The 143395-nt window shown below is 42.9% G+C and overlaps 2 protein-coding genes across 3 annotated transcripts; one reads left to right on the plus strand and one right to left on the minus strand.

Annotated features, from left to right (window-relative positions):
- Positions 1-11525: 11525 nt before the first annotated feature.
- On the minus strand, positions 11526-58816 carry TRAPPC11 (trafficking protein particle complex subunit 11). Its single transcript, XM_045997559.1, has 30 exons — positions 58672-58816; positions 56008-56232; positions 53527-53696; positions 52581-52651; positions 51400-51514; positions 47472-47571; positions 47047-47120; positions 45214-45310; positions 43394-43527; positions 42582-42729; positions 39739-39832; positions 38920-38999; positions 38723-38801; positions 38586-38640; positions 38093-38238; positions 37587-37648; positions 37345-37477; positions 36604-36734; positions 32784-32939; positions 30979-31166; positions 30702-30850; positions 30393-30514; positions 29712-29831; positions 25729-25794; positions 25462-25618; positions 21192-21303; positions 18402-18493; positions 17275-17408; positions 15534-15701; positions 11526-12559 (listed from the first exon to the last, which is right to left on the minus strand). The coding sequence occupies exons 2-30, from the start codon at positions 56209-56211 to the stop codon at positions 12515-12517; spliced, it is 3402 nt and encodes a 1133-aa protein (XP_045853515.1). The 5' UTR covers positions 56212-56232; positions 58672-58816; the 3' UTR covers positions 11526-12514.
- A 246-nt stretch (positions 58817-59062) lies between these two features.
- RWDD4 (RWD domain containing 4) lies at positions 59063-74611 on the plus strand. 2 transcript variants are annotated; one of them, XM_045998175.1, is made up of 8 exons: positions 59063-59298; positions 62365-62445; positions 65080-65189; positions 65273-65420; positions 67160-67277; positions 69449-69498; positions 69638-69640; positions 72755-74611. In XM_045998175.1, the coding sequence occupies exons 1-8, from the start codon at positions 59275-59277 to the stop codon at positions 72785-72787; spliced, it is 567 nt and encodes a 188-aa protein (XP_045854131.1). In that variant the 5' UTR covers positions 59063-59274; the 3' UTR covers positions 72788-74611. The 2 variants fall into 2 exon arrangements, with proteins under 2 accessions (XP_045854131.1, XP_045854130.1); XM_045998174.1 differs by having other exon boundaries at positions 59101-59298; positions 65084-65189.
- The last annotated feature ends 68784 nt before the right edge of the window (positions 74612-143395 follow it).

Raw genomic sequence — 143395 nt, forward strand, 5'->3', positions numbered from 1 at the left:
CTCTTTGTAAATTTTTATCTCCCAGTCCTTCAGATTTCTTTTTCTTGTCCGTTATTTCTTGTCCTTTCTCCTTCCCCTCCTCCTCCTCCTCCTTCGTCTCCTTTCTCATTTTTCTATGTATACTTGAGAACTCCTCCCTCACCCCACCCCTGCCCATTTGTCATTTTCCTCCTACCATTCTAGTCATTCATTAAAAAATTGGCCCATCTGAATGACAACTTAAACCGCAAGCCACAATCAGGTATGAACCCTGGAAGGTTCCCGACAAAGTCTTAAGGCATTTAGGAGGAGACACCAGAACCCAAACGATTCCAAATGTGCCCTTTGCATTTCCAAATTTGAGACTGACTGGAACATATGGTCACGTGCCTTTGTGATACCAGTGGTTTTTGTCAACACATGACAATGAAAAGTCTTCTCAGACAGTGCAAAGGTCTTTCCCTTTGCAGCAATCCTTCCCTCACCAAGTTGTGTTTCTAATGTCCTAAGCCTCATTGAAAACGCTAGGCAGTGTTTCCTAACTCGTCAAGTGAATCTATATTGAAGTGATACACATTTGCCAAAATATGCTTAAGTTGACAACCTAGTCGGTTGTCAAAGTCTAGGATAGCATGCAGATCTCCAACCTCTCAGGGATTAAGGGTCCAAATATTTGGCTGAATGGCTTCATGAGTCATCCTCACACTGAAACGAGGTCTCTCTCCAGCTTCTCCAGTTCTGTCAGTGGTACTGCAGGCCTGTGGACATAAGCTCCAAACCAGGAAGCAGGGCCATGGTGTTTCCTCCACTTTGTAACTCAGGAATACCAGAAAGGTGTCTTCCCTTTTCCTCAACCTCTCCAAGCAGATTCCTCCTCGTTCGCTGACGACTGAAATTTCGTAATTTATTGTCTTGGCTTAAATCCAGGAGAAGGGAAAAGACGTAAATTTCTTTTCGAGAGCTGTGTCAGGTACGATCTGACTCATTCTCCGTATCAATCTTACACCTCAGACCCTTTTACATACGAGGGAACTGTAGCACAGAGACGCTGAGTGATTTTTTTCAGGGTCACAAAGCAGGTAAATGGAAGAGATTATTGCTGAACCCAACTTGGGGCTGACACCAGAATCTGATTTATCTCGTACCCTAGGCTAATATCTAAGTGAGCCTAGCACTGTATTAAATATTTGTCTTATTAGATACATATTATTAGAGTAAGTTTATCAGGGTACTACCTGATGAAGTCCCCTCCCCCATGCCTCTGTACCGAATAAACCCCTCACCCCAGCACCAGTGGTCCTCGGTCAGTGACTTCCTTGCCCCTAGGGTGGGATAACCCTACACCGACTCCCAGAACTCCCCGCTGGCATTAAGCTCCAGGTGTCCACAAAGAGATGTGCTCTGTAATACGCCTTGTATTGGCTGCCATTCTGTTCCTTTCTCGGTTCCCAACCTACCCATAGATGTTTCTTCGTATCCTTTCCAAAATAAACTCCTTGCACTTGAATACTTTTCTCAGGGTTCCAAGGGTCTGCCTCTTTGGAACCCAAACTAAGGCAGTTGGTACCTGTCCTAAATAGAGATTTTACAGGGGAAGAATTAGCAGACGTTGAGATCATCAAACATTGGTAGGAACAGAAGAACCTGTCAGCTCTCATTTGCTCCCAAATAGTCTTAATTAAATCAGCCATTTATTCCTTATCTCATGAGCTACAGCCAGGGAGATAAAGTCATGTATGTGTCCATGAACATGTATCATTCCAATTCTAGGGAAGAGGGATCGAGCAGGGACAAAACACCCTGTCCTTATGGAGGTTATAGTCTAGTGGTTGCAAGGAGATTTTAAAAAGAACCAACTAGATCCCCTGGAATTAAATAATACATATCTCAAGTATTTTTCAATGTATAGGCTTCCTCTTCTCCTACCACTTGCTTTGTTCTTTAAAATTTTTCTGTTGGAGGAGCTCTTGTCCCCCCCAGATTACCTATAGCTTGGATTTTGCTGCTTAGGTCCTTGTAGTGGCACTTAATACTTCACTGTATTTTCTGAAAATTGGTGATTCCATCTAGAAGCACGATCAGAATCAGGTTCAAGTTTTGGATAACCTGATTTCATAGAATTGTTATTTCCATCAGGAGGCATACAGCATCAGCTTGACTCTCTCTGTGTGATATCAGAAGCTATTGATAATCATTACCAAGAGTCATTATTAGCTGGAATACTTCCACGAATGAAAATTATTCCATCAGCTATGTGGTTACTCTTAAGTAACCATGTTCATTTAAGGACAGCAAAATACACAATTTTTTTTCTTTGTCAGTTCTCAAAATAAGACGGTTCTTTAACATCTTCCAACATGGCCCACGAAGTTTATTTGTTTCATTTGAGTGTCACTGTGAATTTATAGATCCATTGGGAGCCTCTTCGGATTGGCTCCAAGGTCTTCTGGCATGATGCTAGCAGTATTTGGTTATTCCCTTGTTTCTGGCACAAAATGTTCTGAACTCCCCTTTACATTTCTTGTCTTCAGACATGGAATCAGCAATTTCTGCCAGCATTAGCTGCCTTTTCATTCCATTCTTAGCAGGAAATATATATTTAAAAAATTCTGTCTGATGAGTAAATAAACCCTAGTTCAATTCCGATACTCGGTGTTGACCCATCACTTCCCAGGACGTAAGTTCCTGAACGCAGCCAGGTGGATTTCCTGGGTGCTCTGGTTAGGAGAGCTTTCTCCCTTCCTGACTAAATGAACAAGGCAGCTGATTTCAGTTTTAGCTTCTCTTTCCTCTCTGCCCAGTTCAGTAACTGAGTAACGAACAACCGGTTTTTAACTTTGGTATTCCAGTCACCTAAGTTTTCTTAGTCATGTGCAAGGACAGCATAGTGACACACTTCTGAGCATGTCGGTCACCTCCTGGCCAGTTATGGCAGTGTCCGACTCCCTCCTGGAGCCCTGCACCAGGCACTAGAGAGCAAAGAGGTGAACAGTAAGGAGCTCCTGTCTAGTCAGGGGACAGAATGCGTCCTCTAAAGAGTCCCAAGATGGACAGTATGTACAGGAAATGCTAGAGGATTCTGGAGGACTATGAGAGGACCCTGATGGCTATGGAGGAGGTAGTCAGGCAGCTGAAGGGTTCCTGTGGTAGAGATCATTAATCTCTACCGTATGCATTTCCTGGGCACCCAGGAAGGCACCCATTTCCTTACTTCCTCTGGCCACTGGAATGTGTGTGTGCATGTTCCAGGTCTGGCTTTCGAGAGGCAAAATAATGACCCCCTCAAAAACGTATCTTTGCGTCCTTACCTTGTTGGTTTCCCTCCCTTCATGCTCTGCTCCCTCAGAGCCCCTCCAGCCAGGCCTGTGCCTCTGGGCAGGATGCTTCTGAAGCGGGTGTCTGCAGTCACGGTCCACAAGCAGACAGACATACCCGTGCCTCAGAGTTGAGTAGAATGTTCCTTGTCTCAGACACCTGACAATTCTTTCACCCATAGGGAATTTCGGGGTTATACTGAGACACGTAGAACATTTTCCCTTCTCCCAAATCCTATTGCCAAAGATTCACCTACTAATCCTGTGAGTGTGACTTCTCAGACAGGAAGAGAGAGTTCTGGGTGGGGATATAAACTGCTTAACCGTATCCTCACCCTAGAACATTACGCAGCCTTCACAAACCTTACCTCCAGGGTGACTGTCACGGGTCACTAAGGAACTAGGTCATGTCCGGAATCCATCCACTGACTGTCTTCCCACTGGTGGCTGTGATAATTTCCTTTGAAAAATAACATTTATCATTTATTCTCGTTAGGGGAAAAAATGTTACTGTTGAAAACACTTAAAAGAGATTAATAAAATATAGAAAATTAAAATCACCTATAATCCAGTAATCCAAAAATACAGTCTGGGTGTATACTTCTGGTCATTGTGACACCTCAAGGTATGTGTGCGTAGTGTTTGTTTTGTCCTCTCCAACGAGATCCTATCACACGTGCTGCTTGGTAACTTGCTTTCTTCCCCAACGATATCGAGTGACCATCTTCGGATGCTGTTAACTATTTCTTTAGGGCCGGACCACTGTATCCGGAGTACAGGTGGTTTCACCAGGGAGGACGGCCGCGCTGGGGTGGGCGCCCAGGGTCACGGGGAGGTCTGCAGCTCTGCCAAACCCAACGCACAGGAAGGACGAAGGAGGCCTGGGGGCAGCGCTTGGCATGGGCCTCGCAGGCGCTCCCCCTGCTGGGAGCGGGAGTCCCAGAAGCACCACCGGAGTCGGCCGGGAGGCCCTGCAACCGGCTTGCCGCGCTCAGCCCCCGGCCTCCCTCGCAGGTACTAGTCACTGGGCTCTGGAAAGCGGAGTTCCCCCACTTTTCTTCCATGGGGCCTCCGAGGCCGGTGTGGGTGAGGGGTGTGTGAGGGGTGAGCGAGTCGTTGGGGGTTCGGGGAGCAACCTAAGCCAGAGGGGTCCTTTCTCTTTCCGGACCGTGCCACCTCCTGGAGAGAAAAGGTCGACTTAATACCGCTTCACCTCCTGGGTAGGCTTTGCACAGTCCTTCGAAGACATTTTGCGTTGTGCTTCGGAAGCGCAACGGAGGGGGCGCGGCGGGGGGAGATTGCCGCCGCGGGCGGCGGGTTGCTGCACAGTCTTTCGGATGAAGGCGGGCGCGGGCGGCGGGAATGCGCGCCTCGCGGCCGCGGAGGCCCCTAACGACCACACCTGGGCCGTGCGCGCGTGCGCGGGCGGGGGGGGGGGCGCGTGCGCGGCGGGCGGCAAGGGGGAGCGACTGCGCCCGCGGCCCTGGGCTGCCCCCCACCTGCAGGGCGTGCGCCGCGCGGGTTCGCGAAGCCGCGGAGACCTGCCTTCGTCGCAGCTGGGTTCCGATTTTAGAGCAGAAAGGCTCATTGTCCCGAAGTCACCCAGCCTGTCTGACCACTTTGGAAGTTTCTTTCTGCTCTGCGGAGCTCAGAGTCGGTCGTCCCACGGGTCACGGGATTATTAATGCATGAGCTGTACCCGGCAAACCCCTCTGGGAAGGGGCAACCCTGGTTTAATTTTCTATGAGGCGGGGGAGGCAGCGCTTGGAAAGAAGGGCTTTGCTCAGCCAGCGCGCTCCAGCTTTAACAACAGTAAACACTTTGCTATTTGAGAGAGGAGGAGGGGTTGTTAACCTGAAATTAAAATGTTGTAGTAAGAAGACGTAAGCAAATGTGCATCGACCAAGACTGCCCTCGGACCAAGCTTTCTTCCGGGCCTTCTGAGCGCTCAGTCTGCTAGGCCTGCCCTTCGGCTTCTCGCTGACCTTGGAGAATCCTGTTTGAGCAAGAACGCTACTAAGTCAACTTAGGGGCACCCTCGGCCCTGGTATCTGATCGCCCAAGAATTCTGTGGAGTTGGTCTAGCAAGACTCCCTCCTCACCCTTACTTGTTGGCGATTTTCGCTGTATATCCCCATTTGTCCTTGTTAGAGTCCAACCTTCTGGGGTCCAGCCTCTCTCCCCTACAAAACCCGGTTCCAGGAGCCCCTCTTGAATAAGGGCTGCCTTACGGTCTTTATTTAACAAGTGTTCTCAATAACTTTTCTGCAGTTTCTGTTGGTGTGTGTGTACATGTGTGGGTGTGTGTGGTGAGAGATCCCTCATGTAATGATTACCTGGTTGTTTTTGTTTTTGTTTTAAGATTTTATTTTATTTATTTGACAGAGAGAGAGATCACAAGTAGGCAGAGAGGCAGGCAGAGAGAGAGAGGGAAGCAGGCTCCCTGCAGAACAGAGAGCCTGATGCGGGGCTGGATCCCAGGACCCTGAGATCACGACCTGAGCTGAAGGCAGCGGCTTAATCCACTGAGCCACCCAGGCGCCCTGATTACCTGTTTTTAAACAATTAGTATAAAATGTGTTCCTTAAACAACTACATCTTCCGCTTCAGGTTCATATGCTAATTTCCCAAGGTAATCTTTTAGAACATCTATAATGCTGATTTTAGGTGCTCCCAGGAATGTATGTCCCGTATCAGCATCAGTTTGAAGTTATCTCATTGATTTTATCCGTGTTGCTGAAAATTCCTTGTAAAACTGTATTCTTCAAAGCAGAAGCTTTAAACAGGTGAACACAGGCACGAATGTCCCCCTGTTCAGAGAAAGGCAGATTGGAGGGTGCTGGGTCGCCTTTAGAGAAGATGGAATCTGCTACCAGAAAGCTATAAAGCTGTCACAGCGACCTGACATTCCTGTCCTCCAGCAGTTTATTTACAAGATTTTTACACAGGAACAGAGGGGAAAGGAGAGGACAAACCAAAACAAAACCAAAGCTCTTGAATAACATTAGAGATTAGTGAAGAGATGTGATATCATGGAGGATCTCCTTAGGATGCTGATTAAACTATAAAAAGACTTCTTGTCAATCAGGGGAAATTGTATTCGTATTGTGTATTAGACAATCATAGGGACTTTTTGGTAATCTTTTAGATGTCATAAGGCACTGCAGTTTTTTTTTTAAGTCCTTTTATTTTTATTTTATTTCTGGGTGAAATTATCAAAGAGAATTGAATGTACATAGCCAAGTACTGATAGGGACTAAAGCTCAGTACAAACATGGAAGTGTGTTATAATTTCTATTTTCTATATCTCTATTTTCACGGGTGTTTGGAAATTTTCATGATAAAAAAGATGAAATAAAGGGATGGCAATCAGGAGTGAAGAAAATATTGTAAATGTCCTCTGAGCACCTGGGGGTCAGGATCTCCTCCCATCACCATGAGCTATCACAGAGCTCCTCTCATCTTGTATTTAAATAATTCCATATCTCATCTTGAAGACAGAGCCGCTTCTTTCTTCCAGTTAAATTTGGCATTTGAGATTCAGTCCTTTGCTGAGACGGTGGTTGTTAGCGATAACCCAAGATCAAACATTTTTCAAACGATACAGTTCTGCAATCTGTTGAGCATCTTAAAGCTGAAAAGAAGACAAGCTTCATCCCGGAAGTCCTGGAATTTCAACGGAAAAAGCCCTGTTCTCCACGAACAGGGGTGAGTTTCCTTCCTCTCCCCTCCAATTCTCTTATCACTGAATGTGAACCTCCCAGGTAGGAAAACAAAGGCGAGCTGCCTCAACGGTTGACAGGACTATGCTAAAAGCACTTGGCCAGCATGGTGCTGGAAGGAGGGGATGCATTTCCATACAGGAGAAGCACAATCGTTTCATTACTAAATGCAAACAGCTCTGATGTTGCTCCTAGGAGCCCAGGCCTCACTGCCGCTTCCTCACCTCGGCCCTATGCTCACCTCCACTGTGGTTCCTTTCTCCCTTGTATTTTTAGTATTTCTTTAATCGTGGACATTTTTCGGACATAGCCAAAAATAGGATGAAATGCCCCCCCGCCGGGCACCCTTTTACCCACCTTTAACAATTACCAACAGTTTTTTCAAATCTTATTTCATCCTTTTCTCTCTGATGTAGTTTGGTTCCCTCCCACCCCCAACCAGGAACATTTTAAAACAAATCCCAGACACCCATCAGCTCACCAGCCTTACACTCACTTCTGCATTTATCACCTTGTAGCGGAGTTTGTTTCCTTGGCATTTCCCCATTAGTCTGCAGGAATGGGGTGTCCCTGATGACTTTAGCAACCAGTATGGAAACTGGCCCATGGTGGGTGGTTCAGGAAACACTTGGAATTCAATGTGTGATAAGGGCAGCAGCTTTACTGGCATAGACATGAGAATATAGGGCTTGAGGCCCCTGGGTGGCTCAGCTGTTAAGCGCCTGCCTTAGGCTCAGATCATGATCCCTGGGATCCAGCCCCTCGATGGAACCCTGCTCAGTGGGGGAGCCTGCTTCTCCCTCTCCTGCTCCCCCTGCTTGTGCTGTCAAATAAACGAATCTAAAAAAAAAAAAAACAACCCAAAAGTCCCCCCAAACCCCAAAAAACCCCAACATAGGCCTTAACTCACAGAATGCGCAATGCCTGTCATCAAAACCATGCTCAGCCAAAGACTCATGATTTAGGTCCCAGCAGTGTTAGAACAGTGGCTGTGCGGAGTGCCTTGACTTGAAGCCCAGCTCTGCCCTGACTTCCAGTGGTCGCTGGGTTTGAGAGACTGTATGTTCCAGAGCTGGCTGCAGTTTCTCCTGTCCCACAATGTTCTTCCCATTTCCCCACCCGGAGGAGGAGTTTATGTTCCCTCCTCTTGAATCCAGGTGGGCTTGTGGCCACAGTGGAAGTGCTGTTAAGTGGTAGCCCAGGAGAGGTCAGAAAAGGCAGTGTGGTTTCCGCCCTGCTGCCTGGGGCCATCATGCTGGAGCCCCCAGGCCCCTGGCAGGGTCCTGAGACTCTAGCAGCTAGCCCACTCCGACTTCAGCTCCTAGTTCCATTCCCACGTGTTCTAACTGCGGTTATGGTCAGACCACAATTGCCCAAGTGACCCCAAGCCAGAGCTTGGCACAGCCACGCGCCTCCTGAACCCCTCACCCCCCCATAACCAGGAAAAGATAATGATTGTTGTTTTAAACTGTTAACTATTGGGGTGATCTGTTCTGCAGTAAGAGAAAAACCAGACCATTGGCTCTCTGTGCCTCAGTTTACATATCTTTAAAATGTTTCCTACACATTAGGCTATCAGGGGTACTGAAGAGGTAAGAACATCACTGGCACATGGTAGCTTTGAATGAATGCTGGCAATCGTCATCTGGGAAACACACAGAGTTTAGAAATCTTGTCCAAGCTAATAAAGATAATATTTGCAAGATCCCATTTGCCACGCACGCAGGTATCTTTCGAATATGGGTGGTTATTACATAAATGAAAAATCAACTTCAGGGTTGCTAGGGGTTCTTTCAATAATTGGAGAGAAAACAGCATTTTAAAAAATGCTTTGACTTCGCTTCTACTTCCTGTCTGGTAAAACACGCTTCAAAAAGCAGACACAGGCATGAGATTGAGTAGAAGAGAAAGTTTTTCACAAATACAGTTTTGAAGAAAACTGGAATTAAACTGTGAATTTATTTTTCATGAAAACATGGGATTTTACACTGTTTAACAGGGCTCAGATGTGTCCTGAAGAATGGCACTGTTTGCTAAAATAAAAGGAAGATATTTTTGGAGCTCACTAAATGATAGCATAAATATCCCTTTGTAAAAATATTTTAAAACACATCCATATGCATTTAAAAAAAGGCATCTGAAATGCCAGGATAATAAAATAAAATGGATGTTTTCTTATATAGCTTAATGAACAGGATCAATTTTTTTTTTTTTAAGATTTTACTTATTTATTTGACAGAGAGAGATCACAAGTAGACAGAGAGGCAGGCAGAGAGAGAGAGGGAAGCAGGCTCGCTGCTGAGCAGAGAGCCCGATGTGGGACTCGATCCCAGGACCCCGAGATCATGACCTGAGCTGAAGGCAGCGGCTTAATCCACTGAGCCACCCAGGTGCCCCAGGATCAATGATTTTTAACTTAGCATCCGTTCATAACACTTCAGTGAAAGGATTTATGGTGGGAGGAAAAGGGGAGGGGACAGGAGACAGTGCGGATCTCTATCTGGTATCACGTACTCATTTAACAAGCTCTCATCACTGATGCTGCACATCCTTGCTTCTTGAAAACTATAGTCACTGCTATTTACTTACTGTACCACTAAGTAATACAACTCATCTCTAAGTATTTTCTGGAACATGTTGCTGGGACGTGAGGCCTCCACATTAGAAGGGGGAGCCTAACTTTTCAACTGAAAAGCAGCCCCTCACTCATTACAGTGCCAACGTGGGAATCACAACTTAGAATTCTTAACAGCTATTATCGGGGACAGTATTGAATGGAAGATGTTCTATACTCTGGGTGGAGATGCGATATGGACCATGAAAGAAAGGACTGAATTAAAACAGAAGTAAAGAATCCCTCCTTCAAGTAACACGGAAAACATGTTTTAAAAATCCACTCTAGGTGTCATGTTCCGTAACACTTTTTAAGAATTCAAGGATAAGGAACCGAAGACTTTAATGAGGAAAACGGAGTTGAAATTGCAAATTTAACTTTTAGGACCATAAAATACAAACTTAGGCAAATTAAGAACTTTTTCTCCCCAGACATTATTACCGTCTTCCTTGCACAATTTGATATTCGAAGATCTCATCTCTGATTGTCGAGTGCTTGCCTTGTGATACAGGAGGTCAAACTTCAGTGTATCCCTCCCCAAATTTATAATGCTGTATTTAAAAATGTATCCCTGAGTGGTATGTAGGACTGGTGGAGAGCCATATTGAGAACCAGACAGTACACAGTAAAAAACGGAAGGTAAGAGACTTTCACATGGACGATGATGGCATCTGACAGCCCAGAGGCAGGAAGGGGAAGGCCATGAGTTGCCCCCCACTGCAACTACCCCGCCCGTTGGGTAACCTGAGTTCATCAACAGCTCTGGCAACACATGACAGTTTTGACTTTTTGGACCCTGGGAAGAGGATGATCTCACATATTTTCGAATTAAAATTTTCAATTAAAAAACGAGAAAACAGAATATATTCACAGAACAATTCATAATATGGGAGAGGTCCGGCTGGGAAAGGGTCACCCTCTTGCCAACTGTGAGGATGATGGAGGGAAAGCACGGAGCTGTTTATCTGGTGTGTTTGCAGTAGCAGAGAGCTGCACAGACCACCCGGACGCCAATGCTCACAATTTTAAGGTGTATGCTGGCAATTCATTTGCTTTAACACCTACTCCGTGTCTGACGATGGCCGTGTGAACATGTGACAACTTTATTGCATAAGCCCCATGTCAGACCGTCTTCACATTCAAAGGAACCTGTGAATTTTTCAAGCTGCAGATTGTATCTCATTAGTGGGTCATAAAGTCCAATTGGTAGGTTACACCAGGATATTTTGTAATCAAACAGAAGAGGATATAAAATATACACGTATATAGAATATGAATTCTTCCTAATATTTTTTGTTTTAGATATTTACACACATACGTCCACATGTAGGTGCTCACGTATGTACTCAACTACATAAACACTGACACATTCTGATAACACAGACCCTCAAGTAGTTGTAGGCACACGCTTTTCAGCCTTCCCATTTAAAAAATAATAATGATAATACAGATGTCACTGCTTGAGCACTCCTATGGGTCAGCCACTGTTGCCAAGCTCTCCTCATGTATTATTATCATCCTCCCGCTAAGGCTAGGAGATGGGTGTTACCATCCCCTACATCTTACAGGCAAGAACACGGAGACACACAGTGTTCTGCACACCGCGAGCAAGTGGCAGAGCCGGGATCTGACCCTGGACAATCTGACTGTGGAGACAAGCTTCTGCAGCCTCTCCCCAAAAGGCCGAGAAAGAAGGGAACTCGTGCCCTCCTGAGACAGCCCATCCCACTGTCCGAGTCTCCCTGAAGTTAGCAGAGCCAGTCCTAGAACAGAGATCTCTCGATTTCGAATCCCACACTCTCCTTAGACCTCATGCAACAGTATTCTTAGTAAAAGGTGCCTCGTGAAGCTGAAATCAAACAAGCTCAAGATAAATGAAAGACACATACAAGCGCCTTTGAAAGAGAACATATTTATTTACATCACTATTTCCTTTTACAACTCCTACACATTTAAATAATAAAATTTCCCAGGAAATCTGGTAACCTTTAAATTAAGATATTTTAACAGAAGAAAATGATCATAATATGATTTTTATTTACATGAATTTCCAAGAGTTTTAAATAGTTCCTTTTGAAATAGCACAATATCACTGAACGCTCTCATTTTGAACTTGCATCTTTTCCCAAAACTTTTAGTTTAAGGAATCAAGCTTACAGTCACCTCCTCGTAGCTTGGATTCTTAGAGACGAAAACCTGTTAACACACTTACGAATACAAACCTGCTTCATAAATGATCCATGTTTTGGCTGCGAGCTGAACCTCTTTCACATGTTTTGACACTAAGCAGAGTTTTTTGTTTTTGTTGTTTTTTTTTTAAGACACTTTACATTGCTTTGATTAAAAACTTTCTGGAAGTTTTCTGGATCAGTCATATTACCACTTAAGAGCTGGGATGTATGGATTCTGAGAATTCAATTCCGTGTTGAATTCTGGGCTGATGGGCTGATCTCGGGTTCAGCCAACTCTGAAAGCAACGCAGGGGGCTTCGGAACATCCCTGTGTGGGGCGGGGGGAGCAGACTAGGTGTGCACTTTCCTCTCCGCGGCCAGTGCTATCTGGGGGCTCCCGCTTCTCTGATATTGCACATGCCAATCACTTTCTTCAAGAACCTACTATTCATAAAACGACTTGCAGCAATAACAATGGTCTGATATCCTTCCGTGTCACACTGAGAGATTTCAAATATTTATTAGTGAATCTATAAGAGAAGATAGATTTTCCTAATATTTTAAGCATGAGTTCCTCTGAAGAGTTGGTATAACATCCATTAAAAAATAGAAAAGATTAACTTTTACCATGATCAAAGCTACAGTTCACAATGAAAAACTTCTATAGCTCCGTCCACCTTCTCCGTAAGAACAGCCGAGGGCCAGTCTTGAACTTCATGCAGCGGCAATGGAGGTATCATCCACGAGCCGGCCCTGTGGCTTTAAAGAGGGGAAACGAGACGGGTTTACAAGGCAGTAACCACAAAGGCTCTAGTAACTGAAAAGATTTCGAAATTCTTGGAACTGTTTCACAAAAACGGAATAAATGTGCACGAGTCTCAAAACCACATTTGTTTCTCTCCTTCTTTCATCCCACCTTCTCGCTTCACTTGAACCTGGGGAGGGCAAGCTGCGGGACCGAGGTGCTGCCCCCCTTCCCCCTGCCACCAGACACCGACATCACCAGCCGACCACGTACCTCCGCCGCCTGACTCTGCCTCGGTCACTAATTCTGTCCACCCTGTGTCCTCACAGCTACCGATCTCGCACCGGGAGCATGGGAACAGGAACCCAGATGCCTTCCTGCTTCAGGGACAGTTTCAGTTTCTCTCTTGCTCAGGGCCCTCCTGCATCCCAAGCCTGAAGAAGGCCACAGACCTGGGCTGACAGACAAGTCCCTTGGAGACCCAAGGTCTCCCAACCTCCCGTTTCTAAGGAAAAGCAATTCACAATGAACTAGAGTATCTAACGACGAACACTACAAGGACGGAAACAGCAGATAAGAACAAAAATCTAGCTTCCCTAAGGTCACTGAAAAAACTTAAAAACGTCGTATTGGAAGAGTAGAGGCTAAGAATGAATAAGAGGTCCTGTGACCATACTGAGGGTAAACCTTCTGACATGTTAGCGATACCTCAGGGAGTCGTCAAGGAAATGAAAAATGAAACTCTTGCAAACACTCTTACTCAGCGGAGGTACATGAGCAGACCTCTGTGGGAAGAGCACGAGATGGTATTCGGGACGTGAAACAGAGCACGGCTATACCACCACCACCGAAAGCCCCTGACAAGGCCTGACGCAGAATGGTTCAGGGCAGGGGGCTCCCTGAGGCAGGGAAGGGAGCACTTTGTTGCCGTGTGTTTTATGCATGTGTGTGTGCGTGCACATATATACGTGTGTGTGTGTTTGTGTGTGTGTATACATGCATATGTGTGTAAGTTAGGCCTCTGACACTCAAGGCAGGAACGGAATGAATTAAAGAAGAGGTGGCTGGTTTTCTGTATTTCACATAAACTTTAGTACTGATAGAGGATGTTCAGTTTTAGAAACGGAATAATGGGGGCGCCTGGGTGGCTCAGTCGGTTAAGCAGCAGCTTTCTGCTCAGGTCATGATCTCAGGGTCCTTCGATCCAGTCCTGCATCGGGCTCCCTGCTCAGTGCGGAGTCTGCTTTCCCCTCTCCCTCTACCCCTCTCCCTGCTTGTGCTCTCTCTCAAATAAATAAAATGAAATCTTTAAAAAAAAGGAAATGGAGGGGCGCCTGGGTGGCTCAGTGGGTTAAAGCCTCTGCTTTCGGCTCAGGTCATGATCCCAGGGTCCTGGGATCGAGCCCCGCATCAGGCTCTCTGCTCAGCAGGGAGCCTGCTTCCTCCTCTCTCTCTCTCTCTCTGCCTGCTTCTCTGCCTACTTGTGTTCGCTGTCTGTCAAATAAATAAATAAATAAATAAATAATCTTAAAAAAAAAAAAAAGGAAATGGAATAACGGCTCAATCTGGTTTTATCCTTACCAAACAAAGCTTTATGAACAGGGACAGAAGATTAGATCATGAATTAGAAAACTTGGAATCTACTTTTCAAAGGAAGAAAAATATTAATCCAGCCTTGAAGTAGGGCAGCGCAATCCAAGAGAACTTTCTGTGATGATGGGAAAGCTCTGGTCCGCGCTGTCCACCACGGGAGCCACCTGTCACACTGACTTACTGGGCACTTCAATGCGGCTAGGACAGCTAACTAATTTTTAAATTAAATTAAATTTAATTTACATCTCGGTAGGGCCCATCATACTAGAACAGCACAGCTCTAGAATTCAGTGAAGGTGTGAAGGGATGGACAACTTGAGTCAGTAAGACTGTTCACTAGGAGGGAAGACAGTAAGCCTCAGTCACTGTCCTTAGCATGACAGGCAAAACAACTGCCACTCAGATCTCCCCACTGACAGAGAAGCCGGCTCTGAGGATCCCAGCCAACCTTTGTGGCAGCAGTCAAGTTACTAGACGGTAGTACTTGTATTTAGAAAAAAGAGCACGGCAGTTAGAAAAAGGAGGGCCAGTTATGCTAAGACTTACAAATGTTTATTTTTCTGGAACCTTAGGATTTAAGCACTACCATGTGCTCAAATTTATCAGGTACCCCATCCCAGATTATGTAAAGAAGGGGCAGTTCCTTCAAACTGGAATGAGACAGACACAAAAGAGGCAGGTGTGAGCCATGCGACACGTCATTCCGAAAGTGAGAATGAAGCTAAAAGAGAAGGTGGCGCCCAGGTCGTCTGCACACAGGACGTCTCTGCACCCACGTGTGCCCGAGTCACTGAGGAACCCGCAGCTACAGGGAGGGGAGCCCTACTTTCCGGCGGTGAGAACGGCCTCGGCGGAGGTGGGTGTTCTGCTAGGGAGCCACCGGCGCCGCCCGGGTCATCCTCTCCCACAGCGACTCCCACCAGCCAGGGTACACTCCCTGTACCTCAGGAACCTGGATGGTCCCCGTGTGAAACAGCAGAACATTCAAGCCGCGCAGTTTCCGACGTGGGATCATTCGGCAGAGAAGGCCCCAGTCGGTATCGCACAGAGGAGGAACGTTTAAGATCACATTTAGGAAGTCGATCCATTTTGATGAAAAACTAGTTCCCAACTAACTACAGGATAAAGCCATCCTTTACTAAGCCGAAGGGAAAACCCGTCTCAGGATCCTGCGAGGGTAAATCGTTATCCACCCAAGGGAATAAAAACCTCCGGAATTCAATTCTGTGAAACAGCAGCAACTGTATGGAAATGACCAGCGATACCGCCAAACTGATGTCATGGCAACCAAAGCTTTCAGTCTCCAAATGCCATCTGGGGAAGCTTATGAGAAAGAAACACCTGGTCTGCCTGTAAGCCAGGAGGTGTCAAGAGCAGACCACGCCTTGGCCTTACCTTTACAAAAATACTGGTAGGTATGAAACGCCTGAGCAGCTGATTGGTGAAGTGAGGAAACCTCAGCAGGTTGACGTGGAGAGACGGCAGCTGCTGGTATCCGGCCATCAGAGGGTAGAAATTATATAACATTTCCTGTTCGGTGCCGGGGAGGATCCGTAATCGAATCTACAGCGTAACAAGTTGTAGAGAGAGAGACAATCAAATACACACGCTTCCAGCGTCTCCGCACTGTCACCCCTTCCTTGGTCACGAGTGACCGGACACGCAAATCTTCCTGGGGAAGACTGTCCTCTCTTGCCTATTCCACTTTCCAGATTCGGAAATACAGGGCTGAATTCGGAGAACAGGAGGACTACACAGTCACAGATGCATTACAAAAATCGTGCGTGATTTCTCGGTTTCGACACCAAGATCTAAACAGCAACTTGTACCAGCTTAAAAAGGGGATCGTGAGATGGATCGATGATGTTTCGTGTGTCTGAGACCAGGAAGATTTTTACAGTCACAACATGTTATGAGATAACTGGGAGAAAAGTATCTTTGTAATACATTACATCAACATAAGACAAACTAGTGGTTTCTGGTGTTTTCTTTTGGGGGAACTTTGTAGTGAGGTAAGTGATGTCAGGGGGGAAAAGATGTTTGGTATATATTTTTATAAATCAGTATGCGAAGAAGATCAGGACGCTCTAGAAAAGCTTACTCATTTGCATGTGAGTACATACAGTACTATACATGTGTCAAAGATAATATATGTGTGTATCAATATATAAAAGCTAATGTGTTTTTGCTATCACGTTAGCTAATGGACTTGCAGCACACTTCATGTATAATGCTATCTTACATTTAACAACAAACACAGCACTCAGAATATGCACAGCACAGAGGACTCGTCAGGGCAGACCCTACTGAGTATCAGTACCTGTTTGTTCCTCTGATTCTGGTCTGGTTGATAAAAAGTATTTACTGACTATTGAGAGGGGTCTGTCAGCCACTCTGACAGAGACAGTATTCTCGCTGAAATATGGTTTTGCTTGAAAGTGTATGTTCCATTAAAAAATGTGATGAAAAAAAAAAAATGTAATGAACTTTTCCACCTCCGATTTGAATGAGTGAATCAAAACACCTGAATGAGTTACTTTTGTATGTAAATATAAAATTGTGTTTAAATGTGCCAAAGGTAAGTAAATTCTGTGCAAGATCAAAATCTCTAAAAAAGTTTCACTGATAGTTCAGAAGAGAAACAGGTTTTTTTTTTTTTCCTTAAGTAGGCTCCACGCCCAACGTGGGGCTTGAACTCATGACCCCAAGATCAAGAGTTGCACGCTCTATCCACTGAGTCATCCAGGAACCCCCCCAGAGAATCAGGCTTTTAATATGCGTAGTAAGGCCTCTAGGCCTCCAATTAAAAGACGCAAACATGCACATACACACACTCAGTATTAATAAAAGGGAAATCTAAAATTTTCAGCAATCCTGTTATCATCTAAGGACTTGTAAATTCTTGTTTTATAAAAAGAACTTACATGTATGAGCTCAATGTGCAAAGGGTTACCCACTCAATCCACTTCTATACGGATTGTACTTAATCCTTAAAAGGGACTAAAAATTTCCTATCAAAATAACAGGGACCACAATCAGCCTGATCGGATCATTTGTAAAAACTACGTGTACAGCTCCCCATTTCCTGGCCACCCTTCCGTAGCTACATAAGCAGCCCAATGAGATAGGACTGTACCTGTTTAAGACCTGAGAACATGAAGGCATCACTGGGCTCCACAGAAATCTCCACGTCTTGAACTAAGTTAGTCTTATTCTGTAGGTGATATTTGACAGGTAAGGATTCTCTGACACGCCCAAACGATGGCAGATCTGCAGAAAAAGAGGATACATTTCTTTTGGTTAAAAAAAAAATAGTTCATCATTTATGAGTTCTTTTTGTAAAGGAAGTTCATTCCGTAGACATGGGGATATTTAAATAACTCTTGCTAAATAAGAAAATTCTTTGACTGGACAACAGCCCATGGGACTATGGTAAAACAGGCCCAAAAGAATCAAGTCTTCTAAAGCTGATTGACCTAAAAAGGGTCATGGCTATCAGGAGCTGAATTACATTTTGGGAATTATTTTTCAAGTCTATAAAACATTCCCCTAAATATCCACCATGGTTCAAGGCGGGATGATAGGCATCACGTGCCTCTTGATGGGAGCAAACACCATTAGCTATGAAGTATTCTTGCTGAAAACTTGAACCTGAATCTGACGCAGACTACAGGTCTCACCACCAGCTTGCAGGGACCCTTTAAAATGATTCAATGCAATCGACAAAATCCAGACTGTGGGGAGCTCTACAGGAGACGGGCTCCACTTCTTTAACAAATGAACAGCAGGGAAGAGGGGCGGGCGGTGGTGGTGAAGGAGGTGAGGGGGTCCAGAGGGGGGTCTTCCCGCCCATAGATTTCAAAAGTACAAGACCTCCATCAGCTGCAATGCAAGGCCTTAAGACAATCTAAAGAACCTTCCAGGTCAACCAGGGAAATCTGTGACACTGGAATTGGTGATATTAAGCAATTACTGTTAATTTTTAAAGTGACAGTAACAGAATTGTGATTCTGTTCAGAAAAATAGCCATTAACATTAAAGATGCAGACAGAAACATTTATAGATGAAATAACAGCTGGGATTTGCTTTAAAATGACAGGAGTCCGAGGCGTACGTAGGGACAGATGAAACAGGACTGAACATAATCTACTTCCGTAAATGCTGGGCATTTTTCGTAATAAAAAAAATTATTTTTAAACCCCAGAAGCTAAAGGAGATACTCTTCCTGGACTCTTTTTCTCGAGTACCGTTTGGCACCGTTACCTGCGTTCACGTGGAGAGGAATGTTTTCTACGATCACGTGCGGCAGAGTGATGACAGTACTGATGACAGGGACACTCCCCATGGCTGACGTCCTGCGGCAGAAACGGGCAGCTTTCAAATCCACGTCCCACGTGCAGAGTTAAATCAAATACCGGAGACATGTATATGCACCAACTTGTTCCAAAGGAAACGGAAATTACTTCTCCATTTTCTAGGACTTCATTAATGGAAGCAGTTTTAAGAGAAGCTTTTGGAATCCTGGGTGTGCTCTGGATGTTTCCAACTCACAAATGCTGTAACCCGTGGCTGCTGTTTGGCGCCAGGGCTAGAGGGTAAAGCAGGCACACCAGGAGGCACACCATTTTAGGTGGTGTTTGGTAGCTCCCACTGTAGGTGGCCGCACGGTGACACCCGGCGGCCGGCTCACAGCTGAGCACAGACCACCTGCAAGCCTGCCGGTACGACAACTCTAGAAGTACATAGGAGAAAGCGAGGAACTAGAAATATTTTATGATCCATACACATAGTGGCATTCCAGCATCACCGAGAAAAAGAGAGTACCCTCAGGAAACTGACAAGTATTTTTCCCTCTATTCCAGGTAGAACGGGAACCACAGGGCCGGCTGGCCGCTAGCTGACCAAGGAGAGCTCTTAGGGAGAGTCCGTGTCTAGAGGCGAAAGAACTGACGCTCTGTGCAGATACAGCAGAAGCAACAGGAAAAACCATCTAACCCCTCATCAATGAGAAATACGTCTTTATGGGGCCACAGGAACATGATGGGATAACTAAGCAGTGCCTTCAAAACCCTATTTCAATTCCTAGAAACATAAACTGAACTAAACTTCAACATGGTAAATTCAGAAGTGGGGAAAAGAAAGTTGTTAGTTTTTCAAAAATAAAACTGTTTTTCCTTTCTCATTTTTAATGTATCTTATCAACTGTTTTAAAATTTGTATTAATAAAATGAGCCATGCTAAGAAGATAACATATGAAATACGAAGGGTCGGGTGCCTGAGTGGCTCAGTGGGTTAAAGCCTCTGCCTTCGGCTCAGATCATGATCCCAATTTACCCATCTTCCTGTTATGGGTATCTAATGTCCGGCTTTTGACTATGATAATCAGAGACGCTACGAACATTCTTACATAAATTCTTTGTGTGCAGGTTTAAGACTTTTTCTGTGACTATAGACTACAGATAGATAGACAGACAGACTATATACAGACACCTTCAGTTTCTCCTGGTACTGCTGAATAGACTTCCAAAGTAACTGTTCTATTTTATACTCCATCATCTCTTTTGACAAACCATGCATTGTTAAACCTTTTTATTTTTCCAAGTTAGTGAGAGCACATCTGAATCGCAGATTCCTAGTGAGGTTAAGCTTCTCCCCCTACGTTTACTAGCCACTGGCTTCTTCTGTTTCCCTTAACATTGCATACTTGAGATTTTGCTCAACTTCCTATTAGGAGACTTGTTTTTCTAGGATTTGTAGAAGTTCTTGACGTGAATTCCAATACTTTGTCAGTTTTACATGTTGCCAACAGCTTTTCCCGATCTGTATTTTGTCTTTTCACAAATGACAAATCAAATTCATCAATTTTAGTGGCTTATGCTTTTATGTCTTATTTAAAGGAACTCTGCCCTATTTCAAAGTCATAAAACAATTCTCCTATTTTCTACTAAAATCAATAAAGTTTTGCTTTTCAAAATTTGAACTTTAGTATACCTGGAATTGATTTTTATATACAGTATATAGTAGAGATCCAATTTTTTTCCCCAAACACCCAATTGTTCACCATTGTAAAAACAGTTCATCCTTTCCCCACTGATCTGGAGTGCTCCCTAAAATATAATTTCCATATGTGTGGATCTATTTCTAGACTCGCTCTTCTGTTCCACTGGCTGATTTACATATCCAAGGCAATACCACAGCAATGACTACTGTATAGATTTACAGTAAGTCTGCGAATTTAGAGGAGCAACTACTCTTGCCTCGTTTTCCTTCTGAAGTATCTTATTTCTGCGTTTTTGCTTTTCCAGAGAAACTTTATAATTAAGAGTGTCAGGTTCTACAAAAATAAACCCAAATAAGCTACTGGGATTTTGAAGGAAACTGCACAGATTCTATAAAACAAACAATATTAGACCTATCCGAATACTACCCAAGACCACTCTGTATATCTAAGAACTCCTTTAATGTTTTAAAGATTTATAATTTTCCCCATAATGATAACACATGTTTTTCACTTGATATATTCTTTCTTACCTTATAATTACTGTCGTCCTCTGTATGATACCTATTTTTAAAGTACAATGCTGGAGGTTTATTACTGATATAGAAAGCCAACTGGATTTTGTATATTGAATGTTACATCTAGAAACCTTGGTGGGTATATCATACATATATGTGAGATATATATATATCATATATATATATCATATATATGTCTTATAATCCGAATAATTTGTTGATGTGCCAGGGTTTTCTATGGAGACAATCCTATTGACTGTGAATAAGATAAGTTTCTCCTAATGTTCTTAATGGTCCTGCTATAAAAATTCATTTGGCTAAAATTTCATCAGTATGTAGGTCACAAATTGTGACAAATACAAATGGACATTTGAATCTTTGTTTTTGACAAATCGTGATAGCACATGACTTCTAGTCTGTGCTGACTGAAGCTTCCAGGACTGACAGGAGCTTTCAAATATTAAATGACAACGGCAAATAATAAAAGTATGAGACTAGCACAGACAAGGAGAAAAAGACAGGGCTGATATAATTTACCTCTTCCAGGAGATAATATAATGCCCAGTTGCTACTCCACCTTCAACATTTCCAACAGATGGGCACCGAAGACAAAAGCATTCACTAGCACTCTCTCCAGTCTGTAAGACAACTACAAGAAATAGTCCTTATAATCCTTATGCAATGATCCTCTCTGCAAGGCGAGTTTTACCTCTGATGATAGAACGAAAAAAGAATACTTTTATCAGCTATACATTGCTTATAGGCTTAAAAACTAAGGCTCAGAGATGTTAAATGACTTTGCAAGGTCACAAAGCCCCTGTCCAGGGATTTTTTCCTAATATATCAATATTCCGTTATCATACAAACAGGCGACGCAGCTGCAGGTGTGTGACAAGTTCCCATGGGAACTAATGAAAAGGGACAGTCTGGAGTCAGGATAATACCATTTGGTGATTACCTACCCTGGCTTTCTCTGACCAGCGCGCACTACTGACACCATCAAATGGAAACACGTTACATGGTGCCCATGATTGCCTAATTCGGTTATTTACCTCTTACGCAAGGATGCTGTCCTCTCGCCAAGTTTAGTCCAAACTCCTGATGACAAGACAAACACTCATCTGAACCAAGGCCTCCCTGCCCCCTCAGCCCTCTGCAGGCGGTGGGGGGGGCGGGGGGGGGGCTCCTTTAATGCAAGCCAGCAACAGGGCCCATTGAGGGCCTAGGTTAGCATATCTGAGACTGAAACTTTCAAAAGATGAGAACAAAGCCTCGACTAATCACGCCTTTATGGTTCTCCAACAAGGAAGGCTGGGATATGTTGTGGGTAAAAACTGAAAGTCGAAGGGAAAAAAGCTGGGCCAGTCTCTACTTTAATTAACTACTTTTAATGTAATTTTTAAGGTCTAGGAAATGATTTTTTTTTTTAATTTTTTTTTTTTTAATATTTTATTTATTTGACAGAGAGAAATCACAACTAGGCAGAGAGTCAGGCAGAGAGACAGGAGGAAGCAGGCTCCCTGCGGAGCAGAGAGCCCGATGCGGGGCTCGATCCCAGGACCCTGGGATCATGACCTGAGCTGAAAGCAGAGGCTTTAACCCACTGAGCCACCCAGGTGCCCCTAGGAAATGATTCTATAGCCTGGTAAATAAAACACACATTAGTTCAAACCTCTTAAGAAACCTGCTTTTTAGAACCGGGGACATTCATTTTCTCTCCCGCCTGCCCCACCTTGCCCCACCAAGTCCTCCCTAAGTCTCAGAAGTTAATCAAAATGATACTATCTTTATTAATAATTAACATTAGGGTCAACTTTATGACCTAGGAAAAATTGTTATTTTTAATGTGTCAAACACAAATTTTGCAATGCATGAGTTCTGGTGTTCCTAGAGGTGGCGGACAGAGTAATGCCATGCTGCCCCCTTCCCCAAGGACATCCACCTCCTAACTCCCCAGAATGTGAGCTCACTGGCAGAAAGGACTCTATGGATGTGACTAAGATCAAGACTGGGAAATACAAAGATCATACTGGATAATCCAGTTGGGCCAATGTAATCACAAGGGTAATGAGGGAAAAAGGGAGGCAAGAGGGAGTCTGAGATAAAGATACGACAATGGAAGCCGAGGCCAGAAAAGAAACATTAGAAGATGATATGCTGTTTTGAAGGCAGAGGAGGGAGCCAGGAGCCAAGGACATCACCTGGCCTCTGAAAGCTGAAAAGGGCAAAGGAAAGGATTTTCCCTAGAGCCCAGAAGGCATGCAGCCCTACCCACACCTTGATTTTAGGACTTTTGACCTCTAGAACTTTCAGGTCATAAATTGTGTGGTTTTAAGCCACTAACTTGGTGGTAATTCATTACAGCAGCAATAGAAAACCAGTAATGGGAAATTTAAGGTGGACATTATTCATTAATTTAATAAACACTTATTAACCAACTCCCATAAGGCTGGCAATACAAAGAGGATGACGTCACGGCTCCAGCTCTTCAAGGGCAGACCGCCCAATGGAGGCGCCATAACTATAAACACGTAATTACGACAGAACGGGGTAAGTGTTACAACAGATGTACGAGACACTCGGGGAGTAAAGAAGGAAGGCGACCTAGCCCTGCTTGGGGAGAGCTAGAGAGTCAAAGCTTACATGAGTCCCGAAGAGCACACTAGAGTTCCACAGGTTGAAAGAAAAAGGAGAGGGTTTGGGGCAAAGGTACTAACATGTGCAAAACCAGATGGAGGGATGGCTGCTGGTGGTAAAAGCTCGGCTTGGCTGAAGTCCGGGCAAGAGGGAGGGGAAGTAGAGAGGCTGGTGCAGAAGAAGCTGGGAAGGAAGCTGCGCAGGGAAAGGTCTGGAATGTCGTGAAGTTTTTTAAGTGAGAGTAACCAGTTCAGAATAGTTTCCTGAGAAATCAAATTCTGGCAACAGTATGAACGGCAGACAAGGGGAGGGAATGGCACAGAGGAAACCAGTGAAGTAGGTACTTTGGAAAGCCAGAGGAGAGATGGTGACCATCTCTGGATTCAAGACACAGGAAGAAGGCAGAATGTGGAGCCGGGCTGGACGTGCACACACACAGGGCATCTGTTTTGTCCCCATGGTTCTGAGCTGGAACCATGCACACACCAGTTCCTCTAGCAGGACTGCGGCACACAGGCAGCCTAAGGCTGTGCAGAGGGGAAGACTTGTAGAAAAAGTAAAGGAAGTCAAAGTTGGGATCCTGGAAATGACCAACACTGAAGGGGTAGTTAAGAAAAGGAGTCAGCAAGGAATGGACAGATAATGGGCTTGTGTTGAGCTGTTAGGAGACAAGCACGGGGCTGGGATTTTCATATAGATTAGCTCAGGCACACTAGCACGTAGAGTGATCTGCTTTAACTCTGAGACATGACCGAACACAATCAGTAGTCCAGCGTAACAGAAGAGCAAGCAGTAGGACCGAACTGAATCTAGTTCAGCGTGACTCTAGCTCTCATCGTTATTCCGAGTGGGCACCGGGAACAGAAAAGGAAGAAGAGGACAGAGAAACAAAGTAGAACCAGGGACAATGACTTTCAAATCTACAGGAAAAAAACAGGTTTCCAAAGACAGAAAAATAAAAATTATGAAGGCATTCTGAAAACAGAAATGGGGTTTTTATTATTATTATTTCACAGAATATAGGACCTATTTACAGGTCTTTAAATAGAGAGATTTAGGAACATGTTTGATTTTACCTATCTATTTTACCTATCCTCATTTATGAAGACTTCCCTAAAATGCACAGAAGTGACTACGAAGACTTGCTCTTTTATTGTCTTGAGAAGCCAGCATGGCGACATACGGTGAACTTGATAAATACCTATAGATTATTTATTGATAGATACTGAAACTTATTTTCAGGCTAGATGCAAAAAATACACGAGAATTCTAAAACTACTCATCTAGTTTTAATCTGTACTGCAGATCAACATAGGGCTTAGTAACACTGAGGTCCAGGAGTAGATAGATAAACAAAGAGAGCAAATAAATGACTCACTCACATTTGGTTTTAAGAATATATCAAAATTTTTCTGCATATAATATTTACCCTTATAATACAGCTGAGCACAATTTTGCTTGGGTTAACCTTCAAACTCATTTTTTTTCTAACAGCTCAAGAAGCATACACCAAAGTATGATGCACCAGACAAGTGATATATCGGGTTTAAATCTCTTCTCTCTACTGTTGTAGTTGATTTAGAAAACTCACTGTCTACTTTTTCATATTCTCCCCAAGTTTCCTTCATAAATATCTTTTACCATTTCAAGTTATACATAACAGTAAACCATTACAAATAAGAAAAAATAATCTATAAAAAAATCCAAATAGTGAACAAATATTTTATTTTCAAGTACATTTTTCAAAGACTAACTTCCTTATGGGAGCAAAAATCTTTATCTTGTAAAATAAGGTATACTTGGGGCGCCTGGGTAGTTCAGTGGGTTAAAGCCTCTGCCTTCGGCTCAGGTCATGATCGAGACCCGCATCAGGCTCTCTGCTCCACGGGGAGCCTGCTTCCTCCTCTCTCTCTCTGTCTGCCTGCCTCTCTGCCTACTTGTGATCTCTGTCTGCCAAATAAATAAATAAAATCTTAAAAAAATAATAATAAAGTATACTCAAGCAAATTGTAAATGGTACTAATTTCACCTTAATTCTAAATTTATTTGCTTTCATATCCATCTCAATTATCCTCCCAGCAAAAAGCTAACTCTTACGCTGGTAATCCACACACGCACACACACATCACACACCCATCTTCTAATTAAGTGTGACAATCCACATTCTCACCTTTGTCCACTTGGCACTCTAGCTGATCCACTGCGGTCATGGAAGGAGCAAGCTGGAGCTCACTGGATACGATGGTGAGGGCCCAAGGTGAGGCACTTAAAAGGTCGGTCATCAACAGAAAGGGTATGTCCGCATAGACCCTTTCCAGGTGCTCAAACTATCAAAAATGAAGACAAAAGGTCTGTCTGGAACAACAGTAATCCATTTTACTTTTTCTGCTAATTTCTATAACTGAAGTGATTTCCAAAATGCTTCACAGGGACATACCTTTGTAGAGACAAATTTAACCGCGACATCGAATGGAAAGACAGTTTCTATAGTTACGGTTTCATCCTGCAAGAAAATTTAAAGGACACATTCAATGGCTTTTCTAACGTTAAAACAGTTTTAAAATTAGAAGGTGTACAAAACACAGTCTGTAACTGATCAATAAATAATCCCAATTTATATCTTAAGGAGCTAGGATCTTTCCCTCAGACGATATTTATAAAAACCTATGTAGAGAGACCAGACCACTGTTTCTAATAAATTATCTTAACAGTTTTTATACAGTTTACACTACAAAGTGCTTTCTAACACATTATGAGGATCTAATAAACGTGAGCAGGACAGGCATCGTCACCATTTTATAGAAGAGGAACCAGAGGTTAAAGGAAGATTAAATGATTGGCCCCAGCCCACAAAGCTAATGCCAAGCCTAGAATTTGAGTCTTCTTTTTGTCTAAGTTCTTTACCTTGACTCAGCACAAGATGACTAATAATAATGATAGTAACAGTAACAAAATATGACAGTGCTATAATCACTATAAAGTGTCACATAATGTTCGTAATAACTCAAGGAAGCAGATGTCTTTATACTTGCCATTTTTTTTAAAGATTTAAGATTTTATTTATTTATTTGAAAGAGAGGAAAAGAGAGCGCACGTGCATGCAGGAGGGCACACACACACACACACACACACACACACAAGCCGTGGAGGTAGGGGAAGCAGCAGAGGGAGGAGGAGAAGCAGACTCCCTGCAGAGCAGGGAGCTCTACAAAGGGCTCAGTCCTAGGACCCTGAGATCATGACCTTGAGCCAAAGGTAGATGCTTAATTGACTGAGCCACTCAGACGCCCCTATACTTGTCTTTTTTTAAGATTTTATTTATTTATTTGTCAGAGAGAGAGAGACAGAGAGAGAAAGATCACAAGTAGGCAGAGGCAGAGGGAGAGGCAGGCTCCCTGCCGAGCAAGGAGCCCGATATGGGACTTGATCCCAGGACGCCGGGATCATGACCTGAGCCAAAGGCAGCCACTTAACCAACTGAGCCACCCAGGCGTCCCTATACTTGTCATTTTAAGATGAAGTGGTCACACGTAGCTAGTAAGTGACAAAGGTAGACCCGGACCCAGATTTGGCCTTGAAGTCTGTACTCTTAAGCAATGTGCTACAGCTCCCTGAAGCTATTCACCGAACGATGGGGTCACTATGGCTTGGGAACCAAACCACCCATCCCACTGGCGAGAACCCTTTAAAAATAATCATGCTGATTAAAAATGGAGGCTGTAAAACTGCCAGGTAGATAGGGGTTTTAATCCTGGAGGACACACATTTATTCAGCGTGCGGACTTTGGGCACAGTGAGGTGACCCTGGGGAGGAGACACGGTCTCTGAGTCTCAGTTCCACGATCCCCGAAGGGCTGTTGACAAGGGAGAGAGAGCGCGCATATGCAGCACTAGCGGAATGCCTGAACCACGTTTATTATTATTACTGCCTCAACTATTTCCTCGTAAGAGCACCAAGCTAACTCTCTAAGAAGGTGTAGTAAGTAGGATATTAGTGGTTGCAAACGCATGCAGAGTTCCATGATCTAAAGCCCAGGGCCTCAGTGTTCCCCCACCGTGTATCCACATGGAAATGAAGAAGCAACTCAGTGTGTAGCTTCGATGTGGCCTACTTTAAATTTCCACAGGGCTTATGAAGCAGATTCACGTGCGGGTAAAAATGAGATTTAAGGGAATCTTTAATGCCAAGCCTAGAATTTGAGTCTTCTCAAGTGAAGGGAAAGGAATTTACCTCTAAACTTCCAAAAGTGTCTTACAAATAACACTAGGCCCTGTGAGACAGACAGTCCATGAGAGAAGTGCTTCTTAATAAAATAATTCTGAAAGATAATCACCACAGCCTTTTGAGGATTCTCAAATTCAATGCTGTGCTCAGCCCTGAAGTCAAAGTATCTGTTTCACACCTTTTAACCAAACATATTTGACCAATTCACTCTTTTGTGTAACATCTATTTCTGGCCCTCAGAGTTAGTGTCCCTTAGAAGCTTATCTTGGAAATGCACTGGCTGATAGAAGAATAAACAGCTTCTCTAAAAAAACTAAAAGACAACCTACTGAATAGGGGAAAATGTCTTCAAACGACATACCCAATAAAGGGTTAGTATCCTTTATTGTAATATCCTTTATAAATATAGAGTACTTACACAACCCAACACCAAAAAAATCAGATAATCCAATCAAAAAATGGGCAGACGACTTTTTTTTTGTGGAAAATAGTACAGAGGTTCCTCAAAAAATTAAAAATTGTATTACCGTTGCACCCAAAGATTACGAAAACATAAATTCAAAAGGATTTATGCATCCCCATGTTTACTGCAGCATTATTTACGATAGCCAAACTGGGGAAGCAAACCAAATGTCCATCAACAGATGAACGGATAAGAAAAATGAGGGATATACACACATGCCCCCCTACACCCTCGCAGTGGAATACTATTCAGCTATAAAAAAGAATGAAATCTTGCCATTTGCAATGACATGGATGGAACTACAGAATGTGGTGTTAAGTGAAAGTCAGTCAGTCAGAGAAAGACAAATACCATATGATTTCACTCATGTGTGGCCTTTAACAAACCAAACGAGGAAAAAAAGAGACAAACCAAAAGACTCGAAACTATAGAGAACATACTGGAGGTTACCAGAGGGGAGGACTGTGGGGGGAATGAGGGAAATAGGGCAAGGGGATTAAAAACAAGCAGCATGTCCATCAATAATATCGAGTCTTGAGAAGAGAGCACTGCACACCACTATGGTATATATAGTATATATATATATAGTATATATAGTATTGCTTGATTCCAGGATTGTTACTACATGGCAGACAATTATTTTAAAAAGGTATATTCCAAGTCTTCTAGAAGCTTCATTAGCCAAAGCAGAAATGACATCCAAGGCTTAGGACTCTAAAGCTGCACAAAACTTGACTGTTCTTGTTTCGGAGATGAGGGCTTGGAGGCCAGAGGTGCACACGGCCAGCCCGAGCGCCAGCTCAGGAGGCCAGGCGGAGACTGGCGCTCTCACCTCCTACTTCGCCACCCAGGATTCACTCCAGGGCATCAAGCTAGGGGACACCTTTTATATACTTAGTGCCTTCCCTCCGTCCCCTCGGGAAATACTCCTAACTCTTTCAGGATGAGGTTGCCTCCCCTGACTCAAGAAACAGCCAACGGCCCAGACTCTGCTGTAACCTTCCTACAAAGGGCCAAACTGATTGGCCTTTTCCTCTGCTGGGCGAAGGCCTGGTTCCTGAGAGCAGGCCGAAACAACACAGGGAAGACTAACAAGACAGTAAGTACCGTGACTTTCCATTAGTAAAAGAAAATACAAGTAATTACAGAGAATATGGTTAAATCTAAATAAAAACACGGCTCCCCCAAATCGCTATAAATAGGAAAGAGACCAACGGAAAACACACCGAGGTGAGAGCAGTTGCCCCCAAGTGGCTGACTATGACCATGGCAGCTTTCTTCTCTTCACTCTCTCTGTCTGCATTTGGCAAAAACAATTTCCATAGTCTTTTTAACAGAAAAAATATTTCATGAAGGGAGACCTCCTATCCTCCAAAATCTTCAGCATATAACCAACTTACAGATGTTGTCTAATGTGTGACCCTATAGGGAAACACAGAGATTTAGAGTCTCAAAACTGATTTGCAAAAGATCCCCAACTTTTTTGACTTAAGAAAAGCCATGGAAGCCAATATTCTAAAGTTTGAGCCATAGGATGTCATTTATAATAAATATAAATGACAAAGAAAAAACCCCAAGAGACGTTTAATTTAATTTGTAATTATTTTTTTAAAATTTTGTAATAGATGATAAGCACCTAAGCTGCTTATCCTTTTACAGGTAAATTAAAAAAATACAAAATAGGGAATGCTCCACATGGGATACTTCCAGAAGGAGTTATGAGAATTTATACCTTGTGACACTTGCAGACAATTTCTTTGTCTTCAATAGTTGTATTGATCAGGTAAGAAACATACACGAGAAACATTCTTGAACCTACTGTTCCACAGCGAACGTATAACATTTTTTCCAGCTGTAACAAAATAAAAGTACTTTCATTTACTAATTCAGAGATTTCTTCCTGCCACATATTCTAGAATAATGTGCCCCCACCTTTTAAGAGTTTACTGTACCAACTGACTAAATTCTTCAACACTTTTTGCAGGCTGTTCCTGCCTCAGTGTAAGAGCGGGATCATTACTATTCCACCTTCTCCTATCATCATTCTCAACTTCTCAACAATTGTGTTTACTTTGGAAACAAAAGCTGCCTGAGAAGTTATTTCACTAAGTTACACATTTAATGTTATTTAGTTATTTTATCAGGGCAACTAGTCCTCCATATTTTAGGGTCATTTGTTCTAAAATCACTTGTAAAAAATAAAAAATTAAAATAAAATCACTTGTATAAAAACTGCTTACAACACTTTACACATTTAAATATGTAAAGTGTGTATAAGATGTGCATTGGTTAAATCCCATTTTTAGTCTCAGGACACGCTGTTAAAACGTTCTAGAACTATCTAAGACTCCCTACATATTTAAAACTGCAATCTAGTTGATCTCTTCTCCCATTGTAGTTGACCAAGGCTCACCTGTTCCCCCGGATTTAAGTCTCCCACAGGAATGTCAGTGAGTAAAGCCGGGTAGGACTCGTCACATAGTTCTGTTCCATGAAGAGACACGTGCGTTTTCTGAGTTAAGTTGGCATCCTGTCCTAAAAGTGTTAATATTGGTGTTTTAAAACACGGAGAATTCAACCATTATCCTAACAATTCATACTGCACAGATCATGTCATAACTACTTCATAACCACATCTGAAATAAATTTCCTGCAGTTGACACCACTGACATTTATTTTCTGTTGAAGGAACACTGGCCAATTTTTAAGAAGGCCCACTTACCAGGTTTTAAACCAGCGGTGAGCTTCACGTCTCTGATCTGGGTCTTCTCGTGGGACTCAACGGTCACAACCAAGCAATACATTTCATTAGTCAGGGCGGGAGGGTCATGTCGCAGATGCACGGAAATGTTTGGAACTCTGGAGATGATCCTTTGTGGGGGGAAAAAAAAACACCTGAGCTGAGTAACCGATTTTTAAGAAAACAAGTTACTCAAACACAGTATTCTGAAGAAACAAGATTGTGGTGTTCCACAATCTGCCTGGCGAGGTGGACGTACATTGTGCTTGCCTGAATGACGATGCTGTCCCAGTGAAGCTCATTGTCGGGGAGCTTAGGTCGTCTTTTGAAAGAACGCGAGGCCTGCAAGGCTTCTTGGGAGGAAGCAGCGTCCCCTCCTCCTCCTTGCCAGTTTAAAACCACACATCTTCCCGTCTCGTGGCCCAGAACCAGATCTACCGAAGTAATCTGGGAGATGGGAGGGCTGTCAGAAATGCCTCCTCATACCTGTCACCATCCCCTCGTGACAAAGGACACAGTGACTGCTGGTCCGTCACGTTCCTCTAGAGACCACAGAGTGATGGGGTCAGAACACCGGCTGTGACAGCTGTCCTGGTCACGTAGGAGCTGTGACACCGACTACATTGGCCTTCACATGGAGATAATCACCTGACTTCACAGATGCTCAGTTAGTGCTTGCTGAGTGAAATACATGAATGTTTTGATGGCCCTGAGCATACTCAGAACCTAATTCCTAAATCCTAATAAAACATATTTTCCCCTCAAACAGCTGTATTATTCTTAACTGAATAAACGTCCCTTTCAACTAAATCCATTAACAAAATGTACTCAAAGTAGTGCTATTAATCATGATTTCCATCTGGTAGGCTTCCTTAGGTACCTTGTAAAAAAGAAAATATGTAATTAGGGATTTAGTCAAAATCATAAAGAATTTTTTTTTTTTTTTTAGCGAATTAGCAAAAAACCCTGGATTTTGATTAACAATAAAATTGAGAGTTCACAGAAAGTGTTCTGGGAACACTGGTAGTATGGTCTTGTGTTTCTATCTTAGAAACGGTCCTAAGTTTAGATTAGCCAACCATCACCGTGGTTTTCAAGTCAGGGAAAACAAGCACTTAATGAGAGCTTACTACGTACTAGTCATTATTCCGAGCAATTTGCATTAACTAACTGATTCAGTCCTCATGAAGCACTAAGAGGTAGGTACCATTATTATCCCCACTTCACAGATGAGTAAACTGAGATGAAAAGACATTAAGTAGCTGCCCGGGGCCACACGCTAGTAAGCTGGAGAGGTGGAATTTAAACCCATTTAGTTTGGTTCCGGAGTTTATGTTCAATAAAAATAATACTTTCATCATGTATTTCTAAAAGGTATTTTAATTATGTGTATTAAATAAATCCTTTAAAATAAAGAGAAAAATGCAATCAGAAATGTTTAAACATCAAAATGATATAGATCTCTAGCCTGAATTATGTCATAGAATACAAAATATAATTGCTACAGTATTTTATATATGCATTTATAAATATAAATATATATATATATAATATTTTTTGTTTAATAGTCTTTAACTGATTATGTAGCCATTAAAAATGAGGTTGGTTTTGGGGCACCTGGGTGGCTCAGTGGGTTAATCCTCTGCCTTCGGCTCAGGTCATCATCCCAAGGGTCCTGGGATCGAGCCCCACATCGGGCTCCCTGCTCAGCAGGGAACCTGCTTCCCCCTCTCTCTTTGCCTGCCTCTCTGCCTGCTTATGACCTCTCTCTCTGTGTGTCAAATAAATTAAAAAAAAAAAAAATGAGGTTGGTTTTGTGTACTAAGAGGAAATGATGCCTAATATACATTGGGTAAGTGAAAAAAGCCAACAATGGAATAGTATGTATAGTATAGTCTCAATAAAAGAAAACCCACCAAACCATGAATGATTGCCCTTGAGAAGTCCAAGGGGAATAGGTTCATTTCTCACTTAATAAATCTGTGTGCTATTTGAAATATTTTCTGACATACTCATACTACTTTTGTCACTTGAAGTATGTGTTAAACAAATTTCATAACTAACCTCAATTTTCTTTCCCACGTCTTCAGTTTTCGCAACAAATTTAAATAAAAATTTCCTTGTTTTACCAGGAACTAGACACATCTTTCCCTGAGTCAAATTTTCTAAAACTTCACTTGCTTTGGTTGCTTCTTCGATTACACAGAACTGGTTATATTCCTGTAAGAGAGGTTAGCAAGGGTCACTGTTTATCAACATCAAATGTCAGTATGTTTTGCTGACACTAAACACCAAATGATTTGGAGCTAGGTAAGCTAAACCACTTGAAAACTACAGCATCATGAAGGGTGATTAATGAGAAGTAGTTTATGCCCAGTGGAAGCACTCGTCCTCAACATGCTGCCATGAGGTAAAGACAGTTTGCAAGGCACAAGCTGATTTCTGCAAACATTTACACATCCCTTTCCTGGAGAAAAACAAAGATCTATTCTTTGTTTCATTGGATACTTCTACCTATCATCCCCTTAGAGAACTTTCTTTTTACTTGGGTTCTGTGACCCTATAATATCATCCTTCTTAACCACTTCCTGTGTTTCCCTCATAGCTCTTTTTGTCTCCTTCTTGTCCCCTTCATTCAGAGACTCTGTGGGCTTCATTCCTTGGCTGGCTTTCAGTTCTTTCCCCTTTATGTTCCTTTCAGTGCAAAGTTTACCCATTTCTACATATTCTGCACTTCTTTGCTAGTATTTCCCACATTAGAAACGAACTCTGTCCATATCCACAACTGCCCAGAGGAGAATTCTACCATTCAAATTCAACATGTCCCACACCGGAAGTATGTCTAGCATCCCAGAAGGGCACACTCCTTACAGACGAATAAAGGGAGACAGCCTTCCTGTGGTAGACCTACAGAACCTTCTTTTTTTTTTTAAGATTTTATTTTTTTTTTATTTATTTGACAGACAGAGATCACAAGTAGGCAGAGAGGCAGGCAGAGAGAGAGAGGGAAGCAGGCTTCCTGCTGAGCAGTGAGCCCGATGTGGGGCTTGATCCCAGGACCCTGGGATCATGACCTGAGCTGAAGGCAGAGGCTTTAACCCACTGAGCCACCCGGGCGCCCCACATCCATTCAGTAAATCTTAAGAACTTTCCAAGAGCCACCTGCTACCGTAGCAAATGAATTATCATCACAGAAAATTCTAAGTAGTTAAGTTTAATACTTTCCCTCGAATTTTCATTTCCATTCCATGCTCCTGAAACCCAAGTACTACTTTTTTCCTTATGATTTGGATCTTGGATTTCAAGTAACATATATTCAGAATATAACCTAACTTGAAAAACTAATTGCTTTACATTTTATATTAACATTTTAAATTAGTTTTTAATTATAGAAGTTGTTAAGGAAAGGGGGAGCGATGGGATAATAGGATATAACAGGAAAAGTAAAATAAGAATCTACTTATCCTGTAAGTCCAGATTTAGAATAGTTCAAAAAACAATATCCTAGTCGAGCCAAAAAAAAAAAAAAAAAAGTAAGGAAAGCTTACATTCTAATAAAGAAAACAATTCACCAAATAATCATACAGACAGAAGTGAAAGCACAGCTGTGATTAGTACTATAGAGGGTTGTGGCTAGGAAAATCGATCAGATAGGCAGGGGAGGTGTCCCTGAGGAAGTGAGGCTTTTAAGGGCATAAAACATGAGAAGGAATTCTAAGAAGAGGGACAACCAATCCCAAAAAGAAGTAACATCACGTACAAAATCCCATCATATTGCTGATCTCACTCACATGTGGAATCTGCGACTCAGAGAAACAGTAAAATGGTGGATGCAAAGGGCTGAGGGAGATGGGAGATGCTGAGCCAAGGGCATCAACTTCCCGTTATGAGACGAACAGGTTCTGGGGATCTACCGTGCAGCACAGTGACTACATTCAATCAAACCGTATTATATTCATGCAAGTTGCCAAGAGAGTAGAACCTACATGTTCTCACCACACCAAAAAAGGTCATGATGTGAGGTCACTGATACTAAGGAACCTTACTGCAGTCACCATTTACAACAGATGTTTCAAATCATGTTGTAGGTACACTTTAACTATAAAAGAAACAAATAGTTCTTGGCGGGGGGAGGGAGGGCTGTCCTTTATTCACCCTATCTCCCTTCTTTATCCCTGACAACACACTCAGCAATCCAGACTGCTCTATCTGTATATGCCTCTCATAGCCCTTTCTTTCCATTGCCACCACTAACGTCCTCATGCAAATCCTCACACCTTTGGACTTGGGTTCATATAATGAGGCTCCAGTTGGTTTCCATAAGATCATTTCATTCTATTTCATCACTGGAACAAAGTTTCTTAAATTCTAGGTATCATGCTCTTGCTTTAAAACTCTCACACTAGGGATGTCTGGGTGGCTTGGTTGGTGTAGATGCTGCCTTCGGCTCAGGTCATGATCCTAGAGTCCAGGGATCGAGTCCCACGTGAGGCTCCTTGTCCAGCACCTCCTTCTCTCTTTGCCTCTGCCTGCAACTCTGCCTGCTTGTGCTCTCTCTCTCTCTCTCTTTGACAAATAAATAAATGAAATCTTAAAAAAACAAAAAACAAAAAACAAACTCTCACACTAATCAGAAGGAATCACTGGGTAATGGTTCAAGTTGAATAAAACACACTGATCTTCAGGGGGCCCCGGTTCACTGAACCGATCCTATTCCAGGACTAGTTCAAAGTTGCGAAGAGTCAAAAAAACACAAAACAATATATTAAGATAGGTAAAGCTCTTTCCAATAAATATAATCCGAATAAATGAACAAATAAATCTTCAAATATTTCTCTTACTAGCTAACCCCTGCTGAATTCTTCAAGCTCCTTCAAGCCACATGGCCTCACATCCCACTGGCCTGGCTCAAAGCCCCTCTGCTCTTGGGAGGCTGGGGTCCCTGACACCCACAAACCCAGACCGTGCACTCCTACTTCCATTCAGTGTTGCCTTTTGCCAACCATGTTCCTCCTTCTCACCACTTTACAGTATCTTCATTTCATCCTTATCCTTGAAACTTCCTCCCTTTTCTTTGGCATGCCTGTTGTAAATACATTTCTAGCCTACACCATGTAACTGAGTCCTTATTACCTACTAGGGCAATCTGTGAGTCAGTCCTGGCCTCTGCCCCCAGAATGCTTCCATTTCAGCGGGGCTGACATATACTAAATGCGTTGAGGTTTACCACGATACTGAGAATACTTTCTGGTTAAATGCTTGCTGGTTCACGGCTCAGTATACTTTCTGGGTGACCAGAAGATAATTACCTCTGAAGTGAGCTTATAAGTGAAATATGTGAAATGTACCCAAGTATCTGACAACACTCTAATGTGCTACAGAAATGTGCAAATATATATAATCCCAGTTCTGCAGAAAGGAAAAGCTGCTTCTGTGTGCACACCCAGAAAACGCTTCGACCATTCAGAAAGTTAACAGTGACGACTTCCAGGGAGTGGGACTGGAGGGCACGTTCTTACTTTTTTCACTTTATATCCATCGAGTCTACTTCAATTTCTTTAACATCAAACATTTAACAGTTCTATAATAAACAATTAGATTATATTTGATAGACCTCACTTGAAATTCAAGTTATGTATTACAAAAAATTAACGTCCTACATTTCATAAGGATGGAATAAAAGCAAAATTTAGAGACGGAAAAATGTAATACTTGAATGGCTAATACAGAGAACTATAAATGCAGTTATTTTCAAATAGACCTTACTAAAGTTTGTTACTCTGCAGCCCCTAAGACCTAAAATTTCACTAAGTTGGTTTCAACTAATTTAATGCAAACTACAATAAGATATACAGATGGTAAAAATACAATGAGGTGTTGTTACCTGATTATTAAAGCTGACACAGAGCTTGGAAAACCGAATGGGATGTGGACAGTCAGCTTTCAGATAGATATCAAACCGCACAGGAACATCAACATGAAAACTCGGGGCGTGAAACTTGGCTTTGCATTGTACTAGAAATAAAATAAAATAGAGTTACACACCACAGGACCCTCGAGACACACACCCATGATTCTCTGAGCCACACTTACTCTTCAGGAAGGAAACATTTACCCTTAGTATTCTTTCTGATTTCTGCTCTTGAGGCATTTCAACAGACATAAATGTAGTTCATTAAAAAAAAAAAAAAAAACACACAGAACAAATTTAAAGAAAGTATACCTTCAAAACCACCTTTAATTCTAAAAACATACCTGCTACTGAAACGTAACTAACACAGGAGTTTAAAGGGGAAAAAAAATTATTTTATTATTTTTAACTTATTTCAAAATATCCGCCTAGGCATTATAGGGTAAGCTTTTTAAAGGACTGTCTTCTCAAATGCATTTCAAATCACTCCTAACAAACGAACAAAGTGAATTTTAATACATAAGCTAAGTACTTAAAATGTTGAAAATCTTTATGTCAATGGGGAGAAAGAAAAAAAAATCACAATTTCATCTATAGGATAACATATTTTGAACTTTTTTCCTTTGACTGTTATACTTCCGGTTCCGCGGCTATTCACTTTGTAGCAATAAGGAGGATTTCTCTGAAATAGCACCGCAGGTGCTGGGCACCCACCGAACGGCACGAAGTCCTGCACGCCTATTGTGAAGACATTGCTGCCGGCCAGAGAGATGCGGTCCGACCACAGCTTCTGAGCTGTTTTCACGGCTAAGACATCACAGTCAGGTTCTGGATCGGGACTCTCATTCTGCACCAACAGAGTACAATTTTCGGTCAGCTAGCGATAAAAATACTCAGATACGGGTCTAGGTCTACGTATTCCCAAAGCTTATTTTATAGAAAGAATTCCGACTTACCATCAGAACATTTATGAGGTTCTTTTCGATCCGAGATTTCTGGTCGTCTTTCAGAGTTGAAGCTAACGTGAAATGGAAGTAGGAAAGAAACTTTAACTGTAAGACAGGCAAGTGAAGCCAACACCCCCACAGGAGGTATTAAAATACTACAGGATAAATAAGTCTTCTGACATGGCTAAGCGTAATTCCAGACAATGTACAACAACACAGCTTCCTATGGGAGCCCCAACACTCTAGATACTCGCATTTGAACTCAATGGGAAAAATCATTTCATGACGTATTTTTAAAAAAAAGAAAAAAGGAAGAAGAATTTTGTTTTCAACTATCGTGAGACCTCGACTCTAGTAAGTTCCATGAAACTATGAGTCCCTTCCCTTGGCAAACTGATCTACACAAGGTGAAAGTAGGGTCAAGGATTCGAGAGTTATTCTTTCCATTTTAAGAAGCTTAAAGACGCTACATAACTTTAAAGATTCAGAATCTTACTGAGAGAACACCAAGTTACCTCTTCCAAGGAGTTCTAGGGAGTAAGTTATGTAGTCTTTTAATTGGGCCATGAGGTAGGAGCACTTCAGAGCTGTAGTCAATATGGACGTGAGCAAGGTCCACCAGCCTTCACTCCGGTAATCACACATCACGTAATCCAGCAACCTAATAGGAGGCAAGACGTCAGACACGCTGAAAGAGCTTCACAAGAAAGGCCTTGAAGACTTCTTGGAGGAAATAACATGCTTGACTCATTCTATATACACGTCAGAAACTCTTACTGAAATAGTTTAACGGGTAATTTCACGTTTAGCTGAACCTGGCTTCCCAAGACATTGAGAATGATGGTACCAGCAGATAGCACTTAAAAAAAAAAAAAAACAACAGAAATGGAGTTTCATAGATACAGAAATAAATATGGAAATTATAAATCCTTTAAAACTCATTTCTATTCTCATTTTGCTGTAAGGTAATCAAATTACTTATAAAAATAAATGGGGACTAGGACTCACTTCAAAGCTTTGGTATAATCCTTCGCATAAAAATACTCCTCTCCCATTTGAACCACTGTAAAAGGAAAAAGATTTTATGTACATAATTCTAAATTATTCCAAGTTGCATGAAACTATGGCATCTTAGGAATACATACTTAGATGACTTTTCATTCTTGGACACTTATACTTCTTAAATTGTGCAACAGCATTGCTCAGAAGAGTTATTATTATTTCCTGCCAGAAGAAAGTGTGAAACATTCCAATAAGAATAATGTCATGTATTGTTTGAATACCGCAAAAAAAAAAAAAAAAAAAAAAGTTTCTATTAAGGAAAAAAACCCAACAAACTTACAGAGTGAACAACACTTCTCTCCTTCAGCTGAATGGCAAGAATTCCCACCTTCTCTTTTTCAGGATCAGAAAGATCAAAACCTGTATAAGATAAGACGCAACCCATTTTAGATAGCTCATTTAACATAAATCCTTCACATGAACATTGGATGTGTACACTCCTTGAATCCTTTACTTAAATATAATGTATTTAAGATTCTTAACCATTCTAGAATCTTAAAGATTCCAAGAGACTGCTTTATTAGCCTGCCAACTACTCTGTGATGTCTGTTCTGAAGAGAACATTATTGAACTCAGCATCCTCTTGCCCGAGTGGAGTCAAGCACCTACAGAATAAGACCAATGTCATTCTCAATACAGAATACACTTTCTGGAGATTAAAGCAGATAATTCCTTAACAATTAAGGTTTGACTGCCATAAAGACTGTTCAAATTAAGTGTGTATCAAACCCAAAAAAGATGCAGAGAAATTTCTAAGGTAATACAAGTTAATACTGTTTTAAAAGATCAAATGTAATAAATCATCAAAGTTAACCAAAATTAAAATAGACCTAAGTGGCTTATTGGGTCATTTAAGACAAGAGCTGTCCAAATGTTTTAATCACACTTATGTTTGATTAGAAGTTATTCTAAGATGTAGTGATACAAACAAAACATCCTAAAAACCAAAGAACTGAAAAATCGTTAAAAAGATGTTTAAAAAACACACATTTTTACCTCTACATAATTTATTACAGCCTATGTAGCCAATGGAGAAACTGCGAGAGTGATCTGTGCCTTTTGAGGCTGAGAGAAAAGGGAAGAGGGCAAAATTATTTACTTAGTATTCCTTGTCGCCATGATCTTTGTCCATAAAAGTCAAGAACGCCTGTTTGTGTTTCTAACGGATCAGGATTGGGATACATTACTGAAGCCTGTAAAGTAAAACACAGTCCTAAATAAGAGTTTATGAACCTGTCACAAACCAACTCATCTTCAATCTCTGACAGAATAAAAACATTTTCATAGATAAAAATACCAAACATATGTCTCAATATCAAAGTTGTGAGTATTTTAACACACATTAAATCTTCACAAAAATGAAAATAAACATTCCATTTAATACCGCATAAAAATTAAATTGAATAAATCAACCTGATTCTGACAAATGATTTCATAGTAACTAACTCCTTAATTTTCTTTTCATCTTTGCTATGACAAACCAGTAAAAATTTTGCCGATTATGTTTGATGTTTATTCCGTATGTATAAGTGCTTTTTGTGCAAATAAAATCAATGTGGGCGCCTGGGTGGCTCAGTGAGTTAAAGCCTCTTCCTTTGGCTCAGGTCATGATCCCAGGGTCCTGGGATCGAGCCCTGCATCGGGATCTCTGCTCAGCAGGGAGACTGCTTCTCCCTCTCTCTGCCTGCCTCTCTGCCTACTTGTGATCTCTGCCGGTCAAATAAATTTTAAAAAACTTTAAAAAAAAATGTGATAAGGAGTTTTAAAAAGAAGATACTATTTTCCTTCTTTATCACTTGTGTATTAAGTCCTGGTATTGGTTGGGGAGGGCTATTTTTGGTGCCAGAATTTACAAATTTACACTGCTTTATTTTTTCTTTTTTGTAACTTTTTCCCTCTGAAACCAAAATAAAATGCAAGTACATTGTTGAGAAATACAGAAAACATTCAAAAGGAAGAGGATAAAAACTTAAATCACCTATAAACCTATTACCACTATCAACAGTATTTACATTAGTCTTCCAGATTTTGTAGGCAAACATTTATTTGTTATCAACTGGGATGATCCTTCAACATGCTTTTTTCACTTAAATATATTCATTGTAAGTTTCACATCATTAACTCTTCTTCTAAAACATTATTTGTCATGGCTGCATGCTGTTCCATATTTTAACAAATTCCCTACTTCGTTCATCTCATTATTTATTTTTTACATTATAATTAATAAGTTTGCCCAAAGAACATGATAAATAAGTCTTAGTACTTCTCTCTTAGGATCTCCTGTCTGCCTGAGACATCCTAAAAATAGATTTCTGGGTCAAAAGAGAGGCATGTTTTTGAGGCTTCTCAAATTATTATTTGACAGAAATATTACTTTACATTCCAGCTAAGGATATTTGCTAATCCCATCTCCTTGTATCCTTATAAAACATAGTTTTAATCACCTTTTAAAATACTATGCTCAAATCTTAATGCTTTATTTTTAAATATAAAATACGCCATGAAGTTATAAATCATATGTAAATAACAGGGTAGCAAACAGTGTAGTTATATCATGATTTAAGGGAGAAAAATCCAACAATTTAAGTACTAAGGTGCAAACTGTTTTTGGAACTTTTTTTTTTTTTTTTATAAAATTTTATTTATTTATTTGACAGAGAGAGATCACAAATAGGCAGAGAGGCAGGCAGAGAGAGAAGGGGGGAAACAGGCTCCCTGCTGAGCAGAGAGCCCGACATGGGGCTCGATCCCAGGACCATGGGATCATGACCTGAGCCGAAGGCAGAAGCTTAACCCACTGAGCCACCCAGGCGCCCTGGAACTGTTTTTTTAAGTAGCACTGTTGATAATATCCACCTATCTTTGGAGAAGAAAACTGCAGATTTTCAAGGAAAATAAACTGACAGAGCATGAGAATGTAAATATATTTATACATATACATACTACATTCTTATTTTAAAGGTGCTTATGGGGACTCTGGTATCTAACTATAACCACCCACGAGGCAGGCAGAATGAAATGTCAAGTTAAACTGCAATCAGGGGCACCTGGGTGGCTCAGTTGGTTAAGCAACTGCCTTCAGCTCAGGTCATGATCCCGGAGCCCTGGAATTGAGTCCCATATCAGGCTCCCAGCTCCGAGGGGATTCTGCTTCTCCCTTCTCATGCTCTCTCTCACTCTCTCTCTTTCTCTCAAATAAATAAATAAAATCTTTAAAAAAAAAAAACAAAAACAGTGAAAAGAAATTGCAATTAACATTATGCCTCGAGGGGCGCCTGACTGGCTCAGTTGTTAAGCAGCTGACTTTGGCTCAGCTCATGATTCCAGGGTACTGAGATCGAGCCCCACATCGGGCTCCCTGCTCAATGGGAAGCCTGCTTCTCCCTCTCCCACTCCCCCTGCTTGTGTTCCCTCTCTCCCTGTGTCTCTTTCTGTCAAATAAATAAATAAAATCTAAAAACAAACAAACATTATGCCTCGAACAGATTCTTGAGAATTTTCCACAGAGGAAGCCCCAGGAAGAGAAAGAAGTCCAAAGAGATCCTCTCTGGTGGGTCAAAACAAAGCATCTTCTTCCAAAGTCCTTCAAACTCCTGCAGCAGTGATGAAAGGGAGTTACAGCATGGCTCAGACCACACTGTGACTTTTATTTTAAAGTAATCTGCCCTTGTCTACATCACTAACTTATTACCAGTCATAAGTTAGTTCCTGAGAGAAAAACTTCTGCTTAATCCACAGGTGGAAATGGAGTACTCAGGCTAAAAATGAAAATAACCATAATTCCTGAAAATATAGAAGCTATTTCTATCTTCTTATCAGAACAAAACTGATTCCATTCAAAGGCTTGGAAAAAGATTATGAACATCCATTAGTCTTATCCACTTTCGAGAGATGATTAATACATTTCCGAAGTGCCAGATGACATGGGAGTTGGTCGCTTACCTCATGGTTACAGAGGGTTTTTGCGAGCTGTTTCCTCTCCTGGGCATAGTACGCTGCCTGCTGGTAATAGAAGCCAGGATTCTGAGTTTGAATAGCTGTCAGCCCTAACTTAATAGCTTCATCAAATAAGTCTCCAAAGGCCTGGAATCTTAAAGAAAAAAAAAAAAAATCAAGAAATAAAAAAATGATGACAAAGATAAAGGGAAGATAAAGGAGCTTACTTCTAATAATTATTCATCCTGACTACACACACTCAGCAGACTATGTTAAAATAATGCTTTTGATGAACTGTAAATAGTTGGGGTTTCTTGGTAAGTACTGACACACACTAATTATAGGTTACAGATAACTTCTACATTGAAGCCGACTCTTCTGTACTGACAAAGCGCTACAAATACATCGTCGCAGCGCACGCCAACACAGTTCCCACCACTCAAACACATCCACGCTTCTGGAAAAAATTTCATTTTAGAATTTTTAAACATCAGTCTCGAATAGCAAGTTCCGTGCCAGCAGGGATTTTGTTTTGCTCCTGACTGCATTCTCAGTACCTAAGCACATGGTGGAAACTCCCTAAATTTATGCTGAATAAAAAAGATGGTCCATGAATTAAGTGATTTTCATTAAGGAACTCCATGAATCATTATCTACTGTTACTGGAAACATACCTACACTAGCTAGATCTCTAAAAGCCTACTTACTGACAAAAAAATGCTTAGTTCAACTGAGAACCAAAGTCCATGCTAATTCCGTTCCTCCAAAGCCAAAGTACATAAAGAAAAAAATGTCTAAGAGTACAATTTAAAACATACTGTTTAGACATCCACGCAGCATGCTCAAAAGACAACTCTGCGCTTCCGATTTTTTTCTTACAAAAGTCAATGTGTTTTCGGAACTGAGCGATCGCATCCAGTGGGGTGTTGTGCTGAAAACACAGCCTGCAGATCTGCCAGATGGAAAATCAACGCCCAAATAAAGAACATACAGTCAAAAGGCATATGCACTTAAAAATAGGTAAAATGTGAGACTAACTTCAAAAAGACTATGACATTTCCTCTCCTAAGTTTTTGGCAACAGAATTATTTTTCTCTATTAGAATGGCTATGCTAAAACCAACGGTTATGCATATGCATATGCATATGCAATTATTCCCTATTTGTACTGAATCTACTCTATACCTTAGAAAAGCTTATTAAAGTAGGCTAGAATACAAAAAATTTTACCCAATGAAGAACATACAGGTGGGCAAAAATAAAACACTACATACCATCCTTAGGACAGATTAACTTTCAGTTTTAGAATTGGCAGAAAGTATAGATTTTCTGTACCACCATTAGAGCATAGTGGCCTCCGTATCAAACAAGGATTACAGAAATTCTTGAAAACTTTTTATCTGAAATGCTATCGCAAGACAGTAATGATCTGTATCTATATAAGGTAAAAAGAAAAACACAAAAAATGACGCCTAAATTTATTTCCATATGCTTATCATTAGTTTTATATTTTAGGTACAAGGAATACATGAAAAGTTAAGTCTCTCATGCTTATCATTAGTTTTATATTTTAGGTACAAGGAATACATGAAAAGTTAAGTCTCTCATCCCTGTCCCTCAGCCATCCAATTTCCTGTTCCAGAGACAACCAGCTCCCAGAATATTCTGTGATACAGTCTACACACGGACAAGTGTATGTGTATTTATAGATCAACTACACTTTTTAAACAAAGAGCATTACACTAAATATGCTGTTTTGTACCTTACTTTTTTTCACCTAATATTCCATATCAGTTAGTGGAGCTGTCTCATTCTTACGAGTTGTAGAATATTCCATTGTCTCAGTCATACTTTATATGAACCAGTCACTTATTGCTGGGTTGTTTCCAATCTTCTCCTATTACAAAACGTAATAAATATCCTTACGTATGTGATTTGCAAGGCTTGGCCCATGTGTCAGATTTTCTGAAATGGAATTGGTAGTTCAAAGGGAACACCCATCTAAGTGTGTATAAAGCGTTGCAAAAATATTCTCTACAGACCTTGTACCAATTTATGTTTATGCAGTCAATTCCAGGGTCTAAGTCCTCTCAGGCTGCCATCTCAGGACCAGCCATCTTTTAAAAGCTGAGTGTGGAAAGATTAAAAGCAAAACAAAAAGCCCCACCTGCCTTCTGGGGGCATCTATTTCTACCACGTACAATCTTCAAATGCTTAAGTGACAGGTACAAAAGTTTCCTCTCAGGTGATCAGCTGTAGCCTTTGTATGGTGTCGCCATTAAACCAAGGAAGGCCTAAGTAGTTCTGATTTGCTGCATCTTATAAAATTCAGTAATAAAAGTAGCTTTCTTCTCACTCTCTCTTGCTCCCACTTAAAATCAGAAGACCCTCCTAAAGGAGTTTTACAGAAGTAAAACTGCTCTAAGAGAGAACTCTGAGCCCCACAAACTCAAAACCAAGCACTACAATTAGGCTGCTAATTACTAGGGAGCTATATGAAACAAGGGGCATAAAAGAGAAGAACATAATTAATCAAATACTTTTCAGAGCAAGTAACTAACTCTGGTTTTCAATTTCAAAAAGATAACCTAATATTTAAAGACGAGTTTCCTTTATTTGAAGTAGAACCTTCAATTTACCTTGTAGTTTATAAATCCTGCCATAGTCTTTATTTCCAGAATGTTAGTTTCATGGGCTCGCAATTCATGTACAAGGTTATAGGCGGTCCTGTAATTCCTAATATAAACAGGTGCAACACAGTTAATTATTAATTTTAAGAAAGGATTCCCAAGAACAAATTATTAGAAATAAGAGACAATATTTACTCAACATTTCTTAGCACTCAACAGTTCAGGAATAACTTATACATATCCATCTCTGATTTCCTGAAAAATGATCTACTGATTAATAATATGTGGGAGGAATCAATGACTTTTCACTAAGAACAGAAACATCACATGTACATTGTTCTGTTATTAACATCTATCAATAACGGACAGAAAATAAGTTGAAAATGAGAGCGGATGATTGTCCAGAATTACGTTAAAAAGTTAGCATTCTGTTTTAAAAAAATAATAATAGATCACCATTACGAGCTTCTCCAACAAAGAGAAATTTTATTAGCAAAGAAGGGACTATCAAGACTGAGTACAGGTCAATAGCTTTTAAGCACCAGAATCTCCAAAGTTCAGAACACACTGCTGATCTCAGGCGCAGGCTGGAGAAGGGGAAGTGCCGTGGGAAAGGAGAGTCTGCTGGAAGGATGCGTACCCAGAAAAGGAAAGGCAACGGGGCATCTCAGTCTCCTCCAAACATCACTCTTTGCTCCTAACTTCCTCAGGTCAAATCTTCCTTTCCAGAATTACTTCTGATCAGAACAAGAAGGGAATGTTTTTAACTCACACCAAGGGTAAGGAACGAACTACGTTAGCGCCACTTAGAATCTCACGGAGGCTCTGAGGTTTAGACAGACAGTCTGGTGTTCTCCACCTCCAGAGGAACAAGAAAGAAAGATGTTTCTGTGATATTCCTCCAGGCAAAAGATTTATTTTTCTTTTTTTCTCTTACTTTTCTGCCCTGTATGCTTAGCCTCTCTTCAGTTTTAGGATAGATAGCTGTTTCTTATCTCTACGTTGCACAGCCACTGCCAATCTTCAAAAAATAGAGCGAAAGTAGAAAAAAATGTTCAATTAAATTGCGCTCTTAAGTAAAAGCAAAGGAATTAAAACGTGTGACCACTGCCAACACATACACGACTACTCTCCAAAGCTTCGAAGCAGAGCCTTCGTATTAAAGAGGAGGCTGAGCGGTATTATAAACTTAAAAAAAAATTTTAATTAAAAATAAAATCATAGTTGAATTAAATAAATGCACCATTGGGGCGCCTGGGTGGCTCAGTGGGTTAAGCCTCTGCCTTCGGCTCAGGTCATGGTCTCAGGGTCCTGGGATCGAGTCCTGCATTGGGCTCTCTGCTCAGCAGGGAGCCTGCTTCCCCCTCTGCCTCTCTGCCTACTTGTGATCTGTCTGTCAAATACATAAATAAAATCTTTAAAAAAAAAAAAATAAATGCACCATGCATATTAAGAAATTTGCAGCATTAGATAAGATAATGTCTAACATATATTTAATTGTGGAAATGAGTCAACACAAAAATTTTACTGAATATGCAAATAAGCAGTCAATAGGACAGGAAGAATTTTAATGTTTCTTTCAATCATGAAATTAGACTAGACCAGAAAGCTTTATGATACTATGAAATTTACTTCTGATAATAAAATGAAAATTTTTTTTAAACCTCAAAATATTATATCCCATTCATCTCTGAATAAATTAAATATTACATACCTGAATCTAAGAAACATAAGCATCTTAAAATGAATTAAAGTTTGGTTGAGATTCACAAGTTGCCATTAATATGTTACTGTTAACATAAAGGTAAGAAAAATTTAGTTTGACAACTGTTAAAAACTTACTTCAGAGCATTTTGTGTATCCTGTTTCAATTCACTGAAGAAAGCTATTTTAAATTGATGTCTGACAAATAAAAGCTGAAAAGAATAGAAAAAAGATATCATTATTACACACACTCTCTTAAAATGTAAAAAGTACACTAACATGAAGAGGAGACATCAAAATAGAAAGGAAAATACTCAGATCAAGAATTATTCCAACAAGCATTGTTAAGGAAGCTATAAAAATCTCTAAGAACTTTAAGGCCAAAAAGGAGAGAAGACAAACTTGTTTTTAAAAGCTTAAAAAAAAAAACTTTAAACGCATAGAAGCCAATTAAAAACATCAAAGCATTACAGATATTTAATAATCTCTTCAAAAATAATCAATGATATTAATCTGCTCTCAGAATGCTTCTAGTATTTCCTTCTTTAGGAAAAATAATGTACCTGGTGTGTTGTTTTATTCAAAAATTCCTTATGAGATTTCACTCTTCTGATCTCAGTGTAGTAATAAGTCTGTGCATGTTCATAAAAGGCATTTTCTAATCTGTTTTTAAAAAAATCAACATTCAAACACTAAAGTTAGTTTAAATCAAACTGTTCTCAAGTATCAGATTTATAACACCTGAAAGTAAAATCCTGACAGAGACAATGTCTACTTTACTTCATGGTAAAGACAAAAAGTAAAGCAAAATACACGAAATTTCTAAATAATAAATGTAAAGATAAGACCCCCCAAAAGTCATTTAGAATTATTTATAGTCCAAGAAACAACAGATAAAAATAACTTTTTTATAATTTGTGGAAATCACATAATCTCTAAGATTACTTCCACCCTCTTTCATTTTATAAGAGTGAAAGAGATTTCCAATGTTCACTTAATCTGACGATTTTTTGTGCTTTTAATATTTAAGGTTAGAGGATAAGAAAACTAATGGAAAAAGCACAAAAAATGAAAACTGGCAAAAGAGGGGCATCTGGGTGGCTCAGATGGTGAAGCATCTGCCTTCAGCTCAGGTCATGATCCCTGAGTCCTAGAATCAAATCCCGTGTGGGGCTCCATGTTCAGTGGGGAGCCTGCTTCTCCCTCTCCCACTCTCCCTGCTTGTGCTCTCTCTCTCTGTGTCAAGGAAATAAATAAACCTTAAAAAAAAAAAAAAAACAAAAAAAAAACTGGCAAGTGAGGGGAAAGTAACATTCATAGGATTCAAATCCTGTTTCACTCCCTAAATCTGAGATAACACAGGAACAAAGAAAATTTGACCACAGATAGACAACTCAAAGTTCCTTTTGTGAAAGTATGTATGTATTACAAGTATCTGTCCAGGGCATGAAAACAAGCTAAATTCATAGCTAGATAAAGCTGGACTTCAAGGTTTTTCCTCCTCAGAATAAAACAGAATTTTGAAGTTGTATACAAAGAGTTTAGATACATCCTTAAGGAAAATATACTAAGAAAAAAAATGGATAAGCCAAAACCTTCAATATTCAATATACTTCCTAAGGTAAGATTTTCTATTTCTTTTTTTCTAAAGATTCATTTATTTATTTGAGGAAGAGGGTGAGAGTGAGATAGAGCATGAGCAGGGGAGAGGGAGAGGGAGGAGCAGGCCCCCCGCTGAGCAGGGAGCCCAACACAGGATTCGATCCAGGGCCCTGAGATCATGACCTGAGCCGAAGGCAAATGCTTAAGCAACTGAACCACCCGGGCACCCCTAGATTTTCTATTTTTAAAATTGTGGTTTTTCAAATGTTAAAACATAAAAATAATTCATATTAGGTTCGAACTTTGAACCTTACACTATTTGAAAGAACATATTAACCTCAGCTGAACTATGAAGTTTTATAAATGGGAAACCTTTGTTGTGAAAGGTAAAATAGGATACTAAAACCAACAAACAAACGGGCTGGTTGGCATGACACTGAAGTTAATTGTCCTACAGAAGAAAGGGCTGGGGATTTGGAACACAGATTTTTATAAAAGTAAAATGCTTCACTCATCACAAGTCTGACAATGCTTTTCAGTATTTTGACTCAAAATGATCAGTGAACCTTTAAAGCACAGAAGATTCTCATGTTCACTCAACACATAATGCAGAAGCTTTATACACATTCTATTCCTTTGACGCTTAAAAAAAATTAACCAAATCGCTGACATCTTGCAGCCTAGACACTAAACACACCAAAATGTTCTGAAAGCACACGAATGAGTGAAGGTGCCACCAGTCACCCCGTTCATTCCCCCCAGATCAGACACTGAACATGAAGATTCACTGTCACTCAGCTTTACGCTCTCTCTTAAGACAGAATGCAAATAGGAAGATAAGGTCTAATACCGTCTTCCTTTATCTCCTGGGAACTCTCTCTCCCCTGGTGCTCACACCCAGAGCCTAAGGTCCTGGGTCAGAGCACTTGCTTTCTACATCAGTCGTCCTGACACTGCATTCCTTATTTATATGCGGCTTTATCCCAGCAACAGCAGTGATGGAAGGCGGAAGCCACAATTTCTGCTTCTCTTGTGTCCATGATGGACTAAATTTGAAAGCCGAAGAGGACGTTAAGGCAGGATTTCTCACCTCAACCCTACTGGTGTTTCTCTGTTGTGTGGGGTTTTCCTGTGCCCTGAAGGATGGAGAGCAGCGTCCCTGAACTCTCCCTACCAGAAGCCAGTATTAGGAAGGAAGTTTCAGCAGTGGCCATGATAGATGTCTCTGGGCATTACTCAATGTTCCCTAGAGTACGAAATCATCACAGTGAAGAATCCCTAGATTCAGAGACAGAATGGAAGACAATGGCTTTTTAAAGAAGGCTGCATGGGAACTCGGCCTTAAAAGTTGAGTCAGAGAGCCCAAAAAGGGAGCTGGAAGGCCGGAGCTAGCATGAACACATACTGCCAGGAAGCAGCCCCACGAGCGGGGAAGTCCCGCATGCAAAGCACAGGGGGAAATTGGCAAAGGCCTGGAGAGATGGTTGAAGGCCGGTGGAGGCGCTGGGCTGGGCCTCCGTGGAGGAAAAGCAGCTCTGATGTGCTAACGGTTATCTAGCTACTGGCCCTCCTCTCTGTGCTCCCCAGGAATCAACGCTCGCGGTTAAAAGACGACACTCATGAGCCTCTCCTGCGTGCCGGGCAAGCAGCTCGATTTGATCCTTGGCACTACCAAGCTGACTGACTTACGGAGGCTACCATTTGTTGCTTCCAGTATGGAGACTGGATTTGCTGACTGCGTGGGAGTTTTCTTGCAATTCATCCTTTCATTTGTTGCCTTTTCAAGCTCTCTCTTTCTGCATTTATACTTCTCTTTCCCAGAGGCCACGGCACTAATGTACCAATGAGAATGTCACATTACTTCCTATGGAATACTGTCGCCAGAAGTATGCTCCTGAGAGACAGGAACAAATCCAAGTGGAGGCAATAATCAAAGATCAACTCTACTCTCTTGACCTTAAGAGGGGCATTTACACAGTTAAAGGAAAAACAATTAATGAAAAGATTCAAATCCAAGGTGTATACCCTAGTTGAAAAGTTACTATTCTAAAACTTCTTGGGGCACCCGAGTGGCTCAGTCGGTTGAGTAACCGACTCTTGATTTTGGCTCAGGTTATGATCTCAGGGTCGTGAGACCGAGCCCCTCATAGGGCTCCACAGTCAGCATGGAGTCTACTTGTCCCTCTCCCTCTGCTCCTCCCCCTGCTCTCGCTCTCTCTTTCTCACGAATGAATAAATAAATAAATAAGATCTTAAAAAAAAAAAAAAACAACTTCTTCCCTGCAACACTAAGTGCCAGAAAACAATGGACTGTGGTCGCGTATTTTGTGAGATATTGTTATGTCCCCCCCATCAGATGCCTTTCATATACAAGGACTTTATAAAGATATTTAAGATACAGTGGGCCTCAGACACTTCTTAAAAATTATTTAAATATATACATCAACATATCGAAAATGAAGCAATGGAGGGCAGACATGAAGACACTATCATATAAAAAGACAAACAGGTCATAAAGGGACATATGGAGCTTACTGAAAAATACAATGGAAAACCATGTAAATTTTTTTTAAAAATTGAAGTTAAAGGTGTACATTTAGGTCAATGAGGTAATGGTAGGTGGCAGTTTGGCATGTGTTGCAGGATTACATCTATCTTTACACTGAAAGATATGTTAGGACAGAAACGTAAGTAGTTGATAGTGGTTCCAATAAGAGACTGGAGAAGGTTAGGAGCTGAAAGGGGTCTGCCGTTTTCACTTCAGAGCCTCCACACCCTTCTAATTGTTTCCCAGGAGTATGTATTTTTTTAATTAAATGAGTCTAAGCAGCCCATTTTTCAGTGCCTCTGATAATCCAAGATCTAAAAAAGTTTGAGATTTTTATTTACCTTATAATGTAACCCACCAAGTGATCAGTGTGGGGTAGGACAAACAGAGATTTTCCCGAGAGTTCACACGCGTTACATAAAGCTGCGGCTCTTTCGGACGCGGTGACATCTTCTCCTATGGACAGATCCCATAAAGATGAAGAGAGAAAGAAAATGATTCATGTATTTTTCTAAACGAATGGGTCCCTAAACAATATAATTAGAAGAAAGACCAAACCCCCTTTCGCCATGCCAGATGGCCTCCTGAGAGCTCTTGAGGGGGGCGGTTCTCAGAAGTCACGCCATACATATCTGTTAGGAAAACCCTGCGGAATTTTCCACTAAGCCAAGATAGGCCAAGTAACACCAACAGATAGGCCACATAACTGTTTCAAAAACTTTAACTAAAACTGGAAGCAATAATTCATGAAAGTGGTTTCTAAAACTGGGATGCCATAAGTTTCAAAAGAGAAACAGAAAACATTTTGGCCTCTCAAAGTCTTAGAATGCAGAAGAAATAAGCATCTGCAGCTAAGACATTTTCTTATAAAAAAGCAGAAATCCTATAGCATTTTTCTTTGTCCTATTGCACATTAAGAAAAAAAAATCACTGTAGGAATATAATTTCAAACTGACCTCAGAGCAGTAAATAACTTTCTTTTTTTAAAAATCAAGTGAATAACATTCTTTTCAAAAAATCAGTTTTGTCGGGGTGCCTGGGTGTCTCAGTGGGTTAAAGCCTCTGCCTTTGACTCAGGTCATGATCTCAGGGTCCTGGGATCAAGCCCCACATCAGGCTCTCTGCTCAGTGGGGAGCCTGCTCCCCCCACCCCACGCCACCTGCCTCTCTGCCTACTTGTGATCTCTCTCTCTCTGCCAAATAAATAAATAAAATCATAAAAAAAAATTTGTTTAAAAAATCAGTTTTGTCAACTGATGTACACCTACACAGTGAGTTAAGTGGAACTGGGGGGGGTAGCAGAATATTTTAATATTTAATATTAAATTTTTTAATATTTTAATTTTAGCATTTTATTTTTTATACTAGGCATTTATTTATGCATTACTAGTACTTTTTAAAGTGAACACACCATCTTTGCTATAACTGAATGCATAGATTTTAACACCAAAAACTATACCTCCTAATAATAAGAATGGGAAGTATAAAGCAATTCATTCATTATTAATCAACCTTGTGATACCTGGGGGCAAAGGGGTTTTCTTCTGAATCAGAACCACTGCAACTTTTGTGTTTCTCCCTTGTAAACTCTGCCTGCAATGGAAAATAATAAAATTAATTAAACATGACTAAATTGTTTTGACTTTTAAAGAATATATTCAGGACTTTACACAGGGGGACCTGGCTGGCTGAGTCAGTTATGCATCTACCTTCAGCTCAGGTCATGATATCCGGATCTCGTGATCGAGCCCCGCATCAGGCTCCCTGCTCAGTGGGGAGTCTGCTTCTCCCTCTCCCTCTGCCCCTCCACCCCTGCTTGTGCTAACAGATGAATAAAATCTTTAAAAGGAAAAAAAAGACTTACATAAAATACAAGCTTGATGATTCAATTTTAAAAAGATGAATTTCAACTAAAACCCTCCAAGATTAGAGGAAATCTTTCCCCGCATACAAAGAAACTTCTACGCTACAGTGATTTCGTTGTAAAAGTCTACTCTCATACCAAGCTTCTAATCCGGACAAAAATCTGCTTTAAAAGCCAAGTTTATTATATACTTGCACGTAAAAGTTATAACGTAACCTATTTCTTGATGCTGATACGTTATAGACTGGTCATCCAAAAGAATTATTTTGAACGTGGAATGGGGATAGAACAAATGTTGTGAAACTAAAAAGCAAATTACTATACTTCCCCCCCAGATAGTAAAATGCAAGAAAAAAGCATTTGGAAATTCAGACCAACGTGTCGTCTACATTTCTTCACACACCTTCGCATTGCAGAAGTTAAGCATTCATGTTAAGCTACCTGTCAGGCACCGAACAAGTGTCCCTGGAGGTCGGCAAGTGAGTGCTGAGTCTCAGCTGCCCTGAGTAAACGCTGGGAAATGGTACAAACCTCCCACACTCCCTCTGATGCTGGGAAATGGTAAAACCTCCCACGCTCTGTCCAATCCACAGGGAAGACGCACCTGACGATCTCCACTCTGGTGGCGCACTCCGACTGCTTTTCTTTCCACTGGGGCTCATCCCAGTCCAGCTCGTAGAACACAACCACCAGGGCCGGCACCAGGTTCAGGTGTTTGTTCATCCAGCCGGTCTTTAGGATCCCCTTAGGAATGTACCATTCATAGGAAGTTCTCTGTGGGCATTGGCAAAAGCTGAAGACACTTACTGGATAACAACGGCAGAAGCCACCTGTCCCTGAACGGCACGCACTTCCGGTGTGTTCCCCTCATTCCACATACACGTGATACATTGTTAACATTTTATTTATTGAGGTCTACAGAGATCTACAGAGATCACATGGGCTCTAACAAGTATTGGAGGTAGAATCGCAACCGTGGGTCTTTTAGTTTCTGCTGAAAGAATAACTGGGGCGCCTGGGTGGCTCAGTGGGTTAAGCGACTGCTTTTGGCTCAGGTCATGGTCCCAGGGTCCTGGGATAGAGCCCCGCATCAGGCTCCCTGCTCAGCAGGGAGTCTGCTTCTCCCTGTCCCTCTGCCTATCTCCCTGCTTGTGCTCTGTCTCTCTCTCAAATGAATAAACAAAATCTTAAAAAAAAAAAAAAAAAAGAAAAGAAAGAAGGAATAACCAAAGCCAGGGCACTTCTAATAATGTCAAGGCTCTCAAATATCCTGGAAGTCATTAGCCTCTTTCCAGGTCAATCCTATTCCTCATTCCAGTTTCCGTTCTTGCCAAAGCAGCTCAAATAAAATACAATCTAAAGCCTAACATGGCTTCATTTGTTTCAAAGCCATGTTGCATTTTACTTTACTTGTGGATGGAGGGAAAAATGAAAGACAACTCTTAAATACGGAAGCGTGACGGCAGTCACTCGGGGGTCACACTAAGTGCCACATCGGCGGAGACAGAGATATTGGTGTGAACGTTAGCCCTGAAGAAACTCACTGAAACCTCAAACTGCTTCCAGAGTGCTGGCCCCAACTCAGACTACCCCCAACATCCTCTTCAAGGGAGGAAAGACAATAAAGTGTCTTTATTATCCAGCGAAGGAATCGGAAACAAAAAACTTAGGGACTCAGGGAAGAACAAGGAGGAATGGGCACATGAAAAGCTCCCGCGAGGGAGAATGGATCCAAGACAAAAGGAGGAGAGCTGTGCTAGGCACTGGCCCTCCTGGGCACAAACTCCACACTAAGGACAAACACCTAGGAGCTGGGGTGCTGTCCCCTGCACAATGCCAGAGAAAGCACACAGCTTTGACAGTCGGGGATAGGAAACCGTGTGTGGTCTGCAAAGGATCAACCGGCCACCAAATCCACAGGCCCTACCCTTCCAGAGTTTCACGAAGGAGGCCTCGCACTTATATTTTTCATAAACATTACCAGTGATGCTGACATCCTTGGTCCAAAGACCAGTCTGTCAGAAACATTGCTCCAGAGCAATGTTTATTAAAAATAAAAATAAAAAAGAGCAGGTGGTTTATTTTGATCAATGGGTCTTATTAACTGACTTTCAGACCAACTCTTAAGATTATGATAAACAGGGCACCTGGGTGGCTCAGTGAGTAAAGCCTCTGCCTTTGACTCAGGTCATGATCCCAGGGTCCTGGGATCCAGCCCTGCATCGGGCTCTCTGCTCAGGAGGGAGCCTGCTTCCTCCTCTCTCTCTACTTGCCTCTCTGCCTACTTGTGATCTCTCTCTCTGTCAAATAAATAAATAAAATCTTAAAAAAAAAAGATTAGGATAAACAGCAAATCAATTATACATGATTTTCTTGAAAAAGTGAACTGGCCTTGTAAGCACTTTCCATGTATTAGCTGCTATTCTTAACATCATTCTCTGACTTTTCTAGGTAAATTAGAGTCTCTAGTATGATGCTCAACCTAAAATTCAGTTTTGAATGTAATACCTTTCCATACTCCTCACTAAATAAACTGTTTTAGTTTATGTAGAAATCTCCAGGGACAGAAAGCTGGTCTTATTTAAATTTCTCATTTAAATTTCTATCACCAGCCTATTGCATAGTTCCTAGAACCCAACACAAAGTAACTGCTCAAAAGGTGTGTGAAACTGAACCAAACTGCAAAGACTGCAGATTCTAGCAATGATACTGGTAATGATAAATGGGGAATGTGAGACCTTCCTTTTAGAGAAGGCTTCACAAAGACTGGGAGGGGTTTTAAGCAAATACAAAAAAAAAAAAAAAAAGAAAGAAAGAAAGAAAGAAAAAGAAAACCCAGGATAGAAAGCTTAGTAATTATAGACTAATTATTCTCTGGGGTTAAAAAAATAGCTATCATTAAACCTAACTATAGTGCATTACATACATGAAAAAGCCCTGGGTTTTCTTAATGCATCACTACAACCATGGCTTTGATAAACTCAGGGATTTTCAACACAGACGTTAGGAACAAAAAAGGCATATACCTCACGTATAGAGGAAGAGAGGGAGAGAAGGAAAAGCCCCCATGCAATCATGGCATTACCTTGGGTCTACATTTGGGATACTCATGGTCACCTGGGAGCACCTTGAAAGAAATCGGTACCCGATCAGCCCTCCGATTGGCACAGAAAGCATCCCAGACAGCTCGATGGACAGCATTATAAACTACATCCAGGCCCGTAAGGGTAACAAAAGCCATTGGCCGGCAACATAATTCCACAGGGAAGTCCCACTGTGTGGGGCTCATGTTCAAGGTGTCAGGAAAAATCTGAAATAGAAATGTAAATACATTCAAAATGTTTTAAAAGCCCATATCCATATCTAAGCTACCTGCCTCCACCATTTATAAAACATTACAAAAAGGCAACAGATGGAGTCTTTTCGAGTGTCCGCAGAGAGGTGATCAAATTAAAATAGGTCTCGTGACCCATTTTTGACATAAAGAAAAATAACCGTTGACTTACATGTAATAAATGCAACTATCTAATTTCTCTATAATGGCTAACATCTAATTTCTGAATTCCCAGAAAACATTTTTTAAAATGTGCTAGTTATCTAAATAGCTATGTTTTCTCATTTCTCCATAATTAATGTGAAATGTATTATTTAAATGAAAATCTAGAAGAGAAAAACTAACAATGAATGAAAACGTCTAGGAGGGACATGTTTCCACTGTGTTCTTCAGCTGAGAATCAGTCCATAATAAATCCTACCACACACTAACTATAGAAAAGCAATTATATAAAAATGTGTTTGTTCCAAAGAAAATTGCCATTATGTTTTAAAGACCATTCCTCATTCCTAAAATCATGTATCAAGAGTCCCTTTTCAGGGCACCTGGGTGGCTCAGAAGTTAAGCATCTGCCTTCAGCTCAGGTCATGATCCTGGAGTCCTGGGATCTAGCCCTGTGTCCAGGTCCCTGCTCAGCAGGAAGCCTGCTTCTCCCTCTCCCACTCCTGCTGCTTGTGTTCCCTCTCTTGCTGTCTCTCTCTGTGTCAAACAAATAAATAAAATCTTAAAAAAAAAAAAAAAAAAGAGTTCCTTTTCAAAGGTGATCTTCACCAGTATATCACACAAAACACAAATTCAATTTTTGCGAAAAGTGAAAAGCACTGTGCCACTACTTGATAACCAAATATTTTTAACTGAAAAGTTAATTTTAAAAAGATCACTAGGCTTCTTACATTTAAGTACTGAAGGAATAATGGGTATTGAATAAATGATTTGGAAAGGTCACCAGAAATGATACATTTCTACAAGACACAAAAGGTTTAAAATCATTTAAGCAGATATTTTCCAGACAGGATTAAACTATGAGGGCAAAGGCTCACAAGTTCAGAGAAAGAAAACTCTAGTTCTAGGGAATTTGGGGGTGAAAATTAAGAAGAGATGGTCAAAACACATTAGACAGGGGCCTTTGCTTTATAACAGGGAATCTAGATTAGAGCCCTAAAGTCCATTTCTTCATTTAAAACCACCAGAGGCTCAGGAGAATTAGCTGTGGTCTTTGAAAATGGGAGTGGAAATAAGGAGACCTAGAAACGACTTACAAAGCTCTAAATCACAGTGCTATCCAAAAGAAATATTACTGTGAGCCACATAAATAATTTGAAATTTTCTAGTCATATTAAAATATTTTTAAAAGGTGGCATTAATTTTAATAATATTCTATTTAACCAATATGCCTAAAATATTAACACTTCCACATTAATGTAAATTATTAATGAGATACTTCATTTTTCTGTACCAAGTCTTCATTATCTGATGTGTCCTGTACACTCCCAGCACATGTCAATTCAGGCTAGCCAATTTCACATGCTCAATAGCCACATATGGCTACTGGCTATCATAATGGGCAGTCCATCTTAAATTACTGTAATTCTGACCCCAAAAATTACTGTACGGAAACCGTATCAGAAATTCTTGTCACATACTATTTAAAAACTTTTGGCACTTGAGACGGTACTGCTTATTCCACAGCAAAGGGATGGGAATGGGAAAAACATTGGCAAAGGACAGGTGCAGAGGTTGCGTGGCTCTTTAAGGACTGTCTCTAGACATTCCCAGCTCTCCTAGAAGAAGCCAATGAAGCAACTAACAAAGTCTGACTTTTGCAGAGGTGCAAAAGTCGTGAATGAACACACTGGGTGGGAGGCCGTGTCACGCGAGAGCAAGGAATCTGGAAGTTGGCGTGCAAAATAGTAAGGAAGGTTCTTGGAAAAGATGACATACAGCAAAGAAAGGCGACCTAATAAAGTGGCAGGTAAAAAAAAAAAAAGGCAATGTGGTCACTATTTTTTAATTAAGGGAGGTTCAGAGTGTAGTACACAAGGCCAGCGAGGGCTACAAGACGACTCTAAGAGGAATGACAATTTGGGGCCGGGTTGGAGCGGGGTGGGGGACTGGGAGATGTTGAGAACGTGAAGCAACCACCTTACTTAGAAAGATACCATCCCCGGGGTCTCAGCATTCCGCCCTGGGAATCCACGGAGGGAAGGGAGAAATAACGCCGAAGCCCTCCAGGCAGACGCTCTCTTTCCCTATAAACCCGAAGGCCCTAGATATAGGTGCGTCTTTTCTTTAGGGGCTGGAAGAGAAATGCCAGGACGGCCCCCGCAGACGCCAAAGGAAAACGCAGGGCCGCCCCAAACCGGCATTGTCTCGGCGGTCTCGCCTGCCCCCGCGGGTCTTCGGGGCCGGACTCACCCAGGCCGCACGCCCCGGGCCCGCTGCAGCTGTGGCCGGTCGCCGCAAGCCGGGGGAAGACGAAGGGAAGCAGGCAGGGTAGCCTGCAAAACGCCAGGGCCCGTCCCCACCGCTACCGCCCCGGAGCCCGTGCCCGCCAGCGAGACTTCCCCGTACCCGCCCGCACCGGCACAGGAAGCACTTTCTGCACCTGAGTGACAGCGATCTGCACCAACCGCTGTCCCGAAACTTAACGCCGCTCCACAAAACGTAGGAAGACGCCCGTCTCCTACGGGGGTAGGAAATAGGGGTGGGGAGAGAAAGAGCCAATAGAGGAGCAGGAAGGAGGAGAAGGCGGAGCCTCTGCGGCACCGCCCCGCAGCGTCTCCCCGGCTGCCCCAGCGCCCCACCCTCCGCGGCCTCGGGCTCCCCGCCCACACACCCCCCGCGGGCGGCTTCGAGCTGCGGGAAGGCCGGGGGCGCGCGTGACTCTTGTCTGCGGTGCCAGGGGTGTGCCTCCCGCAGCCCAGGGCTCGGAAGGGGGACGCCCCGGGTGCGGGGCCGCGGCTCTCGCTTTCTCGTGGTCGCAGACGCCCTCCCGGGGGGCGTCCCGCAGCCGGCGCGATGAGTGCCAACGAGGACCAGGAGGTGAGTCCCCCTGGCCGGACGCCCCTTTCCCCGCGCCACCGCGGCGCCTCGGCTCCAAGGGAGGCGGCTGAGCCCCCGAGGCCGGGCTGGGACCGGGCGCCGGGACGAGCGGCCCGCACGTGCCTTCGCTCCTAGAGCGGACAGAGCCTGGCTGGGGCGCCCCAAGTTTCCGGGTGCCCTGCGAGGAGAGGCCAGGCACGCGGCCACGGGGAGGTCCGTCTCTGCCTCCGCTCCTCCCTGGAGTTTTCAGTTTTGCAAGCCCGGGGATGGCCCCGCGCCACCTTCATAGCAAGGATGAGTGTCCTTGGAAGGCGACCCAGTGTTCTTGCTTCGCCTTCAATCCCCGGTGTTCCTGTTCAGCGCTCCTGTACGGAGTTCAGCTGCTCGGAATCTGATCACCTTAAAATTTTTTAAATCTACTGGCTGGTAGGGAGAGACTGAGCTCAGTTAGTTAAATTTCCAGTGGCGGAAAATCATGACACTAAGTGTCACCGATTTCTGGCCTTTTTGTTTGGTGGAATCAGTTATCCATCTGGTAGTTGTCTGGTGGGACTGAAGGCTGTTTGGAGCGTACACGTACCGCCTGACTCGTATAGTTTATGCTCAGCGATTTTCTCGTGAAATGCCGCTTTGACATTGAATCAATCATGTGATCGGGGAATGATACAGGCCATCTCTAGGGGAGCCACCGAATGGTGTAATGCGTCCAGATGAGGGGAAGAGTTTGCAAAGGTAAAGTGGATACCCCCCCCCCCAGCTGCCCCGTGAGCATGGGGGTAGAATCAGAACTAGAATATGAGTCTCCTAGCTAAGTAATTCACTCTCCATTTAGAATATGTTTGTACAAAGTTAGCACTTTTACAAGATAGATGTGATAGAATTCCTGGAATGGAGGTTAGGCTGAAAGGACCCAAAGGCTAACAAGCTGGTTGATACCTGAAATCCTACTTCTAAACTGTTCTTGCCAGGTGAGTTTCTAAGTCCAGGCGCATGGAGTGTATCATGTCATGTTTCTCAAAGTTTGGGCCACGGAACACTGCCTTAGACTCATCCAGGTGGTTGTTAGAAAAACAGGTGCCATACTGTACCTCAGATTTACTGGATTGAAATTCCTCGGGGGCCCAGGGATGTCCTTTTTTTTTTTTTTTTTTTTTTTTTTAAGATTTTATTTATTTGACAGAGATCACAAGTAGGCAGAGAGAGGAAGGGAAGCAGGCTCCCCGCTGAGCAGAGAGCCGATTTGGGGCTTGATCCCAGGACCCTGAGATCATGACCTGAGCCGAAGGCAGAGGCTTTAACCCACAAGCCACCCAGGTGCCCCCCAGGGATGTCCATTTTTCTCTTTTTTTTCTTTTCTTTTTTTTTTTTTAAGAGGGAGATCACAAGTAGGCAGAGATAGAGGAAGGGAAGCAGGCTCCCCAGTGAGCAGAGAGCCTGATGCGGGGCCTGATCCCAGGACCCTGGGATCATGACCTGAGCCGAAGGCAGAGGCTTCAACCCACTGAGCCACCCAGGCACCGAGGGATGTCCATTTTAACAACAGAATTCCATTCTTCCGCACGATTGATTTTCAGAGCTTTGAAATCTGTTTCCTGCCCCGTTTTTTCAGATGCCCTCTGCTCATACTAAATGATTCCTTTTCGGTTTTTCTCCATATGTCCGTTCTTTTTGTTGTCTTGGAATTGTGTATTTGTGGACGGATTATAAATTTATTTATGTCCTGTTTTAAAATTGTGGCATCACCGTTTTCTAGTTAGTTCCTGTCAATTACAGCCCTTTAAGTGTTCTGTGCAAAACAATTTGTCTTTCGTCCTCTACTGTGTTTAGGTATCGAAAGACACGTTCTTCCACTTACCCTATAAAATTTCATCTTGTTAGATGGTTTTTCTAGGACACTTTGAATTCTTATTCAGCTGCCAGCATGATTCACTATTCCATCAAATTGTCATTCATCAGTTTCATAAGCTTGCATTCAACTTTTGTTTCTGTCCTGCTCATTAGTTAAAATACAGGAGAGGATTAAGGGTAGGAAGAGTAGCCCAATATTTTGAGTTTAAGTTGACTCTTTCTAATCTCATCTTGGTTCTTGAATCCAGTTGAACTCCTGAATTTTTTTCACGTGAAGGTAGCAAGAGAAACCCAGGTAGACCTGGGTTTTGTGCCTTTCCTCGATGTACCAATCAAGTTATCCTCTCTAACATTTTTGTTTACATTTATCTTGTTTTTCATATGCTTTCCAAGGCTTAGGGACTGCTACTCTTTATTCTCCTCGGCCCCCACAAATTATTTCTTTAATAATCTATTCTAAAATTTTGTCTCCCTTTAGTTTGTAGCATTCACAGTGTGCATCTTTTTGAAAACTAAAGGATGTACCAAAGTACTGTCTTTCTCTGCTTCTCTTCTTCAGGTGCTCCTCGGTAATCACAACGGTCTTTGAGTCTTCTCATTTGTCAGGCTACAGTGTTCTAAGAAATACTTCCAGGCAAGGATTATTAGTTACCTTTTCTCTTGAAGTCCCTTTTTTCCCATCTTGGGCAAATTCTCGTCAAACCTTTTTCTAACCATCATTTTTTTTTTAAGTTCTTTTTGTGATCTGCAAGTGTTTTTTTCAAGTTTCATATCATTCTGCGGGAAGGATTTCAAATAAATAATACATGTAAATAGTGGGGAAATACTGTGTTTTGTATTTCCCATTTCCAAGTGTAACACTCTTTCTACCCTAGCCTAGGACACATGATCTAAGCTACTTTAAACTGACTTATTTTCCTCCCGGATAGAAAGGAGAAGATAAGATATTCTTCACAGGATTGAAGTGAGAAAGAGTGAGACAATGCACTATGAAATGCTCAGGAGTGCCTGCCCATAGCTTTGAAGGAAGTATTAGTATTCACATTGTGTTACTACTTGCACATATATTATATACATTTATTATAAACATCAAAGGCCATAAAAGTAACTAAATTTTACATAGTTGAGTGGGCTTGAATCAGAAACTAAACACCCTCTATTTCTAATCCATTTATACCACGAAACAAAACTCATTTGATACATTTATTTTTTTTCCAGATGGAACTGGAAGCCCTGCGATCCATTTATGAAGGAGACGAAAGTTTCCGGGAGTTAAGTCCAGTTTCCTTTCAATATCGGGTAAGACATGACATGACTAGGAGCCCTTGCTACTTTGCTAGAAAAGATTGAAGGTTGCTGAAAGTGCTTTTATTTTTTTAATGATTTTGATTTTTTAGATTTAACGGTTTAAATCAATTACCTCTTTGGATTTTCTGAAGCATTTGAATGAAAGCTCATCACCGTGACATCAATTATTTTTAACTTTGGGAAACAATTCAGAAACTTTTTAAAAACTAAGAGAAACTTGTTTTTATTGTGACAGAATGATCAAATGTTAGAAATGGAAGAAACCTTAGAAGTTACATGGTCTTGCCTTCTAACCTTAAAGATCATATCTCCCAGTCATAACTTCCCAAGCTTTCCCAGCTGATGCTGATAAATACTAGAATTAAAATCCTGGTCTCTATTCCAAGTCTAGTATTATATTTTCCCCACCCTATGATATAGTCAAGAAAAGTTGATACTTTCCTAATTCTATATCATCAATATGTGTGAATATTTTTTACATATTCTTTAAAAGGGAGTTTGCCCAGAACTGTTCTCAACATGAAACAGCACCAGTATCTTGTTTTGTACGTAAATAACAGAAACCAGCTCTCCAGATGATTATAAGCAGTAGTGGTATGAGAAAGCTTTTTGGTCTAAGACTTACAGTTATTCACATCATCATTTCCAATAAATTATATGATAAGGGATTCTTTTTTCTTTTTTAAGATTTTTTATTTATTTATTTGAGAGAGACAGTGAGAGAGAGCATGAGTGAGGAGAAGGTCAGAGGGAGAAGCAGACTCCCCATGGAGCTGGGAGCCCAATGCGGGACTCGATCCAGGAACTCCGGGATCATGACCGGAGCCGAAGGCAGTCGTCTAACCAACTGAGCCACCCAGGCGTCCCATGATAAGGGATTCTTATGTGTCATTATTACAGACTGTTACAGAAGATAAATTCTTTAATAGTTTTTTTTTTTTTAATATTTTATTTATTTGACAGAAATCACAGCTAGGCAGAGAGGCAGGCACAGAGTGAAGAGGAAGCAGGCTCCATGCGGAGCAGAGAGCCCGATGCGGGGCTCGATCCCAGGACCCTGGGATCATGACCTGAGCCGAAGGCAGAGGCTTTAACCCACTGAGCCACCCAGGCGCCCCCTTTATCATTACTTTCTTTAGAGACTCTCCCGTCTGCTTGGCTCCTCTCAAGCTCAACAGTCCTTACACCACTCCGTGGATAAAACAACAAAAAAGCTTAATGGCCAAGGTTAACACTAGGGTCAAGTCCTAGGCCCTTCCATATGAATCCAGCTGCCTCCCCAGAGGTCCCCAAGCACTGCCACTTTCCCTTTAGCAAATGGGAGATTGAGCACTGCCCCACACTTCCCTAAATATCTGTATTAAGAAGCGTGGTCACTTGTTGAGCACAGTATACGGAACGTAGTAGGACATGTGTGTGTCCTACAGGATGGATTCTCCGCTGTGACCACAGGATGGATCTCGGGAATAAAACATGAAGTTTGAAATGGAAAAAAAAAATTAAAAAAAAAATAAAATAAAACATGAAGTTTGGAAACCTTGTATGTGTTGAGAGCCAGAGGACAAGGGTACAGGTCTGGCTGGGTCCTGGTCAGGCCCCCTCAGTTCCTGTTGAGCAGACTGGTTCGATAACCTCCTAGACCATTCTCCCCTTTCAGTTTGGTCTGAAGCTTCCCTCCACACCCCACCAGTAGTCCTGCAGACGACCAGGTAGCTCTCTGAAACATTAGTTACCCCATTCCTTCGTCGAGAAGGGTTTCCGCATGGGTTTCTCCTACTATAGAATAGGGATTAAATTCCTCAGCTTGACACTTGAGGCCCTTCTGTTTGGTTGATGCTGCCTCTCCAGACTTTCCCCGCCACGACCGTCCGTTAGACCCAGTGGTCTGTGGACCATTTCCCTGCATTTTTTAATACTGTGCCCGTGGGCACATCATTTGCTCTTCCCCTCACCTCACGTCCCTCATCCAACCTACTTCTTCTTTAATGCCTAACTCAGGCTCCTCTGTGACGTATTTGGGCCTCCTCTCCTAGCTCTCCCTTGACTTCAAAGCAGAATTGGCCATTCCCCATTTCTTCATACTTTGTTCTGTGTCTTTTAAACTTCTAATCATGCTGTGGTCTCATGAGTTTCCTAAATGTCTGCTCCTCTTGAAGACAGGAATGGTCTTATCTCTATTTCTGTATCTTCTGTACCTAGCACTGTAGGAGGCACAGGCCACCCCCCCCCCTTCTACACACACCTTGAGTAAGGACTTAGTAGACTGCATAGAGCAAGTAACTTTTATCACTTTTTCATTATCTCTGTATTTGAAACACAAGCATAAACCGATGATGTCATCAACTTACACAGATATATATCAACAGGCCCCTAAGATTATTTGACGTAATTTCTAAGCCTCACCTTATATTGGTGTGTCTTGTGATTGAGGCTGAGGGGAAGGGAATAAAAGTTAGGGGTCAGAGAGTAAAGGGCAAGTGACAGTACCCCTGAACTTTCCAGAATACAATGTTTCTGATCTGATTGTGAGCATCGGCAGTAATTCATCATTTTCAAAGTCATAATTAAATAAGTATTCTGTCTTTGTGTCACTTTCTACAAGCCTAAGATTTCCCTTTTCTTCAGATAGGTGAAAATGGTGATCCCAAAGCCTTCTTGATAGAGATTTCCTGGACAGAAACATATCCCCAAACACCTCCAATTATATCTATGAACGCTTTTTTTAACAACACCATGTAAGTAGTGTTCCGTTTTCATTGTTTTTTTGTAACACTGTCACTTCCTTTTCTCTCAGCAATGTATTTCTTGTGCATCATAGATCGTCAGCTGTAAAGCAGAGCATATTAGCCAAGTTACAGGAAGCCGTGGAGGTCAATCTCGGGACCGCCATGACCTACACGTTGTTTGAATATGCCAAGGACAATAAAGACCAGTTCATGGAGAATCACCAGCCCGGGAATTCCACGGTGAGCTTGGGCTTCGTTTTGGCTTCACTCCCCTACTAATTCGTCTTTACTAGTTAGTATATTTTTTCTTTTAATTGAAAGGAGATTTTGTGTTAGACGGAAAATGTGTTAGGGACCCCTGGGTGTCTTAGTCGGTTAAGCGTCTCCTTTCGGTTTTGGTCTTGATCCCAGAGTCCTGGGATCGAGCCCCGCATGGGGTTGCCTGCTCAGCGACCTCTCCCTCTGCCTCTCCCCAGCTCATGCTTTCCCTCACTCTCTCAAATAAATAAATAAAATCTTTAAAAATAAAGAAATAAATAAAATGAGTTACACCTGAGTTAAATAAGAATAGTGAACTTAAGGTTTCTCAGTGCCTATTTAAAAATGAAATCATGTCCTATAGCTCTTACCCTTCCTGTGAGACTAGAATACTTCCCGTGCCCACCACAGCTGAGGTGCTGTTGAACCAAATATGTGTTTAAATGTGTTAACCACATTTGACGTCTCCATAAAGCTCAAATGGAGGATTTCTTACGTGGTGCCCAAATACATTGGAAATTGCTCTCTTCAGGAGCCTCCTTTAGCTGCCCCTAACCCAGTTCGCTCTGAACATGGTGCAAGCTTCAAGAGACTTCATAAATAGGAAAGCAGTTCTTTTATTTCTAGAAGGATTTTAGGAAATCATCGCCTTTTATGTCGCAGGCATCTCTTTTTAGACCCCTTTGCACCCAGTACTGTGCCGAGAGACTTTCCAAGGCCCGAGCCCGTTGAGTTCTGGGAAGCAGGCCAGCGGCTTCCTGACGGCGCAGGCTCTGGGTCTTCTACGTGAGCAGCTCTGGCTGCCGCATTCCTGACGCCACAGAAGAGCCCTGAAGGCAGCTCTCGAGCCGGAGAAAGTGGTAGCAGAGCCGGGGGACTGCAGGCCTCATCAGGCGGCCCTGAAAACCCTCATTGCTCCTCGCTGCACCACTGACCGTGAGACTGCGTTTTGGTCAGGGCTGGGGCCACTGTCTTACCTTCACTGTGCTCAGTTTCTTCTTCTGTCCAACGGGGATTATGGTAGCTTCTGCCTCGTAAGAGTCTAGTAAGGGTCAAACGAGTGTGTACATTTACAGCGATGCTTGACACCTAGTAAGAGTTTTAAATTTTGCCTATCACACTCTGATTACGTGAATCCAAATTAGGATATTTTTCTTTTTCTTTTTTTTCAAGATTTTATTTATTTATTGGGTGGGGAGGAGCAGAGGGGAGGGGAGAGATAATCTCAAGCAGACTCTGCTGTAAGCACCAAGCCCCAGGCAGGGCTCGATCTCACACCCTGAGATCGTGACCTGAGCCAAAATCAGTGGTCACACATTGAACCAACTGAGCCACCCAGGCAACCCCAAAATATTTTTCTTCATTCATGAAGATTTTCTTCATTTCTTCAGGGAATCAGGGTTTTCTAGGTAGGCACATGGGATTTTTCTAAAGGCATACTTAAATTTCCAAATAAAGCAAATGAACTGAATTGTAAAATTACCTTAGAACTTCAGAGCTTCAACATAATGCTGGTATCGGGTCTTATTTCTCAGAGGCTTGGTTATAACAATGGAACTAACATCATGTAAGTCCCTCGATGGGACGTTTAGAAGAATGAGCAATGTACGAATGGCACCTGATCTAATAAATGGGTATTATAATGCAGGATTATTTTACTTCACAGATCTAATTCAGTAAGTTTTAAGTCATTAGTACAGGAATTATTTGTTTTTTTCTAGATACCCATAAGCAGTATCATCTCCGTTGAAACTCCTAATACAGCGCCATCAAGTAAGAAAAAAGAGAAAAAAGAACAGCTTTCAAAAGCCCAGAAACGTAAGCTGGCAGATAAAACAGGTTTGTGTTTATTTTATTTTTTTTCTAATAACACGCCGAAATGGGTTGCTTTTTAGTGTGATGTGAGCGCTTAATAAGTATATTTCGATTTCGAGGAGTAGTTCTCTGCTCTTCATTCTTGGCACACTTGGATCAGACACTGTCTTAGGTCACAGATGTCTGCTGAACATATTTACCACTACTTCACCACAAGAGATCACCGTTTGAGGAGAAGGTGAGTGAGTGGCAGAATAACTCTAAATGAGTCTCGAGGGTGAGAAACAGAATGGTGTATGAAAGTGTGTCCTACCTTGTACTGTTTCGGACATGTCTGCAGCTTTTCTGTTTGTTTACCTCTCTGGCAGATCTGTGCATTACTAAAAATGTTTTGAACTATAGCTTTCGTTTGAAATGGAGTCTGCTATACCATTAGGTCTTAGCGCAATAAATAACATACTGTTTTTGTCTGTTGATTTATTTAAATAATTCAGATAAGATTTAAGGATAGAATTCCTGTGTTCTAAAACAGAGTCGTTTTGTGGACCTTTAGAAGAGAATTATAAATTCCACCTCTTGTCACCAATAATATTTGATCTCTTTGTTTTTGCAAATTGGTATTGGTCTGTCAGCTTTTTTTCCAGTTAAAGGAATGTGTATATTTATATACTTATACACAAGTTTGTCCATGTATTCTGTTGTCTGTACCTGTGTGTGTGTGTGTTCTTGGTATAAGGTTACAAGTTGCCCTTTATTGAAAAGAACTGACTCTTTTACTTTGGTGAGGAAGTTTAAAATAATGCCCTTTTATAAAGTGATGGTAGGTCTTTTGTTTTTGTTTTGCTTAACGCCCTGTGTGGCAGAACAAAAAGATAGCAACCTTTGTTGGCCCTCAGAACACAGTTTTGAAGTCATAATGGTTTGTGAAATAACAAATCTGGGGCTCCGTGATACCTAACTTTAAAGCGTGAACAATCAAAGCAGTGAATTGTTAGTCATTGCAATCTCTTTTCTAGGATGTTGGTTAATTTCTTTGTTAATGCTGTAACATTTCTGTCAATTAGTTCATTACCTTGTCGCTTTCATACATAATGACCTACGATTATTCCCTTTCATTGTTGTTTCCCCACCTCCATCTCTTTTTGTGATGCCCACCTGAAAGGCATTATTTTTCTATAGTTATGGTATAGGAGTTAGCGACTTGGAACTGGCATTCTAAATAAAACTTTAATAGGACCGTGGGTAAGTTTTCTTTAATAAAATTGGTGATCTGCCCCCACACCCCTTACGACCAGTAAACAGTGGGATAAGATTCTTACTGGCATAGAGGACCTCATCTAAGATTGAGGTCCAGTAATAGTGGTTCTGTCCTGGAGAAATCAGGAGGTTAGTTTCTGTTTCTCTTGCATAAAATTAATCTGTTGGTTTTGAATGCAAACTTTAATGATTTCATAAAATGAGATGTATAGAGCAATATCAAGCATAAAGGAAATCAAGCCCTTTTATACTAAAACTCTCATATTTATTAAATTATTCTTTAAGTTTAAATATTCTATTACAAGAACGAAATCGCATTGTAAACTGCGAATTTTTTATGTAAAGTTTCAGCTTATTTTCAAGCACTCCCAACAGATTAAAGACCTGTCAGATTAATCACTGTTAGGTTAAATAATGAATTTTTTATCGGACCACAAAAGTTCATAAATAAGTTGACTAGACCTCCTCTTCGTCTGGAGGCCAGACATTGGTTTATAAGGACTCTTGTCTTGAGCCTAGCTTCGGAGTTTAAAAACCCTCATGAAGGAGTAAAGTAACACAACTCACTTAAATCAGCCGTGACCTTATAAAAGGGTAGAATTGTACAAGTGCATGAAACTAGTAAGTTGATTAGCTCCTCTTTCTGGCGTTTCCAACTCACCTCCGTGTTTTTGTCGTAATATCACGGTTTTGTCTTGAACGGAAATGGGATAAATGTGAGAAGGGAGTATGTCTAAATTACTTTGCACATATCCTGAGAATGGTGCTTTCGGTTCACAGTGATGATAAACTAGTTTTCCAGCTTAATAATACGTGACTTAAAATTTTAGTCTATTTGTTGCGTAGAATGGTGTATAAAAGCTTATCTGTTAGAATATTCATTGCTTTAAAGATTACTGCTTGGTCTTAGAAATAAAGTTACTGTTTTTGTCCTGTAGATCACAAAGGAGAACTGCCTCGAGGATGGAACTGGGTCGATGTGGTAAAGGTATATAATACTTAGATTCTGGGCTTCGAAACATTGTTATCGGTCTACCATCAAATATTGAAACTTATATCTTCCATTCTTTTCTCCCCCCCTCAACGTTTGAATTTTACTGGGATGGCTGTTTCCTTTTTTGCTTCAGCATGTAAGTATTTTTGAAATATCTTTCATGTTCTTTTCTTTCCTACACCTTCAGTTTTAGATTTTCTTTTTATTTATTTTTGAAAAGATTTTATTTATTTATTTGACAGACAGAGATCACAAGTAGGCAGAGAGGCAGGCAGTGGAGGGAGGAGCAGGCTCCCTGCTGAGCAGAGAACCCGATGTGGAGCTCGATCCCAGGACCCTGGGATCATGACCTGAGCCGAAGGCAGACGCTTAACCCGCTGAGCCACCCAGGCGCCCCTCGATTTTCTTTTTCTGAATAATGGAAAAATCTGTAGAACTAAGCTATAAGTACCATAAAGTCTGACTGTTTATGTAAGTACATGTGAAGAATGAACACGCCTAACTCTGATTGTGGATTGACGGTAGTGTGGAAACAAGAAACAAGGCATCAAAAGAAATGCTTTGATTTCTTAGTAGAAATTCATTTTTGGTTTTTTTTTAAGGGCAAACTCTAGATGGAGCTTCCCCTCATCGTCAAGAAGGTCATCGTCAAGAAGGATTTTCTGGTTTTCCTATTTAAAATTGTTTCTCTTTCACATTAAAGTTTTTTTTGCCGCCTTCTCTTGGTATTTTTCTTATTTGTAACTTTCAGTATATTAAAGTGATGTTCAGTTAATCCTCTTTGTAGGACTTCATGAGATGAGTTTTGCACGCCAACTAGTGCCACTGCTGCTGTGAGAAGATGCGATCCAAGGGTAGTTAAAGATTCGGATTTTAGTGGGGACCTAGAAATATGGGCAACTTGTAAGCAGTATAGTCTCAGAGTTCATTTGAAAGTCAGCTGTTACGGTTATGGGGTACCTTTGCTCTAGAAACTGCTTAAAATAATCTTTGTGTCTAGTACAAAAATATTACCTGGGAATAGGGTGGGGTGAGCTGCGGTCGGTATAAAGAAGCAGTATTTCTGGTCCGCCTCCTGGGCAAGGGGCCGAGCACACACAAGATGTCTGTGTGGGTGCGGCTTCTCCCGCAGTCTCTCATTTACCCAGGCCCGGCCTCCACGGATGCCTGATGGACACTTCATGTTGTCCCAGGTGTGCTTGTATTTACCTCACCAGCTAAGTCAGTCGTTTCACTCCTTAAAATGCTTCAGGCTTCAGGGGCGCCTGCGGGGCTCAGTCCTTAAGCCTCTGCCTTCTGCTCAGGTCCTGATCCCAGCGTCCTGGGATGGAGCCCTGTATGGGGCTCCCTGCTGGGCGGGAAGATCGCTTCTCCCTCTCCCACTCTCCCTGCTTCTGTTCCCTCTCTTGACGTGTTGTTCTCTTTCAAATAAATAAATAAAATCTTAAAAAAAAAAATGCTTCAAACTTCAGAATGAACGTGCATCCTTTCCACGAAGTAGCCCGCAGCAGAAATTGGACTCAACAATATTCGGATTAATGCACAGTTGTTAGTGCTCCTCCTTCCCTAGCCCCCGAAATTTTCTCGTTTGTTTTCCGCAGAGCCTTTGTCTGTGTCAATTAGAATTTCAAGAAATGTAAATGAAATAAAGATTCAAATAATCCAGTAATCTCGAGAAATAGACGAAGATATTTTTGAGAGGGAAGTTACCACGTAGATGTGGTCTGGACTCAGAGTCTGTTACCCTAAACTAGTAGTTTCCAAGTGTGATCTTGGGATTCCCTGGGAGGTCCTGGGGCCCTCTGCGTGTCAACAAGGTCAAAACTATTTACATCACAACGTGAAGATATTGTGGGCCTTTTTTCCCTCCTTCTCACAAGTGGATTGTGGTGTTTGCCAGAGGCCCCATGAAAAGTGATGACGCCATCACTAATACTCTTCTCTTAGAGCATTAATGGAATGTGTGCTTTTATATTGTGTTTTCCAGAATTTTCTAAGTTAATGAGTAGGGTTAGAATCTAAGTATGTGCATTTTTATATTAACTCAGTTTGTTCTTAGTACTGGTACTGCGTGTGTGTTTGCTGTTTCCTGTTATACCTGCCTTACTGTGGAAGCAGATTTGTGAAAACCCAGCGGCCTCCTGTTGAGCTCAGTAATAAAGAAGTTTGCAGAAATGTAAAACAGTACTGTTCTTTGCATTAAGTCCTATTCGTTTGTTTTAGAAAACACAGCTTTTCATTTAAGAAATGTTGTTCGGTGATTACAGAATGGGTTTACTGTTATTTTTATTTTCACATGAATTAAATTCTTCAGTTTTAATTTCAAGCACTGCAGGTATAACATACACTTAAAAGAAAGTTCTTTAAGATCCTCAAAGTGGAAAGAGGAGCTGAGGCCAGAATGTTAGAACTGCTAGAAACTTAGCAGTTTCTACTTTTCACAGCTTCCCACATTCTCTGGGGTTCTCAGGGCTTGGGTTCAGTGGGGCTTTCTTGGTGGCTCAGTCTTTATTCTGGTCAGAATTGTCTGTGTATTCTTTGGGAACTCCCCTTGCCCCATTTGCTAAATTGTGTAGATTTTTATCAGAAAAGACTTGCAATTTAAGATTTTTATCGCATTTTTAAAACTATTTAATTTATGTGGGTTTTTTTAACCACGATTTTTAAAATTTTTGAAGACTTTATTTGTGAAAATAATAGAAGAATGTCATTCATTTTGTAAATGGCACCTTCTGTGTATTCTTGGTTCCAAATTATTTCTTGGAAAGCTTCGAGGGATTTTTTACCCTCCTTGTCCTATTGAGGTTATGGTTTTTATTGTTTTGGTTTTTTTGTTGTTGTTAAGATTTTATTTATTTATTTGACAGACAGAGATCACAAGTAGGCAGGGAGGCAGGCAGAGAGAGAGGGGGAAACCGGCTCCCTGCTGAGCAGAGAGCCCGATGCGGGGCTCGATCCCAGGACCCTGACAGAAATCATGGCCTGAGCCGAAGGCAGAGGCTTTACCCACTGAGCTACCCAGGTGCCCCGAGGTTGTGTTTTTAAAGAATCCTTGTTAAGGTAGCTGAGCCTAAAGTTGGTAAGTAGTTAAATACTCTGAACGCTGTAGATGGTGTTAAGTTACATGAACCTTGTTGCCTGTCGCTCTATCAACTGTAAACATTTATTTGTCATAGTAAGTGAAAACAGTGCATTTAAATAGCATGATAGCTTAATCTTGTTGATGATGTCTTTTTTCTCTTTTTTATAGTTAAGCAAAACCGGCTCTAAAGAAGACGAATAGTTCTTGGAATTGAAGACAAGGGAAGAACATCCTTTAAGAAGGAAACTGGGTTCAAAATCCTTCATTATGACTCTTTTCTGGTATTGAGGTGGCTTTTTATAAAACAACTTTTTTGTATGTTTCTTATGTAAAAAAAAATGTTTCAGGCTGAAAGTTCGTGAAAAGATCTGGTTGTATTAAATTATTTTCACAAACTTGCCTTAATTAAAGGTGAAATGTTACCGTTTAGTATACTTTATGAAGATGGTTGATCTTTGTAAATGGACAAAATGGGAAATAATAATCAGTGTGAATTTATATGATCTTATTCCAGTGGATGTGCTATTTTTTAAAGGAGTAGGAAGCTCTTTTGAAACTCTCATCCCAGTGGGTCAGAATATGCTGAGTAAACAGTCGCTCGGTGGCGGGATCCATTTTAATAGACTTCTCGTCTTAATAAAGTCTTCATCTCTCCTTTCTCTTCATTACTGAAGCATAAATTGCTCCAGAGAAATTTAAATACTAATATTTGAACTTATTACATAGTATTCTTTGTAGTTCCTTTTTATTTTTCAAGGGTGAACCGCTTCTTTTCTTTTTAGTAAATGAGTATCTGTTCATACTCTTCTCTTCCTTTGGGCCATGATGTTTGACCATGAGAGTTTTCGGCCGTATGCGGAATAGGGGAATATACAATAAATCTGCCAAATACATTCAGAAGCATTTGAGTAGAAGCGCTGGTTCCCACTGAAAACATTTCTCTTTGCTGCATATACCAAGATGGGAGTAAAAGATGCCTTAATATTTAATTTTTGTATTGTTGGGAGACAGTGGTTTTAATAAATTCCTGTTTCTGCACTGTGTGTTTTTGGTTCTCTCGTAGCAGGTCTCCTAAGTGGTTTAACGTAAAACCACCTTTCAGGTCTTTTCTTTTCAAGTAGCCACGTGGATTTCTCAGGCTGAACATCTGTCTTCATAGTAATAAACGTAGAAGTGTTTCAAATGCTGAATCATAGTACAAGCTTGATTCCTTTTTTTAATCACGAGTAGGGTAACTGTTAGTGTCATGTAACCAGGAAGTCACTGATGTGTTGTGTGACTTACAGTGAATGCATTTGCTCCCTGGCTGGAGAACCCTGAGAACTGCTGCTGTTTCTAGAAGGGTAGACTGTTGGTCCATCCAGTTACCTGTGAAGCTCGGGTCTTTTTTTTTTTCCAGGTCTGACTTCTTAAAGAATAATGAACTTCTAAAGCTATGTCCTTAGCATTAGAGCAGTTTAAATTGTATGCGTGGCTTTTACTGGGCTAATATTAGGCTCAGTTAAATGGTTGGAATTACACAGTGAATACAATTATGGTAAAGAAGTGTAATCTGGTCTTCAAAAAGCTGAATCACATTTTATATCTCGAACTAATAGAAGCATTACAATTCAAGACCACCGGAATACGCCAACTTTCGTTTTTGGGGTTGTGTACGTGGTTTTTGTTGTGTTGATTTGTTTGCTTGTTTTTAAAGAAATAAACTACAGATATGCTCATGGAACAAATCGTGTTTTGCTCTGAAGATTCTGAAGTTGTTCAGGCTTACTGTGGTTCAAAGATGACAAAGAATAATGCTAGTTAAATGCCAATGAACTATTTTTACTGTTTTTTATATGAAATGTACAAATGTGGGGGGTGATGGTGGCAGCGGGGCCTCTGACCACCTTCCATAAAACACTGGAACGTTCTCATCTGTATCACCACCGTCTGTTCAACACTCCCAGTATATTTTCTCTGAGTCTGTCTACCTAAAATTGTATGGAATGGCATAAATAATGAGCAATAAAAGCAGAATTATATGCAGTGGCTTCTCTGTGTTTTATTTCAAGTTGGTAGAGAATTGTTGATTTTACAAATTTGCACAGACTTAAGGTGTAAGGTGTACCCTCCTACTAGAAACTATTCAGCATGTTGGATTGAGAAAGAATTGTTTCATGAGCTGGCAAGAAGCTAAGGGATACCCAGAGTCTTAAAAAAAAATTTTTAAATATTTTTTTGGACTGATTTATTTGAGAGAGAGCATGAGCACAAGCTTGGAGAAGCAGAGGGAGAAACAGACTCCCCACTGAACAGGGAGCCCCATGTGGGACTCCATCCTAAGACCCTGGGATCAGGACCTGAGCCGAAGGCAGACGCTCAACCGACTGAGCCACCCAGGCGCCTCAACCTTGGAATCTTTCTGCTTTATTTCTTCACAAGAAATCATGATTTCAAATCACCCAGCCGACCTGAAATGGGTGGGTGATTTGAGCTTTCCAGAAGTTCTGCTTGATAACTGCTCGCATGCCTTCCCAGACCTTGTTTCAGAAGAGACCAATTAGGACAAAGATGTGGCGGGTCTTCCAGAGAGTAATCTGAGATCGCTTTAAAAAGAATACATTTAGAAATCATGCTATGTAATAACAGATTTGTTTTGTCATTGGTTAGTCTGCAGAATAAAAACTTAACAAGAGGCATTATCTGGTAGGGATTATCTGGTAATCTGGGATTCTAAATTCAGTGTTTCCAATTATGTGACAAAATAGTAAGGAATTGGTCAATGATCTGAAGATTTTTTGTGTGGGGGATCCATTAGTGAAGAAATTCACTGAGGGTCTTTTTTTTTTTTCCTAAGATTTTATTTATTTGACGCAGAGAGAGAGGGAACACAAGCTAGAGGGAGTGGGAGAGGGAGAAGCAGGCTCCCTGATGAACAAGAAGCCCAATATGGGACTCCATCCCAGGACTGTGGGATCATGACCTGAGCCGAAGTCAGCCGCTTCATGGCTAAGCCACCCAGGCACCCCTCACTGAGGGTCTTTTTTTTTTTTTTTTAAGGTTTTATTTATTTGACAGAGAGATCACAAGTAGACAGAGAGGCAGGCAGAGAGAGGGGGAAGCAGGCTCCCTGCTGAGTGGAGAACCCAATGTGGGGCTCGACCCCAGGACCCTGAGATCATGACTTGAGCCAAAGGCAGTGGCTTAACCCACTGAGCCACCCAGGTGCCCTCACTGAGGGTCTTCAACAGAAATTTTCCTGGTGGAATAGAAGAGAACAGAATTCAACAGAAAATACCAGTGCATATCACATGTCGTAAGGGTCTTTGTGTGCATGGGACCATTGTTTTTGGTTTGGGGTATGTATGTGCAATACTGTATAAAATTTGTTTCTTAAAGATACTCATGGCGAAAAAGCGTGAAAAGTATGAAAAGCACCCATCAGAGCATATGCCTTCGGCTCCCTGGGTCCTGGGATCAAGCCCCACATGGGGCTCCCTGCTCCGTGGGGAGTCTACTGTCTCCCTCTCACTCTCCCTCTGTGTTCTCCCACTCTCTCTCTTTCTCTCTCTCTCTCTCAAATAAAAACTTTTTTTAAACAAAATTTAGGAAATTTTTAATTTTTTAAAACTTTGCATCCAGGTGACGCACGATGTGACATTCTTTTTTCTTTTTTTTTTTTTTTTAATATTTTATCTATTTGACAGAGAGAAATCACAACTAGGCAGAGAGGCAGGCAGAGAGAGAGGAGGAAGCAGGCTCCCCGCGGAGCAGAGAGCCCGATGTGGGGCTCGATCCCAGGACCCTGAGATCATGACCTGAGCCGAAGGCAGAGGCTTTAACCCACTGAGCCACCCAGGCGCCCCACGATGTGACATTCTTTTCAGGCGTACAGTGTGGCGATCATCCTGTGCGCTGTGTGGGCTTTACCGTCTACATGACAGCCTTAGAACTGACACCTTGCACCAGGAACTGCGAGGGCTAACGCCTGAATCAGTAACTAATAACTACAACAGCTTTAACTTCTGACCGATGGAACCAAACATAAGAAAATACATTCTATTCTCCCATTCCTCGAGAAAGAATCATTTTCTTCCCGGGCTTCCCATATAAATCAAGTCTCTAAATTGTTGTCAACAGCTGATGGGGGCGAGAAAACGGACAGGAAACGCTCTCCCTCGCCTGTTCCTCCCCGTTTGTGGCTGCGGGCACCTGGGAAGTTGGATGTACTCTCACCGGTCTCTCTGCGGCCTTCTGGAGCATTCTTTTTCCGTGACCCCCAAAAAGCTTTGGCCTTTTGTCGCTACTCTTGGTATTTTAGGCAACGAGCCATCTCCGTGTTCCATTTTGCCCTTTCCTTAACAAGGGAGATTGCAATTTAGAAAAGAAAACTTTACACAGGGGGGAAATCGCACATGAAAACGTTTCTTGCTTTGCAATTGAGGGGCTGGAAATTAACCTTGAACACTGTCCTGGGATGACAGTTTTTCAAGCACAGAATGGTGAGGGAAAAGGTTTGCATTTAATGCCTGAAAGTGCAGGAAGACCTGTCTGACCATGCAGATTTCCCTCCCGGGTGCTCCCACACTGCGTTTCTCCAGCTTCCCTGCAAGGGGAGACTCCGTCCTCCTCCCAAGGGTGGTGCTCTTCTGAGTCACCTGACCACCAACCTTCTTTGTAAAGGCACATCTTCAGGCTTGGACTCCGGGGCCTGCGGTATGTGAATCCTGCTGAGGTTTCAGTGGGGGCAAACACCTGATCAATTCCTACGTTTGTTTCATGATATGTTTTCTGTTCTTAAAAATCACACTTGGGGGGGCGCCTGGGTGGCTCAGTGGATTGAGCTGCTGCCTTCGGCTCAGGTCATGATCTCAGGGTCCTGGGATCGAGCCCCGCGTCGGGCTCTCTGCTCCGCAGGGAGCCTGCTTCCCTTCCTCTCTCTCTGCCTGCCTCTCTGCCTACTTGTGATCTCTCTCTCTGTCAAATGAATAAAATAAAAAATCTTAAAAAAAAAAATCACACTTGGGGCGCCTGGGTGGCTCAATGGTTAAGCATCTGCCTTCTGCTCAGGTCATGATCCCAGGGTCCTGGGTTCAAATCCTGCATTGGGCTGTCTGCTAGGTGGGGAGCCTGCTTTTCCCTCTCCCTCTGCTGTTCCTTCTGCTTCTGCTCTCGCTCACAATCTCTCTCTCTCAAAAAAATAAATAAGATCTTAAAAAAAACACACACTTGTTTCCAATTCTACCTAATAATGATTTTTTTAAACATGAAAGTGCAAGAAACGAAATGCTGTTGAAACCTTTCCCTCCTTTCTCATCTCTGTGTCTCTGAAGATCACAAAATCTAGACTTTGTCCGTTTGCCGTTTCACTGGCTGAATGCTGAATACACAGAACTAAATATTCCTTACCTTCCAGGTGCTGGTCAAAGAAAAATCTAAATCGATGGATGTTATTTAGAATCATGATAACTGAGAAATCATGGAGTTTGGTTATAAGAATGTCCATCCATCTGCTAAAAGAAAAGCATAACTCCCACCACATGCTGACAAAAGCCATCTGTTAAGATTTTCCCTTAGTTTCTATATTTTTCCTTTGGATGTCAGTGGTTTAAAAATTCTTGATTAATTTTTCATTTTTATCAAAGTCATACATGTACGTTGAGAAGTCAGATAGTTCCACAAGGCTTTCAGTGTAAAAGGCAATCCTCCCTTGCCACACTCCTGCTATCCCAATCCCCACTCCGTGTAAGTAACTGCTTTCAACAATTTTTAGCTCACACTGGCCCACGGGACCCGGGTCTGTGGTCTCCTGCTGTCTGTAACCGCAGCTCCAAGACTGGCCACCACGTTCCTTGCCTTCGAGGCTCTCCTCTGGCTCTTGCCTCTGCCTGGGACTCTCTCCCTCAAATAGTCACATGGTCAGCTCATTCACCTTCAGATCTGTGCTCCAAGTCTGTTTTTTGGCTTTGAGCAAAGTAGGAAGCCTCTAGAAGCGCCCCCCCCCCCACCTGCCCCAGCTTTATTGAGATATAATTGACCTACAGCATAGTGGAAGTTTTAGGGGCACAACACGACGATCTGAGACACTTAACTATTGCAAAATGATTACCTCATATGGTCACTTAAAACCTCCACCAATGCACATCATTATGTGTGTGTGTGTTTGGTGAGAACATTTAGGATCTACACACTTAGCAACTTTCAAGTACGACATGTGGTATTGTTAACCATAGTTAACCAGGCTGTTCCTCAAATCCTCAGAACCTACTCATAGCCGGAAGTTTGTACCCTTTGGCCAACACCTCTGCATCCCCTCAACCCCTACCCCCAGGCCCCAGCAACCACCAATCTACTTCCTGTTTCTGTGAGGTCAGCTTTCTCAGATTCTGCATACAAGTGAGATCATACGGTACTTGCTTTTCTTTTTCTGACTTCCCTCACTTAGCATAATGCCCTCTGGGTCAATCCATGTTGTCCCAAATGGCAGGATTTCCTTTTTTGAGGCTGAATAGTATTCCATTGTGCAGAGGGTTTGGAACAGAGGAGTGGGGTGATCTGACTTATGTTTGAATGGTTTGTTCTAGCTTCTGGGTTGAGAATAGACTGAAGCAAGAAGAAAGGCAGGGAGACCGGTTTGGAAACTATCACAGAAATGTGGGTGGGAAATGGTGGTGGCATGAATGGGGGGCCGGTAAGAAGTGGTCAGTTTCTGGATAGATATTGAAGGAACTGTTGCTAGGATTTGCTGATAGATCGATGGAGGATGTAGGGGAGACAGTCGTGCATCAAACTTGAGTCCTCTAAGTTTCTGGCCTACGTAACTGCCAAACAATCCATTGGTACAGATATTAATTCTCCTTATATTATTCTGTAAATTTAAGACGATCTCAGTGATATTGCAACTGGGATTTTAAAAGAAAGGAACACGTTTATTTGGAAGTCCTTATGGAAAACTAACATTCTAGAATAGCCAGAAGAAATACTGAAAAAGAAGTGTAATAAGGTGAGATTAGTTCTACCAGTTAGCAAAACCTCTTTCAAGCAACAAGAATTAAAGTGGTAAGAAGTTGGTATCTGCTCCGCTCAGTGACATAAAACAGACTCCAGAAATAGACCTACATGTGTAGAAGAATTGAATATATGATAGGTCTGTAGAAAATGTAATTTCTTCAGTAGATGGCATGAGGACAACTAGACAACCAACAACAGGGAAGAAAAGGAAAAACATTCCTATCTCACATTTCACATCTTAGTAACTTCCAGATACACCAAGAGGAAAGAAAATGTTGCAGATTCTTGAATGTATCATTTCAGGATGAGATGACCTTCCTTAATTAAGTATGACACAAAACTCCAAAGTCATAAGGAAATGCTAAGGGTGATAACATAAAAGTGAAAAAATTCTGCATGTGAAAATTTCCATAAATAGGTAACTAACTTTGGGGCACCTGGATGGCTCGGTCGATTAATTGTCTGCTTTTGGCTCAGGTCATGATCCCAGGGTCCTGTGATCGAGCCCCACGTTGGGTTTCCTGCTCAGTGGGGAGTCTGCTTCTCTCTCTCCCTCTGCCCACAGTCCCCCAACTTGTGCTCTCTCTGTCAAATAAATAAATAAAATATTTTTTTACAAAAAGAAGATAACTCTTTCTTTCTCTTGAAAGAAAGTTTAATTTAGTACTTTCAATACTCATCCGAATGTACCAAAAGCTATTAGAAGTTATCAAGAAGAAAAATAATGGAAAAATGAGCAAAGAATGTGGCAGTTGGAGAAAAGGAAGTATCAGTGACTGTGAAAAAGATGTGAACTCTAGAATAAGAGACATGAAAACTGCAGTGAGATTCTATTCTTCTATGAGGTTGGCAGAGACCAAAAAGTTCAGTAACACTGTTTCTGAAGGTGTGAGGAAACAGTTTCTCTTTTCCAATGTTTTTTTAGTAAATTGATACAATCTTTACGAAGACAACTAGTAGTATCTATCAAATCACAAACGCCTTTGGTCCATAAATTCCACTTCTACAAATTGTTCGCACTTCTAGACTTGCCCTTGTGCAAAAGGACCCATGTGCAGGGATAATGTCCTGTATTATTACTGGCCTCCAGTCAGGATCAGTAGCTTTAGAGGTACAAGGAGAGCGAGGCAGCGAGTCTGGGTTCAGTTAGAGGCTGTCTGGGAGAGGGAAAACAGCATCTGTATCAGAATTGGGCAAGTGTGTTAGAATGTACACCCTTCTGCATTTGCGTGAATTTAAGAAAATTCAAAACTTAAAGCCCATTGTGCACCCAAGGGAGGACTCCTGCTGTGAAGGGTGCTGAGGCCGTGGCCCGGGTTCATCAGCGACTACAGAACCCAGCATGCGCTCAGCGGCTGTCCAGCCCATGCCATGGGACGGGTCCTCTGGCCCATTTCCTTCCGCCTTCCTTACTTCCTGCAACATTAGAGGCCGGCAGGTTGACTAACTCTCTAGCGTGGTCCTCTCTTACAGGGTGTTGTTACTTCCCGCCAAGAGCTTGGGGCTCTTCCCTTGACAAGGACAACAATACCTCAAGGGGCTCCTGGGTGGCTCAGTCAGTGAAGCGTCCAACTGTTGATTTCAGCTCAGGTCATGATTTCAGGGTCGTGAGATCGAGCCCCGTGTCGAGGTTCAGCACTCAGTGCGGAGCCGGCTTGCGATTCTCTCCCTCTGCTTCTGTCCCTCCCCGCACTGCACTCGCTCTTTCTCTAAATAAATAAATAAATAAATAATTTTTAAAAGACTAATAGTACCTCAAATCACCAGGTTGTTAGGAAAATGAGAGGATGTGTTTGTGAAAAGCCTGATGCGATAATAGCTACAGAGCAGGAAGTAAGTGATAGCGACTATTTTTTTTAAAATAAATATCTTTGTCACCTTTGTTCCTTAAATCAGATATCCCTGAATATGAAAGATTAAATGGTTTTTGGTTTATAATCCTGGCTATCTATCATTCTACTATAAATCACTGTAGTCGACAAAAATACATTTTCCAAACCTGTGTTTTTCAAACTGGTTCATAACCTATTAATGGATATTGGTTCAATTCAGTGGGCTTTTAGCAGCATTTTTTAGAAAAAACTGAACAGGGGCACCTGGGTGGCTCAGTGGTTAAGCCTCTGCCTTCAGCTCAGGTCATGATCTCAGGGTCCTGAGATCGAGCCCCACATCGGGCTCTCTGCTTGGTGGGGAGCCTGCTTCCTCCTCTCTCTCTGCTTGCCTCTCTGCCTACTTGTGATCTCTCTCTCTCTCTTTGTCAAATAAATTAAAGTAAATTCAAAAAAAAAATGTTTAAAAAAATGTTTAAAAACCGAACAGAGTAGAATAAAAGAGATCAGAATACAATATAAGTTCCAGAGTAGCTATCATCCTGTGAAAAGTCTCGAGCTTGTTTGTTAGAACCACTGTGTTTACATATGCAGGTGAGGTATCAAACGGACTATGTGCTCTACTTGTTAGAAAATTGAAAACTCCTTTTCTCACTACTAAATTGCTGCCTGGCTGAGAACATTTGCGAGGGTTTCCGTGGAATCAGAACCAGAACAAGCCCTTGGAAGGGATGAGGAATGGCAGGACGTCAGTAGGCGTGAATTCTAAAACCGCACCCACCTACGAGAGCCCAGAGCGGGTTATTCCTGACACCAAGCCATCTAACAGAGCCCTCCGGAGTTCACTTGGAGGGATTGCAAGAAACAAAAGCTATACGTTTTATTGTCAGCCAACGGATCCTTGCTTTAAATTTTTAGTTTATTCGAATTTAGACTAGAATCATGCATTTTCTTTAAACCTCCCATTTTTTTAATAAGCCGCAGAATTAGTTTATTTCCCACCTGAGCTGTACCTGTGAGTCATGCTAACGCCTCACGCTTTACGCCAGGACTTCTTGCTTTACTACTGTGCTGAGTCAGTGATTTCAATCGGGGAAATACTCCAGGTTTGACACCCACATTGTGATTCTTCTGACACAAGGAGAATATTCTTCTGGAGTGATTGACCATCAGCTTAAAAGTTCTCTCTCCATCTATCTCCATTTCATCCTTACGTAAGTTCCCTTTTCCATATTCAGTGATTTTATTTATTATAAGAAGAAATGCCGAGTGACAGTGTCTGAGGAGGAAAGACCTGTCAGGCATCTTCACGCAGACGGTGGGCCCAGGTCTGGCCAGAGAGTAAGCACTTGAACTTGGGTCAGCAGCGGCCCCACAGACCTCCGCGCCCCACCCCCTCCCTGAGGCCCTTGGTCCAAGGCACCTTCCCTAGCAATTTCTTTACTGCTCTCCCTGGTGAGTCCTCTTTTTTTTTTTTCTTTTTAAAAAATTACTCGAGCTTTAAAAGGTGTTTATTGAGATGTAATTGACATAGAACACAGAACAGGTTTTGAAGTGCCGATTTGACAAATTTATAAATGGGAACGATTACCACCATGGTGTCAGCTAACCCCTCCATCATGCCGTACAATTATCATTTCTCTCTCTCTCTTTTTAATATTTTATTTACTTGAGAGAGAGAGAGAGAGCCAGAGAGCACAAGCAGGGGGAGCAGCAGAGGGAGAAGCAGGCTCCCCGCTGAGCAGGGAGCCTGACAGGGGATCCAATCCCAGGACCTCAGGATCATGACCTGAGCCGAAGGCAGACGCTTAACCCACGGAGCCACGTGTTTTTGTGGTGAGAACAATTAAAGTCTAGTCTCTTAGCAGTTTTGAAGTATGGAAGGCAGTATTGTTGACTATAACCACTGTGCCGTGTGTTAGATTTCCAAGACGCATTCATTTTATAGTTGCAAGTTTACACCCTTTAACAGCATCTCCCCATTTCTCCAGCCCCTGGTAACCACGTTCTACTCTGTTTCTACCAGTCTGGTTTTTTTAGACTCCGCATGTAAGGAATACCATACGCTGTTTGCTTTTCTCTGTCTGGCTTATCTCACTAAGCCTGATGTCCTTAATATCCATCCTTGGCTGAATAATACTTGTCTTCATATATATATATAAACACACACACACACACACACACACACACACACACACACACACCCCCGAATGCACACCGTCTTCTTCATCCACTCACCCACTGACAGACATTTACATTGTTTCCATGTCCTGGCTATTGTGAAAAATGCTACAATAGACACGGAAGCACAGGTATTCTACTTTTGATATCCTATTTTAATTTCCTTTGGATATATACCCAGAAGCGGGATTGCTGGATCTTATGGTAGTGTAATTTTTTATTTCTTAGGAGCCTTTGTACCATTTCCCACAGTAGCGCCATCAACTGACATTCTCGCCCATAGTTGCACGGGCTTCCCTTTCCCACACGTTCCGTGACTCTTACTTCTTGTCGCCTTGATTAACAGCCATGCTCCCGGGGTGAGGTGACAGGCAGCTCCTTGTGATTTTTACTTGCATTTCCCTGATAATGAGTGATCTTGAGAGCCTTTTCATGTACCTGTTGGCCATCTGGGTGTCTTCTTGGGAGTACTACACTTTTTGGATTTTCCTTAATTGACATGAGAGAATTTGGTAGCTGCAAGGATTTCTAATTTCTATCCAGAAGAGGCAATCTATTGGCGTTTAGGCAAAAGATTCTGGTGAACCTTCGTTAGCTGAAAACGTAGAGTACTGCCGTGGGCAGCCCAAGTGAGGCCACCGAAGTGAGAACTGCCCCCCCTCTCTGCTGGAGGTCACCTCTCCTCATCCCCGCTCTTCCGTTCCACAGCCACGGAGTCCACATGCTGTCGTGAAATCCCAAAGTGGCCACTTCCCGGCCCCCACCCTCTTCCCCAGTGGCCCACTCGGTCACATCCAAGTTCCATGTCCCCTGTTCCCATGAAAACTCATGCTCATGCTTCTGATTAAATGCCTCTCTTTAGGGACGCCTGGGGGGCTCAGTCCGTTCAGCATCTGCCTTTGGCTCAGGTCATCATCTCAGGGTCCTGGGATCGAGCCCTGTGTCAGGCTCCCTGCTCAATGGGAAGCCTCTCTGGCCAGAGGCACTGAGAAAATCCTCTTGTTACCTTCAGGCCCACCTCCCCCCCTGGGGTTGTAAGTCCCATTGCCTCCAAGGGTCTCAAGGACTCTGCAGTGACCCCTCCCTCCCTGTCCTTGCCTTCAGTGACTGTCTCCTACAGCCTCCCCTTCAGCCACCCAATAGGCTCTCGTATCTCTCGTCAAACGAGAGGAACAGAAACCTCTCCTTGATCTCCCCCCAACGGCAATGACTGCCCATCCTCTCTCCATACCTGCACGTCGCGGCTTCTCCCCAGTAACCGAGCTTCGCTGAGTGCTCCGTGAGCGCTGGCTCAGTCCACCTCCATCCGGGATAGAAACCTCCATCTCACTTCACAGTGGATCCGTGTTCCGGGTTTCCTCTCACTGGCCAGCGTGTCTTCCAGCATTGCACATGGGTGCCATCGTGGTCCCTCTGAACGCCTACCCTCCAGCTTCCCTGGGTGCTCGGCGCACAGTGCTCCCAAGCAGAGGGCGTCCATTCACAAGAGACCCATGCGCGGACACGATGGGGCCAGTGTGCCCCTGACTAGACAGCTGGGCTCCACTGGGATTGCTGGAATGGCGTGGAGGAGCCCTGCCCTCCCCGGCTTCTGCGAGCTCACCGGAGGCCAAGGGGCACCACAGCCCCTGCAGGATCAAAGTCAGATCTTCCTTCTCTGCAATAAGTTCATTTTTTGTTTTCTGTTCCTCAAGAGATCACCACAACTTGGCATTCAGCCTCTAGGACAGATGGCCTTTCTGCCAGCAAGTGTTTCTGGCTGATGGCTTAGAAAAGAGGCACGTCACAAATAGCTCGGGCTCTGTAGAATGGGGGAGAAAGACAAAGCCATGGGGTGCCTGGGTGGCTCAGTGGGTTAAACTTCTGTCTTCGGCTCAGGTCATGATCTCGGGGTCCTGGGATCGAGCCCCGCATCGAGCTTTCTGCTCAGCAGGGAGCCCGCTCCCCCCCCCTCCCGCCACCTGCCTCTCTGCCTACTTGTGATCTCTCTCTCTGTCAAATAAATATATGAAATATTTTTAAAAAAAGAAAGAAAAGAAAAGACAAAGCCAGAGAAGTCAAGGCATGCTTCGGCAGTTCCTTCTTCCCCCTCCCCATGGTTCATTCTCCCTCATCCCATCCCCTCCATCTGCAGTTTCCATCCAGCTCCCCCAAATGTTTGCTCACCTTCCCCCAAAATACGACACGAGAACAATGCCCTCCCAGAAGCCTCATCCTCCCCCAAATCTAAATCCAGCATAAATCTGTTCTTTCCTTCAACCCACTGTAACCCTGATGACACAAAAAAATGGGAGATGGCAGATAAATGGCGGCCCAGTTAGGTGGCATTCACGTGGCCTCCGAGGACACACCCGGAGGCAGTGAGATCCGGTCAGACTCCGAGAGCTGCTCTCCCTTTTCTGCTTCAAGCCAAGAGGCTGCTAGGGGTGAGCTTCCCTGCTCCGTGTCCCCTTGTCATCAAAGTACAGACAAACTGTGGGAGGAACTCGGTGCTTACAAGCCTACAGGCTTAGGCACTCCCCAAAGCGAGTCAAGCAGGTGGGGTTTGGGAAAAACCACACAGAGCGTGAAGGAAGGACAAGTTCCGCCGCAGCCTCAGAGTCCAGGATTATTGGGGTGACGAGGAGCGCAGAGGTCCACGGAGAGCCAAACTAGCCACACCACGGGACTCCATCCCGTTGCCGTGGAAGGAGGAAGGTGAGATAGCCCCTGCAAAGAAAAGCCAAAGCCTGTATTTTTATGTAGACTCGCTGAATTTTAAAACTGGTAATTAAAAAATAAAATCTTTAAAAAATATTTTTTAGGGTTTGGGTTATTTATTAGAGAGAGAGCATGGGGTAGGGGTAGGGGCAGGGAGAGACGTGGACTCCCTGCTGAGCAAGGAGCCTGATGGGGGACTTGATCCCAGGACTCTGAGATCATGACTTGAGCTGGAAGCAGAAGCTTAATGCACTGAGCCACCTGGGCGCCCCAAGAAAACATTTTTTAAACAGGCCAAATATGGTCATGATCCCAGGGTCCTGGGATCGAGTCCCACATCAGGCTCTCCACTCAGCAAGAAGCCTGCTTCTCCCTCTGCCGGCCTCTCCCCCTGCTTGAGCTCACTCTCTCATTCTCTTTCCCAATCTAATAAATAAATAATATCTTTTTTTAAATAAATAAAATCTTAAATAACAAAAAACAATAAACCAGGCCAAATAACCCTAGCCGTGGACTAGACCCCTGGGTCATGAGTTTGTGACCCCAGCAAAGTAGGGCCATCATGTGTGTTTGCACCTTGCATAGGGTCCTCGAGTGTAGACTAAAATCCGCATCACCCGCGAATCCCCAAGCTGCACACCCAGCCTGGAGACCGCCTCAGTGGGAAGAAGGCAAACCCTTCCCTGCTTAGTCTGCCTAAAGGAAGGGCGCTCCTTTCCTAATTCGCATGAAGGGTCAGTATGTACCAGCAGGGGACGAGCGGCAGAGATGCCCAGCGTCTTGGTAAAGCTGCCGCAGGGCCTCCCGGCGCCTGACCTTCAGTGATAGAACCGGAACATTCAGAGGTTCATGACCTTCTAAGTGACAGTGCCCAGCTTCTGCTCATGGAGTGATTTTCTGGGGTTCTGAGCATAACTTTGTTTACATCTGTGCAACTTTTACATTGAAAGGTATGTAGAAGTACTTTTATAGTAAATCTTATGAAGGGGAAAAAACAGGGTTTTATGCCATAGGTTGACTGTGGAGGACCCACTCGTCTTTGGTGACGGGGTGGGGAAACTGCTTTCCAGGAAGAGAGAACCAGGTGCCTTAGGCAGCCCTTGGGTCACCCACCCATCCATGCTCTGGGAAGCCAGCTTCTTCCCTAGGCTAGCCTGGGGCTGGTAAATACATCTGCTTTTTCAATTATCATTGGTAGATACTAATGGTTGGCCCAAAGACCACACTTCTCTCCTTAGCCTCTCACCTTACAGATAGTTTTAAGTCATCAGGCTTTTCTACCCCCAACCCCAAACAACAGTAAGGGCTAAAAATTTCAAACTACATTCTCCCATGGTGACATGTGTCGCCATATTTGTGACTCTCTAGCAACTTTTTCTAGCCTTCTAGGTCTTCTCCAACATCCTAGTGGAAAGTATTGTCAACGAATGTAATAGGTTTGAACTATTTATATAAAAATATCAGAGGAGGGGAATCTGGGTGGTTCATTCAGTTAAATGTCTGCCTTTGGCTCAGGTCATGATCTTGGGGTCCTGGGATCCAGCCCCATATGGGCCTGCCTGCTCAGTGGGGAGCCTGCTTCTCCCTCCCCCTCAGCGTGCCCCCTCGCATTCGCTTGTGCTTTCTCTCTCTCCCTCTGTCAAGTAAATAAATAAAATCTTAAAAAAAATTTTTAAGGGAAATATCCTTTATTTTGCTGAATTAAAATTCTCCCTTTCTTATTATATATTTCTACATGTGAATTAATCCCCTTTCAGATTGTAGCATTTTCCCTCAAATGTCCTTTAAAGCAAAAACAAAACAAAACAAAAAACAAAAACCCTCTTTTCCAGGATCCAGTCTAGAATTATGGTTGCACTTTTTTTTTTTAATCATGTCTCTTTGCTCTTTAACCTGGAACACTTCCGTAGCCTTTTTTTTTTTTCCTTTCAAGACGTTGACAGATATTTGTACAGTGTTCCTCAATTTGGGGTTGTCTGGTATTTCCTCATGATTAGCCTCAGTTCATGTATTTTTAGCAAGAATGTCTCAGAAGTTATATCGCGTCCTCAGTGTGTCCCATCAGGAGGCACATGATAGCTGCTCTTCCCATGCTGGTGACGTCAATTTTGAACACTAGGCAAAGGTAGTGTCTGCCAGGTTTCTCCACTGTGAGGTTATGATTTTTTATCTTTATAATTCACAAATATTTTGTAAGGCGATACTTTGACATTATGCAAGTGTTTTGTTCCATATCCAGCATTTACCCATAGATCCCACTGCTGATCCTTGCTTGGCCCAGCTGCCCAGGGAGAGGGCGCCGTGGCGATGGTCTAGTTCTGTCACGCCTTCTGCATTTCTGTGTTGGCATTCAAACAGCCCGGTGCTCTCCTCTACACATGAACTCACATCAGCACGGACACATTTCCATGCTGGATTTATTCTGTAATCCATTTTATTGTTATTTACAGTGTTGCTCAATTACTCTCTGATTTGGCCAGGGAACACCCCACCAAACTTGCACCAGTATCCTTTTGACAGGATTTGACACTATTATCCAGCAATTTCTCATTTTCTGGCACAGCGATGTGTGCGAGGTTATTTCTTAATGAGTTCTTGGACAAAATCCCGAGATGTGGTTCAATGAAAGCAGTTCTGTTGAAAGCCACGCTACTGGGATCCAAAAACACTCTTGATGGTCTTGCTTGATTCAAGGCTAAGACTCAAAGAAACCACAGGAACGGGCACTCCTTCACTGATGTCCTAGAAATACTGCTTCTAAATGGACTTTTGATAAGACTCAGACATCAGATAATCCAAGATTTTGGTTCCTGGCAAAGGTCAGCCGCCCTGTCCAGTATAACTTTCTGCAGTGATGGAAATGTTCCATATCTGCATTATCCAAGAAGGTAGCGACTAGCCTTGTGTAGCTATTGAGCACTAGAAATGTGGCTAGCGGGACCGAGAAGCTAAATTCTCCATTTAAATCTGTTCATTGTTTGTCCATAATAGCCAGACTATGGAAAGACCCTCGATGTCCATAGACAGATGAATGGATAAAGAAGATGCGGTATCTATATACAATGGAATACTACGCAGCCATCAAAAATGACATCTTACCATTTGCAATGATGGATGGAACTAGAGAGTATTATGCTAGCAAAGTAAGTCAATCAGAGAAAGACAATTATTATAGGAGCTCACCCATATGTGGAATTTAAGAAACAAACCAGAGGATCATAGGGGAAGAGAGGGGGAAAAAAAGACGAAATCAGAGAGAGAGAGACATAAGAGACTCTTAATCATAGGAAACAAACTGAGGGTTGCTGGAGGGGCAGGGGGAGGGAGGATGGGGTAACTGGGTGATGGACTTTAAGGAGGGCATGTGATGTAATGAGCAGTTGGTATTATATAAGACTGATGAATCAATGATCTCTACCTCTGAAACTAATAACACATTATATGTTAATTGAGTGTAAAGAAAAAAATTAAAATTAAAAAAATAAAGTACACATAACATAAAAATAAAATAAATTAAAAAGTAAAATAAATGAATCTTATAAAATAAAAAAAATGAGTTCATTTTAATTTTATCTAACCACATGTGGCTAGCGGCTGTGATACTGGACACAAGTCTAGAGGGAAGGTTTCCTATGGCATTGATAGAGGATGGATTTAAATATACTAGAGGAGAGGGGTGCCCGGGTGGCTCAGTCAGTTAAGTGTCTGTCTGCCTTCGGCTCAGGTCAGGATCCTGGAGTCCTGGGATCGAGCCCTGCGTCGGGCTCCCTGCTCAGTGGGGAGTCTGCTTCTGCCTCTGCCCCTGCTCCTTTACCCCCTTCTCCCCCATACCTGCTCATGCTTGCACTCTCTGTCTTTGCCTCAAATAAATAAGTAAAATCTTTAAACTACACACACACACACACATATACTAGAGGAGAATGATAAAGCACAGCCTTAAATGATTAAACTAATTGTTTTAAAGAAATTTCTGGCGATATTGAACTCAGACCTTCAGAACAGTTATACTTGTGCCTTATTTAAATTGTAGATTGTAAAAATCACTGCACTCCACTGAGGCAACTCCTAATTTGTGACAAATCATCAAAACATCAGCCTATGGGACATTTATCCCTGTGTTTTTTCATATAGGGAGCATGTATGTACATCATCAAACAGTTATTTCGAATCAGCAATATCTGGGGGGTAGTGATGGAAGGAGGGAGGCAAAAAAAAAAAAAAATCTCATGTCTCCTCCACGATCTAAATTTCCCTGAAGTATGCTTTGTTTATGAATTGCATATATACTTTGTAGAAAGACAAACAGGGTTGTCTGACCCTGCAGACTTCAGTTGCCTGGCAACAATCTGATGAGCCCAGAGCCTCCCCTCTCCCAGCAGGAGGGGCTGTGCCCAAATGCAACTTCCTGCAAGGCCAACAGGTGCTGGCAACAGGCGCTCCAGGCAAGTGACGCCCTGCACAGCTGTGGCCCAACCTCAGACTGCCCGCTGCCCAAGCAGACATCATGTCCCAGTTGGCAAGGCCACTGTCATGCTTACTCTTTAAAAAGGGAAAGCAACTGAGTGGGGGCGGGGGACTTGAGTCCTTTTGGAGTCCAGATCTGCATGAGCCCCAGATGCCTCGCCCCGAGCGTCCATCCACACGGTGCTGCGATCAGACACCGAGCGTCTCTTCAGCCTCTGCTCTTCGGTGCTGGCCTGCCCTGGCTCTCAGCGTTGTTCGCTCAAGCCCTTCGAATGACACGGTTTTCATAAAAACAATCTATATCTTTTCCCAAATAGCTGACATCAAGGAAAATCATCCATGAGAACTCAATAAATTATCATAAAGAAAAGAATGCACTTTTGAGCTCTGTGGATTACATGGTAAGATTTCATTGTTAATTTCCCGATTTTGATGGTGCTCCTTTGGCTTAGGCAGGAGAACGTCCTCGTGTGTGGGAATTACAAACTAAAGAACTCAGGGATAATGGAGCATTATATTGGCAACTTACTCTCAAATGGTTCAGGACAGTTTCTTCTACTCATCTTGAAATGTTTCCATATGTTTGAGATTGTTTCAAAATCGACAACAAGGGCGCCTGGGTGGCTCAGCGGGTTAAAGCCTGTGCCTTCAGCTCAGGTCATGATCCCAGGGTCCTGGGATCAAGCCCCACATAGGGCTCCCCGCTCAGCAGGGAGCCTGCTTCCTCCTTGCTCTCTGCCTGCCTCTCTGCCTACTTGTGATCTCTGTCTGTCAAATAAATAAATAAAATCTTTAAAAAAAAAATCGACAACAAAAAAAGTATGTCAAATAAGAGGGCAATGGACCCCCTTCCTGGAGATAACACTTTCGCTGGTTACACACCTACAGGAGTCATGTTTCTGCCATGTTCGTTTCCCTCTCTCCTTCCCAACAGGACCCGGGCTGTGTTTGCGCAGCCCAGGCTCCTTCACAGTGGGGGGGACTTGGTTCTGGGCAACGAGGTGGAAGCTGAGGGTTTGTGGGAAAGTTTTTGCTTTCTTTCCTCCAACTGTTACCCTTACTTTTCTTCCAGCCTGAGAGGTGGAAATGAGGTTGGTACAGTAGCCTTCGTCTTGTGATGTTAAGGCATATTCATGTTAACATGAATATGGATGAAAGCCAACACTCCAAGAGCCACAGAGGGAGAGAGCTATGGGTCCCTCCCCGTCGGCCCCACTGGACCGCCCCACCAGCTCTGGACCACCTGCCTCTGTGCGCTTGCCGTGTGAGCCCTGTAAACCCCTTTCTGTTTCAGTCTCGGTGGCCACGTTTCTAGTTATCTGCAGGCAAAGCATTCCTATGCATTTATATGTTTTGTATACACACGTGGGTTTTAAAAATGTAAACGGATCAGAGTATGCATATTGGTCTGCATACTGCTTTTTTAAAGTTTCATTTAATAATCTATCTTAAGGATCTTTCCATGTCGGTTCTGGTAAACACAGATCTCAGATTATGAATAAACCACGACTGATCCGATCCCCTATTGATTGTTTCTCATTATTAGCCCTGGCCAGTGATACTGCCTGGTATAATCTCATAGCATGTCTACCCGCGTGTGTCAGTATTTCCGTAAGAGAGCCCTAGAAGAGGAGTTGCTGTGCTATGTGTGGGGGGCATTTTGTTAGATGCTGACAAATTGCTATCCCAAGACGGTACCTTCCAAGTCCTTACAACAGAGTTCAGAGCCCGGTCACCCACACACGTAAGCAGAATAGGGTCAGCTTTTAAATGAGTAATTTTACATGAGTCTGCATTTTCCAGATTCTTGGTGAATTTAGCACCTCTCGTGTACTTCAAGGCCATTTGTATTTCTTTTGACTACTAGTATCCTTTGCACATATTTTTACTTGATTTGCATCCTCTTGCTACTCATATGCAAGAGGTGTTTTGTTTTGTTTTTTTAAAGATTTTATTTACTTATGTTTTTGACAGAGACCATGAGCAGGGGGCAGGGGCAAGGGGAGAGGGAGAAGCAGGCTCCCCGATGAGCAAGGAGTCTGGCCCGGGGCTCGCTCACAGGACCCTGGGATCCTGACCCAAGCCGAAGGCAGACGCTTAACTGACTAAGCCACCCAGGTGCCCCTATGTAGGAGGTTTTATGTGTTAAGCAGCAGAGAGACAGTCTTTCTATCCTGCAAACAGTCGTTAAGCTAAGGTCTGCATTTGCTACTGTGGATCCAAGGCTTGGAGTTTCTCTGGGGCTCCCTTTCAAGAATGGCTTCCTTGCCAACTGTCCTCTCATCCTCCTGCATTGAGTGGTGTATCTCTGCCTTCTTCCTAAATCTGACGTCCTTTGCTTTCAATATTCCAGAATCTGCCACCCCCCCACTAAAAATTCTGATTCATGGATAACACTTTTCTTCTTTTCCAGCTCAGTTATAGATTTATTCTTTTAAGAAATATATTGTGTATCATTTCAGTTGGATTTTAGGACACAGGGAGGGGAGATAAAGACAAGTAGTAACTGTGTCCTCTGCAGAGGAAGCTCATTCTGCATTTCCCACCAGTCTCTGGGGTCATTGTCAAGGGTAAGCTTTCAAGTCGAGGAGTAAAAGAATAGAACGTCCTCTACCCTCTACCCACCCGACACCCCCACCACCAAAGGAAAGTAGTTCAAATACCAAGAGCTAATGAAAATTTGTGGATTATTCAGAAAAGAGGGAAGATAAAAGTCATTTATTCCTGAAGGCTAGAGCTCCTCTATGTTTCAGTGGCTAATAATAGACGAATAAGTTATTAAAGAAATGTCTTCCCCAGTCGTTTTTAATTAAATGCGAACATCCCTGGGCTGCTGATAGAGGATTCACTGCTTAAATATACAAATGATGTTGAATTTGAAATCAGGATTAGAATATCAAAAATTAAAACGAATGCACATGCCCGAAAGTCTGTGCAGGTGTTCAGGAGATGACTTGAGGAGAATTTATACAATGGAGTCTTCATATCTGCATCTTAGGGAATTTATTTGAATATATAAACGCACTATTTTTTTCCCAAAATCTTCCTGATACCTCTGAAAGCAGTTAGAAACAACAGCTTCCCCTAGAAATGTGTTCCAAAGCCCTGGAAGAGGAGATGGGAACCCTTCTGGGGCTATGGTGCCGAAGTCCGTAGAAGACTAGGGTAAGTCAGCACTGCTGGGTCGTGCTCAGGACAAGGGACATGGGTCCAGGGACAGAGCATGTCAGAGCAGAGGACAGAGAGACATGTGAGAGTGACCTGTATGTCCTGCAGGCCCAGCCTACATGGGGATGGAGAAGCGTTGTGGGCTCCATGCATCCGTGGGGATGGGGTGGGGAAGGGAGAAACCAAAGCAGAAGCAGCCATGAATGACAGGGTGGGGGAGGGGCCAGGAGAGTGTGTGCAAGTGCCTGCAGTAGGAAACCAAGGCCACCCAACCCTCACTGCATTAGCCAGGCTTTCCAGGGAAACAGAACCAATGGCATGAGCATAGATACATACAAAGAGATTTACTTCAAGGACTTGATTCACCCTATCGTGGAGGCTCGCAGGTCCAAGCCTGCGGAGTGGGTCAGCAGTCTGAAGACCCAGAGTAGAGCTGATGTCGCAGCTCCAGTCCAGAGGTAGGTAGACTGTTGGCAGAATTCTTTCTTCTTCAAGGGATCTCAGTCTGTTCACACTTAAAGCCTTCAACTGATTGGAAGAGGCCCACCACCTCATGGAGAATTAATGTACTTTACTCAAAATCTACTGAGTTAAATGTTTTTTATTTTGTTTGCTTTTAAGTAGGAGCCACACCCAGTGTGGAGCCCAGTGCATGCTCTCAAGACCCTGGGATCAAGACCTGAACTGAGATGAAGAGTTGGACACTTAACCAACTGAACCACTCAGGAGCCCCTACTGAGTTAAATGTTAATGTCATTTAAATGTCTCACCTGCGCAGTGACATCTAGACTACTGTTTGATTGAAAATCTGGATACTGTGGCCTACCAAAGTTGACACATAGAGCCAACCATCACATCCAGCTTTCTCCTGACTTCTTTCTCAACTGGTCAGTAGGTCTGGGATGATGGGGAGGGCTGGATTTCCTTTGGTTTCAAAGGCAGTGGAAATGCCATTTGGTTTTGGTCATTATTGCTTGGGTCTGAGGAAAGCCTGCATTAGATAAGCACTGGGGACCCATCAGATTGTGAAAAAATGAGCATTAGGACCTCATACTGTATACCATGAATACGTCCAGTAGGGCAGTCTACACTCGGATGCTGTTCGGACTCCTGACAAATCCCTTTGTCACCCTCAAACCTCAGTTCTCACATTTTCAAAGGAGAAGGGGCCATTCTTTATTTTGTTGTTATTGTTCTTATTATAAGAAGAAAAGAGGGAAGCCTGAGGGCTCAGTCAGTTAAGCATCTGACTCTTGATTTCAGTTCAGGTCATGGTCTCAGGGTCGTCACCTCGAGCCCTGCATTAGGCTTCGCGTTCATTATGGAGTCTGCTTGAGATTCTCTCTCTCCCTCTCCCTCTGCCCCTCCCCCTGCTCTCTCTCTCAAATAAATAAATCTTTAAAAAAAAAAAGAACATCAAAGCTTTGTATTTTCCCTTTTTCCTCGGAGAGAGCAAAGATTGCTCTCTCCAACAACTTCTGAGCTTTACGTTTCTTCTGAATGAAAATACATACCCATGGGGAAGAAAAAAAAAAAGCATTTGTGAGCTTCAAAGTGTGTGATAGAGAGCATCCCAGCAGAAAAGAAATTCTCTATCATGGAAAGGCTGGTTGAAAGGAATCCAGAGGACATCAGAACTGGGCCCTTACAATAAGTAAAGAAACCACTGGATCTGGATTCTAATTCTGGTTCTGCCACTAACTGATCATGTGACCTTAGGCAAATTGCTTCAACATTCTCTCCCTCAGTTTTCCAAATCCTCAAGACAGAGTTAATAATACTTGCCTACCTCCCACAGTGATTATGCTTATTGATTTTGATAATATATATAAATGTGCAAAGCACCATGTAAATGTGAATAACTATCACTTCTTTGCATAGAAACGGTTTTTTATGAATAAAATAGGGGCGCCTGGGTGGCTCAGTGGTTTAAGCCGCTGCCTTCGGCTCAGGTCATGATCTCGGGGTCCTGGGATCGAGTCCCGCATCGGGCTCTCTGCTCGGCAGGGAGCCTGCTTCCCTCTCACTCTCTCTGCCTGCCTCTCTGCCTACTTGTATCTCTCTCTGTCAAATAAATAAATAAAATCTTTAAAAAAAAATAATATTGCACTCGGGAAACTATGGTTTATATCTCCTACCTGACAATTTTTATCTCAAATTAATAGGTAGTGGAAACTCTAAGTAAAACTTGCTAAGCCTCTGGAAAGAGACAGCCCTTGGAGCCACTTGGCTATAGATTTTATGAACCATGGAAATGTTGACTTTAATATTTTTTTTTCAAATTTGGAACCAGAAAGAACAGTAGTGATGTTGAGAGGTTGGAGTTACATGAGAGATATGTGATCTATCCAGCATTTCTCCCAGCATCACTCCACCCGAGTGTGAGGCTGTCAGTCGCGTGGACCCTCTTCTCCAGTGCAGGCGGGTGTGTGGCCCAGGAGGGCCAATCAGAATGCCCACTTTCCTTGACCCAGTGGCTTGCCCAGGAGAAGTCACATGACCTGAGCTGACTCCTGAGCATTTCTATGCCACTGACATAAATGCTAAGGAAGAGAGGTCCTCTCTCTTCTTTGGGGCTGTGAGCATATTGCTGTTGGCTTCTTAGCACATGAGTGTGTCGTGCCTTGAATGGTGTCCCCTCCACCCCCAAATTCATGTCCCCCAGAACCTCGGAATGCAACCTTGATTGGAAACAGGGTCTTTGAAGGTATAACTGGTTAAAAATCTTGAAATGAAATGGGTTTAAGACTCACCCTAAATCCAGGGGGCCCTAAATCCAGTGGCCAGCATCCTAACAGGAAGAGGAGAAGACACAGAGACATGGAGAAGAAGGCAGTGTCAAGATGGAGGCAGACATTGGAGCGACACACCTATGTGCCAGGGAGCACCAGGGACAGCTGGCTGCCACCAGAAGCGAGGAGACGTGGGGATGGTTTCTCTCTCAGAGCCTCCAGAAGACACCAACCCTGCTGACACCTGATTTCCGACTTCTGGATTTCAGAACTCTGAGAGAATAGATTTCTCTTGTTCGAAGCCTCCCAGTGGGTGGTGGTTTATGGTGGCAGTCCCAGGAAACTAACACCGAGTGTTCTGCTGAATTCGAGAAGTTGAATGAACGCTGTGGGCCTCAGGAAAGGTGGGAACTAGGGAAGCCTAGGCTGCAAGTTTGTAGACTTCTGCTGTCTTGCTCCTCTGTGTCCTGTAGCCTCATCGCTGGCAGTCTCAGCGTCTCTCTGTTGAAAGAAAGTGAGAGAAAAACTATCGGGCCAGTGGATGCCAGATGCCTACCATTTTTCAAATCACTATGGCCTGGGAGAAAGTCCGGCACTGTCCGGACCCACCCCTGGTGGGGAGGGGGCATGTTCTCAGAAAAGGGCAGTCTCAGGGAGCCTGGATATTCCAAACCTCATCTACTGCACTTCAGTCAAGTAGCAGATCATTGAGATAGACTCATGGCTTCTAATTCTGTCTGATCATCATAATCCCCTAGGAAATGCATAAAATTGCAGATTGCTGGGCCTCACCCCGAATTTACCTGATTGGAATCTCAACAGTTATGGCCTGGGAATTCTTTTTTTCCCCCAAAAAGAGTCATTAGGTGATTATGGTGATGAGCCAGTAGGAATAGTGAGACCATGCTAAATAAAGTTGGAGAAGATTTGTCATAGGTGTAACTTGAACTGGGTCTTGGAGGAAACGTAGGATTTTGTTGGCTCGAAAGAGTGAATTCCAAGCTGATTTTTAAAGATTCTGGGAGTCCTCATAGATTAAACTTCAGTGTGTACCCAGAAATAGCTGCAAAGGAAAGATAAATAGTGAGAAAATCGTCTTTGCAACCTGACTTTGCCTTATGGGTTTGTCATCGAATTTATTGTATGCTGTCATTTCATGATCGGTTTAGTGAATCAACTCGTTTCATTTATGTTTCAATGGAAATTGTACAATATCCCTGGGACAAATCAGGACATTGGGTACCCTTGAATTCAAAGGTTTTAATCCAACACAGTGAATGCCACCCTGCAGTTTATAATTTTAAAAAATATCTTAGCCAAAAATCACTCCTCACTTTCTGCTTTGGAAAGACATTCTGGCTTCATTCTTATCAAGAGCAACAGGTTGAGACTTAGCTGATAGGTGTAAATATTTTTCTAACTATTTGCATTCCAGGGGGTGGAGTTCTCTAAATGTCACTCATGTACTTGCATAAACACACATACACACACACAACCCCAAAGCCAACACTTCCCCAATGTCCCCATTTAGAATAAAGGACACTGCTAACCAAACTCAATGCCATCTAACACTTATTAAAATTATGTGCTGTGAATAATACGGCAGTGATGGTTTTACAAAAGAGGTTGCCTTGAATGTCCTTTGGAATCTAACCTGTAGGTAACAGAGGACTTAGAATTTGATCTTACCATAGGGTGAGCCTGGGAATGAATAGTGGTTGAACATTTTCAGATTGCTTCCTGGACATCAGGTACTGTTCTAAGTGCTTTTGCTAATTCATTTAAACCTCACAACGAATCCACCAGCGAGGTCCTTTTATGAGTATCCCCATAGAACAGATGAATAAAGTGGAGTACATGATTACTTAATGTCTCCAAGTCACAAAGCTCACAAATCATGGTGCCTGGGTTCAACCCAGGCAGTCTGGCTCTGAAGATGTGGTGTCATAAGAAATATATTTGGCCTTTGTCCCTGGTTCCTGGCACAGAGCTCCTAAAACCCTTGGAATTTCCAGAGTGATAGGGATGCCTTTTGTTTCTTATCATGATCCCCTTTTGACCACATGAGTTTATGTTAATGAGGCAACTTTGGGTAGAACCCCTACAGAGCCTTAGGTGGGCTGATCACCAGAAAGATCAAAATAAGAGAAAGTTGGTACTTTGGGTCCCCTCCACCAACCTCTCCAGGAAGGGAAGGGTGGCTAGAGATTAAGCTCTATAAAAACTCATAAATAACAAGGTTTGCTACACTTCATGGTTGGTGCTGGGAAGTTGGTGGCCCAGAAACTCTGGGTCCCCAACCCCCACACCTTGCCTTCTGCATGTCTTTCGTCTGCTGTTCTGAGTTGTCTCCCTTATAATAAAGCAGTAGACTTAAGTGTTTTTCTGAGTTCTGTGGACTGTTGTAACAAATTATTGATCCCAAAAAGGCGTTCATAGGAACCCCTGCTTTATAGTGGTTGGTCAGAAGTATGGGTAGCCAGAAGCTATGACGTAACTGAGATGAGAGCAGTCTTGTGGGATGGAATCCTTAAGTCTGTGGAATCTGATGCTAACTCCAAGTAGTTAGTGTCCAGCTTGAATTGAATTGTTGGACCCCTGGTTGGTGTCTAGAGAATGGGTTGTTGATGCTCTCAGCTTCTGTTACCCGTCTTCCGGCGGCCATGGCTGATCCTGGGAAAATGGCTGACATCTCCCAAGGAAGCGATAGAAAAAAAAGAAGAGAAGTTAGTCGAGTAGAGAACTTTGAAGAATCTCGGTACCTGGGACTAAACAAAGGGCAAAGGAGACAGAGAAAAAGTTAGAGAAATTGGAGAACTCTGCACCACAGGGTCAGAAAAATCACGGGAACAACACACAGCAGGGGCGAGATGCCTCCAAGATTTCAAGAAAGGAAGCTCCATGGAAACTTTTTACTGGACTCCGAGGATATTAGTGACTTTCAGAAGTACAAACTCCTGAGGAGAACCAGAGTCAAGATCCACAAAGCAGAGGATTCGGGTGTGAGCAGCAGTGACGGAACAGAGACAGCAATGAGGCAATGATGGGAAGACTTGTCTTTTGGACAGTTCGTTGTTGAAAAGAATGATAAAGGAAGGAATAGAGTGTTAAAAGGTAGAAGAGGGACAGCAGGAAAGTATCCTCCAAATTGAGAAGGTACTTTGAGACCAAAACACAAAGCCGGACCTTAGTCCACAGATTTTATGGAGTGAGGGGATGAGCAGAGGTCACTGTGGTGAGGACAAAGGGTCTAATATTTAACAGACCTCCTGGCGCCATGTGTGCCCCAGAGGGGAGGGGGGAAGAAATGGTGTTATCTCTATTCGTTATCTGAACAACTTTAGGAAAGATCAGAACAGGCTTTCCCACAGTCAGGGCATGCATTATCTCCCAAGGGACATGCAACATACAGCAGCCCTGAGGGGTGCCATCTTGTAGACAAGAACACGATGGCCGGCCAAAGATAGAATCATTATTGCCAGCACTCCTACAGGACAGAAACAATAAGTTATTAGCAAAGTATAAAACCTTTGTATGTTTGCTCATAGTGAAAGCAAAGGCATGGTTGGTGCCCAGGTAATTCGCACACAAATGAAAACAAAAGCTCACATTAATTTTGTGTTTTCTATACACCAGGCACAATGTTAAGCACTCTATGTGCATGACATCATTTATTATTTCCAATAATCCTATTTGAAGTGGTGTTCTTATCATCATCTCAATTATACTGGGGGGAAACTGAGGCATAGAAAGATTAGGTCCCTTGCCTGAAACTGGGCTTGTAAGTTGCTCACTACTGCCCATGACGATGGGTTTGAAGATCAGATGGAGACAAGACTTTTAAACAAGAGTTTTAGTTTTAAAACTAAATCTATAGTAAATGACATTAATATTCATTAATGAATCCCTGTATTATCTAGGGAATACATATGAAAATGAGAAGCATTAGGAACAAAGCCTTGAAGACTTAGAAGGTAAAAGAGCATGATGCAAACGACTCTCTTGAAGACTTAGAAGGTAAAAGAGCATGATGCAAACGACTCTCTTGAAGACTTAGAAGGTAAAAGAGCATGATGCAAACGACTCTCTTCCTTGCCACTATATCCTCAGCAGCCAGCACCCCGTGGCTAAAGGGAATTCCAGTGATATTTGTCGAAGAATAAATCACTCCAACCCACATATTATGATGATCAAATTGGCAATATTGATTGCTAACACAATTTTTAGTCTTGATGAAAAGGAAGAAGTAGTGAAAGAAAAAAGTAGCTATTTTTAAAAAGTACATTCTGTAACTTCTTGTTTACTTTTTCACATGAAGATTGCTTCTATATAAAAATCTAAATATGGGAGCCTGGGTGGCTCAGTTGGTTAAGCAACTGCCTTCAGCTCAAGTCATGATCCTGGAGTCCCAGGATAGAATCCCACATCGGGCTCCCTGCTCAGCAGGGAGTCTGCTTCTCCCGCTGACCCTCTCCCCTCTCATATTCTCTCTCTCTCTGTCTCTCAAGTAAATAAATAAAATCTTTAAAAACATTTAAAAAAATCTAAATATAACGGATGTTCCTTACCATCCCTATCTTCATCTGTCTGGATGGCTATTAAAAAAAAATCCAGTAGGGTGAGGGGCTTATAGACAATGGAAATTCACTTTCTCATAGTTCTGGGGGCTAGAAGTCCAAGATCATGGTTCTGGCCATTCTGGGCATCTGGTGAGTTCTTAGGTTTTTGTGTATGCATGCACGTGTGTGTGTGTGTGTGTGTGTGTGTGTGTGTGTATTGGTTTGTTTGGTTTTTTTAATGATCTATATTGCTGAAACAGCAGAGGGAGCTAAAATGAACAAACTGAGATTGATGCTACTGTCCAATGCTTCCAAGGCAAAAAATACGTGAAAACCAATCATGTCAATCTTCCATTCCACCAGAAACAGGGAGCAGGAGAGTCACAGTAGTTAAAACAAGGTGCTGGAGCTGAAGCTTTGCTTTTGTGTGTTGAGAGAGCTTAACTCATGCAACAGCACATTCTAGAAAGGACTTGCAGGAGCAGCACTCTGACCCTTCTGACTGAATCTCATCCTAGGGGAGACAAGTGGGCTGGAGGGCTCTGTGCATGCCTCCAACATTTGCAGGTCTCATGGGAAGTGGTCAGGTGAGGAAAGGAGTTCCAGGCCACCTGGATTTCCTTTCACTACAATATAGAGTCCATTTATGGGCAATGTAATTCCTGATACACTGGGGATTAAATCTACCTTTCTATTCATCCCATCTGTTTCATATATTTTTGTGTTGGTTAATTTTATGTGTCAATTGACTTAGCCATGGGGTACCCATGGGGTCAAACATTATTCTGGGTGTTTCTGCAAGGGTGTTTCCAGATGAGAGTAACATTTTAATTGGTAGAATAAAGCAGTGCTCGCTTCGGCAGCACATATACTAAAATTGGTAGAATAAAGCAGATTGCTCTCCACAATGTGGGTGGGCCTCATCTAATCACTTGAAGACTTGAATAGAACAAAAAGATCAACTCTTTCCTGAGTAAAAGAGAATTATCCAGCAAATCCTGCTTTCAGATTTCACCTGAACCATAAGCCTTCTTGGTATTTCCTTAAAAATTCATACAAGCAACACTTCAGAACTTAAAGAAATAAATTTCAGTTATTTGGAAAAGTATGTGTCCTATCTCATTCCCTGATTATAGTGCTGAATGTAACAAGTTGTTACTATCTCCTTATTATTAGTCTTACTGGTCCCTGTATTAATTCAAAACCCTCTCTCATTCCAAAAGGAACATAGCCAGTCACACAGAAAATCTTTGGGGAGTAAAGGTCATTGCCTCAATTTTTTGATTGTCCATTTCCTAATCCAGACACTAAGTTAATTAAAGATGGTACATGAGACTTTTTTCCCTGTTGTATCTAAGAGTTCTTCACAGTCTTTTTTTCTTTTCTTTCTTTCTTTTTTTTTTTAGTAGGTTCCATGCCCAGCATGAAGCCCAATGTGGGCCCTGAACTCATGACCTTGAGATCAAGACCTGAGTTGAGATTGAGTCAGATGCTTAACCAACTGAGCCAGCCAGGTCCCCTTCTGCAATCCTCATCAATGCCGTACCTGCAAATACAGAAGGGGGCCAGTGCATTGCACTTATTAATATGCTGAAAATATTTGCTCCTGACATCTGTCATTTTGCATAACTATGAATACAAACCACAGACACCATCTGGGATGTCAGAGCAAAGGGGAACGTGCCTGTTTCAAATTCTCATCCAATTTAATTTCACAGTTTTCAGAAGTCTTGTTTTTCTTCCATGATAATCACAGGGAAAATAATTAACAATTATCTTCAGAGTGATAAAATTACTACAAATTAAGAAGCAGTTATGACTATAATTTACAAATAATTACGTGACAGGAAGGAGCATGAACAGTGCAGAACTAATGAAACAAAATTAATTAAAGCTGCTGAGAGATCGTTTTGCTTTTTTATTGATTTGTTTTGGTCCCTTAAAGACAGACTGCTGTCCCCAAGATGCTTTACGGCCCTAAGAACTCTGATTCTGAAAGAAACACGAAGAGCTTGCTCACAGATGCGTGTGGCAAGTGTGGCAAGTGTGCTGAGCTGCTTGCCAGAGGCACAGGGCTCGCGGTCTCATCGGAAGCTTCTGGAAAGCAGAACGGTCTTCATGCAAAATGTTAAAACCATTGACATGAACATCATATTCACCAACATCATCAACATCTAAATGATAAATATGATTTAGACATAGAATATGATGATATCTAAAGCAGTGCTTCTTTATTGGGGGTCAACCTCAGAAAAACAACAAAGTGAGCTCTCTGAAAATGATTTCTTTTATAAAAGCAATGAGACAACTCGTGGAAACTGTCAGAATATCTTTCAGCAAACAGTGAGGGAACAAGGAGACATCCACGTGCCAAAAAGCGATTCCAGACACAGACCTTCCTCCCGCCACAAAAATGAATTCAATATGGAGCACAGAGCTCCATGTGAACTTTACAACTATAAAACTTCTAGAAGATACTATGAGAGAAAACCTAGAGGACCACGGGTGACTCTGAATGATTAGGAATAAAGCTGCATAGACATCCAAGGGCAAATCTGTGGGTGGACGGACGTCTTCAGGTCCTTGGCGTATATCCCAAGGAAACTGACCGCTGGATCCTGGGGTAAGAGAGTGCTGGGTCTACGAGAAACCGCCAAACTGTCTCCAGAATGGCTGTGTCATTTGGCACCCGAACCAGCATCCTGGTGCCCCATGTCCCTGCTGGCCTCTGGTCTTGCCAGTGTTCTGGGCTGTCACCATTCTGATGGGCGTGTGCTGGCCTCTCACCACCGTTTTATTTTGCATCTCCCTGATGAGGCAGGTTCCCTGATGGGGAGTATTTTTTCATAGGCTTATTTGCCATCTGTAGGTTTTCTGTGCAGTGTTCAGATCATTTGCCCATTTTTCCCTCTTCTATTTTTTTTAAAAGATTATTTTATTTATTTATTACTGAGGGAGAATGAGCAGGGGACAGGGACAGAAGGAGAGGGAGAAGCAGGCCCCATGCAGATCAGGGAGCCCGATGCGGGGCTTGATCCCAGGACCCCGAGATCATGACCTGAGCCGAAGGCAGAGGCTTTAACCCACTGAGCCACCCAGGCACCTCTTCTTATTTCCCCTTCTTTATTTTTTTAGGCAGTTTCAGGTTCACAGGATGTATGCAGCCTTTCAGATCGGCCTCTTTCACTTAGTAAATACGCATTTAAGTTTCCTCCACGTCATTTCATGGCTTAATGGCTCATTTATTTTCGGTGCTAAATAACATCGCATTATCTGATGTAATTTTATGTAATATGCCAAACCTTGACTTAACGTAAGATTTTTCTCACTTGCTGTTCTGTGTATCCTCTGATTGAATCATTAGAAATTATACTTCTAGCAATTTCATTTCCAATCAATATAATAAAAAAGCAGCATCGGGTGCTCTTGGCAAATGCAAGATCAGAAATAATTTTTGGTAATTTGTGATTTTAAGCACTCTTTTTTTTCTTCAAAAATTTTATTTATTTGTTTATTTGTCAGAGAGAGAGAAAGAGAGAGCACGAGCAGGCAGAGAGGCAGGCAGAGGCAGAGAAAGAAGCAAGTTTCCCGCTGAGCCAGAAGCTCAATGGGGGGCTCGATCCCGGGACCCTGGGACCATGACCTGAGCTGAAGGCAGCGGCTCAACCAACTGAGCCCCCCAGGCATCCCTTGAGAAGACTCTCATGGAATTTTTTCTAAAAAAGACTTAACTCTTCACACAAATCAATTTTGTATAAATCTGCATTCAGTTTTAAATATTAAATTTACACACTGGCATTTAAAGGTTTTCTCTGACATTTCCTCTAACTTGTGGAGGTGTTTGAAATTGGCTTCCTGATTTTTTATACAACTTAAAACGCTTGTTTATGCATTCTTTAATTGTATCTTCAATTACAAGGAAAATTTAATTTAAAAATTTTCTTCCTCATTAATAACTGGTTCATCTGAAGCTTCTTCGGCAAGTAATGTTCTTTTCGGTTGAAAGCAATGACCTTTAAATTTAATTTCCAAGCCTGTGGATATTTGCTCTGCTCTGTGGTGTTCCAGCAGTTTTTTAAAATGGGAGATTCGAAACTCTCTGAGAATTCTAATAACTTCCTGATAAGCTTTATTGCAACTCCCATGTTTATGCTTTTCTTTGGTAGTAATTTACCGACGTGCCTTACAGCCCGAGCACCCGCACTTCCTGTCCTGGTCTCAGGCTGGAGAGTTAACATTTGTGCACACATCGCAGGGACAGGCTCTGGGGACAGTGGGTGGCCTCCCACCCCAAGTCCTGGTGCCATCCCCCCACGGAGCCTCTCTTCTCCCATAACTTCAGCTGCTACCATGGCCTGCACCATGGTGGGGAGAGAATGTGTTATCCCCACCAATCAAGGCCCAGGACCTGGCCCCCTCACGAGCCCCCACGGCACCCGACTGTCCCCAAGGCATACGCGTGTGTGCACTGGGCCATCCTGTCAAAACTGAGCACCTGGACCCTGGCGTATCTCTGCTGCTCAGAGGCACACTCCATTGTCCCACGGGACTTCACTGACAAGACACAAATTCACAAATGAAATTATGAAGACTTTCAAGATGGAGACAGCAGAGCGTGAAACCACCCGCGCTACATGAAAGGAACCGGTCACAGAAGACCACTGTCATGTGATTTCTTTTCTATGAAACCAAATCACAAGCTCCGGGAGCCAGCCCTGGCTTTCACTTGTCCTTGTCCATGTCCCAGTGGGGCCCCACGTCCCATCAACAGCACCCAAGGGCCACGGGGGATGGCGCAGTCATCCTCGGCCCAGTGTACCTCCCCTCCACCTCTCACTCTGGTTGTCGCTTGGGAAAGTCACCCCTCCTTCTCCATAGGCTCCTGCCTGACACAGGTCAGGCAGACCTCCCCCCAGAAATGGCTGTGCCTCTCTCCTCCACAGGCTTTCAGAACTATGACTCCCCAATGCCAAGGAGCCCTTCCAATCCCATAGAACTTTCTGATCAAAGTCCTCTCACGCTTCCCATCAACAGGCACCCTGTTTTGCCAGATAAAGGAGCGGCATTCCATGTATGAACTGAACCGCTCTCCTCTTCCTACCCATTCCCCTCTACCCTCCCTGCTGAGGGCAGCTTCTGGAAGGTAGGGGTACAGACAACATTCGAAGAGATCACGTTCTAACGGTGCAGGAATTGCAGTCTAAAGAATGAAGAGAAGACCTGTTTGAATGATGTGTTGTTGGGTGTTTAAGTCACAACATTCCAAATAGAAAAGCTGACCCCACCAGAAAAGAAATTATTGTTCACAGTTTTCTACATAGTCTATCTACATCAGACTCGCATTTGTGGTCGTCATCAAGGAAGCGTGGTACCAACTTTTGAGTCACTGGAAGCCAGGGTTGGTGGCTGGAGAATGATCCAGTATCCTGAATAAGGATGCAGCCAGGATTATATAGAGGACAGGGGGAACTGCAGAGACAAGAGCTACGTTGTTTCAATACATACAAGTTCTGACCAGCCCAGGCACTGCACCTGTCAACATCCCTGTTGCCTTTTCTCATGATGCGATGCGTCAGTGTCGGCAGGAACCTGTAGTCAGGAACAGGGCGTCGACGATAAAGAACACAAAGAGAGGGGCACCTGGGTGGCTCAGTGGGTTAAGCTGCTGCCTTCGGCTCAGGTCATGATCTCAGGGTCCTGGGATCGAGTCCCACATCGGGCTCTCTGCTCAGCGGGGAGCCTGCTTCCCTCTCTCTCTCTCTGCCTGCCTCTCTGTCTACTTGTGATCTCTGTCAAATAAATAAATAAAATCTTTAAAAAAAAATTTTAAAGAACACAAAGAGACGATCCCCGAGCATGGACGAGAAGAGCTGGTGCTTGAACACCGACGAATCTTCACATGCACTGACTGGACAGCGAACACGTGCTTCAACGTCTCCTCTCCAGCCAGTGTTCTAATTTTTTATTAACAGATCACTGGACCTCAGGTGGGTCCCTAAGTTTTGTGAGACATTCTTTCCATCAAATTGTTTATATAGACAAGGGACTTGCAAAAAAAAACCCATTTGCCCACACCTCATACTTGGTAAGGGTAACGCTGAACTCCCATGAGACTAGAAGTTTCTAGAGAAAAGGAATCGTGTCTGCAGTGTTTTCTCTGTATCCCCAGTACCCCATTGATTTGAACAGACCATCCTATACATACCAACACCTAGTGACGTTCACGGGTCTCTCTATAGGATATGTTGTGCAGAAATTGTTCTGTCGAAAACTGGTGCCCTCATCAGGCCTTAGACATTATTTTGTAAAATAGAGAACGCTCTACGGGTGTTCGGCGTGAGCCAGATTGGACTCAGGGAGCTCTTTTCCGACCCTGTTAATGGTTTGTAGAATGCCTGCCAGATTTCAGGCGCTCTTACATACATTACTTCGGTCCGCCACGCTGACGATGCTCACGCCATCTGCATTTGCAGGGGAGTCAACAGACATGACAGCTTGCTGTCACCATGTCATTAACAGAGCGAGCAACACAGAACACTTGAGTTTCCAGGGCACGCGCTGCCCTCTCCCTTGCCTCTGTCTCCTAGGCTATTATATTTTATTCCTAAGTCCCTCAAATTAGTCCAGGCAGCCTCTCCCTGCTTGGAGGGTGCCGTTCCTTTCACGCAACAGCCGATGCCATTCACCTGGGGATTAGAATAGTGGCTATTTTCTTGCTCCCGTTGCCACGACAGCCAGTAGCCTAAGTACTCATCTTCAGGCGATGAAATAGCATCATTTGTGAAAATGATTATTGGCAGGGAAGCTACGCGGCCCTGCTAAAATTGGTTGAGGTTATGTTTGCAAATGAGCCCCACAGTGTTCTTTATAGACAGTGAGTCATTGCTTCTGGAAGGGCCCAAGTCAGACCCCGTGTCTCCCTGCAGCCCGAGACTCCATGCAAATCTCCCTTCATTGGTCTCAGAGCTGCACAGCCGTACAAATGGCCTGAGTCTAGAGAATGGGTTTTGTTGGGCAGAGTCTCAAAGTTCCTGGCCACTTAGAACACTGAGGCCCCATCAGGTAAAAATTGCCCAGACTTCGCTGAAGAATCACCAACAGGCTTGTCAACATCGTGGCGGTGCTCTGCGGGCCAAGTTCATCCAGCGTAGAAAGTCAAACCGGAGACTGTCAGAAGTGTGGTGAGCAAACGTCAGACAGAAGGCTCTACTAATCCAGAAAGGTCTGAAAAAAACACTACCCATTCTATAATTCATCCTCTGTGTCATAATTCATAGCCCGCCTTCCAGGTAAATTGTGCTGCCACTAGAATTTAGAAATTCTTGCAGAACACGTGTAGCAGACAACCAGGATAAATTCCCATGGTTATGTAGGAGCCGTGACCTTTTCTTCTAGAGATGACCTATATTGTGGGTCCGCCAGCTGGTGAATGCATAAACGTATCTATTCACACAACAGAATGGTATCCATTTGGCCATAAAGATGAATGAAATACTGATTTGTGCTACAAGGTAGGTGAACCTTGAAAACATCACGTTCAGGGCAAGAAGTCAGTGACAAGAGATCACAGATTGTGTGATTCCATTTCTATGAAATGTCCAGAATGGGCAAATCTGTATAGACAGAAAACAGATTTATGGTCGCTGGGGCCTTGAGTCGGGGAGTGGGGGTGGGTTGGGGGATGGGGGACGGGGAGCTACATCTAATGAGTACAAGCTTCCCTTTAAAAAGGACGGAAACATGGTGCCTGGGTGGCTCAGTGGGTCAAAACCTCTGCCTTCGGCTCAGGTCCTGGGATCGAGCCCCACATCGGGCTCTCTGCTCAGCGGGGAACCTGCTTCCCCCTCTCTCTCTGCCTGCCTCTCTGCCTACTTGTGATCTCTGTCAAATAAATAAATAAAATCTTTAAAAAAAAAAAAAAAGGACGGAAACATTCCAAAGTCAGATTATGGTGATGGTCGCACAACATGGTGAACTTATGAAGTTCACGTTGAATCGTAGACTTTAAATGGATGGATTGTATGATATGCGAGTCATATCAAGAGAGACAGAAGTTCTTCGTATTTGGGGTTTAAAACATTCATGGCTTCTTATAGATTATAATGCATTATAATCTTTATGCATTATATTTACGCATATAATGCATAAAGATTATAATGCATAAAGCATTATAGGCTTCTTATAGATTATAATGTCGCCCTGAAAAGTAGAAGACTCTCAGTTCAGAACTGGGTCATTTAGATCAATAACTTGGGGTTAGGACCAGGCTCACAGTACTGAACGGGACAGTTAAGAAGGGCAAGGTTATAAATAGCCAGCTTCTCGGGCTCTCCTCCTGCCCTGTAACTTGAACCGCTGTGTCCCGACAAGTTGTCCGATTCTGAAGCGGGGTTCCGAGGAAAGCTGTTAGAGCACCAGGGAAAGGTGAAGCTTGGGTGGTGGGCCGGGTGCCTGGAAACAAGCTTGGAAATCCGGCTGAAAGCTGGCGATCCACGAGATTTATGGCTCCTGAGAAAATAACGCTAACTCCACTGTAAATTGATACAACACCAGACTGAGCGCCCTCTTCTTACGTAACACCGTTTAAGCGGCCAGGCACAATCTTTTGGGAGAATTAATCGCAGCATGTTAAGTTTAAATGGTGTCTCCAGTGACTTGACAGAGGCCTTTCAGAAGCTGTACGAAATGGTCTCCCGCCAGCTTGCAGGAGAGACGAGAGAGGTTCCCCGGCAGGTGCCTTCAGCCACAACAAAGGAAGAGATCTGAACAAATGAGCTCACAGAGTCCTTAAGAGAGGGGTGGAATTTGGGGCCTGAAATTTAACTTCACTGAAGACTCTAGGACATGTTCAAAGCATCATAAGCCTTTAATTATGAAACCCTGATGGGGCTTTTACATTTTTTCAGCATAATCGTAAAGGGTTACAAATTAAGAATATTGCTAGTGGGGTGTGTGGGTGGCTCAGTCAGTTGAGTCTGCGATCCTTGATTTTGGCTCAGGTCGTCATCTCAGGGTCGTGAGATCGAGCCCCCTGTCGGGCTCCACACTAAGTGGGGAGTCTGCCTCAGATTCTTTCTTTCTTTTTTTTTTTTAATTTTATTTACTTACTTGACAGAGAGAGAGGGGGATCACAAGTAGGCAGAGAGGCAGAGAGGCTCCCGGGGAGCAGAGAGCCCGATGTGGGGCTCGGTCCCAGGAGCCTAGGATCATGACCTGAGCCGAAGGCAGAGGCTTTAACCCACTGAGCCACCCAGGCGCCCCTCAGATTATTTCTCTCTGCCTCTCCTTCTGCCCCTCCCCTCTCCCGCTTGCTCTCTCTCTCTCTCTGAAATAAATTTAAAAAAAAAATTTTTTTTAAAGAATATTTCTAGTAAGTGAAGGGGAGTGGGAGATACAGGCTTCTAGTTATGGAATGAGTAAGTTATGGGAATAAAAGTGACAGCATAGGGAATATAGTCAATGGCATTATAATACCACTGTATTAAAAAAATAAAGAATATTTCCAGTGAATGTCTTTCTCAATAGTTCTAGTTTTTTTCTTGTGTTTCTCTAATGGAAATTGCATCATTTGAAGCAGCTGGAGCTCCAACCGTCCTTCAGGAATCTCCATTTTCCCAGAACTGTTTGACTCCTGATCGGAGGTCAATAGGGCGCAAGCCCTCTCTGTGATGAACCACACGAGATTAGGGAAGAGCCAACATCTTTTGTTGTTTGTTTGTTTTTGGTTCACTTTTGGGACGACTTCTGTTCTCTCTTTAGAATGACTCTGTGCCTCATCCTCCTACCCCGCTTCCCCTCAGGAAACTCAAGCATCACAGGAACACCAGCACTGCCTAAATCAGGAAGGGCCTTTGCGGAACCTTCTGGCGGCTTCTTTTTCCCTCTGGATCAGCAGGTGTTTTGAATAATGACCTTAGGTCTATTTTTATCCATGCAATCCCTCTGCATTTTGAATTCATGACGTAGGTCTTAGTATTCGATATTCTGTATTTCAAAGTCTCACCTTCTGTAGTTTAAAATGCTCATGGTCCCCAGTGATCAGTCACTAGATGGAGTCATTTGGCGAGACAGTCTCCCTTCTTTACTCACTACCCCCGACTAGAAATCCCAGAGAGCTGTTCCTCACAGATTTGTGTTCCTTCCACCCTGACTTGGTCATATTTTAAGGAGTGTTTTCAGCCCAAGGAACACTGTATCTCCAAGATTCAAAGGACCCCAGACTTCTCTGGGTCTCTCTGGTTCCTCCTGTCCACGGCCTCTCCTTCTCATCCTCTGATTCCTTTTTCTTTTTAACTGGTCATAAAATTAAAAATATAACTCATTGTTCTATGCCCTAGGAGATTTTATGTTCTTTATTCTTAATTCAGGAAATGAGTTGATCTAACACCATTTATTTAAACCTTGACTCATTAAACAACCTTTTAATCTAATTTTTTAATCTTTTTGGTGGATCTATTCATACCAGGTACATTTGTAGCTTTATTTTTCCTTGTTAGTTAATAAATGGGCTGTCTTGTTAGTTTTAATTAAAATTTGGGAAATGGATAAAGAAGATGAGAAGGACAATAATGAGATAAAAAGACCAGATGACTAAAAAAAAAATCAATTCTGACTTGGACATTCTCTAGTTTCCTAAAATTCTATAGAGGAGGTGAGTGGAACGTTTCATGTTCTTAAATAACCCTTATTTGAAAAGCTGGTTGTTATTTGTTTTTTATAATAATTAAGATATATTTCATAATCCTTGTAATTCACCCATTTAAAGTATATGATTTAGTGGTTTTTCAAATATGCACAGAGTTGTACAACCATCACTAAATAATTTTTGAACATTTCATCACCCCAAAAGAAACCCCACATACATTAGCCATCATTCTCCATTCCCTATCCCCTAGGATTCCCCCACCTCCAGCTTCAGACACCAATCTACTTGGCGTTTCAATGGATTTGACTATTTGGAACATTTCGCGTAAATGGAATAATTTAATATGTGATCCTTTGTGATGGATTTCTTTCACTGAGCTAATGTTTTCAAGGTTCATTCCTGTCTTAGCATGTGTCAGTACTTTATTTCTTTTTGTTCCTGAATAAGACGCTACTGCATGGACATACCATATTTTATGAATCCTGTCACCAGACATCGGGTTGTTCAAACTTTTTGGCTATTATTGTAATGCTGCTACAAACATTTGTACGAGTCTCTTGGGTATATACAGTAGTCCCCCTTTCCCACCCAAGATTCATTCCAAGACCCTAGTGGAGGCACCAAACCCTATATATGCTCTTTTTTCCTGCACGTACATACCTATGATAACGTTTACTCTATAAATTTGGCACAGTAAGAGATTCACAACAACTAATAATAAAATAGAACAATTACAGCAATATACTGTAATAAAAGTTTTGTGAAGGTAGTCTCTCATGCATGCCTTCAGAATATCTTCTCCTGTACTCACCCTTCTTTTTCTCGTGATGACCTGAGATGACAAAATGGGCGCGTGATAAGATGAAAGAGGTGAATGACGTCGACGTTGTGACCTAGTGCTGGGGTAATAGTTACATACTGACGCTTGGTCAGAAGGTGGATCCTGTCCTTCTAGACCACTATTGACCTTGGGTAACTGAAACTATGGGGAAAAGGGCACTACCGTACCTTACAGGGGAATTGCTGGGTCATAAGGTAACTTTCTGTTTATCCTTTGAGAACTTGCCAGACTGCTTCCAGGTGGCTGCGCCATTTTCTATTCCCTCCACTAGTTGTAGGAGGGCTCTAGTTTCTCCATCTTTTCCAGCACTTGTTACTACTTCTTTTTCATGTTAGCCATTGCAGTAAGTATGAGGCAGTGTCTGATTGCGTCTATTTCTAATGGATTGTTGAAAGTAAGTGGACCTTTATAGGTAAAAAAGAGGACTTTGCCTATTATGGTTACCTTTGTCATCTGATAACCTGATGTTTCCTGTGCTGATTCTACCCTCTTTTAAGATGAACATTTCTCAATCTTTTTGTCCCCTAACCTATGTTCCACTTGGAGAAATATTGAAAGCTCATGATATCCTAAAGTTCTCATATACCTCCTGGGATGAGAATCATCTTAACCAATTATCTGAAGTGTTCTGATTTTAAAGAGCAGGAAAATACAGTTGCTAAGTTTGTATTTGGCCAGTTATCAACTGCAATAAATATCATTTCATCAAATAAAGAATATTTAACCCTCAAGACAGTAGAAGACCTGTTTCAGGCTAAAAGATAGTCTTTTCCTATTTTACCTGCACACCCAACAACACACACATGTACTACGATAATTGTCCTTATTGAAAATCCTGTGAGATCGCCAGAGAGTACTTATACTGGAATAACGTTGATACTCTCACAGGCAGGTGGCCTTCTCTGCCAAGCATGCTCTCCTGGAGGTGTATGAATGAACAGCACCATGGAGAAAGGGATGTTGTCCGAGTCTGAGCAAAGAATGTTCCGGTAACCACCTTTATGCTTCTTCAAGTAGCTTTGTGCCGAAACTCCAGGCCCCGTTTGTCCTCATAGCCTGAGTATAACATAATCTTTCTTCGATGAAGACCAAAACCATTCGATGAAATGTTGGCAGGAAACTTGGGAATGGAGGCATCAGCCCACCAGTGTGACACATACTGATCAATGTGGACTTTGTAAAAGCAGGAGACAATGAGCCATTAGGTATCACGTGATGTGATAGTACACAGCCCCTCATGGGACAGATTCCTGACCTTAAAAGTGAACCTGAGCTTGTCATTTAGATGTCTAGGTCTATCAAATTACAAGAAAGACAGATAGGCAGTTAAAAGAAAGGAAGAAAGAAAGAAAGAAAGAAAGAAAGAAAGAAAGAAAGAAAAAAGAAAGAAAGGAAGGAAGGGAGGGAGGGAGGGAAAGAAAGAAAGGAAGAGAATGAGGAGGGGGATGGAGGGAGGATGGAAGGAAGGAAGGAAGAAAGAAAAAGAAGGAAAGAAAGAAAGAAAGAAAGAAAACAAACCACCACAAGAACACAATCAGCAGTACAAATGTAGGAAAGTCTACAGACAATGGACTCGTTTTCTTTGATATACGGTCGCACGTAGAAAAGGGATTGTTCAAGAATAAAGAATATTTAAGAGTATTGGCAACCCAGGGTGATTTGTGATACTTGTTTGGATCCTGATTCAAACAAATAACATGCAAGAAAGACATTTTTAAGATAAAGTGGGGGTATTTCAAATATGCTCTGGATATTAGATTACGTTAAGGAATAGGTTTTTAGTGGAGATTAATCAGCATACAGCCTTACGTACTTTCAGGTGTGCAACACATTAACTCAACACTTGTGCATATTGTGAAGTGATCAGCGTGTTAAGTCTATTAACATCTGTTGCCACACGTAGTTATGGAATTTTTTCTTCCTAAGAAGTGGTTATTAATCTTCTCAAGTTGTAAAGGTCAGAGTGGTTATGTTTTTAAAAAGCCCTTAATAATTATCACTCAAACATGCACACTGAAGTGTTTATGAGACATGTTATCTGAGATCTGCTTCAAAATGCTCAAGAAAAGGTAAGGAAGGAAATACATTGGGGAGATAAGTGACATAAGATCGGGATTATTTTGACACTTGTTGAAACTGCACGATGGATACATGTGGACTCATTATACTATTCTCCTTTCTGTTGCATATGTTTGAAAATTTCCATAATAAATAAGTTAAATAATAAAATAAGCTTTCTTCCTTGGAACTAGAGATAGATTAAAATTTGAAAGTACATGGCTTGTTAGGGGAAAAAAGTGAATGGAGAAGGAATAGCATAAATTTCCTTATACATTCTTTTGCATTGCTTTGGGAGCTAGTCTGAGGCTAACGGACAGATTCAAAGATGATAGGAACTCACGACTCTACAAGTCACCAAAAGAATGAAGTAAAACAAAATTCCCTCTGATTACATGGAAGGGAAGGTATAGGGAAACTCCCAGGTGTCTAGCCAGGAAAAAGAAGTCATAACTGAGAGCCCAGCCAACACCAACTGCATAGCCAAATGGGGACAAGGGAAATATAATTTAACCCTGGAATCAGAAAATTAAATGTTTATAGGTGATTTTTTTTTTCACTGTTGATCCCCTCCTCCTGCTACTTCAGACAAGGACAATTTCTGCTCAAGACAGGAGTTATAATTTCAGTTGAGTAGAGTCTATGGCCTTGACCTCCGACATGCTTGGGCCCTGGAATTTAATTCCATTCCCCTGGTAAGGAGCCAATAACTTGCAGTAAGTCCAATGACCTCCTCGGAGCTGGCTTCCCGTACCAGGGTAGGCTGTAATCAGAAGCCAGCCCTCCTAATCCCTACTAACACCCAATTGCTTGCTTGGACACTGTTTAAGGGAGGTGGTGACGCCACGCGGAAGAACTCACACAAGTGCGGATGAGATCAAGTGTGCTAATTGAAGCAACTGGGCGCGGAATTAGTGCTAAGTAAGCCAGCCTTCCAGATCAGTGCAATCTCGTAAATATATGGGAGCCACAAATCTCATTTAAAATTTTCTAGGAGCCACATTTAAAAAATAAAAAGAAATAAGTAAATCTATAATATTTTTTATTTAATCCAATATATCCAAAATACTATCACCGCTTCATGGAATCAATATAAAAAACCAAATCCTGGGGTATTTAACTTTTTTTTTTTTTTAATACTAGGGATCTTCAAAATCTGATGTGTGTTTATACATCTCCCAGTTTGGACCAGCCACATTACAACTGCTCAACAGCCCCGTGATGCTACTGGCTACCATATTGGACAGCGCAGTTCTAAAGCATGGATGGTGGAATTGTGTGGATATTAACTAGAGAGCCTTCAGCGGTACACAAGTACAAATGAAATATTTTAATTAGGAGGGGCAAATGTTTGATATTAAATTTTTATGTAAATACAAGGGAATATCTTTGTCTTGTGGATAGTGAGATGAGTTGACAGCCTCTAGAAGCAAGTGAAGGCTTCTTCTCTTCGGTCTGAGGACTGCGCCTTGAGTCTGAGTGCCCTCAGAAATGATGAAACATGTTCATCCAGGCTTAGAAACGAGAGTCTTGGCAAATAGGTGAGGTGTAAGTGGAAAAAGAACTAGTAATCGCTAGACAGTTGTTTTGGTTTGTTTTCCTTAAGGTTTGGTCTTCACTTTACTAAGAATATAGCCCAGCAAAGGAAGCAGAGCCAAACCTGACAGAAAGTGACTTGACCACGTGGCCACAGAGGCAGTGACAAGGCTGACACAGAGCCCTGAGCTCCTCTGTTAGCTCTACGGGAATCCCCATTTTTGTCAGAAATGGGAAGTTGGAGTATCGCTCGGGACAGGACCATCACGGACGCTGGCTTTTTGTCTTTGTTCAAGTAAGCTCCCAGGGTCCTGTCTCCAAATTGTCCTGTTTCCACGCTCACGGACTCCTTTCCATGGCCTGTCCCCATTCCTACACTCCTCACCCACATCTCAGTGAGAACACTAGAGCTGAGGGCTAAGAATTCCCTTCTCTTCCTCCTCCACCCTCTGCCTCTCCACACGCGCCTCTGAGGCAGCTCACACGAGGCCATCATGAAAGAGGAATCTGGGGAGAGTGAAAAGAGGCAATGCTTTCTCCAAAGACCCCGAAATGACCTTGGGTCCTCCTGGTTCTGGCTGAGAAGCTTCTGGTGGAAAGGGTGAGAGATTTAGCTCTCATCTCCAAGGTCTTCATGTTGATATCCTGGGGGTGATTTGTCTTCTTTGGCCCCTGGGGCTGTGGTTCACTAGTTCCGGCTGGCTTGGGGGGTGCTTTGACCTCCATGGCTGCCACTCCTTCCCAGACAGGGTCATGTTGTCATACATGGAGCTGTGTGAGCAGCCTTCTGCTTGTCTCAACCACGACCATGTGGTGCTTCAGTCTTCTTCCCCATGCAACACACACCATCTCTTGCATAGCTCCTTCTGTGGTCTCCAGGTCGCAGCCTGACAATTTTTAAAAGAGAACCAGACCAAAATGATTCCCCAAGTTGCACAGTTCAATAACATTACAAGGGGCTCCTGGGCTGCTCAGTTGGTTGAGCGTGGGACTCTTGATCTCAGCTCAGGTCTTGATCTCAGGATCATGAGTTCAAGTCCCACATTGGGCTCCATGCTGGGTGTGGATACTACTTAATAATAATAATAATAATAATAATAATAATAATAATGTTACAGACCCCACACTCTGGGTAAGAACCAAGCTCTACCTGGAAAGTTACGATATGCAGATGTACCCTCATAGAAGTCGGTCCATCTCTTTTAGTTATATTAAATTCACAACCCTCCCCTTCTCCTGTTGCCTACCCCCCCCACCACTTCTGTACCACCTATGTGTACACCATTAGTTTCCAACAATCTTGTTTTACATGCTGCATTGTGTGCCTGGATTCCCATTCACTGAGATGGAGGAAAAACATTCACCTCTCTTGCAGGAAGAGTGGGGCACCACGTCAGACCATTGCCTAAGAATATGGAAAGACCCCACAATTCCAACCTGAAGTCAAGAAAGTATGTGTGCCAATTCAATTCAATCTACCCAAGCTTCTAGTAGTAACACTCTGATGACCACAGCCTCGGAAGATTACAGCTATGAGGACTACAGAATAATGCCACTCTCCTTCAGGAAGCTTGGGTGCGTCCATGACGTGGCTGTTGGCTTCCCCCATACCCAGGGATCCAAAAGACAGCAAGGAGAAAACCACAATGCCTTTTTAAACCTACTCTTGGAAGCCCCACACGGTCAGTTTTACCACACTCTATTCATGAGAAGTGAGTCACTAAGTCTGGCCCCATTCCACACTCAAGGAGAGGAAAATTAGACTCCACCTCTTGAAGGAAGAAGTGTCAAAGAATTGAAGGATATATATATATATATTTTTTTTAATTTTATTTCTTTATTTGACAGAGAGAGAGATCATAAGTAGGCAGAGAGGCAGGCAGAGAGAGAGAAAGGGAAAATGCTCCCCCCTGAGCAGAGAGCCCGATGCGGGGCTCGATCCCAGGACCCTGAGATCATGACCTGAGCTGAAGGCAGAGGCTCTAACCCACTGAGCCACCCAGGTGCCCCTCCAAGGATATATTTTGAAACCAATACAACATGTGTTGGCTCTACTCCTCTTCGCGGGCTGCTCCTGACTCTCTCACACACCCATCCTCTCTTGAGAAGTTTTGCAGCATCTCCTCCAAAGTGGTTCCTGCCTCAAAAGTTTACTGTGATACATAAAACTGATGAGTCACAGACCTGTACACCTAAGACAAATAATAGATTATATGTTAATAAAAAAGAAAGAAAAGAAAAGGAAAAGAAGGAAAAAGAACAAATCTTCCCTCCAGTCATATGAGGGTCTCCAGACACAGACCATTCCAACAGTTTCAAAACTTCAGCTTTTGACCCATTGGGGGATCTTGGGCAGTTTTTAAAAAAAAGATGAGATAAAAAAATACATACATGTATTCCACATGCCAAGATAAGTTTCATGGAATATTTCTTTCAATTCTTTCTTCACTCACCTAAATAATTATCGAAGACCTACAGTGTGTCGGGCACCATTTTGGACATTTGCGGTCCACAAGTGAACAAAAGAAAGATCCTGTGTTCTAGGAGTTTACAGTCTAGTGGAAAGAGTCAGACCATAAAAATAAACATAATGAAAGCAATTATTTAGTGTGTCCCAAGGTTTGATAGAAAAAGGAAAAGTGGAATGGCATAGGGGGTTCAAGGTGGGGGGGTTAGTTCTAATTGTAAATGAGGGAAATAGGCATCCTTGAGGAAATGGTGAATAAATAATACATGGGCATATTTAAGTGCGTACTTAGGCCTCTGTGTGTCTGGGTGTGTGCACTAAGTCTCCTATAAAATGAATTTCTAACCATGAATCACAAAATCTAAGAAACACTGCTGTTAGCCACAGTGTGGTCCAGACACAATGGGAAGGAAAAAGACAAAAAGAGGAAGAGGAACATCCTGTTTTCCCCTCAATTTAGGGGCCAGAGCTAGTACCTGTTTGGTGAAGAATGAGGATAGGGCCATCTTTCAAAATCAGCCCTGAGCTGGTGTGAAGCAGCACCTCAAACTATGAGATTCTGCACCTATTTTACCTGGCTAAACCCATGCCTTTTAGTGAAAAACCTACCTCAACCTTTACCAAGCTCACTAGTAAGGTCATAAATGCAATAGCCTATAATGTCGGTCGAATAATCCCTGTCGCATTGAAGAAGAAGGGATGGGTTCCAAATCCTGATGAGGTGGGAATTACATAAAGGCACGGATCCTGGGGAATTTTCTGGAAATAGCAGTGGGGATGACTGTACGGGGAGAAAGGATTTCAACAGAGAAAGAAAGCGTGTGCAAAGTCCCAAAAGGGAGATGTATGGGATAGCAAGAATGCAAGTACTGGGAGTCTAAATTACAGGTTGGTGAAATGGTGAGCTCAGAGCCAGTCTGGCTTTAAAACCCATGTCAGGGAATTTGCATTTCCTCTTTATACTGGGGGTACATGCCCACAAATGCTTACTGAGAGGGATGTGCAGTCCAACACAAGTAGGGAACACGGATATAGAAGATGAACTGGAAGGATCCCAGGGTGTCATTCCTCCTCAGTGCCTGGTAGGTATGATCCCAGCTCTGGGGATAGGGGATACAACCAAGCCCTTGTTTCCCGCTGAGGCTCACACCAGGAGCCACCAGGCACAATGGGCTCAATGATGCAGAGACTAAGAGAGTGGATTTCATGGCTGCCATTCCAACTCTGACCCCAACAGAGGGCTTCCCAGGAAATGGAGGCACCCCAATGGTCCAAGAGAGAAAGGACAGAAACAGAAAGTCCCGACAGGACCCACAGGTGGGAAGCCAGCAGGGCTATCTGACCAACACTCAAAGTTCAGGGAGCCTCAAACCATGGCTACTGTTCAACGACAAGTTTGTGCAGAGAAACAACATAGGGCTTCTTCACAAATGTAGAGTGTGACCTTGAACTCTATCTTTTCCTATTAGGCATAGTGCTAACCAGTGTACAGGCTGTTGTCATGGTTACTCATGGTTGGGCATTCATTGTGATAATGAAGGGCTTTTGGCTGCCCAGGCCTTACTGCTGGGAGAGAGAGTGTTTTTCATGTTAAAACCACTCCTACTCACTTGATGCCTCTCTCCAAGAGAGCTCTTTTAGCTCTGAAAAGACTATTCAACGTTATGTGTTACTTGTGTTTTGTGGCTGCATTGCTTGATGAGACCCCTTGGAGAAAACATAGTTCTTCATTTGAGGACCTGCTTTGCATTAGGTTTTCCTCCTTTGTATTAGGTTTACCGTTGACTTTTCTCTTGGCTTTAAATTAAAATAGGTAAGATAGGATTTTGCATTCATGCTTTGTTTATGGGTGCATTCCCCCTTTTTTTTAACAACCTGCTCTGTGTACAATTTTCAGTCTATTTTAATCTTTTAATCTTTTACCCCCCTCATCTCTGCCACTACATAATTAACTGCTGTCGATTACACAATGACTTCTTTAAATGTCAGCCTTATTCAGAATACAATTCAAGTAAAACCCAACCAATGAATAATGCAAGAATGAGGTATTGTAGTTTTATAACTATTCATTTTTCTTATAATGTAAAGTCATTAGGCACTTACTTCACTGTTATCCCATGGCTCATTATTAGATGCTATGGAAACCCCTGACTGTTGGTACTTGTACTGGCTAAATAGGAGGGTAGCAGCGTAATTTCCAGAGAAGGAGACCTCAGAAAACCTTTACACTACCCTGGTTTCACTGAAGTCCCTAGAATTAGTTTAGACTAGGGGTGCTTGAGTGGTTCAGTTGGTTAGGTGTCTACCTTCAGCTCAGGTCATGATCCCAGGGTCCTGAGATCAAGCCCCGAGTGGGGTTCCCTGCTCAGTAGGGAGATTCTGCTTCTCCCTCTCCCTCTGTCCCCTGGCCTAAAATAAATAAATAAAATCTTAAAAAAAAAAAGAATTTGTTTAGACTCGCATGTGACAATGGAGGAAAAATCAAAACCTACTTAGGAGGTTAAGTCAGCAGAATTGTGTTGAGTTAAATTTGGAAGATGAAGACAAGCAATAGACTGGGGTTGACACCTAGGTTCCCACTTGTGCCCTGGCATGATGGCTCCAGTCAGTGAGCTAGGAACAGTAGAACAGGGCCAGCTTCGAGCAAGAAGACAATACATTCAGTCTTGGACATGTTGAGCTTGTGAAATTTTTGAGACATTCAAGTGAAGAAGTAAAGGAGGGAAGATCTAGAATGGAGAGGAGAAGTTTGGGGATGTCAACCTCGGAGCCCTTAGTGTACGGATAGTAACGAGCTGTGGGCAGAGCGGAGGTTTACCAAGGAGGGTATAGAAGAGGAACAGAGTTTAGGACAAAGTACTAAAGAATCCTGATATTTAGAGGCCAGAGGATGAAAGTTTCAAGAAGGAAATTAATTGCTACTGTGCTCAATGATCAGGTAAAACAAGCATGGAATGATCCCAAGGGTACTGGAGACCTTCCCAGATATGCTGGGGGCAGGCTGCACCATGAGAGATGAGGAAACAGAACACAGAAATCTATACACACGTATCAAAATTTGGTTATAAAGGGGAGAAGAGAAACATGGTGGTTGTTGGAGGGAGCATTGGTCAAGGCATAGTTTTTTGTCTGGTTGTGCTATAAGATGGGCGAGCATGTCATGGAAGGAATCCAGTTGAGAGGGGGAGGTTGAAGCCACAGAAGAGCAAAGGGATCATTGGAGAAGGGGGAGGCGTGGGGTCCGCGGGTCAGGAAGGTAGCACACCTCCTAGGCAACAGAAAGTACGAGAGGCTCCATTCAGTGCCAGGTCATTAATTCAGAGCAAGTTGAGAGAGGTCTTGGCAGTTGACTTCAATTTACTCAAAGCTGAGGTGAAGAAAGGAGGTGTAGGGATGAGAGGTTTGAGGAAAGCAGGAAATTTCAAAGCCATCCACGAGGAAGAGTTAAAGTAATGGAATCTAATTATTATTTTTGTTTCTTGACACTTAAAACTACAGAGTGGCTGAAAAGCTAATCCTTGAAGCCTGCGGAGATACTAATCTCAATTAGTATTTGGAATGCTGGTGAGGGGACACGGATAAAACCATAGCCTAAAAACCACAGCCTTGCAAGATGGGCTCGGTGGGGAGGAGTGGCGAAAGATGTGCAGAATTCATTAAGCCATGAGGAGTAAAGAAAGTTATTAAGATGCTATTAAGGAAACAGTATGCAAAACCAAGCTGAGTAAACTAAGTAAACCTGGGGATTTGAGTTTCCAAAAGCCAAGCAAATATGTCCCCTTGAAAAGGACTGTATGAGACACATGGTAAAGGGCAGTAGGAGGCCAGCCAAAGGCTGAGATGGTGAGAAAGACAATGAAATCCTCAAGGAGAGAAGACAGTGAATGCTGAAGGCAAATGTTCTGGGAGGAACAGGAGTATAAAGGAACAAAGGTTTATTGAAGATCTTTAATTTCTTAAATATGTTACATTTACCAATATCTTAAATTAATGAAGATCTTAAAGTATGAATGAAGACCTTAAGATATTCGGTCTAAGAAATTGAAGATCTTCCATGTTCCAACATTGATTTTATCATCTGGCCTCTCACTTTCAGGAAGTTTCTATCTCCTGGAGTCTGGGGGAGAGAAGCGGCAAGTACTCTTTTTCCAGGTGCTTCCATTCTGAACAGTATCATATCAGCAGCTCTCCTGTTTTTGGTGAGGCAAGTCTTACAATGGGCTGGTCATTTCCATCTTGAGCTTTGTCCCTCCCTCTGTGTTCTCTACTGGGAGATGACCCTTCTCTTCATATGTGCACATCTGTGTCCTTGTGTGTTAGTTCAAGAAAAGTCCAAACGAAAGACCAGCATCCAGCCCAGGGGGTTCCCTTCGTGTCCACTCAGGGGTCCAGGCCAGCAGCCTGCCCAGACTCAGCTCTGCCATTTCCTTCCCCATCCACCAGCCCGTCCATCCATCAGACCGCTCAGCTCTGCCTCCCAAATGTCTTCCGATTCCATGCATCTCTCCTTCCATGTCACTATTTCCAACCTTGGACGACCTTCGTTTCTTGCACAAGTGACAACAGTTGACTTCAGACTGGCTTCCCTGACTTGGTTTGTCTACTCTCACTCTTCGCTCTTCCCTAATTCACTTGCTACATGGCCAGAGATTTTTCCAAAACGTGAGTCTGCTTATGCTACTTCTCTGCTAAGGTACGCAGTGGGTCCCTGCTGCCTTGCGGATAAAACCCAGACTCCTTAGACCGTGAACACAAGGCCCTTTGTCTACCTGCTGCTTAGCCTCCCAGCATTTACAATGCCAGCCCAATGGAGCTTCTCTCTGTTGCCCTCAACTTGTCCTGCCTCTCCCCCTTGCCCCTCACTTCTTTGGCTGTCTTCTTCTCCTTCCTGCCCTGTGCGCTGCCCAAATTCCTGGTTCCGGTCTCTGTTTAGATCCTGTGTGCTCCAGAAAGCCCCCCCCTGAACCCAACCATTTCTTCTAGATTCAAAAGTTTTCTTTTTCTAAACACTGATGGCCGAGAAACCCTTGTCATATTTTACTGTCCCTATTGGCTTAAAAGCTCTCTGTCAGGATCACGTCTATTTTTTTTCTCAAGCTATATTCCTAAACACAGGGCTTGGGCTATAAGAAGCTTTCAAAAATATTCAGTTGAATGAAGGAATGATCAAATGAATTTCCAGTGCAGCCCAGCACTCTTTGGAACTTAGACCAATCTAGATTTGGTCAGTGTTCCAAATTTTTTTTAAAATAATTTTATTTTATTTTATTTTATTTTATTTATTTGACAGAGAGAAATCACAACTAGGCAGAGAGGCAGGCAGAGAGAGAGGAGGAAGTAGGCTCCCTGCAGAGCAGAGAGCCCGATGTGGGGCTCGATCCCAGGACCCTGGGATCATGACCTGAGCCGAAGGCAGGGGCTTTAACCCACTGAGCCACCCAGGCGCCCCTCAGTGTTCCAAATTTGATCAGACTTGGGGGGTGAGGGGTGGGGAACTGACAAGGCATTAAATTATATTAACCAAAATTCCAATTTATTCATTTCAATAAGAAATATAACTGACAAGTGGGCCCAGAGTACACATAGATCTTATTTCCTCTGTGGATCTGGGAAAACAAATCACAGAATATTTTTTGATGAGCATAGATTCTGAGGCAGGGTAAGTATGATTCCAGTGTTTAATAATGTCAGGGTTTAATTCCTGGTTCCTTCATTTTTTTTTAAAGATTTTATTTATTTATTTGACAGACAGAGATCACAAGTAGGCAGAGAGGCAGGCAGAGAGAGAGGAGGAAGCAAACTTCCTGCTGAGCAGAGAACCTGATGTGGGGCTCAATCCCATGACCGGAGCCGAAGGCAGAGGCTTTAACCCACTGAGCCACCCAGGCGCCCCTTAAAGTGACATATTGTTTAGATTAGTAAACAAATACATATTTTCTTGTGTTATTTGAGTCTTTAACCAGCCCAAGAGTCATCAAAGAGATTTGCACATCTCTATGCCAATCCCTTGGAAGTTTTCCTTTTCCCCTCATTAGCCATTCCTCTCATTTCTGAGTCCTTGGTGGTGACATGCCCCACGTAACACTTTCCACTTGAGCATTCTGAAACTGTAGCAGTGACGGGTGGAGATTTCGAAGGCATTGGGTAATTTACTGGGTCATTGACTTATTTGAAATCAAGGGCTTCTTGGCAGTGATGTTTGAAAAGAGAAAAATGTTGAGTCTAGGAGACAAAACAAACACGAAAACAACTTTTGAGGGTTAAACCAATAAGGCAGCTGAGACCAAATATTAGAAAGACAGGTCGGTGGCAAAGTGCTAAATCTCTGAAGCTAGAGGATGGTCATTTTATAATTTTTAAAAGATTTATTTATTTGAGAGAGAGAGAGGGAGAGTGGCAGCGGGGAAGAGGGACAGAGGGACAGGGAGAGAGGGACAAGCAGGCTCCCTGCTGTGCCAGAAACCTGATGTGGGGCTTGATCCCAGGACCCTGAGATCATGACCTGAGCTGAAGCTAGACGCTTAACCGACTGAGCCACCCAGGTGCACCCCAGAATGGTCCGTTTAAATAATAAATGTTACGCTTTGTAAAATTTCACATGTAAATAACTTGTTTGTGCTTTCTACAATTTTTTCTTCTTATTCTTCCTTAACATATGCAAGTTCTTCTTAGCACCACTGAACGGTTTCTTCCTGGGACTTAGGACTGACAATAACCATCTTTTCTATGTATAGACTCATTGCATCTTCTCATGCTAAAGCGAAGGCATTTGGGAGAGACTCTTGCTTCGTTCATCTCTGCTTCTCAGGACCTAGGAGAGGATCCAGCACAGCAAACGTGCTGAAGTAATTATCATCAAATGAAGGAGCGAATGCCCTGGGGAGGCAAAGAGAGATTATTTTGGCCAAGGTTGGGGTAGAGTTCAAAAGTGGAGTGGCCCATCGCTGGGGTCCATATTGGGAGACACAGAGACAACAAGATGGTGAGTCCACTGGGACAATGAAGCCTTCAAAGGAAGAACACAAGTTACAGAAACAGCATGGCCCAGACCAAGGCTCATCTTCCAGCGCCCCCGCTGGGCTGATCCTGGGTAGACAGGCTCCCCTACAAGTGTCCCAGGGGCCAAATACGTCGGAATAGACACCTAACCCACACTGGGCAGCAAACACCACAGAAGTGTTTGGAATTCAAAAATTTTTAACTTATTTATAGCAACAAAATGACATAAATAATCGACTTTTTAATCCGCAAATAAACCAAAATAGAACAAAGGGAAAGAAAATTCGGAAAAGTGATAGGGTAGGTCATGGCTCTGCTAACCCGACGTCCCATAAACTCCATTTTCAACCACTTTCACCCCCTTTACAGCTTCAAAAAACCAAACCAAATAACCCACTAAGTCCCTCTTAATGACTTCCTCTTAATATGGCTATATCAGGAGGTTATATGGATTAAAGCACTTGAACTCCCTATCAGAAGATTTCTCAGAATTATCTCAGCACATTATGTTCTTGTCTCTTGACGAGAGAGGCCATCTGGTTTTGAAATTTTCATCAAAGACCCTGCCTTAGCTGCTCAGGGTCCCAGAACCAGATTTTCTCGCAGTTTGATACAGAAAAGAAGTTCATCTCCTAAAGAAACGGTACTTTTTTTCAATGTCAAGTAATAAAAGACACACAAATCTTCATCCTTCCTTGGCCACTGTGAAGCTCAGAGCTAAAGTTGGGCTCAGTTGACATCGCCCTTAGCCCAGCCACGGGCCCAGGAATCTCTAAAGTTAGAAGTAGTCAGACCACGTGTTTGTATGTCTGTAACCACCAGACTAAAATCACAGAAGTGCGTGAGCGATGAATATGATATTCATGCCATTGCCTTTGTTCCACAGTAAGCGCTGGGATGGTTCAGTCCACAGCTGTTTTGTTTTCCAAGGTCTCTTAGGAAAGGTTGTTAGCGGCCATCCCCTCTCTTTATACAAGTCAGCACACAGAAGAAGGTATGTATGAGATACTGTCTTACATATATTTAAAAAAAACTGTATCACTTATCTACCCATATAATTAATTACACATGCTTTGCAAAGCTATGAAGAACAATGGTACCGGGTGAAAACCATCTTGGTTGGACGTCATTCTCTTATTCATATACATAAAAATTAGGTTAGGCTCCAAAAGACAAAAAGGTCACATTCAGGAACGTAACCCTTCAGGAGGCTGGAGATTAAACTGTACAATTAGCTCCCTCCTTCACTACATGATTCTTATTAAATTATCTATGTTTTCATCTTTCTTTATGTGGCTTGATGGCAAATTCTTGGTATCTTTTAAAGTAGGCTGGCTTTTAAAAATGCATGCATTTTAAACCAAAATTAACCCCCCCCCACGGAGCACATGTCAGTTTTGCAAAAGTTTATTCACAGATTTGAGTTGCAATCTTTTGATATTCAAGAAGTTTTTGTGATAGATGGTTCCACAGCTTATGGATCATTATGCTAGTGATTTATTTCTGCACTTATTAAATACCTACTCTTTCCTCGAGTTCTGATTAGGCTCAGGGATGAAGAAAACTTTAAAGTAATAGAATACAATTTCCTTCTCTTTGAGGAATTATAACGTGCAGTGACTGAGGAGTTATAACCTATCTCCCTGGGGTGGGGGGGAAGACTGTCAAAGCAAAACAAATATTAAATATATAGGTTGAGGTTTGGTTAGCCTTGGAAGGTTCTGTGGACTTCAAATTTGACTTTAAAGACAGTGTCAGATGTCAAAGAAGGGAAATAGGAAAGAATCTTTGTTGTAGGTCTAGGAAGAGCATAAAGAAAGTTTACATAAAGGAAATCAATAGAGAGATGAGGTTAAGTTTACTCTGGCAAGTGGGCAGGGTGGGAGCTGAAAATGTTCAGGGAATGACAGTGAAGCGGGGGGGTCTGGACTTAATCTCTCAATCTGATATATACTCAGGGACCATTGTACACTCTTTTTTTTTTTTTTTTTTTTTTTTTTTTTTAAATATTTTATTAATTTGACAGAGAGAAATCACAAGTAGGCAGAGAGGCAGGCAGAGAGAGAGGAGGAAACAGGCTCCCTGCGGAGCAGAGAGCCCGATGCGGGGCTCGATCCCAGGACCCTGGGATCATGACCTGAGCTGAAGGCAGAGGCTTTAACCCACTGAGCCACCCAGGCGCCCCCCATTGTACACTCTTGATCAGAGCTGAGATCCTAGAAAGGGTGCTCTGGAAAGAATCCAGTTGTGGACAGAAGATGTTTTGTAATTACGAGATAGGAACAGGGTATGAAGGTTTTCATCAATCAGTATTAAGAGTTATTTGAGCAACAAAAAAATCTCTAACTTTATAGAAAACTGGGGCTTAGAACAGCCGAATGGAGAAGAAAAGAAAGAAAGGATTAAACGATAACTCCGAGTTCAACAGAGCATAGCTAACCAAAGACTAAATGTCTAGCATGGCACGAGAGAGATAGTAGGGCTCGGGAAGGGTTAGTGTTGTTACCATGATCCTCACTGGGAGATGATTTTGCATTACGTCTTAATAGAAATAGAAAGCAAGGAAACCTTACATTTGTTGTAATTTTTTATGGTTGAAGACGTAGGCTCAGTGTGGCAGGAAAGCACACAGCCAATAAATGGGGGAGGCTAGATTGGAACCCATGTCTCTCTGCCTCCAACATCCATGCGTTCTCTACTCTGTCTCTGAATTGGGAAACAGAACCCCTCCCTGGAGCCTAGAGGAGCAAATGCATAATAGAGAAATGATGAATGTTATAAACATCTCAAGAGAAGTGTCAGGGAGAAGGGAGAATGTTCAACCGTGTAGCACAGCAAGAAAGGGAGTCTCAGAAGCCCAACTGGGAGTAGCTTGAGCTCTATAGAGCAGAAATATCTAGGACTCTGGCTAATACATAACACCCAGTGATTTCCTTTAAGCACACTAGGTGCTGTTTGCCTCCGTCTTCTCACATTTACCCAGAGATTGCATCTTTGGATTTCCAGATACCTTGTTAGAGATGAGTATGTACTCTGTGCCCTTGTTAGAGACGAGTGCGTACTCTGTGCTGAGGAGCAGAAAGGGTATTGTGCTTTATAGATAAAAACACCAGCGATCTTAAACGTGGCCCCTTGTGGACTGTATCAGCATTAGCCCTTTTCTCCAGGTAGCTGATCAGTCTGTCACACTAAGATGTTTCTGCACACGTACAGCTAAGACAAGAATTTGTAAAAAGAAATGCTACCAGTGAGGCTGCTGGACAACCAGCCAGACTGACTTCTGGTGGCACCTGTCCTTTCAAAGTTCAACAAGGGCACCAGGGTGGCTCAGTTGGTTAAGTGTCTGCCTTTGGCTCTGCTCATGATCCTGGAGTAGGAGGATCGAGTCTCACATCGGGCTCCTTGCTCAGCTGGGAGTCTGCTTCTCTCTCTCCCTCTGCCCCTCCCCACTACTCATGCTCGTGCATGCTCTCTCTCTCTCAAATAAGTAAATAAAATAAATAAATAAAAGTTCAACAAAGGGGAGTTCATATTACTTAGCAATTTAGATCTCTTGCTCTGTCTCCACTTCCTGATAACCTTCTCTGTTCAAATTACCCTCACTTAAATTTCCGCTTAGAAGGGGGTCCCACTCATGCTTTACTGGTCAAAGCAGTCCCCTGGCCACCTCTGATGTCAGTGGTGTGTGAAAATATAATCCTTTATAGGAAAGGCACCAAATAATTAGGAATAATAATAAACCCTACTACATGGGGTATGAACATATGTTCATTTATTTATGGAATTGGAGACTCTACTCCTACCAATAATCAAAAAGAACGCTTTCCTTGTCAATAAATTCCCTGCTACTTCTATTAGGATTTGACCTAACAGCTTATATTCAAGAGAATGTTTCGATGTAAGCATTTTGATTGACTTCTGTATATAGTCAGCTTTGTTGCAATAGCAAACAGCTACAATAAAAAATCTCAGTGTCTTACAACAGAATCCATTTTTATGTCTTTATTCATATTCCATGTGGGTCTGCCCAGTCAGCTCCAGGCTGTGGCTCCGTTCCTGGGCTGCGGGTTGGTGGCAAGTCTGTTGCCCTGTTTTCTCAACCTGGGGTCTCAGCTATAGGAGTAACTCTGATCTAGAACGTGCCATCCTGTGGTGGAGAGCAGAGACAGAAGTTCGTGATGAAGCAGGCAGTCACATTTAAAGCTCCTGCTGTCGTGGTGTAAGTCACGTGTGCTCGTATGTCAGTGGCCCCACCCCACCAAGCAGGGTGTGGAGGACACCACGTCCCTGCTTATGGGGCGCTCCCGTGAAGTCACATGCAACCAACAGGAATGCCTAATCCTCTGTTATAGAAAGAACGAGTGAGTGGTTGCAAACAGTGAAACAATCAACCACAAAATCTTCTGGGGGTTTTCCACTGAGCTTTGTCAGGAATGTGAAGGACTGTTGCCACATGACTTAATCTACTCCTTCTGTCATTGCAATCTTGGATCAATCCTTAAGCACCTTTCCCAACATCAGCATGGTCCACAGCTCTAATTTCAATAATATTGTGTCCTGGAATTTTAGATTTTTTTCCTTTCCTGTCCATTCCATTCCCTGTTGTTCTTTACCCTTTCCAGAAACGAGGGAATAAGACCAAAGACTAAACATTAAGTATTCAGCAGTTACTGAGCCCCTACTACATGACAAGAACCATGACTATAATAACAAATAAAAAAACACTACCCATTTGAATAAGCTTCTATCTGGTGGAGGAAACGAATATGCACACACACGCGTGTATACACGCACAAATATGGTCAATACCTAAGAGTGGTTATATAAATAGAGGAGTATTTATACTACAAAGTGCTAGGGGAGATATTCAAGAAGCATAGTCAAATTCTTTCATTTTTCTCTCCTGGGAAAGTTTCACAGAGTTGATACCGAATACAAAAGAAAGAGTGGGTCGTCAAAGATCCCCAAGCGTAAGAACAGTTTATTCCGGTTTGTTTTACGATGATAAACCCCAACTCTGGTACCAGCGTAGGTAGAGTGGACAAGAGAGAGGCAGGGAACGCAGCTGGTGATTGCAAATGGCCAAGAGACAAGGGATGGCGCCACGATGGCAGCAGGAAGGAAAGGGAGTGTTTAAGACATTCAAGAGGCGGAACTGACGAAACTTCACAATTGCTTATGTGTGGGGGACAAAGGTGAAATGGTGCCAAACATTTCCCCTATAATGTCCTTCAGGACAAGCTAGACAGGGCTGGCCTTGGGTGCACATGCAAACAAGGTACCTGGTGTTCTCGGGGTATGGCTAGCCCTCGTTTGCAGGAGTGAGGTTTCACGGAAAGACCCATCTTAAGCCCTCACTACCTAGGTGATGCTGAACACCACAGGCTCCCTGCAGGGTCACTGTGCGTCCTTCCTGGTCTGCAGCCTTGCTCGGTAAGCACGCCTTGATCCCCGGCATAGCTGGGCATACACCTACCAGAGAGTAGCCAATCACAGCGCCAGCCTCCAGCTCCAGCTCCAGCGATTGGCCCAGGGAGCAGCCACGTGACTGAAAGAGACACCCTTTTCTGTCTAGTTTCTAGGGCGGCGCCGGAAGAGGGGTGGGGCCAGCGATGGGCTGATCCTGATTCTGAAACCAGTGGAAAGCGTTGCTGAGAGAATTAGCAGAGGCACAGGAGGTCTCGGTGGTGGTGTTCAAGCGCCTGGTTTCAGTCAGCTTACGCTTTTCGCTCCAAGGGGCACAGGGGCCGTGTCTGCTCAGGGGGTTATTAGGAAGCGCAGTTATTGCACATAAAGCATTTCCCATGGCAGTGCACCGAATCCCTCCCACCTGCCTCTTCTGATCTATGGCTTCTTGTCTCCGGCGTCTCGGGCCCAGCTATGACCGCAGCCATCAGCCCTGCGTGGGTTCCTGCCGACCTCACACAGGCACAAACCCGGTAGACATTTTCTTCCTTCTTCCTCCACTCAGCGTGTCCCGGGAAGCCATTGTTCAGCGTCTCTGCAGATGGTCCCTGCGATTAAGTCTGGTATCGAGCAGTGGCCAGCGTGGACACACTGGCCCCATAATGGCTGTCCCCTTTCCCTAGCCCCACTCCTTGACCTCGTTCCTGTTCCCTGGGGTTGTACTCCTGAGAAAGCGGCAGCTCACAAGCCGAGGTGTCCGAGGCTGCATGTTTGCGAGCCCAGATCCATACGTTGAAGCCCTAACCCCAGCGTCGATGTATCGGGAGATGGGCCCTCTAAGGAAGGAAGCAAGGTTAAAGGAGGCCATAAAGGCGAGGCCCTGAGCGCACGGGGTGGGTGTCCTCATGAAAGGAGACGCCAGAGGGTTGCTTCCCCCTCTCTGCATTGCGCATGCCCCAGGACAGGCTTTCTGAGACGCACAGGATCGTGGCCGCCTACCAGCCAAGGGAAGAAACCTCAGAATGAAACCGGCTCTGCTCCTACCTGGATCTTGAACTTCTAGGCTCCAGAACTGTGAGAAATAAATTTCTACTGTTTAAACCACCCAGCCTGCGGCATTTTGTTGTGGCAGCCCTAGGGGACCAAGAGCGGACGACTGAATTGGCATTCAGCAAGTGTCTACCTCGCGCTACAGCCGCTTTCAGACTTCAGAATCCCTCCAGTTCTAGGACAGCCAAGACGTGCGGTACTCATGTTCCTTTCCCCCTCCCCTTCCCCGCCTTCCTTGACTCCACTTTCTCACATTTTCCACCTTTTTAAAAATATTCCCTGTATTTTAGAGCAAGTCTGCCTATGTTGCACTTTTTTTTTTTTTTTGAGAGACAGAGAATGTGAGCTGGGGCGGGGGAGGGGCAGAGGGAGAGGGAGAGAGCATCTTGGCAGACTCCACACCCAGTGCAGAACCCAAGGCGGGGCTCGATCTCACAACCCTGAGACCACATCCTGAGCCGAAATCGAGTCAGGTGCTTAACCTACTGAGCCACCCAGGCACGCCTATCCTGCACTTCTTAACTGAATCTTGTCTTTCTGATGGAAGTCATCTCCTTCTGGTTACTTAAACCTTAGGGATCACATAGACCCAACAAGAAAAGAGGGTGCATTCAAATTACTGTCAGCAGATGACAGGTAAGAAAGAGGCTAGTTACGAAAACATGGCTGAGATGTGGGGAAGCACAAGGGCCACCACAGCCCCAGTTCTGGGCTGACTGGTTGAGGAGAGCATTTGCCAGAATAAAAAGGAGTGTGTCGCCTGGGGTCACACTGAGTAGAGTTGGGACCTGGGGCCGAGGATGAAGGGGACGGCTATGGAACAGAGTGCACGGCGGCAGTGCCTTTTCTTCCGATCCATTCATCACCAAATCATGAACACTAGACTTCAATCTTTAAATGTGTAAAAATATAAAAGTTGTTCTCTTTCATAATTTTCAGAAATTATCTGCCTTTAGCCCTATGAAAAGAAATACATGAGGAAAAGATGGCCTCTATGCTGTGCCCACCCAGAGCATAACTATAAAGTACTCAGTACTTTATCTGCCAGAAAGTAGGGACGATAGCTCAGCTCTTCATCCTCTAATCAAGAAGGTTAAGAAAACTAAAGTTCCTTCAAAGGAATCCCTTCTCACTGCTCCCTGCTTACCGGTTTTGATGAGAGTCTCCACTCCTGGAGTTTTGGTTCTCAGAAACCAAAACTCTAAATCAAAAACAAGCAAATTGAACAAGTCGTACTACTTAAAGCCTTCTTTCTGAAAGTGACCTGTTACAATAAATTTGTAAAAATAACATTCAAATGGAACAAAATGACTCATCATTTTGAGAAAAAAATTCACATGAACATTTTTTATTGGAAGTTTATACATAAAGTATTGCTTAAATGTGGTGACTGATGTAACTCAGGTTTGGTATAATTGTAATTTCATTTAACTATGGCTTCGCATCATACTTCAAGAAAATGTCTATGTCCCTGAATGGATAGTTCAGGATAAATTTGTTTTTTAATTTAAAATGAATGTAACTCAAAGAACGATGCTGTCCCTCTTCCAGCAGAAGAAAATCAGAAAGAAGATCCTCAGAAACCCCACTCAGCGAGTTTGCTTATCACTCTCATGGGCTGACCAGAGTTTTGCCAGACAATATGATGACCATTGCCTTGCTCCCTGACACACGAGGAGGCTTGTAAATACTGCTAAAAGCAAGACTAATGGCCATTTTAGAGGTAAGGAATGTAAGGCACATTCTAACTGAAAACTTTGTTCAACATTCCCCTTCTACCAAGCAATAAGTTCAGCAACAGCATCAGAAAATCCATATAGAAATCCTGGTTGAGTCCAGACTGTTGATTTATCTGTTCATCCAGCAAATATTTATTAAGCACCTACCACATGCAAAACTCTCCTCTGAGTTTTGGGGCAACAGCTGCGAATGAACTTTGAAGACAAAGTTCCTGATCCAGAAAGTTTGCGTTCTAGTTAGCAGGGAGAGGTAATAAATATGGTAGCTGGTGCCAAATGCTATACAGAAAAGGAAGGATAGACACGCATGCCCATGTCCACAACAGCCAAAGGGGAAAGCAGCCCAAGAATCCAACTCAGAGATGAATGGATAAACAATATGCCGTAGGTATGTACAAAAGAATATCATTCAGTCTTGAAAAGGAAGGAAAGTCTGACATGTGCTACCGTATTGAATAAACCTCAAGGACATTACACTCTGTGAAACAAGCCAGTTACAAAAGAACACACATTGCCTGATTCCACTGATATTACTTAGATCCTAGAGGATTCAGATTCATAGAGCCAGAAAACAGAATGGTGGCTTCCAGCACCTGGGTGGGGGAGATATGGGGTTATTGTTTAATGAGAACAGAGTTTCAGTTTAGGAAGATGAGAAAGTTTTAGAGATGGATGGTGGTGATAGTTACGCAACATCGTGAGTGTGCTTGATACCACTGAACCGTACACTTAAAAATGGTTAAGATGGTCAATTTTTATGTTGTGTGTATCTTAGCACAGTTGAAAATATTATTTTAAGAAATGACAGACAATATGAGGGTGGATTTTAGGTACAATTGTTAGGTAAGTGTTCTCTCAACAGCCTATGGACACCCTTACCCAAATGGCAGTAGACCCCTTGGACACGCATTTACCACAAGCCTGTCAGTATTTGGAGCTGGAGCAGGATCAGTGAAGGAATGTGGGTGTTTATTTCTTCTTAGTGGAGATGGGGAGAAGATGGTATTTTCTAGTAGACCTTTTGAGGCACATAGGCGAGCCATCTCAAACAACAAAGTCATTAAGGAAAACATCTGTCCACCTTCACAAAATAAAACATTGTGTTTTCATGTTGGCAGCTGAGAGAAGACGTCTGCAAGGGATGGTCTCTGAACCTCGCAGGTCTTGTTCATCCCCTCAAGGGTTTCTCCCTGAATATGGTTGCTGTCCCTCACTGGCTTGAAGAAGGGAAAAGCTATCCTGTTCCTTATGTTCTTGAAGCCATTATAGGAGAGTTACTGGAAGACCAGATGATTTTTATAAGACTACGCGCAAGGACAAAAAAAAAAAAAAAGAAAGAAAGAAAAAAAGCCCATGAGAACATACAACTCAATTCTCTGATGTATAAAATGTGTCTTTCTCTGAGTCTTGTAGGCTACTCGCAGGCTACTCGCTGCAGGCTACTCGCAGCCTGATCTGCAACTATGTGGTGAGTGTTTCTTGAAACTTAGAATTGAGAGAGCTCAAGACCCAATTTTGAATTACAGCTTCTTGGCCGAGAGAACTCGTCCTCTCAAGATGGCTGACACGGGGACCTGTGTCCTGACCAACTCAGGGAAAACTTCTCTCTCCCCTCAAAGAGGAGACTCTCCATAGTTTCAACAGGAAAGCATTCTGAAGTCAACACAGAGAAAAGGTTGTTTCATTCCAGTCTGGAGTGAAAACTGCTTTTCCCCATCACACTAATCCCACTACCGTTTCTGGGTTCTCTATTTCCTTAAACTAGAAACTAGAGTTTCTAGTTTAAGAAAATAGAAAAGTCACTCTGGAAAGTCACTCTAGAAAGTCACTCTGGACCCCTGTCTTTCTGCTTCCCACTTCCCCATATCCAATGAATCATTCCGCTCTCCTGTGACCCTATTTTCTGAATTGCTCTCAAATGGGTCCATTTCTCTTCACGCCCAATTCCACCACCTCAATTCCTGCTTTTATAATCTCTAATCAAAGTACCAGGATCACGTCTGTGGTGCTCCTCCTGACCCCAGTTTCTCCCATTCTCGTCTGCTCTCCACCCCATCCACAGTGATTGTCTTAAATCCAAATCTACCAGTGCCAGTTCCGGGTTCAAACACTGTCACCGGTGCCCATTGCCTACAAGATCAATCCAGAGACTCTCAGAAACAAGACTCAGCTTCCTTGTCTTATTTCTTCCACCCCCCCCCCAAAAGCCCTTGTCTATTACCCTTCAGAAGAACCATAGGTTTTCCAGAAAAGACTTTCCCTGCTCTCTGAACTTGCTCCAACTGTTCCCTCTGCCCATAATGTCTTCACATTTTCCACCTGGCAAACTTCTTTGTCTCCCTTCAAAATCCAGCAAACATTTTTGTGGAGTTTTTCTTAAATGTTACATTTCTCTGACCATCCTGGACAGGGAGCAGCTCCCCTCTCTGATTCCAAAGCACTTTGAATGGAATTCTAATAGCTTCTTTCATAAATCATAAATCATTTTCAATTCTGCCATTCCTCCTCTTCCCCAGACTGTAAGCTTCTGAAGAAAGAAGATGGCCATTCGTCTTTATATCTTCGCCACTTAGCACAGGACCTAGACATTACAGGAGCTCCAGAAATTCATTTGTTAAGTCATTAGAAAGAGTCATTTAGGGGCACCTGGCTGGCTCAGTGGGTAGAGTGTGCAACTCTTGATCTCCAGTTGTACGTTCAAGCTCCACGTTAGGTGTACAGATTACTTAAAAATAAAACTCCTTTTTTAAAAAGATTTTATTTATTTATTTGCCAGACAGAGATCACAAGTAGGCAGAGAGTCAGGCAGAGAAAGAGGGGGAAGCAGGCTCCCCGTGGAGCAGAGAGCCCGATGTGGGGCTCGATCCCAGGACCCTGAGATCATGACCTGAGCCGAAGGCAGAGGCTTTAACCCACTGAGCCACCCAGATGCCCCTAAAAATAAAACCTTTTAAAAAATAATCCATATAATAAAAAATAAAAATAGTCATTTAATGTCTGCTTCTTGCCAAAGCAGGGGTTAGGCTCTGGGAATGCTTCAGTGATGAAAACATAAGATGTCTGCTCTCTGGGGACTTGAATGATAAATGATTTCCCTAAATGTCCTCTGAACTTCTCTTTCCTTTAAAACCTACTTTTGGCTTTGCCCCACCTTTTCCCAAAACAAACAAACTGGTTGATACTTATGCTACCAACTCTTTCTTTTTTTTCTTTTTTTTTTTTTCTCTACCAACTCTTTCTTAAAACACCAAGCCTGCCAGGGACCATGATAACCAAGACAAGTTAAGTATTGCAGTGCTGGGGGTTCAAAGAAGTTTCGGTTCTGATGCTGGCCATCCAGAGGCGTGTAGTCGGGTTGAGGAGTAAACCTAACATACGGAACAATTAAGAAACAATATAAAAACATTATAATATAAAATATAAAAACAATATAAATATTGTTATACAATATTTTATATACAATATAAAATATAAAACAATAAAATATAAAAACATCGCTGAGTGCTAATGGTTTGGGACAGACTGCATATTTTCAGAAGAGGGATAATGAAGTCAGCCATATAATCAGTGTGTAATTTATAGCACGCGCTACGCACCCCATCAGGGAATTCCACACAGCAGCAAACACCTTTTGATACAGAGAACAGGGCTTTGCTCCCTATCGTGGTAGAGGAATCAGATCTGTGGGAAAACTGATTCTTTCACCTGCTCAGAAAGTGAAGGGTGGGGGGAGCCTCTGCCTTCCGCTCAGATCATGATCTCAGGGTCCTGGGATCGAGCCCCGCATTGGGCTCTCTGCTCAGCGGGGAGCCTGCTTCCCCCGTCCCCCTCTGCCTGCCTCTCTGCCTACTTGTGATCTCTCTCTGTCTGTCAAATAAATAAATAAAATATTAAAAAAAAAAGGAAAGTGAAAGCGGTCTCTCTCATGATGGTGCGCAAAAAGAAATAGAAAAAAAAAAAAAAAATGCTGCCCCAAACCCAGATTCCCCGAGTCCTTTCCACAAAGCATGGAGTCTCCAAGAGTGGGAAAAACCTGGAATTCTATGTATTTATTTATTTCAAGGAAAGGAATTAGAGGACTGTTGGGATGTCTCAATGTCAAGAGCAGTTTAAAGCACCAGCCATAGTTTGAGTATCCGTGTTCTCATATAAATATATTTTACCCTTTGAACATTCCTTTCCCAGACACCCTCATTGTCTCTGCCCCGTTCCCTTATAAGACAGCAAGCCCAGTCTGCAGCTTTGATGGGAACCAGCACAGCGCTGCGCGGCTCTCTCGGTGCCCACCGTCCCCACGGGGTCAGCCTGGCTCTTCTCCAGGAGCCTGGGGGAGGGACAAGCAGGAGAGAGCATTGAGTTCCTGAAGTTGTTTGCAACTAATCCAGCCTCTCAGAAATCCTCTCGTTTGGGACATCCAGAGGTTTATCTTAACTAGCCCAATCTGTACCGGAGTAAATCTTCCTTCCCTTCACACCAAATCTCCTACCCAGCGCGGGCTGACCTTGTGCCGCCCCAGGGAACACGGAGACCAGTTACCTAATGCGTTAACACGTGCGTTAGGTGGTTAGACTTTAGGCTACAAGAAACAGGAAAATTAGATGTGATTGTATGGGCATAAAGATTTTATGTTTAAACGCCTTAAAAGGCCACTGGAAAGACCTTCCCTTATCAAGAACGCTTGCTCGCGTCCATTCCACGTTACTGTAAGCAAGGGCAATTAAGAATTTACAAGAAGCCGTGTTGAGTCAAAAATGTAAGCGCAAAGTCTCTTAGGCGGAGCAGGGCAGGTTCTTTTGGTAACTCAGACCCGGTTCAACACTTAGGATTCATGTACCGAATCCTAAGGTTCTGTTAGGGTCAGAGAGACGACCTCAAGGTTAAGTGCAATCCCGAAGACTGCAAAGATTAAAGCACACAGGAATACAGCTGGCCTGGGTGTTCTTGGGTCTCTTTCAAGGAGATGGAGTGCTCCGATTTTTAGGGCCAAGGACCTGTAGCCGACGAAGGAAAAAAGCCTGACTTGATTTTTATTCTTCCCTTAAATAAACCTTTTTTTCTTTACTCCCGATAGTACGATGACTCAATGGCTCAATGGGGATTTGGAAACATGATTTTTTTTTTCTTCTTGTAGCACTGTAACTAGAAACTTTTTAAAAAACCTTTTTTTTTTTTCAAAAAAAAAAAAAGATTTCCATTTGAAGGAAGCATTAATATTTTCCATATGTGTTGGCTCCTGAGGGTGGAATTACTATTCAGATTCGGATTCAGCCCACGTGGACTGGCAAGTGCAGGCGTGTGAGTCTTAGTCGTTCAGCAAATCCACCAGCTCGCCGGGTGTGAGGTTGCTGGTGGGGATCCACGGGCAGAGCTCTGAAGCCATGCTCTCTGCTTGCCTTTGAGATGCAAGTTCACAGCCTCCATGTGCAAGGTCAGAAGATACCTTCTCCCACCTTGGCATGAGTCCACAGAGACATTCGTGACTGTCCAAGCTGAAAGGCGTTATGGAGGTCCTCCCGTGGGGTCCTACGTTTGACAGGCGAGGGAGTGAAATTCATAGAAGCACCAGGATCTGCCAAAGTCTGGGGGGCTCCCGGGGTGTCCGTCCATTGAGGCTGGAGGGTGCTCAGCCCAGTGCTAGGATGTCAAGGACCTGGCACAGATTCAACAATCTGCAAAATATTTGCCTATTTCGGGAACAAACGTTCAAAATTTGCATGTGAAATGACAGTAATCATGAACAAATAAGGTTTACTTTTTTCTGCCTCTTCTAAGCTGTCACTTCACAAAAATTAGTTCTACGGGAGTGGATAGTACAGAAACAGGATACAAGATTCAAAACATATAAAATCGTGTACAGTAAAAATACATCTCTCACTCCCGACCTCCAGACCTTTGGTCCCCTTCCCTAGAAGCAAGCATTATGCCAGTTTCTTTGTATGCTTTTAGATAAACGTGGCAATCTTTTCTAAGTAGTTAAAATGCACTTTTGCCACTTTTTCCTAGTGCTCAGAGTAACACGTTGTTGTTGCCGGGATGACGTCTTGAAGGCTACACACTGACAACCTAGAGGGTTTGAAACTCGTTCGTGGGGCAGGGGCGGGGGGGGGGGGAGTTGATTGCTGCTTGCTTGCTGCATTCTTTCTGAATTTGTCTCAACATCTGTATTTTCCTCCTAAAGCTTCTGCATCCACAAACAAATGAACACACGAGATAAACAGCTCACAACAATGACCCACTGCCCAGATTTAGAACAACCAACAGAAAGCCAGTTATTTCTGAGAGATGGAAGTTCACAACTCTGCCTTTCAGATAATTCAGTAACTTTCAAACTTATTTATTTATCTGACAGACAGAGATCACAAGCAGGCAGAGAGGCAGGCAGAGAGAGAGGGGGAAGCAGGCTCCCCGCTGAGCAGAGAGCCTGATTCGGGGCTCGATCCCACAACCCTGAGATCATAATCTGAGCTGAAGGCAGAGGCTTTAACCCACTGATCCAACCAGGTGCCCCAAATTCAGTATCTTTTAGATAGTTCTTAACTGTCTGAGATTTAAAATCAAGATCCACAAAGAAATAAAGTAAGGCAGCAGTCAAGGATGAACCCTGTTGAGTCTTCGAATCCCGCCCCAACCCCAACCCCACTGCTTCAGGCCAAGCCCTATTTTTTTTGCTGGGACTATTACACTTGGCTCCCTCCTGCTCACCCTGCATAATCCAGTCACTGAGGCTGAATCCCAGTGGGCGAGCAGGAGAGGGTTACAGGGGAAAATCAGAAGGAACAGAGCCCAGACGTCATCATGAGTTTAGATATCGTGGTGGTGACCCTAACGAGATGCCCGATTTGAAGCCCCAGGTTTACACACACGCATAACACATATGAAGTCATCTGGGCTTCCGTGTGAAGAAAGATGGCAGGAAGCAAGAGGCTTGCGGGAGCGGAGCCGTGATGGACGCTGGGATGTGGCCATAGCAGAGACAGAGAGACCTGGATGGATTCAGGGCGTCTTGGAAGCAAAGGAGGGAGAACTTGCTGCTGGACTGAACGTAGGCAGAGTGGAGGAAAGAGAAATTAAAGATAACCCCTAGATATTTGGCCTCGGCGACCGGGTGGATGCAGTTCTGCCCTGAACTGGGATAGAAGACGGAAGAACACAGAATTTGGGACGGGGGTGGGGGGTGGAGACGCCGAGAGCTGTGCTTGGGCCATCCTAAACCTCAGACACCTTCTAGATGTGCGGCTTTCCATCCCGCTCCCTGGCTCTGGCTCTTCCCTGTCTCTTCTCTTTGCAGGGCTGCAAGCTCCATCTTTTCCTATCCAGGCTTACTCCCTTAGTGAATTCCTCCAGCGACCTATATGCTGACAGCCCCCAAATTTTAATCTCCAGGCCAGAACCTGCTCCTGAAGTCCAGGTCCATTTATCCAGCTGCCTAGTCCACATCTCTGACAGCACAAAATCCCCTCCAATCCAGGGTTAGCAGCTAAAGTGAGAAGAACAGCAAGTAATTTTTTAGGGTAAGCATAAACAGTCTTGCATGAGATGTACTTCAACTAAAGAAGAATCTGTTGTTTAGCTGAAATCAAATTTAGCTAGACATCTTGCATTTTCATTTGTCAAATCTGGCAACTTCATCAGAAAACGTGTTCAACCCACTGTCTTCTCCATCCTAATCGATAGCAACTTCATCCTTCCAACAGCTCAGGCCAAAGACACTGGCATCATCCTTCGCTCTTCTCTTTCTTTCACATTCCGTATCCAGTCTGTCAGCAAATCCTATTGGCTCTGCTTTCAAAATACATCCATCATCCGAAGCTTTTTACCACCTTCCCTGCTGCTGCTGGGGTGCGGGACACCATTCACTATCAACAGAGTGAACATAGCCTTCTGGTTCTTCTTCCTCACTCCCTTTGAGTCTGTTCTCGACAAATCAAACAAAGGAATCTTTTAAAAAGATAACCAAATTATGTTATCCTCTGCCCAAAACTGCCACTAGATTTTCATTTCGGTCAGTATAACCCCCGCCCCCAACCAAGGTCCTTACTACAGCCAACCGAGCTCCATGGGATCTATTTCCGCTCCATCCCCTCCCCCTTCTTCTCTGACCTTCTGTCCTACTGCCCTCCCCTCCTTCACTTTGCCTCAGCTGTACTAACCTCCTTGATGGCTCTTGAACTCCACAAAGTCCCACTCCTGCCCCAGTTGCTGACCCTTGCTGTACCTTCTGTCTCAAGTGTTATTTTCCCCGGATACCCACATGGCTCACTCCTCCACTCCTTCAAGTCTTTGCTCAGGTGTTGCCTTCTCAGTAGGACAACCCTAACCATCCCCCTTCAAACTGCAACACCAGCTCCTTCATCTTGACACTCACGATCCTTCTCCCCTGCTTTGTTTTGCTCCAAGGGCTTTCCAGCTTCTGCAGTACTACCTAATTCACTTATGTGTGTTGCTAATTGTCTCTTCACCTAGAAGAGAAGCTGGCAGAGATGGATGATCAATAAATCTTAGTAGAATCAATAAATCAATGAATCAGCGAGGCAGTTGGTTATACAAATTTGGAATTCCAGGCATCAGGGCTGGAGATGAAGATTGGGGAGGCATCAACATGTAGAGATGTCGAATGCCGTGGGATTGGACGGGGTTGCCTGGAAGAGTGTATAGAGCGAGGCACCGGAAGAGGGCCCAGGGCACCGGGAGGTCAAATGGAGAAGGGAGAACAAACAGAAAGAATGAAAGGTAGCATCCCCGAAGGTAGAGGGAAAACCAGCCTCGCGTCAAGAACTGTGACAGGAAATTGTTTCAAGAGGGAGGGGGGTGGTGACCTGAACTGAATCCAGCTGGGAAATCAAATGAGATCAATACAGAGATTCGACCAGTGAAGTCGGCAACCTGGCGGTCACCAGAAACGGTGGCAAAGGCGGTCCCTGTGGGGTCGGGAGGATGGAAGCTGGTCCGTAGTGAGATGAGGAAGTAGAGAGGAAGTGGAGGCTGCCGCAGCACGTGTCTTCCGAGGGGCGTGGTTGGAAGAAAGCAGCTCAGAAATGGGACAAGAGCTGGAGGGGGCCGAGAAGAGAGGCCTGACTCACGGAGGGTAGGGGTCCCGTTACTTCTGAAGGGGTGTGCGCTTAGAGGAGAATGCTGTGGTACAGATGGAGTGGTGAGCCAGGCACGAGAGAGGGGCACCTGCAGCCAGTCGTTAACGAGGCAAGAGATGGGACTGGACACGCGAGGAGAGGTTGGCTTGCGACACACACAAACACCTGGACGGAGAGTGTGGCCGAAGGCGTGGCCAGTTGGGTGGTCTGGGTGGTGGGAAGATGAGGGTGTACCTGACTCCTTCTCCACAGATGTGTGTGTGTCCCCTGTTGGGTGATAAGCTCTGAAAGGGCATTTTTCTCCGTGGCCCCTCTGCCTGCTCCCTCAGGACCCATATGAGGCAATCACAGAAGAC

The sequence above is a fragment of the Meles meles genome, chromosome 2 (genome assembly GCF_922984935.1).
Source record: "Meles meles chromosome 2, mMelMel3.1 paternal haplotype, whole genome shotgun sequence".
Classification (NCBI taxonomy): domain Eukaryota; kingdom Metazoa; phylum Chordata; class Mammalia; order Carnivora; family Mustelidae; genus Meles; species Meles meles.

What these genes read in the sequence shown, in the direction of transcription:
- TRAPPC11 (XM_045997559.1), bottom strand. Translation starts at nt 56,211, where the DNA reads ATGAGCCCCACACAGTGGGACTTCCCTGTGGAATTATGTTGCCGGCCA. An exon ending in GAAAACCCCTTTGCCCCCAG is followed by an intron (nt 51,515 to 52,580) that starts GTATCACAAGGT and finishes ATCTGTCCATAG; the next exon opens with GAGAAGATGTCACCGCGTCC. An exon ending in GTGTCAGCTTTAATAATCAG is followed by an intron (nt 32,940 to 36,603) that starts GTAACAACACCT and finishes CCTCTCTTACAG; the next exon opens with GAATATAACCAGTTCTGTGT.
- RWDD4 (XM_045998175.1), top strand. Translation starts at nt 59,275, where the DNA reads ATGAGTGCCAACGAGGACCAGGAG. An exon ending in ACCAGCCCGGGAATTCCACG is followed by an intron (nt 65,421 to 67,159) that starts GTGAGCTTGGGC and finishes GTTTTTTTCTAG; the next exon opens with ATACCCATAAGCAGTATCAT. An exon ending in TAAGCTGGCAGATAAAACAG is followed by an intron (nt 67,278 to 69,448) that starts GTTTGTGTTTAT and finishes TTTGTCCTGTAG; the next exon opens with ATCACAAAGGAGAACTGCCT.